General features: G+C 37.5%; 17 protein-coding genes and 1 long non-coding RNA gene across 26 annotated transcripts; 7 read left to right on the top strand and 11 right to left on the bottom strand.

Moving 5' to 3' along the window:
* Positions 1–2,520: 2,520 nt before the first annotated feature.
* On the bottom strand, positions 2,521–4,447 carry LOC112183616. The gene is made up of 2 exons (XM_024321985.1): positions 3,599–4,447; positions 2,521–3,489 (listed from the first exon to the last, which is right to left on the bottom strand). The coding sequence occupies exons 1-2, from the start codon at positions 4,445–4,447 to the stop codon at positions 2,521–2,523; spliced, it is 1,818 nt and encodes a 605-aa protein (XP_024177753.1).
* Positions 4,448–7,917: 3,470 nt separating this feature from the next.
* LOC112183615 (beta-galactosidase 15-like) lies at positions 7,918–11,917 on the bottom strand. Its single transcript, XM_024321984.2, is given in 17 exon segments — positions 7,918–8,134; positions 8,207–8,480; positions 8,565–8,779; positions 8,905–9,132; positions 9,235–9,344; positions 9,427–9,530; positions 9,616–9,812; positions 9,924–10,085; positions 10,169–10,372; positions 10,461–10,566; positions 10,653–10,741; positions 10,832–10,975; positions 11,084–11,127; positions 11,130–11,175; positions 11,268–11,334; positions 11,425–11,633; positions 11,730–11,917. Coding segments are annotated over 17 exon segments (2,481 nt in total). The 5' UTR covers positions 11,904–11,917; the 3' UTR covers positions 7,918–8,026.
* Positions 11,918–18,827: 6,910 nt separating this feature from the next.
* LOC112190311 (FCS-Like Zinc finger 13) lies at positions 18,828–20,168 on the top strand. Its single transcript, XM_024329746.2, has 2 exons — positions 18,828–19,510; positions 19,632–20,168. Exons 1-2 carry the CDS (start codon positions 18,939–18,941, stop codon positions 19,795–19,797), a joined length of 738 nt encoding a protein of 245 aa, XP_024185514.1. The 5' UTR covers positions 18,828–18,938; the 3' UTR covers positions 19,798–20,168.
* A 1,888-nt stretch (positions 20,169–22,056) lies between these two features.
* Positions 22,057–26,577, bottom strand: LOC112183614 (oligouridylate-binding protein 1; the record flags this gene model as incomplete). Its single annotated transcript, XM_024321983.2, has 12 exons — positions 22,057–22,584; positions 22,747–22,920; positions 23,592–23,677; positions 24,044–24,163; positions 24,285–24,315; positions 24,422–24,497; positions 24,644–24,731; positions 24,824–24,885; positions 24,963–25,039; positions 25,266–25,368; positions 25,705–25,766; positions 26,218–26,577. Coding segments are annotated over 12 exons (1,518 nt in total), but the record flags the coding sequence as incomplete, so codon positions are not given.
* Positions 26,578–32,565: 5,988 nt separating this feature from the next.
* On the bottom strand, positions 32,566–34,116 carry LOC112189737 (protein TIFY 10a). Its single transcript, XM_024329086.2, has 5 exons — positions 33,960–34,116; positions 33,668–33,833; positions 33,211–33,554; positions 33,059–33,116; positions 32,566–32,934 (listed from the first exon to the last, which is right to left on the bottom strand). The coding sequence occupies exons 1-5, from the start codon at positions 34,114–34,116 to the stop codon at positions 32,823–32,825; spliced, it is 837 nt and encodes a 278-aa protein (XP_024184854.1). The 3' UTR covers positions 32,566–32,822.
* Positions 34,117–48,827: 14,711 nt separating this feature from the next.
* LOC112187752 (probable polygalacturonase) lies at positions 48,828–53,864 on the bottom strand. The gene is made up of 5 exons (XM_024326666.2): positions 53,124–53,864; positions 51,594–51,714; positions 50,984–51,232; positions 50,333–50,486; positions 48,828–49,648 (listed from the first exon to the last, which is right to left on the bottom strand). The coding sequence occupies exons 1-5, from the start codon at positions 53,547–53,549 to the stop codon at positions 49,123–49,125; spliced, it is 1,476 nt and encodes a 491-aa protein (XP_024182434.1). The 5' UTR covers positions 53,550–53,864; the 3' UTR covers positions 48,828–49,122.
* A 1,000-nt stretch (positions 53,865–54,864) lies between these two features.
* Positions 54,865–56,867, top strand: LOC112188269 (photosystem I chlorophyll a/b-binding protein 6, chloroplastic). Its single transcript, XM_024327357.1, has 5 exons — positions 54,865–55,023; positions 55,157–55,327; positions 55,440–55,477; positions 56,019–56,533; positions 56,620–56,867. The coding sequence occupies exons 1-5, from the start codon at positions 54,977–54,979 to the stop codon at positions 56,638–56,640; spliced, it is 792 nt and encodes a 263-aa protein (XP_024183125.1). The 5' UTR covers positions 54,865–54,976; the 3' UTR covers positions 56,641–56,867.
* Positions 56,868–57,419: 552 nt separating this feature from the next.
* On the top strand, positions 57,420–60,257 carry LOC112183613 (pollen receptor-like kinase 3). The gene is made up of 2 exons (XM_024321982.2): positions 57,420–59,072; positions 59,268–60,257. The coding sequence occupies exons 1-2, from the start codon at positions 57,596–57,598 to the stop codon at positions 59,834–59,836; spliced, it is 2,046 nt and encodes a 681-aa protein (XP_024177750.1). The 5' UTR covers positions 57,420–57,595; the 3' UTR covers positions 59,837–60,257.
* A 9,082-nt stretch (positions 60,258–69,339) lies between these two features.
* LOC112188034 lies at positions 69,340–71,318 on the top strand. Its single transcript, XM_024327052.2, has 3 exons — positions 69,340–69,563; positions 69,924–70,045; positions 70,788–71,318. Exons 1-3 carry the CDS (start codon positions 69,440–69,442, stop codon positions 71,115–71,117), a joined length of 576 nt encoding a protein of 191 aa, XP_024182820.1. The 5' UTR covers positions 69,340–69,439; the 3' UTR covers positions 71,118–71,318.
* Positions 71,319–72,126: 808 nt separating this feature from the next.
* Positions 72,127–74,574, bottom strand: LOC112187762 (sm-like protein LSM1B). The gene is made up of 5 exons (XM_024326675.2): positions 74,245–74,574; positions 73,448–73,516; positions 73,225–73,340; positions 73,072–73,134; positions 72,127–72,485 (listed from the first exon to the last, which is right to left on the bottom strand). Exons 1-5 carry the CDS (start codon positions 74,303–74,305, stop codon positions 72,408–72,410), a joined length of 387 nt encoding a protein of 128 aa, XP_024182443.1. The 5' UTR covers positions 74,306–74,574; the 3' UTR covers positions 72,127–72,407.
* Positions 74,575–75,183: 609 nt separating this feature from the next.
* LOC112183612 (protein DEEPER ROOTING 1) lies at positions 75,184–76,809 on the bottom strand. Its single transcript, XM_024321981.1, has 4 exons — positions 76,749–76,809; positions 75,998–76,545; positions 75,293–75,487; positions 75,184–75,195 (listed from the first exon to the last, which is right to left on the bottom strand). The coding sequence occupies exons 1-4, from the start codon at positions 76,807–76,809 to the stop codon at positions 75,184–75,186; spliced, it is 816 nt and encodes a 271-aa protein (XP_024177749.1).
* Positions 76,810–85,279: 8,470 nt separating this feature from the next.
* Positions 85,280–88,510, bottom strand: LOC112190982 (protein LAZ1 homolog 2). Of its 3 annotated transcripts, XM_040515650.1 has the most exons (10): positions 88,248–88,510; positions 87,939–88,065; positions 87,774–87,838; positions 87,391–87,447; positions 86,979–87,087; positions 86,704–86,888; positions 86,544–86,632; positions 86,220–86,469; positions 85,838–86,080; positions 85,280–85,743 (listed from the first exon to the last, which is right to left on the bottom strand). In XM_040515650.1, exons 4-10 carry the CDS (start codon positions 87,415–87,417, stop codon positions 85,564–85,566), a joined length of 1,083 nt encoding a protein of 360 aa, XP_040371584.1. In that variant the 5' UTR covers positions 87,418–87,447; positions 87,774–87,838; positions 87,939–88,065; positions 88,248–88,510; the 3' UTR covers positions 85,280–85,563. The 3 variants fall into 3 exon arrangements, with proteins under 3 accessions (XP_040371584.1, XP_040371583.1, XP_024186273.1); XM_040515649.1 differs by having other exon boundaries at positions 87,774–88,065; XM_024330505.2 differs by having other exon boundaries at positions 87,774–88,032.
* A 1,835-nt stretch (positions 88,511–90,345) lies between these two features.
* On the bottom strand, positions 90,346–95,785 carry LOC112188976. 2 transcript variants are annotated; one of them, XM_040515440.1, is made up of 13 exons: positions 95,235–95,785; positions 94,971–95,126; positions 94,663–94,875; positions 94,481–94,570; positions 94,179–94,295; positions 93,805–94,074; positions 93,377–93,533; positions 93,094–93,171; positions 92,624–92,724; positions 91,756–91,926; positions 91,387–91,473; positions 91,026–91,112; positions 90,346–90,911 (listed from the first exon to the last, which is right to left on the bottom strand). In XM_040515440.1, the coding sequence occupies exons 1-13, from the start codon at positions 95,634–95,636 to the stop codon at positions 90,570–90,572; spliced, it is 2,271 nt and encodes a 756-aa protein (XP_040371374.1). In that variant the 5' UTR covers positions 95,637–95,785; the 3' UTR covers positions 90,346–90,569. The 2 variants fall into 2 exon arrangements, with proteins under 2 accessions (XP_040371374.1, XP_024183985.1); XM_024328217.2 differs by having other exon boundaries at positions 91,399–91,473.
* An 893-nt stretch (positions 95,786–96,678) lies between these two features.
* LOC112187860 (protein trichome birefringence-like 16) lies at positions 96,679–100,929 on the bottom strand. Of its 2 annotated transcripts, none has more exons than XM_024326813.2 (6): positions 100,705–100,929; positions 100,277–100,438; positions 99,976–100,182; positions 99,445–99,654; positions 98,825–99,020; positions 96,679–98,040 (listed from the first exon to the last, which is right to left on the bottom strand). In XM_024326813.2, exons 2-6 carry the CDS (start codon positions 100,431–100,433, stop codon positions 97,212–97,214), a joined length of 1,599 nt encoding a protein of 532 aa, XP_024182581.1. In that variant the 5' UTR covers positions 100,434–100,438; positions 100,705–100,929; the 3' UTR covers positions 96,679–97,211. The 2 variants fall into 2 exon arrangements, with proteins under 2 accessions (XP_024182581.1, XP_024182583.1); XM_024326815.2 differs by having other exon boundaries at positions 100,656–100,911.
* Positions 100,930–111,622: 10,693 nt separating this feature from the next.
* Positions 111,623–113,561, top strand: LOC121051430. Its single transcript, XR_005805694.1, has 3 exons — positions 111,623–111,674; positions 112,520–112,586; positions 113,284–113,561. It is a non-coding gene; the product is annotated as an uncharacterized LOC121051430 (long non-coding RNA).
* A 4,118-nt stretch (positions 113,562–117,679) lies between these two features.
* Positions 117,680–120,418, top strand: LOC112190691 (methylthioribose-1-phosphate isomerase). Of its 2 annotated transcripts, XM_024330159.2 has the most exons (10): positions 117,680–117,698; positions 117,795–117,904; positions 118,004–118,059; positions 118,169–118,327; positions 118,431–118,530; positions 118,655–118,797; positions 119,017–119,122; positions 119,392–119,530; positions 119,619–119,887; positions 119,979–120,418. In XM_024330159.2, the coding sequence occupies exons 2-10, from the start codon at positions 117,809–117,811 to the stop codon at positions 120,039–120,041; spliced, it is 1,131 nt and encodes a 376-aa protein (XP_024185927.1). In that variant the 5' UTR covers positions 117,680–117,698; positions 117,795–117,808; the 3' UTR covers positions 120,042–120,418. The 2 variants fall into 2 exon arrangements, with proteins under 2 accessions (XP_024185927.1, XP_024185926.1); XM_024330158.2 differs by lacking the exon at positions 117,680–117,698 and having other exon boundaries at positions 117,735–117,904.
* A 1,033-nt stretch (positions 120,419–121,451) lies between these two features.
* Positions 121,452–126,919, top strand: LOC112187369 (ATP-dependent DNA helicase Q-like 3). Of its 3 annotated transcripts, XM_024326128.2 has the most exons (20): positions 121,452–121,934; positions 122,011–122,121; positions 122,305–122,312; positions 122,401–122,484; positions 122,655–122,795; positions 122,915–122,949; positions 123,103–123,186; positions 123,373–123,461; positions 123,683–123,835; positions 124,024–124,120; positions 124,300–124,303; positions 124,424–124,573; positions 124,663–124,755; positions 124,834–124,899; positions 124,991–125,111; positions 125,143–125,152; positions 125,432–125,526; positions 125,629–125,747; positions 125,906–126,012; positions 126,297–126,919. In XM_024326128.2, the coding sequence occupies exons 1-20, from the start codon at positions 121,781–121,783 to the stop codon at positions 126,787–126,789; spliced, it is 2,214 nt and encodes a 737-aa protein (XP_024181896.1). In that variant the 5' UTR covers positions 121,452–121,780; the 3' UTR covers positions 126,790–126,919. The 3 variants fall into 3 exon arrangements, with proteins under 3 accessions (XP_024181896.1, XP_024181895.1, XP_024181897.1); XM_024326127.2 differs by lacking the exon at positions 125,143–125,152 and having other exon boundaries at positions 121,453–121,934; positions 124,991–125,124; XM_024326129.2 differs by lacking the exons at positions 122,305–122,312; positions 125,143–125,152 and having other exon boundaries at positions 121,918–121,934; positions 124,991–125,124.
* On the bottom strand, positions 126,852–130,458 carry LOC112187370 (protein STRICTOSIDINE SYNTHASE-LIKE 4). 2 transcript variants are annotated; one of them, XM_024326132.2, is made up of 6 exons: positions 130,240–130,458; positions 129,937–130,149; positions 128,620–128,687; positions 127,520–127,756; positions 127,309–127,441; positions 126,852–127,217 (listed from the first exon to the last, which is right to left on the bottom strand). In XM_024326132.2, the coding sequence occupies exons 1-6, from the start codon at positions 130,396–130,398 to the stop codon at positions 126,945–126,947; spliced, it is 1,083 nt and encodes a 360-aa protein (XP_024181900.1). In that variant the 5' UTR covers positions 130,399–130,458; the 3' UTR covers positions 126,852–126,944. The 2 variants fall into 2 exon arrangements, with proteins under 2 accessions (XP_024181900.1, XP_024181901.1); XM_024326133.2 differs by having other exon boundaries at positions 127,309–127,435.
* Positions 130,459–138,132: the final 7,674 nt, after the last annotated feature.

Genomic DNA, 138,132 nt, shown 5'->3' with positions numbered 1-138,132 from the left:
TTGCACAAGTTTCTTTCTTTATGATTTGTGGGTAATATGTTTGCTGATAAATTGAGAAATTTGGAGTCCTTATTGCTTTTCGAAATCCTTTTGAAATTTGGAGATTGAAAAAATTGGGTTGCTTTATTCCTTTTCGGTTAGTAAGAAATTTTTTGTTTACTTTCTTTCTTTCTTTTGATTGATGCATTCTGTTTTTTTGTTATGCATGTGTTAGTGGTAGTCATATTTTGTTATGCACATTGTTATACATACTATTCTTGTAAGATTTAGGAGATGGATGACTTCTTGGTATGAATGGATTCTTTGAACTTGATGAATTCTTTTTATGGGGTTAGGCAAACTGAATTCTGTGAATTACTTTCTGGTATGTTACTAATGGGATTATTGTGAGTTTGGCTCTAAATTGAAAACGAAATAAGGTAACCAATAAGGAATGAATGTAGTGTGAGAGAAATTAAGAATAGTGAATGATGGAAAGAAATTGTCCATGTGTATTTGAAAGTAGTGCCAATATCAGTTTACCCTTTTCATGTAATTTCTTATCTTGCTGGAAAACCATTCTACTTCCTGTATAGCTCAACATGTCATAGTAATACAGTTTGATAAATTTTGTGATTATTGACTTCAGTCATGAAATCTTTTGGAGAAATAAGGTCATCTCTTCATCAAGTGCAGTGTAATCGGCAAGAAATAATTACAGAAAAACGAAATTTTCTAACATTATCAAGTTATTTGAGTAGTGTAAATAGTGGGTTTCATGGTTGTATCAGTCATGGAATTGTCTTTCTTGAATTTATATGCAGGCAGCATGTAGGGAGTTGTCTTTGTTTTATTCAAAATGCCTATGTGCCTTATGAGACCAGGAAGGAGAGAAAACAAAAAAGTTTAGAAAGATAGTCTGATGTTTGGATCACAAGCTTCTTGACTGTGCGTAGTGGAGTTTGACAGAATAAGATCATTTTCATTCAACTATGTTTTAATTTTTTCAGTGAGATCAGTGGCCACTCCTGCAGAAGCTGTTGCCGGGTTTGGAGAGATGGTTGCTGGGACTCAGCGAAAGTATTACATGCTATGTGGTAAAGGTGGAGTTGGAAAAATGAGCTGTGCAGCTTCACTTGCTGTAAAGTTTGCTAACAATGGGCATCCCACTCGTGGTTTCCACTGATCCAGCACATTCCTCGAGTGATTCCTTGTGCAGCTTCACTTGCTGTAAAGTTTGCTAATACTGAGCTGCTGGTTTCCACTAATATACAAAACTGCACACCAAAAAGTTTGCTTCTTAATTGTTGGTTTGGATTGCAGCTGGACATATCATTCTTGTTGGCCTTCGTGACTATCAGGATGACAAAGCCGATTTGATTAGTACATGCCTGATGAGCCTAGGCTGCTGAAGATTAGGATGTAGGTGGTGCTGATGCATGGAGTTTGAAGATGAAGATATTGATATGCTTTAGTGTTTGCAGATCAACTTTTTTTTTCAGTGTTATATGTTAGCTTTACTGATTTGGGGGTTATTGACACCACCCTAAGTGAAACTTGGATTGGCCAACTAGTACTTTATGGTTTTGTGTTTTTCGTTTCCAGATGGGCAATTTGTCATGTTCCATGTAAATTGGTCATGTTCCCCTCTAAATCATGAGGGAATAGAGACAAGGTTTTGTTTCCTAACCATACTTCCTCCTTCTTTACATGAAGTGATCTGGTGGAATACCATTTTGTGTACCTATGCTCTAAGTAAAGGAATTAAATAAATACATGAAACTGATGGCTGAAATTGAAACTCGTATTATCTGGATTCTGACATTCCACAGTTTCTCCAAGAGTTCAACAAACACTGAAACACTAGTTACAAGAATTTAAGATTAGGGATCTTTCTGTATGCACGACACTACAGAATGTATATACACAAACTATGCCATCTCCTTTCCTACGTCATCTACAAAACTCTCCTATGCTGTGAGAGATACAAAAAGAACGTAGTCCAAGCCATGCTGCACAAAAAGCTACCATAAATTTCTTGTTCTCTACACAAAGAAGCAAAATGCAGACAAAGAGTCAGCTTACATTATTCATTGAACAAAGGGTATGGTATGTATTGGATGCCAAATCATTAGAAAAAAAACAACCTATTTTCCAAGCCCCATCTCCATTATTACTAATTTCCAACTCTTACTGATAAAAAATCCTTATTGCTGCATTATTTCTCTTAGTGATCAGAAACTCAGGGAGCAAGGGACGTAACCAGATGGTTGCACTCCATGATATGAATTCACACTTACACAGTTATATATAACAAAAAGACTACTAGAAACTAAAAGAATGAGGGGCCAATCCAACAAACAAAGTGACTCACAGAATTCATTTTGCCTAACCTCATAATGCATAACAAAAAACAGCAAGTTAGCAACCAATTCATAATTCCTCAAAATGCATCACAAATAAATCAGATTGCGTCAACCAAAAGAAAGAAAGAAAATAAACAAAAAATTATTACTAACCCAAAAGAAGCTAGGAGCCTCACTATGTTCCTAGTGCGGTAGACTTATTAATTGATGGACACTTGTTACGATAATGGCCAATATTACCGCAGCCACTACATTTTCGAGGTGCCTTCTCCACTCTCTCAAAATATGAAGGTTCCTGCCTTGTAGAGCTAGTTTCCTTTCTTTTATTTGATCCTACCGGACGACCTTTGTGAGGTTGAAGAGTAGGTTCAAAAATTAAAGGACAAGATGCACCAAGAATATGAGAAAGCTGCCTTAATGTATTTTCTTTTTGCATAAGTGGCTGTTTTTCATACTTCTCTTTAACCTCAGATAAAAGACTACTAAATGGATCTTCATGATCCAATCTTGCACAATGATCATTAGTGAATGATCTTGTGTCAATCCTCCATTGCTCATGAATCTGATTTAACGGCAGCACTTCAATCCTCATATCCTTGATCATGTGCACACATGGAAGACCCATGGTTTTGGAAAACTGGCCCTTGCATTGGGATGAATAGTCTCTGGTATTTGCCAACAAATATTGCTTTTGTAACTCAAACAAAGCATAGAAATATACCTTATTAATCACCTCTTTAAAGAAAGGGATGCAAAGCTTTTGAGGAACACGAATCTTTTCACTTGCAAGTTGAGTTTTAATTTCTTGAAACTGATTTTGAATAGCAAGACAAATATTTTCCTTCACTTCACGGAGACCACCAGTAGAAACTTGAAGATATTTCTTTAAGGTTCCATGTGCACCTTCTGCTCTAGAAGTAACATTATTACCAAAGTGTGAAGTCGGTCTGGTCCATGCAAATACAAACCTCTCTTTCCATGGAAGCCAAGTATTGCCAATGTAAGTCAGAACGGAAGCATAGTCTTTGTACTCAATTTGAAAACTGTTCCAAGCTTCATTAAACATCGACACGTCCCAAGACTTTACAAGGGTACTCCAAGAAGACATAAAACCAACCCAATCTGCATCTTCCTTAAACTGACCCTTACAATGTGCAAGAATATTTTTTTCAATATGCCATGCATAAAAGATTCGGAGTCATTGGAAACACAACTTGTACTGCTTTCATTAATGCCAACTCCCTATCACTTACAATCGCCAATGGATGATTACCATCTCCCAACAACTTACTGAACATTTCAAGAGCCCATTGATAATCTTGTTGTTCCTCTTTTTGCATGAAAACAAAACACGAATAGAATGATGTGTTGAAGCTCGACACTCCTATAATCTCAAGTAATGGCATCTTGTACTTATTTGTCTTATAAGTACAATCCATCACAAAGACATTAGAGTAACTTCTAGTCAACTCAATAGAAGTGGGATGAGCAAAGAATAGATGAGTCAAATGACCAGAGTCCTCATATTTGACATTATGAGAAAAACCAGCACCACCAAGCTCATCTAATAATGCTTGAATAATTGAACAGCCACCTAGACTCTCCCTCCTAAACTGAGCCGTCTTGCTATATATATTTTTGGAAAGAGCTAGAAGATCAGGATTACTTTGTCGAAGCGAAGAGAGAATTTGCCGTGGTTTTATGCCAGCCAGACTCATTTGTTCAACTTGTAAGGCTTCCTCTTTAGTAAACAGACGACAATATGGATGTCCAGCCATGTCGGTGGAAGGCTCATGGTTATGTAACAAGTTGCTTATCTTGACCTTCCACAACCCTTCGGCTGTCCTTCTTCCCAGAATTTTGAATGGGCAATCTATCAAACGAGAAGCTGAATTCTTTTTCTTCTCCTCAAGTGCAGAGTAGGTTCGATAACAACCACCTCTATCACAACCAATAGCCACATATCTATTGATTTTAGATATTTTGATTACCATAACATACCCTTGCAGCAACCCAATCTTACGAATATCACTAAGAAGGTCTTCTCGATTTTCAAAAAATTTCGTTGATAATGAGAGGAATGCATCCAAAACATCAATCATAGAGGGGCCTTCAAGTAAATCAAAGAAAAATAAAATAATTAGCTCTAAACATAATAAAAGTGATAGCACATAATACTTACCATTGACAATGGGGACTTCAATGATACTAGACAGTCTAGACGGGTGATTTGATTGTAAGTCTTCTTCCATTCATCTGAAGACATAGAAATTTGTAGCCCAGCATCCACGAGCTCTTCTTCCATTGTACTGGTGACCTCCTCAGCAGCTGATTTTGGGCATAAAAGCAACCCAATTTTTTCAATCTCCAAATTTCGAAAAGCAATAAGGACTCCAAATTTCTCAATTTATCAGCAAACATATTACCCACAAATCATAAAGAAAGAAACTTGTGCAATTTGATATGAGCCATAAGAGAAGGAACAGTAAGAACAATTGAATTGCAGAAGAGAAGAGCAAAGATAAACATGAAATTAGAGTAGATATAGTGAGATAGCAAAGAGAAAAGTTGGGATTTGACCTGGTTTGGAAAGACAAAGATTGAGGTTGGTCAATTTTCAATGGAGAAGAGAATCTGTCATTGTCTGGAGAAGAAAGAAAGAAGAGGAAGTGTTGTCGTGATTTGGGAGAAGAGAACGTGAGAGAGAGAGAGAGAGGACTCAAAAACCAAATCTGACTTTTGAGGGTATTTTAGGAAGTGCGAAAAATTTTGGGATGAAATATTATTAAAAAAATCAAAGGGGGTGTGGTTTACAAATTTGGGTGTGCAAATTTCACCCCCCCTAAAGTTATTGTACCACACAAGTGTTCAAAATTATTATTGTTTATACCTTTTCCCTTCTACGGTTTTTCTGCACAATCCAGAGTAAGTGGGGGGCCAATTCCATGATTCTTGTCTAAATCTTGTTAAATTACATACCAATTACATGTGCCCAAGTGTGCAGTTCAAAAGTATTTTTTTTTTTGGGGGGGGGGGGGGGGGGGGGGGGGGGGGTCACCTCGGGCCCCTTAATAGCCTTAATAGTTCCGCCACTGGCCCTAGGTGACGGAGCATAGGGCATATATTAGAGTAATCGAATAGGGTTTTCTCTCCCTTTCTTTACATAGTCTGACTTTTGCTGTTTGCAATTCAGATTTGTCCGGTGGTAGCAGACAATAGTGTTGACCTTTGGTCGCGCTGCTGTCTTATGGCTGTTGCCGGAAGGGTGATGATGCTTCCTAAGGCTAGGTTCCCAAGATGGCTATGCTCGGAGGCCTGACAGTGGTGTTCCGGCTTGAATCTGTTTTCACTGCTCTGTGGCAAGTAAAGTTCGGTGTGTTGGTTTTTGATTTGTTGTCAAACGCGCGTGGGCGAGGCCTTTCCAGGCGTTAGCAGCGGAGCTCCTCTCTTGGTGGCATCAAGGTGGAGGACGGTGGGGTGCCTTGTTCTGATAGCGGTGACTGCGGATGTAGTCTGGTGTTCCTGATAGAGTTGCACGAAGGGTTGAGGCAGGGATAGTTGGGCTTCATTGGGTTTGGGCTGTCCGTTGGACCATTTGGGCTGCTAGATAGATTTTTTTCTTTCTAACAATTCTCTACTTTTTTAGAGAGATATGCACAGTTTTTTGTTTTTTCGTGCCTATTTTGCTATGTGTGTCATAGCAAATAGACTCACTTTGTCTAAGTGAGCACTGGTTGTATAATGAGTGGTCTATCCTTATGTATCATCGTGGTACCACCACAACTTCTTGTCTGTCTAACAAATAGCAGCGGAAGGATATGTAATGGTCATTCTAGCTTGAGATCAATATATTGACTATGCCTTCATTCAAAAAAAAAAACCCCTACTCTTTTAAAGGCTACATTCTTCAACCATATGCACCAAAAGATATACGAGTCGATAAGTCATAATAGGAAACTATTAATGTTCTGATGATCTCACACTAACTTCATAATTGTGAAAAATAACTTATTTGGGAATGCATATTATCTTGACGAACAGCTAGGATGATATGGAGCCAAAATGCAAAAGTATTAATTAAGTGGTGGATATCTAATATCAAAGATGGTGATGGTGGTTATCTATTTTGAAAGTTTATTTCCTTTCTTTGTGGGTGTTCATTGTTAAAAATGGTCAGAGTGTAGATTTGAGAGAACTAACTCAATTTGAGAACCTTCAACGGCAAAGGAATAAATTCATTCAGAAAACGGGTTAATTGGTGTTGAGGCACTTTTTTCTGTAATTGTACGGCAGCACAATTTGATGGGCGGAGATATGATTAAAGCTCAAATAGCTCTAGCGCCATGTCTGCGTAGGCAAGAGTGCGAGACTAGGCCCAGAGTGCTCCGAAGGAAAATTCCCAGAAAGTTTCGTGTTGTGTCTCCGATCGGCAGCTCCTCGCTTTGTGCATGGCATGGATTGGTATATACATAGCATCTGAATAGAGGCTTGGCAAGTTGTTTGCGGCGTGGGAGTTAATAATACACGAGTTGTAGTAAAGGAGAAGACTATTGCGGCCAGCAGTGATGGTTGAGGGTTTCGGCATGTAGATATAGTGGAAATGATGGGTGTGTAATGAAATTTTCCAAAAAAAAAAAAAAAAAAAAAAGATGGGTGTGTAATGAAGAATAGAGAATTATACATAAGTAGGGCACGAGACAAACATGGCAGAGGAGGCTAGGCGAGGAAGCCTGGAGTTTCTTCCCCGACAACAATGATACCATTGTATCTAATGAGGGGTTTGAGTCTGTTGAAGGCTCTATACATTTGAATGAATCTTTTGTTTCTAATAAGGGTTTGAGTCTTTTTCGTGACTCGTGAGTAGCATCCTTGGCCTAACCAAAAGAGAAACTTGTAAAGCTAACATTTACGCAATAAGCTAGAGTTTGATACTGTGCCAAATATATATATATCTTTTTTTTTTTTTGCTCTTTTTTCCTTAAAAAACTATATCCCCGGCAGTCTGCCATCCGTAAAAGCATAAGCTCTTGTGCACCAGAAGACCTAAAATCTGTGGATCTCCCATAATTTCCATTGAAGCTCTAATTTCACAGCATCAGTTCAATTCCATGTCCGTTTCCTTGTACTCGTACAAGGTATTCTTTGCTATCGTTATTCCTCTGTGGAGCTGTCCTTTAGTAAGTTCAGGGTTTAGGGATTGTTTTCCACAAAGGTGGAGGCGGAGAATTAGAAAAGAGATATTCAATCAACCAAGCAAAGAACCTAGACCACCCTTGTTTAAAGGTAGAAAAGAACATGAAAGAGGCGATCAGAATGGTACTGATTATAATCCCAAGTTTCCAGACACATCACGAGCAAGGGGTGGAGGTTTAGGGAAAACATCATAAATGAAAGAGTGTTGCTTGGGGAGCTTGACGATAAGTCGGTTCTGTGCATGAATGTTTGAATCCAAATGCATAACCATGAAACAAAACAAAAAAATAATAAAAGATATAAAATAAAACAAGCACTAACAAAATGGTCATCAACATTAATCAACTCCGAGATATACTGTTTGATAAAATAAAAAAAATCGTAGATATACTGTAACTTAAGTAACCTTACTAGTACCAAAAAAATCTCATGTTAAAAGCACTAACAAAAGAACCTAATTTCGCTACTCTTGAAAAAGAAAGAAAACTCTAACAAACTGCTTCCACGGCCAGCCTCTTCACAATATCGCCACAATTTGTGGAACCGAACTTCTTTTCTGATACATCAATTGAGCACGACTCTTTTCCAACACATTCCTACAAGGTAAAGATATATTAGCTACATGATAGCAAAAGAAAATAATAAAGAAAATGAGGAAAAATACTAACCTTTTGAAGGATGGACAAAGCAGTTGTGCCATCACAGGTGCCATTCTTAAATGATCCACAAGTCCCTTCAGGTTTTCCAAAGCTAGCAAATTTGATTGCTGAAATGGGGCGACCTTGGCATGCCAATTCCAATGTATGATTCTCATATGCATTTGCACAAATAGTTCCAACTCTGATTGTCTGGAAATTCACATAAGATGGGTTGCCACCAAATTCCTCAAACAAGACCAATGTGTTCTCATCATCTTGCAAAAAGGATCGCGGAACATGATACCTTCAATGTAATTAAGAGTCAGTAAAACTGATGATAAAGTATTTCAACTGAATAAATTAACCAGCTTGAGAAAAATGTTGTTACCATCTTTGAGTAGGTTTGCCACAGTTGAAGACACACTTGTTATTGTCGTATGCACCACGGTAGTCACAAGCTTCAACACTACAACCATCCTCTGGAGCCAAGTAGCTTGGCCAATATCGCCCAATGCTATGCCCGTTCACCCAAGCATGTCCCTTACCCAACCCGTGTAAGTCCACGACGACTGGTTCAGTTCCTAGGGGAGCTTTGAAAGTTGTCTGAAAGACGCAAACAAAAATAGTTTATGTTTATCACTTGGTTGCTTTTAGGTTTAGGCCAGGGTTTACAAAATAAGTGCTATGCATATGAAAAATTATACACATTGGAATTTAGGGTTCTGTACCTTATACCATGTCATCGTTCTGTTTACTGGTAAACCTTCAACTGACCATTTATTTGCAAAACGAGAAGCAGAGCTAAAGAGCTCGTCTTTCAAGCCATGGAGTCCAACCTTGTATGACCATTTGTGTTGTGACAAATCCTTGATCACAGTTTCATCTCCACTTTGTCCAACCAATTGAACAGGACCAGCTACTCCAGTTTTGATGTCCTCAAATCCACCTCCATAATTCTAATCATAATTAAACAAATTGCATTAGTAAATATTAGGTAAATATTATTGTCAATCAATTACAATGTTTTTCTGAAAATATAAATATTAATTGGTACTAACGGGAAATCCAACAGTAGCACTGAGCAATGAAATTGTGTTCACTCCGGGAACCAACTTGATAGGTTTCTCGAAAACGTAGTTGAAGACGTTATAAGCAGCCCATTGAGAACCTATATAAGTTCATTAGAAAAGATTAGTAACAGGACTGAGTAAATTTCAAATACATTAATAGACAAAATTCTAGTGCCTTACCAACATGTTCTCCATTAACATAAGCATGAAGAATGTAACCAGTTTCATTTATCCTCAATGTCATGTTCCCACTCAAAATTGGATCATCCTTACTGAGTTGAACACTGAAAAAGAAAATCTCAGATAAGTAAATTAAGTAGACTGGAACTCTGGAAGAATATCTTGATCATACTTTAGTCATTAGATTACCTTGTCATGTACCAAAGATAATCACTAGCATCATTTGCAGCCTCTTTTTGTTCCATAAGACGACTTGCCACAACTTCACCTTTTCCAAGAAGCTGGGTGTCATCCGTCTTCTCGGGCCTCCATGACCAATGAAGGGATTCAGGTTCATCCTCAGCCTTGTTGACACTTTTTACTTTCACTGTAGTTTGGGTGTTTACCTGCAAACAGTTAAACAAGAGCGTTAAAAAATGCAATACACACAAAAAAAAAAAAAAAAGAGAGAGAAGAAAAAGTAATAATTTGAAAAAAGAAAAAGAAATTAGTTATACCTTAGCAGTGTTGTATGCTTCTTTTTTGCAATCAGGAAGAATACTAACAGACCAAGCAGGAATGGTGTATGTGTTTCCTTGGAAAGTGATTGTAGCATCTGAACTGCTATTTGCATTGCCAAAAATGCAGCTACTTGACTCATTTGTCGCAAACACAGTGGTCTGAAGAAAACATACACAACATTAGTTAAATTGTATCGATTTAGAATTTTAATAAGTTGTGTGAAAATGATTTATCTACTTACTGAGACAGAGTTACCCAATTCTGTGGTGGTAATATTGCCATAGGTGAGAGTATATTCCATGGATTTCAAAACCTCATGAAGTTCTTTCAAATGCCCCCATTTTGGTTGACTCAGATGGCCATACTCATCAAGAGGGGCATCATAATCATACGAGGTGGTAATGTATGAAGCTGCTGTTCTACCAAAGTTTGTTCCACCATGATACTGAAAAAACATATGCATATATGTTTATCAATAAATATTACAGAAAAAGAACAAATCGTGTAAAAATTTAAACTAATGTACTAATTACCATGTAATAGTTTTGAAATGTGCCTCCATATTGGAAAAACCTTGCTACTGCAAATGCAACGTCCTCAGCAGTCCTGAGTGGGTCTAAACCACCCCAGCTCTTGAACCTAATATGCATACCAATTATTAAGGAAATTAACCATCAAACACCACATACTTAAATTCGGCAAAAATATATCACGTGTAAACTTACCAGCCAGTCCAATTTTCAGTCCACATCTTAGGAGTGTTGGGGTTACTTGGCTTGAATGTGTCACAATACCAGCCATTACATGTGTTTATCTGATTACAAATAATGCAATTAATTAAACAATAGTAAAAGACTAGTATACTAAATAGTATGCATAATTAAAAAGAAAAAAGTGCGCATACCATTGATGCGGGAGCATCATTTTGTTGACACATAATCCATGGAACTCCGATGTTTAGTGATTCAGCAAAGTTTGCAGACCAGTTAATGTATGCTTTTCCAGCATCTCCATAGTATGATTCCACATTGCCATATTCATTTTCAATCTAAGAAAATGTTCAATACATCACAATCTATTTGTGTAGAACAGAAGATAGATCGATAAAAGTCATAAAACCATGAGCTAGTACAATGATATATGTAAGCATATGTACCTGAGCAATAATGATAGGGCCTCCTTGAGATGCAAATAGTTTCTCTTTTTCATCATATCCACGATCAATGTAGTGAAATTCTTCATCTCATTCTGCCAAAAAAAAAAAAAAAAATTAATAATGTTAAGTATGAAGGTTTAAGACTTTAAATTAAATTGAGTAAAGTGAAAGTGATTTCAATTACCATGAAAACATCGTTTGCTGTTCGAATATGACAGTTTGGCAGGTTATGGAGCCAAACAGGAAGTCCTCTGTTCCATCATTAGATATGAAGTCAGTCACATAGTGTTCATAATATATAAAAGTTAATTTGTAAAATATCACAAGGAAAATATACTAACCCATAATTCCATTCAGCACAAACATATGGACCAATCCGAAGAACAGCATAAAGTCCTTCATCTTGAATCGTTTTGATAAACCTAACCAGGTCAAGATTACCAGTAAAATCGTATTCACGACGAACTGGTTCATGCGCATTCCAGAAGACATAAGTCTCAATTGCATCGAGTCCACCTTCCTTTGACTTCCTAATCAAGTCTGGCCACATCTGCATTCGCACAACATCGCAATGAATAACTTGATGATCATGAAAAGACATCAAATAATGCACAGTATGTTAAACCAAACGCTAGGGTTTACTTACTTGTGGTGTACTTCGAGGATAATGTATGGAACCAGAATTCAAAATCCTTCGTTTGCCATCAATGGTGATGGCTCTGCCATCATAAGAAACGTCAGTAGCATTAGCAACGAGGCTGCAGAGGATCACAGAAAGACAGAAACAAAGAGAAAACGCAAAACTCTTGGGGAGTGCCATGGTTTAGAAGGTAGAAGAGGGAGCACGAGTGAAGGGAATGATCAGGGTGTTCATCTATATATACGAGGACTAGCACCTGAGAAGTGTACTTGGGATCAAATAGAATACCGAGTTGATAGGATAAAGAGTCGAACTAGGATAGTGTTCTAGGAGTAATCAAATTACGTGAAGAAATCTAATAGAAGCTTATCTAATTTTTTATTATCTAATATTGGATAATAGGAAAATTCTAAGGTGCTGGGCTGTTTGCTATACAACCATTTTTTTGAATATTTTAGACCGCTGGATTAATAATATATTCAATGGCCTTGAATATTTAAAAAGTTGATAACTTGTTTACCCCTTAACCAAATCATTAGTAATTAATTATAGAATCTTTTTCTCTAAAAAATAAAAAAGTAATGAGTCTTTTATTACTAATTAAGTGCATCATTAGTACTTTCCTTAATCGATTATAATTGAGGTCTACTTTGAGTAATTTATCATTAAATCAAATAATTACTGATATGATGACAATATATTACCTTATAGAAGTGGAAATTTAATTCTATTATGGTACTTATTCCACATACGATCATATTTATAAAAAGAAAAAAGAAAAAAAAAAGGGAGAAATGACAAAAAAAATGTTGTAAAAAATGTCCTCTTTTTGGTAATTACAAGGTGTAGGACCACATTTACAAGTTTATGAATCATTTTATCAAATTAAAAACGAATGTGTTGTTTTGGGTGGTAAATCTTTATATTTTAGACTAAGGGGGATGTATTCAATTCAGATTTTAAAAGATTTTGTTTGAGTTTTTATAATCTAAATCCACGGATTGTTTAAATTCTATATGGACTCTGATTGATTCTAATTGATTGATTTAGTAATTGATTGATTTATTGGTATTTATTTTGATTTTACAAGTTCTTATGATATTTTTGGTAGGTTAATTTTTTTTTCTTCTTTAAAAGCAATGGATGTATAGATCCAACTATAATGCTATATCAATGACAAGTGTGTGTGTGTGTGGCAATCTACCATTCTTTATGTTGTGCGTAATGATATATGAATAATAAGAGAAAATTAATCAGCCAAAATGTTACTCAAAAAATAAAGTATTAAACTAATGACATAATTTATACCATTCTTTATGTTGTGCGTAATGATATATGAATAATAAGAGAAAATTAATCAACCAAAATGTTACTCAAAAAATAAAGTATTAAACTAATGACATAATTTATTTCATATCTAATTTACAAAAGAAACATGTGTGTATGTATCATCTTAACAATTCCATTGAAAGTGAGCTTAATTTGCTAGAAGGATTAAGGCTTCCAGAGCTATAGTGATAAAAATATAAAAAATTATTAGATGAAAGCAGAGCTAGAGGCATAGGAGGATAGTGGGAAGATAGGTCTAAGACAAAATGGATGAGTGTCACCTATTGAGAGCTTTTTTTTTTTTTTTTTTGTGAAGAGCTTCTTCATTTTTTTAGTGAGAAATAATCCATCAAAATCTCTTAGGAAGTGGTTGGATTGTTTTAGGGGTTTAGTATAAATCAGGAATTCAACCTTAAAACTTTGGTAGAGTTTGGATTATTGACTCTATGCGTAAACGTGTTTATTTCCAAATTTATCACCATTTAGCATAACTTTTAAGTTAATTTAGGGAGCCAGAAAAAGATTTTGGTGAGAAATCTAATAGAAGCTTATCTAATTTTTATCCAATTTTGGATAATTAGAGTTTTGGTATAATTAAGTCAAGTCAGGAATTTGTCATTAAAAATTTTGGGGCACATTGAAGCACGACACTACGTACTTAGTTACGACTTTACTTTCTTATTAAACTTCTATTCTCCGGCCTATAATGCATGTCTTAGCTCATCTGGACTGATGCAATTTCTACTGCTTGTTGTCCTTGTTGAATTAGGATTTGTTTTACTTGCCCCTGAGGCCACAGATGTAACCTTGTTCTCGTTGAATTAGGTTTTTCAATCGCTTCCTCTTTGAAAATTCTCAGAAAATTTGTTTCTTTTTAGAGAAATCAAGAACTTTATTCAATGCTCTCTCGTCTCGTACCTCCAAGTGTCTCCTCGAATTATTGGAACCCCAAATCAGAAACACATCGAGGCCTTTTCTTTTGCAACCAATGGCAGAGCTTGATCAATATATATATAGAGAGAAAGAGAGAGAGAGAGAGAGAGACACACACACACAAGATCAGGATTTCTCGATCTGGCAGCGGGTCTCTCTATCAAATCAATTATTTCATAGAAAGGTAAAAACAGGAACATCTTCGTGCAATTTTATTTTACTTGTTGCAGAAGGAATAGTATACGTATTTAAAGGCTCGCCTTGGCAGTGCTATTCTAAAGAGGCTTTTGGCTATTGGTCGATCTTGGTCCCGGTTTTTACAGCCGTAATGGTTCTCACGGCTCTTTGTTACTGGTGAATTCTTATTTTAACTTGTTGATCTTGAACCTAGGGAGGAGTACTACTGCCCAGCCATGTCTCGAACTTATGGTGAAGAAAATCGAAACAGATTCAATGACCTACCGCCAGAAGTTACTTCTGAAATACTTGGTTACCTTGATATTCAAGACCTCGCTTGAGCTAGTGCCTCGTGGAAAGAATTTAGTAAGTTGTTTTATCCACCATATATATAATTAAAGACTTTGCGTATAGGGCTTAACAAAGAAGATACGATCAAATTGTGACCATTTTTCAGACATTTTCTCAAGAATGCAGCAGCATTGGAGGAGTAACCATTTACCACTCCTCATGAGATTCGTCAGCCATCAGATGTTGCCGGAAAGTTATTCATAGATGATGAAAGAGAGCGCTGCTCAGAAAGGCTTATCCTGATAAAACCTACTCCGTATAAAATCTATCTCGGTTAGGAACTGTGTGAGCAGCTTTTCATAATCAAGAGTTGCACTAGATATAATCGAGAACCGTCACTAACCCAAAAAAAAAAACTGAAAACCATGATTTCTATTGAAATGTATTTGTCCCAAAGTAATTATGAAAGAAAATTATTTCATTGATTATTCTCTTAAAAAATAAGTGAATCGTGACTGTGCCGCTCCCTTTTTGACAAGAAACATAGTCGCAGAGGAGTTTATTTTGCTTATTTCATGTATTAGTATTTGTATAATGACAATTCTCTTTAATGTATAAAATAAAATAAAAATATCGTCATAACATATGCAAGCTAATAATTTTTAAATACCTGTGTTCTTCACATTTTGAAGAAAAAATGATCCGTAAAATAGCTAGATAAGCGCCCCTTGTTTTAAAGAGAGGAGGACAGGTATTCACATTTCATTTGATGGTGATAGGTGGATTAATTGAAAGCTAGCCAATGGTAAATCTTAGATTCCTTGGGGGGAAATAGAGATGCCTCATATGTTACTTATAATATGTGGAAGTATTGTGGTGACGACAAATATACTAAAACTTGTTATGTGGGTGACGATACGTATAAATGTAGACGATGTAAATTCAAACCAATCATAACTTTTGTAAAAGCCAAGAAATTTAGTAAACAAGAGAGTAATAGCCACAAGCCAAGTCTCCCTACAAAGACAAAAACTAAGATCATTTTCAAAACCCCCATTAAAGTAAAAGAGTAAAATGGAGGGTCAAAATCAGACACCTAGAAAACCCTAATTGAAAAAGCCCTAAATAATTGAAGTTGATACTAGCTTGATGGCTACGTCTACTCGTTTTCTAATTTCTATCTTAATTTTTTTTTAATATTTTTGTAATTTTGTTGCTTGTAAATTGAATAACATTTTCCCAATTGTCACTATCTTGACGCTGTCTCGTCCGCACTATATGATTCCCTTGGAGGAGGTCACTGTCTTTGGAGGGGACTCCTCCGCCTACAGCTACTTCACCTTCACGTGGGCTCTCATGGAACTGACTAGTCCCGGATCGCCACGTGTGAGCTTATGGCCCCGTGTGGTTTATGGTTATTTGGACCTTTCTTCGTAGATGAAATGATTGTTTGGGCCGACGGGTAACAAATGCAATAGCCGAATGACCAAAATGCCACTATTGGTAATGTACAAATATTCCTCTTAAAAAGGAAAAAGTAAAAGTGATGTTCTAGACTTCTAGTATTACTATTACTCATCTAGTACAAGTGAACTGCTGCTGCTTTGAGAGATTAGTACAGATGGAATTGCTCTTTGTCGATGGATTAGTACTGAATTAGGTATGGGAAGTATTGAGAACAATGTTTACTATTTTTTTTTTTTTTTGAGAAGAGAAAATAACCATTAATCAACAAAGCTTACATTGGGGGGGACATGAACCAAAACCCCAAGAAACCGCGGTTATAGAGACCATTAGGCCAAAGGGCCCAAACTCTAACCACCAAACGCCTATTTCCAAGGCTACGTTGAGCAGATAAACTCGAAAATTCCAGTAAAACCTTGTAATCAACTGCGAAGAAGACAGCGTCCTCTTCAACACCGTGTCCGAAGGTGCTAGACCACGTGTAAAGGATCGCTTATCAGCAAATCGACAGCAAAAGTAAACCAGAGTTGAACAAAATCGTCCTCGTCCTCGGGAATGACACCATTTACATGGCTTAACACCTACACCAATTCCTAGCTCAAGAGAGTAGGAAACCAACCCTAGCTCAAAAGAGTAGGGACTTATTAAACCTAAACAAACCAAACTAAAAACCCTAACCAAAACCAAACTACAAACCCTAATTAAAACCACACAACACCAAAGCCCAAAGACAGGGGCCCGGCCCAGAGCCCTCTTCCCCCAACAACACCCAATCACCGCAGACAACCATTCCCCCCGCCGGCAACCACCATCATCATCACCCCACTGCCTCGCCGTTGCCTGCCATCGCCACTCCACCATGCCAAGTTGCAAACAGAATCTACATCCTGTTGACAATCCCACCCAGATCCAAACGCACGATAGAAACAGCTCCCTACAGGGAACCCTTCTGCCGCGATTTGACCGCCGCCACCATGATGCAGCCCGCCTAGGCGATGACTCCGAGTCCCTCCGCCGGAAAGAACCAAACCGCCGCAATAACTCGGCCGTCGTCGCCCCTGAACCCAGAAGGCCAGATCGAGACCGATCCGCCCAACCCGAACTCAAGAGCCCACCCTCCTCCTCCTCTGGACCACATCTCTGCACTAAGGGCCTTCCACCAATCATCACCGTCATCCTCTCCCGGGCCGGAACGCAGCAGCAGGATCGCCGGTAGCGCTCGGCCGGGAGAGAAACAAAACTCCGCCGGGATTCCTCCTTTTTTCCTACGCGCGTGGGGCGCGTTCTAGAGCCTTATTTTTAAATTAATTGACTCACGAGCGATGGCATTGGGGTTTATTGCCTATATTGTGGTCTGAGTATTTAGAACAATGTTTACTATAATCCACTAAAATTATCAAAATATGTCATCTCTTGATCCGTTTTTAGTGGAATAACTTTTTCATGTTGAATACATAAAAATATATAATGAATAACAAGTTTGAATAGTGTATCCAAGCAACAAATTTAAAAGAACTACAATAACTTTGTTAACGTATTAAGCCTGTCATTGGCAATGTACAAATATTCCTCTCAAAAAGGAAAAAAGTAAAAGTGATGTACTAGTATTACTCATGTAGTACAAGTGAACTTCCTCTGTTTTTATGGAACTTCTCTTCGGTGATGGATTAGTACTGAATTAGGTATGAGAAGTATAGAGAACAAGGTTTACAAAAAATCCATTAAGATTGTCAAAATCTGTGAACAACTTATCCCTTTTTAATGGAATCGTCTTTCCAATTAATCATGTTCAATGCATATAATGACAAGATAGAATAGAATCATTTACGTGTATCCGAGCAAAAATTTCAAAACAACCACAATGGCACAATAACCTTCTTAATGTATAAAATAGGGTGTATTAATGCCACTTAATAATTTTTTTTTTATCAGATAAACAACTCAAATGCTACAACCAGTCTTTCGGTCTTTCGTGATTCGAACTCACAACCTCCCACTTTCAAAGGGGAGACTATGCCATGTATCCCACTTAGTATTAATTGAAAAAAAAAAAAACAATAATTAGTGGTTCAATGACTTCAATCAATTATAAATATATAGTTACGTGAATTTTTAGAAGTACACCCATTTTCTTAAAAATATTAATTATATTTTCCTCCTTTACGTCTTGAACAACTTTTTAAATCACTTTATATTAATTTAATACATACAACTTCGTACAACTTTTATCTTATTCGGCATTTTACTTACTTTCTTCCTTATCTCAACCATAAAAATGATATATCTGTTTAATGGAGAGCATCGTTTGAACACCATCATGGATTACAGGAATCCGTGTAAAAACCATAATCAACCCAACTTAGAAAAATGGAAATTACAAAAAAGGGAAGGATCATCATGCAAACATCTTAAAGTGGGAATAAAGAAAAAAATTTGTACCACTTTGTCGCCTGTAATGGGAATATCATCATGTAAGGGCATTATGGTCATTCAGAGTTGGTAACAACAACCCAAAGGCCTGCATCGTTTTCAGTGCCCCATAGGGGGCCCCACACCCCTTACATTTCAGTGGGCTCTCATACCAGCTCTCTTTCTTTAGTGGTTTATTAATAATTTATGTGCACCCGATCTCGCACACGTGCCCTCAATCCAATGGTGCTCCTGCCACAAAAGGAATCTCAGGGCGGGCCCCAGTAATCAGAAAAGGACATTTTTGCTGTTAAATAAGGCCTCTTGACAAGTGACCTTTATTTGGAATCAATTTCTATTAATTTAAAAATCCAAGAGTAAATCAATGAATGAATCATTGAAGATTTTATTTTTTATTTTTCACAAAAAAAAACTGATTGATGCTTGAAAACAATCATCACCCATATAATTCCAAACCAAACCATGGGCTAAGTCCACCCACTCCATCATATATTGGTGAGCCTAACATAGATTTTGTGCAAACCTTAATGAACACCACCCAGCATTCCCCAACTCTTGCTTCTTCTTCTTCATAAACACTGAAGCTTTTTTATGTTGACGTTGGGCAAGAAACCTCTCCCAATGATAGGAAAGCTGTCAGAAATGTTGGTTTCCGGCAACCGTGCCGGGTTTCTCGACGTGGGGTCGAGCCCTAGAGGGCCACTAGACCTCAAGATGCAATCTCCTTCTCCGAGTCCTAGAGGGTTGAAGTGCTATGATGTTGGTGGTGTTGGCTTGGGCATAGTAGCTGCCTTGGAAAAGTCGAGTCACAATGGACGTGAGATTCTTGCAAAGTATTGTGTTTGTAGTCACAGTTCGAACCGCTCCGACCCGATTCCGGTTAACTCCGGTCAAAAATCCGATACAACGGGTCTTCATGCACTTGAGGAAGAAGACAGTGAGGAGAATTATACCTTTGTGACTTGCCATGGAAGAAACAAGTCCATCACCAAGGTCTACTATGATGGAGTTGTTTGTACTGAGCACCGTGTTAGTGTTGAACCCTGTCATGTTAACCATAACCATAAACAAAAACAAGCTCCTGTGTATCCCACGTCGGATTTTCTCAGCTCATGCCATTTGTGCAGCCAAAAGCTTCATGGCAAAGATATTTACATGTACAGGTACAACCACTTTTTTTTTGTTCATGTTTAATAGAGTATTAGATTGTTTTCTATAATATTGGTGCCAATGTTTTTGTTTCTTGCTGATCATGTGGTTACTTTGTGGGTTTTGGTTTTATAGGGGAGAGAAGGCATTTTGTAGCACAGAGTGTAGAGCAAAACAGATTATGAGCGATGAGCGCAAAGAACAGTGCAGATCAGAAGCTTCAAGAAGATCTGCAGATGTTTCGAGCTCGCCTTATTCGAGAGATCAGATCTTCTTCTCTACTGGTATTCTTGCGATTTAGGAGCAAACAAATGCAACAAAGGCAGCAGCAGAGTACATAGACGGCTAATACTATCTATACAAAATATGAGATTTTATCAACTTGATCAGCTTTTATTTGACCCAACCGACACCCTGAGAACAAAAAAAAAAACAGAAAATTTTGATGTATCAGATCGACCTTACAAGAAGTGATGACAAACTTAACATTTTTGAATAAACTGGCAAAGTTTCGGTTTCAGTTGGATTATTGAAGAAAAGAAAGTTGAATGCTACTGTTTACTGTTTCAGGTAGCACCTATAAGAATTGAATTAGCTACATGTAGTAATCGAGAATTGTGATACTAATTTAGCAAATGCATGATCTGGTATTAAGCTATTAGGCTATTAGCAGCTGCTTGTGTAACATCATTCCTGTCATAGTGTGTGTCCAGAAGTATTTCTTTTCCTTTTTAGGAGATGATGCATATGAGGTGAAGGTAATTAAGCAAGTTACTTGTGAGGAAGGGAATGAAGCTTGTATTACAATTGAGTTTATACTTTGATTTCGGTTTCGGTTGGATGTATGAAGAAAGAAAAGAGGGTACCTACTGTTTAGTGTTTCATGTAGCACCTGAGATGATTGAATTAGATAGTTATCAAGAGCAGACTTACCCTTTCCAATTGCTGTTGTCTCCTAATAATGGAAAAGAAATATAGTTCATCCATCTGTCTATCTAAACCAAAGTTCTTAACTGAAACTGACATCCATACTAAACACACAGCTCAATAGGCACAAGCAGCTGCGAAAATCTCCACAGATCAACCACCCGGTAAGTGGGTGGATTAGTGCTAAACGTACAATATATATATATATATATATATATATATATATATATATATATATATATATATATATATATACAGATTTTATCTAGAGCGGAGCTCCGCTTTGAAATTTACTTGTGAAGTTCGAGTTTTCGGTCGCATATCCACCTTTCGACCGTTCAGTTTTTAGGTACTAGTGTATAGATCATCTCCGTAAATTTTCAGCCAAAATGATGATCGTGTATATATATATATATATAAGGAGCGGATCGAGAGAGGACGTCCGCACTTTCTGCAGCCCAACTCAGGCCACGACGACGTGGCGCGGCTTGCCGGAGGGAGGCCAGGGGTCGTGCGGAGGGGTTTGCAGTCGGGTGGAGTCGCCGGCGACGGGTTTTGCTGTGCTGCACAGAACCTGCAGTTGCAGGTGAGGTGGCTGCCCAGAAACCGGCAAGCCCGACCTCCTCCGACCTCGAACGGTGCCCAGAAGCCGTCTGGGATGCTTCCGGCCCGATTCGCCTCGCCGTCAACACTTGAGCGGGCTGCAGCGCCGTCGTCCGCACTTTAGTGAAAGTGCGGACGTCCTCTCTTGATCCGGCCTCTATATATATATATATATATATATATATATATATATATATATACAGATCCTATCCAGAGCGGAGCTCCGCTTTGAAATTAACTTGCGAAGTTCGAGTTTTGAATCACTTTTCATTCGCATATCTACATCTCAACCGTTCAGTTTTTAGGTACTATTGTATAAATCATCTCTATAAATTTTCAGCCAAATTGATGATCGTTAAGGTATCTAACTCGCTTAAACCAATGGACGGACTGAATCTGTCAACCTGAACCATACTAGCTTTAAAGCAGTTATCAATGCCTTAACGATCATCAATTTGGCTGAAAATTTGCAGAGATGATCTATACACTAGTACCTAAAAACTGAACGGTCGAGATGTAGATATGTGACCGAAAAGTGACCAAAAACTCAAACTTCACACGTTAATTTCAAAGCAGAGCTCCGCTATATATATATATATATATATATATAAGGGGCCTTTTAGTAAGGGATCCCTTTTTTTTGTCTTTTCTAGGAATAGGTTATTAGACCAACTTTTCTATTATATTTTTGTATCTCAACCGTTCAGTTTTTAGGTCCTAATGATCTACAAATTTTCAGCCAAATTGATTATTGTTAAAAGACATTCAAAATGGCGATTTAAGATTATAAGTATGAAATGTTCAAGTTTGACAGATTTGCTTCGTCCGTTGATTTAATCTAATTTAATACCTTAACAATCACCAATTTGGCTGAAAATTTACAGAAATAATCTACATATTATAATCTAAAAGCTGAATGGTTGAGATGTCGAAATGTTATTGAAAAGTTGATCTAATGCCCTATCCTTAGAAAAACCAAAAAAAAAAATCCCTTAGTGGAAGAGTGCGCTATATATATATATATAGAAGATTCGAAATTATTATAACTCATTAAATAAGATAGTTGTAGATAAACCAGTCATGTCAAAACCCCCAAAAGTAAACAGAAAAACAAAACTATCCATACAAACAGCAGGTGTAAGTGGGCGATAGAGATACAGCAATCTAAACAAACACAGACTAAAAGAGAAGGAAAGTTAAAAATGTTTACAAATCCTAAAGGTTCTCGAACACTTATTCTTCACTGCTGAGCTATAATGGGGGTCTCCAACTCGGATTATTACTGGTAGTACATGAGCTGCTGGGATGTTGCTACATTCTGGTAGCCACCGTCATATATCGCCTGACTAGTTCCAGCACCCATTCCCATGGGTGCCTTCATACCATGCTGACCCTGGGGAAGCATGAGGGCTTGTGGACCACCCATTTTACTATATGCCATTTGTCGTTCATATGCCACAAGGTCAGTGGCTGAAAAACCTGGCATATAAGCTGCAGCTGGTGGAGCGAGAGGGCTGGAGGTGGTTCCTGGTGGAGTAGGCTTGCTACCCCATGAACACTGTCATGGAAAAGAAAAAAATATTGGATGGTGAAGCCAATGACGAAATCATGATAATCATAATGCACCTAGGCATCTATGTGTGCATGTATTATAACTAAAAGTCATCCTCCAAAAGAACCAAGATATTACTGGTATCAAGATCTCCCAACAAGAATGTACCTTTATTGGTTTTCCACAGAGAAACCTAGCATTCCCCATCTGGATAGCTGCGGCTGCTTCAGAATGTGTACTGTATCTCACAAACCCAAAACCTTTATCTCGTTGCACCCTAACATCTTCTATAGTTCCAGCACCAAGGGCATGGAAATGACGATGGAGTTCAGCTTGAGTAACCTGCAGATTAATTTCAAATTAGATTTAGAATACATTCCATCAACCACATATGACCAAATGGAAGTGGTTTACATGCAGTTTTATCAGTGGAATAGGCTGAATAACCAAATAAAACGATTGCAGTGCAAAAACATTATTACAACAGATGACAGGACATACAGCAACCCCAAATCCACACGACAAAAAAATGAATTGACAGTACGAGAATCTGACCCCAACTCAACTCAGCTGATTATCTCTATACTCAAAAGACAGCAGCAGACAACCATACGATAGCCTTTCTTCCTAAACTAAATCCACAGCACCTTACTTCTTTGCCTCCCAAAACAACTTAGGGCATTGCATCAAACAATGGGACAATACATAAAGGTTGACTGATCGATACCTCTTAGACACGATAAACTACTAGTGTGAGGAGCTGACATTAGTTTTTCAAAGTTGTTTTTATGAACTTTCTTTGCGCATGTTAACAGCAATTTTAATCCAACAATTTTGACCTTATGTGGATGAAATTTTTTATCTGTTCTAATATCAAACCAGCTCAACTATCCTAATCTTATATACCCACATACAAGGATAAAATAGTTGGTGAAACTTGATAACCACCTAACAGTTTAGGTTGACAAAGCACCAAAAATGTAATACTAAGAGTTAAAATAACAGAGCCTTGCCTCAGGAGCCAGATTGCCAACATAAACTGTGGTATACTGAGGATTGTTCTCTGGAGCATCTTCATTAGGCTTCTCCTGACCATCTTCTGCAAGGGGCAAAAACCATGATTAATACAAAGCAGGATAAAGAAAGAAAAGTAGTAATGATCATATCTCAAGAATCAACAGTTAATTTCCAATTGCAATACAAGATGATTTCTGATTCAACAATTTGGGCATTTACAGGAGACACAAGGCTCAAAATGAAAATTCAAATTCAAGAATCAACAGATAATTCAACACCTAAAAACGTGACCTTGTAAAGGAAAGATTTGGTACACAACCCAACACCAGTCACATAAAAAGAAAACCCCCTAATGAAAGAAGAAATAAACTACGCAGACAAAAACAAATTCAAATTCACAACTGCAAAGGAAACAACAAAGATCTGTAACATTAACAGAAAGACAAACCTGATGTTCCATTTGTCAGCTCGACCACACTTTTAGAATCAGAACTCTGTTTATCATCATTTGAAGCAGCACCTTTTGTAGCCCAGTTGCACCGAATTTGTCTACTTGCAAGCCACTTTCCTGAAATATCAACTTAATAGTTAGAGAGGCTAGAAACCAACTGCAACAGCTATGAAGAATCAAAACCACTCCTTAATTAAAAAGCAAACAAATTTCATCAAAGGAATGTTCTTTGTCTTACCATTTAAGTCATTTATGGCACTTTGGGCATCCTGAAGCCAAAAATAGAAAACAGCAACATATTCAGCGTATAAAAGAGAAAGGAAAACATAACTACATAAGATAAAAAGGAAATGTTAACTAAAACAATTCCAGTACCTGCTGATTCCGGAATGAAACAAACCCAAAGCCCCTTGAGCGCCCACTTTTTGGATCCCACATAACCCTTGCATCTCTGTAACCAGAATACCAGATATCAGTCCGGTCAAGTTATTCTCAAGTCTGAATGTGCTTTCAAACAGTATACTTCTAGAATCCAATACAAATATCCCAGAAAATCAAAAGTCACAGAGTTATAGAAAATAAGGAAATGGAGCTTACGAACAACTGGGGTAAACAGAAAAGCATGCAAACAATGTAGCATCGGTAACCTCAGCGCTAAGATCACCAACAAAAATATTAAAATGACCTGCATCACAACATGAGATGGCATGAGCAATTAAGATTATGAAGAGTTGAAAAACCAAAACATCATTTAAACACTCTGAAGCATATATAAACCTGAAGTATCCTCCCTCTGACTACTTTGATAGGCCCAATTAACTTTAATTGGCTGTCCAAACCTGAACAAACAACAAACTGAGACAAAGAATAATACTAAACAATAGTTGATCGTGATTCTGTTGAGATTTCTACTTACAGATGCCTGCCATTGAGAGAAACAATAGCAAGGGCAGCTGATCGGCGATCATAGTAATCAACAAATCCATAGGATGACTGCATATAGAAGACATTGGAGATGAGAAGTTAGCAGGTTTCCAAAAGAGAAACTAAAAAGCTCTGTCAAATCTAAAAGTTTCTGAACTCATATATTATACATATGAAGCCACAATATAATCCTGAAATAAAACCAAACAAATGGAATTTCTCAAATCCTATAGTATTGTATTAACATCCCCAACCCTTAAAAACATATGAAATAGGGTACAACAAAACATCCCACCTTATCTTTCCTTATGAGCTTGCATCCCTCAAGTGGACCAGTACTGGCAAAAACTTCTTGAAGAAGGGTATCAGTAACCTGGGGATGAATATTTCCAACATACCTGCATTTCCCAAGAAATTAAAAAAATTATATCATATAATTTTATAGCAACACTTAATGCAGCCTACCTAAGAGATAAATGCAACCGATATGCAAGGACTCATTACATTCACAGACATGTACATATATGTAACGTTTATACATAGTACATACATGTAGCAGAAAAGCTAAGTGTGCAGCTAGCGTGTATGCATATGACTATTATCAGCAGAACAGCATTATTGTTACAACATAAATGTTTCAGGCAAGAAAACAAACTAAATAACCCTATATGTAATTATAAACCCAAAAAAAGAAAAAGAAAAAAAAACAAAAACAAAATCTATATAACACTCACACACTGCGGCATGTACTTGAATCAAACCCAGGAGGCAGATTTCCACTCAAGATAGGCTCTATCTGCAAAATAAAAATGTAAAAAAAAAAAAAAAAGGAAAGAAAAAACCTAAGGTAATAAATTTACACTCCTCACACCACTTTTGAGAGATGCATAATCAAACAATAAATTAGAAAACCAACAGGACTCTCCCAACAAACTTAGAATATACCCATCCATCTCACAAAGAGCCCAACAATCTATGTTTTTTTTTCTTTTTTCTCAAACACATCTGTATTCTCTTATGCACGAAAACTTAAATTAATAAGTATCGAATTAAGCTTCAAAGTGTATGATTGTTAATCGTCCCTTCTGTTAATTACGCAGATTAACACTTTCCATGCCTGCCTAAAATGGCCCTTTTGTCAAATCACATACTAAGCAGTAGAATTTCCCATACTCTGCACACAATTCGGGATAAAACAAAAAATTTCCGATAGACATATAAAATTACAAATCTGCAGAATTATTTACCTGAGGCGGGGCTAAGAGAGCAGGGTGCTGGTAAAGCGACTGCTGCATCATGGCTTGTTGCTGCTGCTGCTGCTGCTGTTGTTTAAGCCTCTGCTGCTGCTGTTGCATCCTCTTCCGGCACACAACGCCGAGAACGCACAAGAACAAGTCGGAATTGATCGGCGATTTCGGGTTAGGGTTTCGGGGAATAGGAAGGAGAAGAAGAAGAGGAGGAGGAGGAGAGAAAATAAAAAGAAAACAAAAAAAAAAGAAGAAAAAAAAAAACCCTCGCGAAGAGGAGGGAAAGAAGGGAAGGGAAAAGCAAAAGAGGGCAATTGAAATTGGAGAGAGATGAGAGTGCGAGAAGGAAGTCTCTGTCTTTTATTTATAATAGTATAAAATCTTCACAATTAATTTCTTTTTTGTAACAAAAAAAATAAATTGTTTTGGGGTCTCCTATGAAATGGGCCAAAGCCCAAAACTTTCCGGATCCAGATCACCTAACAATTTACTTATCTATCTATCTAGAATGAAAATTTGGACAATTGTAGAGAAACTCGAAACTCGAAACTCGAAAGGGCTCATTATCAATTTGAATTCGACGTAAATGAGACATGTGAAGCCGGAATACATTCTGATTTCTTTTGTGTAATACACGGGGAAGTAACGAATGGCAGTCCCTAAACCCTAAACTCAATTACATTAGGCCTTTTTAGATGTTAACGGGCCAGAGTGTCTTCCTATACCCTTTGTCTAGTTCAATTAAGCAATTTACTTAGCTGTCCGTCCTCTCAAGAAGCAAATTGGTTCGGTTCATTCAACTTTGCTTCATGAGCAAAGCCCCTAACAAAAGCCATGCAAACCCATAACACCCAACTAATCCTTGGGCTAAGGTTATATACGTATGAGCTAGAAAACTCACACATCTCTAATTTGTGAAGAACTTATGCATCTTACATTTTTACGATCTAAACTCTGTATCTTTTAAATTACTCTTCAACCATCATCAACTACAGGAAAACGATTGTTAGAAATGTTTATTAAACAATTTTAGTAATAATAAAGAACAGATTTACCTTACAATTTTACGATCTAAACCTTGTATCTTTTGAACTTACTATTCAACTAACCACATCAACTACAAATATACTACTTTTGGTAATAATAAACTATTTATCTTCATCATAGTAATAATCATAATCAGGGGACGTAACCAAGACTAAGGCTACTTAGCTTGTAGCTCAAGAAAAAATTTGAGCTAAAATCTGTCAAGTAGGGATATAGCCCAAATAAAATGAAAAATATATATGTATATACTAATGCTTTGCTGCTACAGGTTGACACTCCCGACTCTCAGACTCTCCCCGTCTCCTGCTGTCCCGATTTTACTTGCGCCTTCTAGCTACGAGTCCCAGCAGTTCGCCGAGCCACCTCCATCGCTCCACGCGGCCACGCCTGAGCACCTCATTCGCCACTGAGCCACGTCTACTGCGAGTCTACGACTCCTTAAATCCCAGAATCCCAGGTAAACTGATTACCCATGTTTTGGACTTTTGGTTTATCTGAGAATCTGAGATTTGTAGTGGGAATGAGTTGTTAAATGTTGATGGATTTGGTTTATCTGAGAATCTAAGATTTGTAGTGGCCAGTGGGAATGGTTTATGGGTTGTTGATGATATTTGATAATTGATTGTCATTGCTGACGATATTTGATAATTGGGAATCCAGCTACAATGATATTTGGTGTTTGTCCGTGAGATCGGTTGTTGATGATGTTTGATAATTGTTTGTCCGTAAGCTTAGTGGCCATTAAATTTGCATTACTGATTTCATTTTGCTTAAGCATTTAATGAGAGAATATCTAAGCTTAGGCCATTTAATTTTGCATAATTACATATTTGCATTACTGATTTCCATCTTGCTTGTCAATTGTTAATTATTATATTGAAATGTATGTATATATATATATATATATATATATTATAGTTATTGAATAAAATGATGGATCGCCAAAAACCTCAAAAAAAAAATTCTTCGCAAAATTTTTATATGGCTAAAATTAGTCTAACCCTCTGAAAATTTCTAGCTACGTCCCAGGTAATAATAATGATTTTGATACAACAATTTAGTTATGCTCACTTAAACTGTTCCATCGGTTATCATATCAAAAATATATAATTTAGTTGTTTATTACTTTATTTATGTTTTGTCGATGATCCTTAAATGACAATTCACAGACTGAGTTGAACGACTAGTTTCACCCACCAATATATGTAAAAATTACGCTTACATGCATTGCACACAATAAAATCACCATCAAAAAGAATAAATATGGGGTCCAAAAGAAGAAAATTCTTACATACAGCAGCCGCACCACGTGGCCGTGCAGCTGCCCAATCAAAACTCACCAAATTTTATACGTATTTCGAAACTACCCCTGCTTTTTAAAGTGAAATACTCAAAACACCCCCCGCTAAGAATTTAATTGGGCAGCCCTGCCACATGTACTTTACGCACGCCCTACACAAGACTTTCTCCAAAAAGAAAACCGACCCTACTTGCCTACCACCATCAACATAGCATGTGATGGCCAATCGATTAAAACATATCCAATGGCAAAAACTTATCTCCATTCCTGCTCACTCATATTAGGTGCATGTCTCCTTTATTTCCTTGCTGAAGAATTTCCAAATAATAATGCAAAGCCATCACAGACGTGAACAACGTGACAATTTGAAAACCATATCAAACTTTATTATATAAGATTCTGAGTGCTTGCCAATATCCACCAAAACGTTTCCATGCTTATAATATCAAACTCATAAAAGTATATGTCTGCCATTACATAAATTCGATTAGTTAATTTCAGATGCTGCATACTTTTCTTCTAACAAAAGCAAAGAAAATTATTCAGGGCAATTTTCCTTGTTCACGTTTGAATCCGCGTGCATTTAGCTTAAACAAGTCCAAGTCCAAGTCCTCCAGAGATATTATAAACAATGCAAACTGATCTGCAGAAACTCATTATTCAAAGGAACAGTATGAGAAGGCTTCGAGTCAAATTGGAATATTGTAGCTCAGTTTCAGCTGCAGAAATTATTGTTCCTGTTGGGGTTTTGGAGGAATTGTCATTGTTTTTTCGAGATTTCGACGTTTTGAATAAACAATATTTTCAGCAAATGGAATGTGGATGAGGATTTGAATTGCTGGAAATTTAGAGTGGGCATATTTTAATCTGTGATTCAAAACGTCAGCATCTTGGGGCATTTGAAGAAGTTTCGTGTCGATTCTACTAATTGAATTAGTCAATCTTGCAAACCACTAAAGCAACAAAGATCTAGTTGCGATAACATTAGTTGAGGGAAAAAGTAGGCTTTGCTGCCCTAGCCGTTCGGAGACAAGCTATGATATTGTGATGTTTATCATACACTGATTTTACATCTATTTGAACAAAAATTACAATTTATATGAATCAAAATTACAATATTGAAAACAAAGTTACGACGTTCGTTTACACTATTTACATGTAGTTAAACCAAAATTACAATATTGACAACAAATTTGTTCAAAAATTTGTAACAAGGTCGTAGATGGTGTAATTACCATTAATAGCACTAAAATTACACAAAATATGACTCAAGTTACCACAATAACAACAAAGTTATTGTCACATTTGTAAATGTGAGTATGACATACTGGTATGTACTATAGAACTTTCCAGCCGTTCAACTGATTCAAGATCTGCGACGTGATGGCAGAGGAGAGAGCGATGGCTCCTCCTACACTATTATAGGAGGCCATTGTGAGCCTTCATGGAGGACATGATGCTATCCACGACTCGTTTTTTTTTTTTTTTTTATCTCTGTGGCCAGCTTCTGTTAAAGAAGGTGGTGGTGATCCAGTCGTTCTCAGCAGCAATCTCCAATGTCTGGGGTTTGAAGGAGAGAGTGTTGATCCGGTAGGAGGAAGATGATGTCTTCGTCTTCCAATTCAAGGAGAGGGAGGTGAAGGATTCGATCCTTGCTGGGAGGCCATGGTTCTAGAACAATTCAATGCTGCTCTTAGCAGACAATGATGGCATCTCTGCCCTTAAGGCAGCACCGCTACACCTCCTTGAAGTTTGGGTGGCGGTGAAGGGTTTGCGCATTGCTATGCTCAATGAGAAGGCTCTAACTTTAATTGACAAAGCGCTGGGAGGTTTTGTTCGGGTTGACTAGGGGGCGGTGCAGTGGAAGGATCTGATTTAGCGGATTCGTGTGGTGCAAGATGTTCGGCTAAGGATCTAAGCGTAGTGGATCTTCAAATTTTCGCCGGTGATCTCGGTGTTGGTGGAGTTGTAGTATGAAAAGTGTCACGGCCTCTGTTCGGTGTGCGTTTTTTTGGGTCATGGAAGTGGTCTTTGTGATCATAGAATGGAGGTGGAGATGCTGCCATTGGCGGTGTCAGGCCCAGTAGGGGTGCAGACGAGCCGGATGGTGCTAGGTTCGGAGTCACCGTTGCCGGTCTCTATGCCAGAGATCGTGGGGCCAGTGATGTCCTATGGGTTGTTGGAAGGGATGCCAAAAGCTCCTGGGTCGAGGGGGGTCGTGGCTGGAGTTGCGTCGAGGGCTGTTGCAGAAGGTGCAGCAGTGACTTTGAAAAAATCAACGGGAAACCCTTTTGAATTAGGGTTGACAGTTGATTTGACTAGTCATATGGTTGGGCCTGGTTGCAATGTGGGCCGTGCGACTGGGACTGCTAGGCTAGCTGCTGCTGGGCTTGTTTCTTATGGGTTGGCTTCTGCTGGGTCTGGTTCTGCTGGGCTGGTTGTTGTTGGGTCTTTAGGTGTACGAAAAAAGCAATTCAAGCCTAGTTTGGCTATTATACCTCGGGAATTTCAGCTTGGTGAGTTTGTGGAGGTTCCGATTTCTATGGGACCAGCTCTAAAGAAAAAGGGTCGTTTTCCCAGACGGGTTAAGCAGAGTTCGGCAAAGGAGAAAGAAGACAGTAATAGTTGAGGTTTTGGTCAAGGGAGCTTCTATTCATATCTCCAAAATTGGCATTTGGACCTCTCAACTTAATAGACCTTCAACTTACTTTTATAGATAACCAATTTGCTATCTAAACCTCCCTAATTTTCCCACAACGCTCATTGTCCAATAAAATCAATAAAAACTTCTCCTTTTAAGTTCTATTCATACCTCCAAAATCAGTAGTCGAATCTCATTCAATTTTTGAAGATTTTACAATCCTATTTTACCCTTCATACAATTAAGTTGCACCAAAAAAAAAAAAAAAAAAACTTCAGTTGGTAGTCAATACAGTATTTTTCATTAAATCAATTGAATATAGAAGCATATTGGTATACTGCTATCTGAGATATTTAGATATTACTCCCAATTCTCAAATTTTTTAATTAAACTGAGTTTTTTGATACAAAGTTTTCATCACTTAATTATGATTTACGTACAGTCAGTACAGATGCCTGTACTAAAAGTGGTCATGGTGTTCCAAAGCCGGTCCAACATAATGCTCCTTAGCTTGGAGAGAGACACATATTTACTAATTGCGCAAGCAGCAATATAATAGGCAATGCACAGCTTAGAATTTTGCAAATTGCCTCATCGAAACATACTATTTTGTAAATGTAAGAAGAGACCTTTTTATTTTTGTCTATGAGATGTGACCTATTGGTTATTTAGGATAACCGATATCGTGGATGTCACAATTTCAGACTTCACTGACATCATGGGAGGGGAGGGGTTAAAAAAAATTATAAAAAAAAAAAAAAAAAAAAGTTTTTTTTGTTTTTTTCTTTCCCTCTTTAGTGTCCTTATTGGTAATTTGACATGAATTGATAAATTCAACTATAATTTGGAAAAAGAGAAATGTACAAATACTAATTTTAGAGATGTGAATAGAAGCTCCATTTGGTCAATGCATGAATAATTTCTAATGCGACTTGTATTTTGATAGATTATTCATATAGTACATTATATGGTATCCATATATTAAGACAAAAAAAACATCCGTAATCTCTGGAGTAGTAATTTTGAATACCAGAAATGGAAAATATCTATTGTTTACCAAAAATAGAAAGTGAGGGCATCTTAGCAACAAACTTTTGTGCACATGGATTTCACAAACATATGGACACAGACCCCGACCCCCTTGATGTTGGTCACACAACACAAGGCGTGTGTGTTGCACCATTGTTTTCTTTACTTTATAAAATGGACACCACAAGAACAAAATGGGCCACATGAAATGAAATGAATGGAAAGATAGAGGATTTTGAACACCACACAACCAGATGAACGTTTAACATGCCTGAGAACTATGCTTTTTCTTCTCTGAAGATAAGACATTATGATACACCCACTAAGAAACTGAATAATAAATTTTTATCATTGATCGAATCCCTTCATTTCATATGGAGTTTAATTACAGAAACTGAAATTTAATCAACAGTTAGATGATCTCTGGCTAGCTCGAGCAGTTGAGGCAAGCCTTGATAAAGGAAATTAAGAACAACAGGACTAATAACCAAATTTCGGGCTTTTTAAAGCCACCAAAATTGAAAAGATAATAGCAGGAATCGAAACTATAGGAAGCCTAAGTATGCATCATATAATCGGGAGCTCAGATTACTGAGTTGGCTGAGCTGCCAAGCCTAACCATGACTTGCTTTCAGCTTCCGGCTTTGCAGGGCCTGAAGGACTGGGGCTGCTCATTTGGTATGGAGCCGTGCTGTTAATCCTGTTAATTTGCCAATAAAATTCACCAATTAGACACCATAATAAAACCGCGGCAATTAATGTCAAAATCGAAACCAAAACCAGCACAACCCACAATAATCAAAGCCAGAATGGTTTTAGCTTACCTATCCTTCCTCTTCGCCAGGAAGCGTTGAAGTGAAGCCTTCCTTTGCATTGGTATATCTGCAATGAGATAGAAACCAATACGATTCATCAAAACATGTTACACATAGCATTGCTTCATATCGAGACAGAGTGACTAGTTCCGAAAAAGTACCAGAAATGATGGGACGAGTCGGGGTTGGCTTGATGGTCTCCTGTTGCTGAATCACTTGATTGCCGAACTTGGGGAAAGGGTTTGAGCTCGGAGCAACCGGGGCGGTGCCGGTGCCGGAATTGATCGGAACCTTCCCCAAATGAGAGGCAAAAGCAGAGTTGGTGTTGGCCTTGACCGGAGCAGAAACATGAGCAGCGTGGTGGCTCTTGGAGCTCTCCTTGCTTGCTAAGAGCATCACCTCCTTTGCCTTCTCAGCCGGAAAATCATCGAACACTATCACTTGCCCACCATAGAAGATGGTCATCTGGGCCTTTTGGGGCTCCCCTGGGACCGTCTTCTTCACACTGATACATAATCAACAAGCTAGAATGAGCCTATGTACAATAATAATTAAGATCAAAATCATTCACTGCTACTATCATTGGCTTGAATTTGAAGATAGTGGATTTGGGCATACCTAGAATCAGTCATCTTGGGCAGAGGAGGTCCAAATCCAGCTTGCTGAGGGAACAAATCCATGGATTTGAAGTCCCTCGGACTCGGAGCCGGCACGTTCCTCGGTTTCTCCATGACCGGAAAAAAATTCATCTGCTGGGTCTTCTGGTGAAACATCTCACCACTCCCTGCATCCATCAAAAAAGGCAGAATTTTTTTTAACACAGTTCCAACACAAGAAGAAACCCAAAAAACAGAAATTTCAGGAGCTAAAAAAAAAAAAAAAGGATATGTTTCTGTCTGAAATCACAGACCATTATTATTAGGGAGCTGCATGTCAAGGTTCAGATCTCCCAAGTTGGCACCTTTCTCCTTGAGGAACTGGTAGAGCATGCTACAAGTCTGACTGAAACTGGGTGGCTTCTCCGCCATTCTCATCATCATCTCGGTGGCTTCCGACGAGCTCGACATTTCTCAGCGGCCAAATTTCAAAAACCCAAATCAAACAGACAAAGACAAAACAAAGCAGAGTTGATCTTCGTGCGCTATGTCTCTCTCTATATACCCTTTCTTCTTCTTCCTTCTTTGGCTTTGCTTTATGGCTTTATCTACAACTTACAGAGAGAGGCTTATCTATATTTACCTGATTTTTTTTTTAAAATTATTTTAATGTTTTTGAATATTATAATTGGGTGGTTAATGAGTTAAAGCACGAGGAATATATGGGCCTTAGCTGGGGTTAGTTGGCTTCCTTCGCAACTTCCCAGGTCGACTACGTTATTTTTCTGTCATCAGTCGCCGTCAGTTTGCCATTTCAAACACGTGTTCTTTGCGTCACCTAATAAACGCCCCCCATGCTTCTATTTCCGCTTTCCCCAATAACATATTGCCCCTGACGTGCTACTTATTTACAGTATTGCCCATTTTCATGTTCATCAAACTTCCCATATTTGGTTAAATCATAATGATTTAGAAATTACCGCAAAAATTGATTATTCTTCTGTTCCTTATCAGAGACTTTGGGGTGGAAGACTGTTGTTACTTGTTTATGTTAATTTTAGTTGGTCCTCTGTCATTATTGAATAAAATAATTAAAACGTTACATATTTTAAGTGTGGAAAAAATTTGATTCGTAGCGAGCGAGTCTTTTGTGGAGAAACTGAAAAATTGAGATATATGTTGATTTTGTTCAATTTTAGTTGGTCTTCTGCCATTCTTGAATAAGATGTTCAAAACGTTACACATCAAGTGTAGAAGAAAGTTTGGTTCGTTGCGAGCCCTTCATAATGTAGAAGAAAGTTTAGTTCAATGCAAGCTCCTCGTGGGGAAACTGAAAAGCTGAGATTTATGTTGATGTTATTCAACTTTAGCTGTTCTTCTGTCAGTCTTGAATAAGATATCCAAAAGAGTTAGGCACCAAGTGTAGAAGAAAGTTTGATTTGTTGCAGGTCACTCGTGGAGAAAATTATAAGTGAAAGCGTACATTCACCAATTTAATGCAATGAATTGTAGACGAGTATGTGAAATGTCGTTACTTGCACGCCAACGTAATACATCACTTATTGTTCTGACATTTAACATGTGTAGTTCAAAATATCTTGTGTCTTTATGTGAATTGATTATTTAAAATTTTTATTTTAATTTTTTTTTATAAGAAAAGAAAATTATTTAAAGAAGGAAGCCTCTTGAGCAACCAAAGTTTACAACGTCAAAAAATAAGGCTCTAGAAGCCTCATTTGGGACCCTATCACTCCAAGACATAGGAGAAGCAGCATCATGTCCTAAATTTGCAATAGCATCAGCTACAAAGTTTGCTTCCCTATAGATATGCTTAAAGGTAGGAAGCTGCAATGGTTCTAATGTCTTCAATTAATTTGATAAGCCTCCACGGTGGAATCACCATTCCAGTAACTGCATCAATAACCAGCTTTGAGTCTCCTTCAACTTCAACTCTTGTAAAACCTTTGTCTTTGGCTGCAATTAGACTATCCCTGAGTGCAGTAGCTTCTGCAACAGGGGTAGAAGAATTGCCAACACACTTTGTTGCAACAATAACTGATCTTCCATTATGGTCTCTGATAACGAAACCACTAGCAACTGAATCTCTGATAACCAAATTTTTTTTTTTTTATGTTCATGACGAATGTCACTCTTTTCTTCTCTTGAAAAGAGATTTCAGTTATTTCTTTATTCTATTATTTAAAGTTTTATTTTTTTATATTTTACATTTTTCATCCAGACGTTTAGGATATAAATAAATAAAAACAGTCAAATTATGGAAAATATTATTACTATGGTAAAAATGAAAGGTGTGAGGGATGTGTTGTATTCCCCATAAGGGAGAATTCCACAAATGGTCACTCAATTATGACTCATTCGACACTTTGGTCACTAAAATTTTAAATATATCACTTTGGTCACTCAACTATTACACTGTCAATCACTTAAGTCACCCAAAGAGTATTTTTTATAATTTTTTTTAATGAAAAAAATTAACAAAGTGACTTAAGTGATTGACAGTGTAATAGTTGAGTGACTAAAGTGATATATTTGAAACTTTAGTGACCAAAGTGTCGAATAAGTCATAGTTAAGTGACCATTTGTGAAATTTTCTCTAACCCATAAATTATTCATGAACTCATGTGATACCCAGCTTGGCCAGCGTCTCAAGAGTCCAATAGTCAACATACCAATGGTCCCCTCACCAACCATCATTTCCATTAAATGCCCCACTTGCCAAAACACACATGGATAAATCACGTGTGGACATTTCGGTAAATTCACCGTCCCCAAGCTTGTTGTAAACGGTGTTTGCCCCGTTAGGTACAACGTGAGAGTGGAGTGGGCCCCAACCGAGTACCTCTGCTTTTTTTTCCTTAATTTTTCTTCGGGAAAATAAAAAAGTAGGCGGCAACCTCACGTTCCCCCTGGCCCAAATACGGTACGCCGTACGTAGACAAACCCTGCTTTATGTAAAATGCAGCTGCCCATTTCGACTGGGATATTCTTTTGCTCAGTTTTTTATATTTATGTTTGTTTTCTCCTATGTTCAATTTTTATGTCGTAAATTTATCACTTCATCGTGGGTTTATTATTTCGAGTGATAATAAAAGTTTCATTGGTGGAACGAGTTCTCTCTTGAGTAATTGTGTCGTGTAAACTTTATAATTAAATGTATAATATATATTAATACGCTGTAATATTTTCTATTGTGATGAAGTTGTTAATAAAAAATAAAATTTGTTTTAACTACAACCGTATATCTCATATCTAACATGAGTCTAATCTTAAATACTTAAACTCATTTTGTTTTACTGGAAGATATTTTAATGAGAACTACTAAAATAATGAGTAGTTGAGAATTTTCTAATAAACGATTTGGGAAACCCACTTTTTTATTACATTACGACAAATCAACCGTCAGATGTTTATGCATGCATGAGTATATCATTTCTAAAAATTTTCTTCCAAGTTGCTAATAGTTAAGGTACCAAATTAGATATTATGATTATAAATGTTTTAAGAATTTTCAATTTGGTTGAAAAATTGCATAAACGATCTACAGATAAATATCTAAATATCTAATGGTTGATTTGTGGAAATGTATTTGAAAAGTGGGTTTAACACAAAAGTTTTCAACTAGTCCTCATTTTAGTGATCCTCGTTAGAAAGACATCTTGTTTTACCTACTTTTCAATAATTATTCAGACAAAAAAAGCAGTAAAATAAATAGCTCACTGTGTCATGGATTTGATGATAGGAATTGGACAACCAAAGTTTGTTGGATAGTACTTAAAATGATGATATTAATAATAATCAAACAACTAAACTTTTGTTTTTCCCATATATCTGACCTTTTGCAAGGATGAAATATAAAGATGGATTTAAGCTACTATAAATTAAATTGACAGGTATGACAATATAATTTTAAGCATGTGTTGGATTTACCTGTGAAATTTCTTTTTCTAACGAGATTGAAGAACCCCTAAAATAGTCTAAGTAAACTCAACGTTCCACTTTTTTTTTTTTGTCAAACATTCTACTATGATTCACCACTAATTTCATCAAGGGTGGTTTTTCCAATTGTTAGTAGACTCTATTAACCTCATATGAAAATACATATAAAGACAACGAGAGAGAGAAAAAAAAAACATATACTCTTATTACCTTCACGACAAACGTCGTCAATTTTTCTTTTTACTTTCAAAGTCCCTTCACTATTTCTTGCTTGGATACGAGATGATACATTTGTAGAAATTTCACTTGTTACATTTCTAGAATTTGTATTTCTGCAGAGGTTGAGTTATTGGTAACCACAAACTAGCAACTTAATAAAGTTGTACTCGTGTTGATGGAAGATATTAGAATCAACGAAATGCCCCACTCAATTGGCCTACCCCCAGATAAACACATTTTTGTCACACTCGTTCACAGTATTGGTCGTGCCCACTTGGTGAAGCAAATGGTAAGAGCAAGTTCACTCGTTGGGTCACTGAGTCAATTACTATTCACTACTTTTTGGTGTTTATTTCCATCCTTTTGGTCACGAGCACAGTTTTCAAACTGACCTGGGTCATCAGGTCAGTTTGCAGGTCACGAAAGTGACCCAGAGGTCACCATGTTAGTTTGGAAACTGTGCCCATGACCTATATGGTGGAAATAAACATAAAAAACAGTGAATAGTAAGTGACTTGGTGACCCAATGAGTGGACTTGCTCTAAATGGCCCGAATACTGTGGTTTATAACACATTGTTGCATGCACTTTGCAAGAACAGGAAAGTTGGGAGAACAAGAAGCTTGATGAATGAGATGGAAAACCCCAATGATGTGACTTTTAATATTTTGATCTCTGGTTATTGAATTATAATTAGTAGCATTATATCATTTGACACTCTGATTACTGATTTTTTAAAATATCACTTTAGTCACTTAAATTTAACTTTGCAATTTACTGTGATCATTGCTGTCAGGTCTATAATTAAACACCGTTAAACTTGATATTTTAATCAAATATAATTTATATTACATTATTCAAGATATGTTATACAGTAATGTTAGTGTAAAAAGTCAAGCAACAAACAAAAGCGCGTCCAATTCACAAGAATTTTATCAAAGCATATTATATCTCCGCATCAAAAGTCAAAACCTAAATCATTTGTGCCATAAACAGGTATATAAATCTAAGTGTCAAGACCTAATCATTGATCGATTAACTATGCTTAAGGTCACAAATATCTAATAATGTTCACACATGTTGGGGTCCAATTTGACCCTAAGCTACGTAACCAAATATTCTGCGCAGCAAGCATAGATTCATACCTAGATACTATATGTAGGGTTTTCCTCTGTAGTTACTGGTGACAGAAACCACGATTAGAAATTGGATTAGACTCATAAAATTTATACGAATAACCAAATTAGTGGAACACAATACTTGTTCTTCCCCACTGAGTTCATACCTCAAATAGTGACCGACGTACATTTTGAGATTCCCTATGTGATTTTTTACGTTTATGTTTTTATATTTTTTTGATCAAATAGCTCCACGGCGGGACCAGCAGTCAGTTTCAGATGAAACCCTGTGTGGAAATCGCGGGGATAAGGAGAGGTTGACGACGACGACGACGACGGGGTGGTGTGGACCCCCCCCCCCTCCCCACGCACCGCCCTTCTTTCCTATGTGGAGTGCAATTTCACACAGGGCGCGGATCAGAACATTTTCCTCGTGACGGTGATGATGATGGCGACGGCGACGGCGACGTCAACGTCACGACACTCACCACCAGTAGTTTTAATTTTGTGTGGGGTTGCAGAGATTGCATGTGCCGTTTAAACTGTGCTTAGCTACTGCAGTTTCACGGGTTTATACGCTGACTGTTACGTGGTTTTATCTTCCTCCTCCGCTGTGGTTGTGACGGTGGCAGTGGACACCGTAATTTGTTTCAACCCACGTGAACTGCGTGGTTGTTCTCTCGCTCTCTGTCCAATGGCGTAGCCAACAATCTCACTTAGGAGGGTCAAACTTTATTATACTCATTTTCAGTCGTCTTCTAAAAATAACATAATATTTTGCCCAAAAATATATATATATTAGTATAGACCCTTAAGAAAATTTAGATGTAATATTTCTTGTACTAATGCTGAAATTGAAACATCCTTAAATCATGTTGAATAAATTTTGGGATTCAAGATGAACGATAAATATAGAAAAAATTATGTGTTACTTCAATTTAGCATGTTAACAAAGAATCGTAAATATGCACATATGGGCATATATCGATCAATAGGGTAAGAAAACCTTGACAAGATTCGTGTTAATTAGATATATGCAGTGTATTAATAGTGTTAAATATTATTTCATTCCATTAAAGTTCAAGGATAATTAAAACTAATTAAGATAAATTTGTATTGAATTTTGAAAATTGAGACTAATTAAGGATTTTTCAAAAATTGAGAAGGGTCAATTTCATTTCATTCCATTAAGGTTCATAAATCATTAACACTAATTAAGGATTTTCTAAAAATTGAGAAGGGTCAATTGACCCTTCTCACCCTAGGCTAGCTACGCCCTTGTCTCTGTCCCGCCAAAACCAGAGCCAGATATTTCTTCGAGGTGGGCTGTGGACCTGTGGTCCGTTTTACCTGCGAATCAATCACCTGGTGCCATAAGATATTAGTCGAGATTCATATCTAGCGCGCTCATTAGCGGATCCAGGATTCTAAATTTGTCTAGGCTAATTTAATTAGAAGTGCACAATTTTTTTTATAATTTATATATATATATGTTTTTTTTTTATAAAAAAATAGAATTTAGTGAAAAACTCATCCTCACGACTTTATTATTTTCAATCAAAACATACAAGTGATAAACAAGTGGGAAATAAAACTCAACCCCATAAATTAAAAACTGCATATATTTGTTGTACAACAATAATAAACTAACTGAAGAGTACTACATACACGTTGTACAATATAATTAGGAATGGTATAAATGCAACAAGTTGAGCACTTGAGCTAACCTTGAAACTACAATCATGTTAGTCCAAATTACAAATGTACTTTTGTGCTCTGCTGTTCTTTACATGGATGATGACCTTTGAAGCCAAAAACCATGAATTTAAAGATATGTAAAAGAAATCTCAAACCTAGAAGTTGTATGAACAAAAAGAAAACAAGTAGACAAACTTATTAGACATAAGTAAATGACAACAACTAATAAGGCCTGAAAAGAACTTAAAAATATAAAACCTAGATGGAAAACAACATCAGTCTATCAAGCAATAGTCAAGCACTTGTACTAAAATGATCATTGTTATGTATCTATCTACTTATAAACAAACATGCCAACAATTAAAGATTTTCCTTGTACCTTGGACATTGCTACATATCCTAGCAGTGGCCAGCACTGGTGTACTACATAGAGAAGCCGTTAAAGCAACCAACTTCAATGTCAAGGTTTTCCAAGTTGAAATTGGTAAGATCTTTTAGCCAACCAACTTTTATCTAAAAACAAATACCAACAACAATAATGCCACGTTTGGTTCATGGAAAGTAAATATCAGGAAATAAAACTTGTTCTTTTCTTGCGTTTGAGATGCAAAAAGAAAGGAAATCATTTCCTGAAGGGAAAATGAGGGGGAAAGTGGTTCATTCCAAACTTCAAAAGAATCACTTTCTCCCATTTTTTTCTTACATTTATTACTCGCATCATATTATTTTAGGGTGGTTCTAGTTGAACATCCTAATTTGCTCTTTGGACCTCCCATCCCAATTTTTTTCAACAAATTTCATATTTTGTCCTTGTTTGTATTTTACCTTTTTTTATTATTATTTTTTTTTATACCTCCTACTATGATACATGCAGTTCCTTTGAACATCAATTTTTTTTTTTTTATCTTTGTCCGGTAAGGAACTATATACATAGAGAGGAGAGGAAGGATTAATATATAACCAAACTACCAACTTTAAAGTCTAAACTCTATACATGGCATGAAGGGTCATCGACAGTCAGGGGCGGAACTAGGATTTAAACACTGGGGGGGTCCAAAACTCGAGATAGAAATTTTAAAAAAAAAATTACTCCAAAAATAAATAAATAATTATATACAGTATAATTCATAAGGAATTTATAGTTTAGAAACAAAATCATATACAACTCTTGCTTCAAAATTAAAAAAACCAACGCTAAGAATGAAAAAAGGTAATTAGAATTTTAATTAATATGTCATTGATTTGTATTATTATGATTATTTTATTACACTTTTATACAGGAATTGATCATCAGTGGTTTTGGGAGGGGTCCATTACAAGAAGAGAAGGTTTTTCTCTCACATTGATTAACAACATGCATATATATATTTGTATATTTGACACAAAGCTTGGGGGGGGGGGGTCCGGACCCCGCCGGACCGTAACACAGCTCCGCCCCTGTCGACAGTTTCATCAAAAGGGATAAATACAGGCATACAGTAGAGTATTTAATTGAGAACTGTAAGTGCAATTGTGTTGGAGTACAGAAGAAGGGCAAAGCTGGAGGCTACGTTCTCAACCCAAAAACCCACAAAAATTTATGGGTTCTTGCATAATTTAAAACCACCTGCATATCTCAAGTGATGTAATATGCTCATTACTCGTTCATCTTTTCCTCTTTAATTTCTCATGGCTATGGAATTATGAAGTGCATCACAAATTTTGAATAAAAAAATAAAAACTCTATGATTCATATTTGTCAATTGGCTAAAAACAATTGCGAAGAGAGTGTTTTTAGAATAATGACTCTTGCGTATCAATGATATTCATTCTGTATATTCAGTTTTTAAAAAAAAAATTATAATAGAGGGTTAAAATAGGGATTAAATTTTGACAAAAATTTAGATAGGTCAAAAGAGCAAATTGGGAGGTCTGAATAGAACCACCAATTATTTTATTACATTATTTACAAACTTTTTAGCAATTTTCCTGATAACTTTCCTTACATTACCAAACAACCGAATGAAAAGTTCTAGGGAAATTTTCATTTCCCTTCCTATGGGAAAGGCCAATGAATTACTTTCCTTTCCATGAACCAAATGAGGCCTAACGGTTAGTTACTTTGATGGAATTTAGCAGCAGCAGCTTTGGGATCAAAGTTGTCAAAGAAGGATTGTAGCTGTAGTTCCATTACCTGCAAAGTTGACGCATAAGACGAAGACCCAGAAAGGCAGAACACAAAATGTCAAGTCCTGGAATAGAAAAGGTCAAGACCCAAAATCAAACAAACTAACTAACAAAAACAATTCTAATTCTCCAAATCAAACAAACAAAAGCAAAGAACGGCTTGTACCTGTGAATATGTGATCCCTAAATCGGACTTTAAATCCCCAAATTACCAGTGCGGATCGGGATTGTTGCCGGACGTCATGGACTCACGGCGAATTCCGGCGGGGGTTTGTGGGTTCAAGCGTTCAACTAATTAAGCAGCAACTAATGTGCCGCACTGCCGTCAAGGAGACGAGGACGCGAGGACTCGAGTTAGTTGAGTAGTTGCATATAATTTTTTTCTTCTTCTTTGGGCTAGTATGGGCGGAAGGGAAATATACATATACTTAAAGGTTTTTGGGGCCAAAATTCTGTCTAGGCTACAGCTCAGACAGCCTACCATGTGGCTACGCCCTTGCTCGCTCACCGGTTTGTGACCAGAAAGTTTAAAAGGGTCTTTAGGTTCGTGCGTTTACAGCGGAGGGTTAGTTTAATTTTGTTTGAATACTCTCGTAGACCTTAGTCTGAATACAGATTAAATGAGTGTGTCACTAACCCGCTAACGTTAAAATAATTTGTCACCTCACGTCATCTCACGTCCAATAAAATAAAATAAATTGATCTCAAATCATGAGAGGTGACCGCGGTCTCTCTCGATATAATTTTTCCAACTTTGCGGCTCGATTACAAAGATATTAAATGTGACATATGCAGAGCATTTTCACTTTAGAGTGGTCTAGTGGTGAGATGCGGGTAATTTCAATCAACGAATATTTGCGTTTGAGTGGCGATAGCTGATATTTGGATGACTACTTTTAGGGTCTGTTTAGTAAATTTCCTTTAGATGCAAAAGCATATATAAACGTTTATTGTAATCCCTAAAGTTACAAAGTCGGATCCTTAAAACTCAAAAGGTAACTAACATTCTTAGCTCTTTTGTGCAAGTTAAGGTTGTGATAACGTACTCCTACTAAACTTTATTCGTTGCTGAAATCTAAGACTAAACTAACTGTTCTTGTTAAGGTTTGTATCGGAGATCCATCATACTTTTTCAATAATCAAGACACAAAGATAAAAATCCGTCATCCAATATTGAGATTAGCTTCCGTTGATGATTTGATATAGCAAACTTTATACGATGAACGTACGACTGACAATCGTCTCTGTGTATAGGTAGCTACCCCTGATCAGTTCGATCGATCAAGAACATATATAGATTCTCTAGCTTGTTGAGGACCACGTACTACATGTGGTTTGTGATTCGACCAAGGCTGTCAATCGACGAACATAATCATGTTGAGGACCACCGTGGTCGATCTGTGAGGCCACTCGATCAGAAATTTAAGATTGTTAGCTAGCATGGTTGATTAGAGGTCCAGATCGACTTATTGGTGACCAGTCATCGCCATGGGATAGAGGAGGAGTCAAGAAGAAAACGACCGAAGTAATCAGTTAACTAGATATATAGCTAGCAATAATGGAGTACGTTGCATGTACTAGCTAGCTAGCTGACTAGGTCCAGGATCAAAATTATTAATCGAGGTAGCGTAATTAGTAATTATAGAGGTGGAGCTAGCTCGTTAGGAAGACCATTGATAATTTCACATGGTGTTGGATAATGATCATGTAAAACGTACTATTAGTGATTCAGCTTTTTCTAGATGTTCTTGCTATAGTATATATGCTGTAAATTACTCAATAATACTTTTCCATCTGATACTAACGACTACTGCAACTTTTCTGGGTCAACTTATAATTAGCCCTACACATTCATGATCAGTTTTACGCAGTAAAAACTTCTCTGGCTCTGAAACTTCCACCAAATAGATGGATTCAGCTAGCTAGCTAGAGATCGATGTTTAGTAACCAATAAAGGGCAGGGCTACATTATAATATCATTACGTTCAAGGAGGTTAGTTGATTTATTGCTCTGGCCTCTGGGAATTATATAAAAATATGACTACATGCAGAGTATAGACCAAGACTTTCGATCAGTTCAGATTTTTGTAGGTTTAATTCGATCTACAGGTTGTGTTAGGAGTATGTTAGGGTAAGTACTTTGGTAATTTTGGCAGTAATTAAAAGTTGAGATATATATTTTTTTTGAAAGAAAAGTCCATGTAATTTTGTAATTAGAATTTAAGTCAGTAACAATGTAGTCCTTCATGATCTTTCTCGTTTCTTTTCCTTTCGTTTTTCTTTCCTCTTCCTTCCTTCTTCGTCTACCTCTAGAGTACTACACCTAAAATTCCAGCAGGTTGAAGCAGCTTTTTCATTCAATATCTTTGCAGCAGGGTTCAAATAGCTAGCTACCAGATATTTATTTTTTCGTGGCTATCAAACTTCAATGCAATGCAGAGAGAAATCAATAATTGGAATCGATCGATGAGTAGTACCCTCTACCGGCTACCGCACTACTTGCCTCTCTCTCTCTCTGAATGGCTTTGTTGGGTATGCATCTAGCTATCAGCATTTCTTGTTTTTGGTTCATGCAATCAAGGGGAAATTGAACCAGTGTATCGGACAAAATAAAATGGTTAAACAATACATGGCAAAAATGTATTATTCTTTCATATATAGTCATATTGAGACTAACCGCGACTGGTTTTAATCATTAAGAAGGTGAAGGTTCGATGGAGGTCCAGAAAAAAGCTCAATTTTTACAGACATTCGTAGTAGATCGAAGGGCTAATCGATCGAGGAGGATATAGTTAGGGTTCTAACTCTGCTGGTACTGCGAGACTGCGAGATAGCTAGTATTTACATCATGTGCTTGCTATGTTAGGAAATGGACCAGAACCGAATATCATTGTTTTCCCAATAAAGAAAAAAATCTTTATTCTTTAATCTTAGGGTTCTTGACCCAAAACATCAAAATTAGTCAAAACTATCCTACTTACTCAAGTAAAAAAAATTTATTCCCACTAACCCAACTTAGAGAGAAATGACAAATTTACCCTCATCCTAATTAAATAATTACACACGTGCCACTCAACTCCAGGGATGGCAATGGGGCGGGTTGGGGATGGGAACCACAATACCGTCCCCATCCCCGAGGTCATTCTCTACCCCCATCCCCGCCTCAATTCCCAATAAAAATATATTGGGGATTCCCCGTCCCCATCCCTACTGGGGCCTAAGCCTCTAGACCCGCCCCAAATCCCCAATAAGAATTTAATAAATAGAATAATTTTTTCTCATATTTCATTTTTTAAAACCAAAATCTACAACAAATAAATTTAAAACATGTTAAATTCATAAATAATAATTCAATGAGTGCAAAAGTCAAAATACTATTAAAGTAAAAGTGTAGTTATTAAAGTAAAGTAGTAAATGTATATATTTGTGATTTATATTATAAAAATAAATTAATATATATATATAGGTTAAATATATGTATATATTATTGGGGCGGGTTTGGGGATGGGGATCACAATACCATCCCCGCCTCATCCCCAAGAGGGGATTGGAGATCTCCATCCCTATTCCTCATTTGTCCCCGAATTCTCCCCCATTAGGAGCGGGATCCAATGGAGCTCCGCCCCGCTAGGGATTTTTGTCATCCCTACTCAACTGCTCTCTCCAGTCACATGATGCATTCTCTCTCTCTTCACTCCGGCAGCGCTCTCTCTCTCTCTCTCTTCACTCCAGCAACGCTCTCTCTCTCTCTCTTCACTGGCAATGCTCTCTCTCTCTCTCTCTCTCTTCACTCCGGCACCACTCTCTCTCTTCCCTCTCTCTGTCGGTGCCTTCTTCTTCTCTCTCTCTACCGGCACTGACGCCGACTTCTTCTTCTTCTTCTCTCTCTTTCCTCCCTTTCTCTGCCGGCTTGCTTGAAGACGACGAAGAAGCTCCAGTAGGAGCTACCTCGCCGGTGGAGAACTCGAATCTCGATGCAAGGCCGAAAGTCATGGGCCCTACTCTTCGTTGTCCGATCCCAGTCATCTCTGATCCATGCTCCACGACCTCGAAGAAATCTCGGTCTTCAATGCCTTGCTAGTATGAGTTCTGAGTTCGACTCAGACTACCAGGTTCGAGTTTGATTGCAACTAGAAAGGAGAAGAGGACATGGGTGCCCAGATCAATTTCTGGGTGCCCAAAATAGATTTTTTTTGTTTTTTTTTTAAAGTAATGGGACAGAAGGAAAGAAAAAAAAAAGTTTTGAATGTTTATTGGGGGCAATAGACATTTTTAAATTGATATAATCTCTTCGTTTTTTTCTTTAATCAAAATTTTATTTGTCTAATTTGAGGAAGATTAGTTCTCATTCTGGTTCCCGAAAGTTTTATTGAGGGGCAATAGACGTCTATTGTGAGGCAATAGATTATTGGGGGCAGTAGACATCTATTGGGGGCAATAAACATTTCTGGCGACCTATGAAATATCCGACGACCTTTCTGGGGACCTCCGACGAGGTTTCAGAAAAGTCCGGTGGGCGGCAGCAAGTGATCAGAAACCTGTGAAAGTTGGCCGGAATCCGGCAACCGGTGACGGGGCTTCGGTGAAGTCTCATATGGTTTCTCTCTCTCTCTCTCTCTAAGTAATAAATTGGTGAGGGTAAAATGATATTAAAAAAAAAAAACAACTTAATGGGGTATTAAGGAAGACTTCCTTAGAGTGTTTTGGGTAAGGAGGAATTAAAAAAACTTAATGGGGTAAGTGGGAAAACAATCTCTAATAATTGGATAAATTGACACTTAAATATATATTGGGTATAGTTTTTTTTTTTCTGTCTGACTTTATGGGGTATAGTTGAACCCAGTCCTTTCATTTCTATGGGGGTGGTTATGATATAGGTTGGACCGTACAAAATGGAATGAATGGGTTGGCTAGCAAGATCTTGTAATATTGAATGATGGATCTTGACTGAAAAAAACAAGTGAACAAAGAAAAATATTATTATTTCTGTAGTCCTAGTTCATTGTACGCGTAAGAACTCTGGATCCTGCCGTGTTACTACCCTACAAAAATGGGATGCGTGAAAAATTGTTTTAGCTAAAATTTTACTTATGTATGTTTTCGGTTTGTAGAACTTTATGTACTGTATATGGGTTAATTGACCATCGACGATTATGGTATAGGTTATTTGAGTTTTTCACATGTGACATGATTTGATAAATCATTTCAAATTTTAAAAATGTCATGTAATGCACAAGGAATTAGCAAGTTCCTTAACTAGAAATGATTAGATACCTAGCTATCGTCTGACCTTGCAATTTTTTCAAATGTGGTTGGTGGGATGTCACATTGATTTTCATTTTCCATCCAAATTTATTTTTCTGTGGGTTCTTTTTTAACTCTTTGTTTCATTGTCGTCTGTCTACTATCTTGTACTGTCACCAGTCACCACCGACCTGATATGAGGTTTTATGGCATGTATATATTCACTGTTTTTTTCCCCTTCATTTTGGGGCAAATGTTTGCTATGATTAGATCATTTCAGAGCAAAAAAAAAAAAAAAAAAAATGAGGCTAAATGAATCAGTTATTGAGGAAAAAACAGGCCTATAAGTATAACTCATAGGATTTGCTGAGCGGCCTGAACCTTTTCCTCAGAAGTGAATAGTTGATGGTTTAAATTACTAATCAAGAAGACTTGCTCAACTAGACCAATTTTCTTATCACCAAAAAACCAATCTGTACCAACTTCTTCATGAAACAAGTAAATGATAATCTGGTCCCTGTCATAAACATTATAACAATGATAGGGAACTTCCCAGCAACTTCTTAATAATAAAAAATAAAATAAAAATTAATAAAAAACTTCTCAGCAACTTCATGAACACGTTTTTAAGTTTATCATACATTTTTGACTAAATTCACAGTTGGGACCATTTTTAATATTATTAATCTCAACATCTTGTCCTAAGAGACTTGAAATTTGTTGCTTAGCCTGCATGTTTACATTGACCTAGTGATCCCTCATTCCCGTCCTTGGTGGAAACTATTATACGTAAGACAGAAGCTTTGTTACTTGAGAAGTTGTGAGCACAGTTGAGTGGTATACAATACAACATGACAACATCAAACTGTGCCTTTCTTAGTGAACTGAAAATTTTCGGTATATACAACTCCATGTCATAAAAAAAAAAAAAACTATAAGATGGGAGTGAGAAATGGAAAATGGAAAAATAACACAAACAGCTCCATCTTCATCGCCCCAAGTTGCGCCTCCCACACAGGTCTTGAAGTTGTTGAGGACCCTCCAGAAGTATAAACCATTGATATGGAGAGCTCACCTCAAAAATCATAATCTATATCTGTCATGTTCTGGGAGACAGAGTGCTTCACCAGCTTTTCTTGCTCATCATACCGGTCAAGATTTTCACAAGGAGAAGGGAAGATGGTCCCTATTACACGACCTTGAACAAAGGCACACTGGAAAATATGCTTCTTTTTGTATGTAATCCCCACTGACATATCTCGAAAAGTCACATTTCTTATCGGAATCTCTTCACTCCCATGGATACGGACAGGCACGCGAACTCCCTGTCCGTGGATGCTTGTGAAGCTTATGTCCCTAAGCACCGGAAAAGCCTTTCGATCGTAGCCATCATCAGGGTGCTCATTGTAGTCTGTCTTGATAACTATTCCAACTCGAACATTGTCAAACGTCAGATTCCTGTAGGTTATGTGACGCACATATCCACCTCTTCCAGGGGCGGTCTTGATCCGAACAGCACGCCTTGAGCTCCACACAAGCAGGTTTTCCACCGTGACATTTGAAACTCCACCAGACATCTCACTGCCTATTGATATGCCAGCGCTGTTGCATTTCAACCAAGGGTAACTTTGAGTTACTCTTTAATAGACAGAAATACTAGCAAGCAACAAAGGAGAAAAGGAATAGCACTGTTCTGACAATTTTTGGATACTAATGAGTTCAAGATGCCATAAATGTCTGGCTGCGTGTTAGCATTCAAGTAAAGATAAAGGCTCTTACTAGTTCAGCTACTGCTGTATGGCATCCAACACTAGTGCAAAAGCCATACAAGTAGAATTCTAACAATATCCTAGTCAAGATCAAGGAGCTGGTCTCCTCACTTTCCAGTCAGAGACTTGATAGGCTCGAAATTCTCCTTATGTTCTTCATCTCTTCGTTTTTCTCCTTTATTCTTACTTTTTATCTTATGCTTTTGGGTTGGCATGGAATACATGCCTAGGTCGGTTAGGAATTATGTTAGAAAACAAAACTAGTGGAGCTAGAAGTCAAGCATGCCCAGACAGAGATAACAAGGAGTTTCAAGGAGGCTGGTTTCTATTCACCATGCCCCTTACCCTCCTGCACTAATATACACCCGCACTCCGGAGCAAGACTCTCTAGGGGTGCTATTCACACCTTCCAAGTTTAATTGCAAAAGATACATAAAATAATGCCAGGATGCAACAAGCATGTAATGAAAGCCTGCAAAAGTGCTGAGTACGATAGCAAGAAAGGCGTAATATTCACCTGACCATAGAGCGGACCACAAGGTTACGAATGAGTATATTTTTTGATGGCCGTCCGTAAGCAATTCCGTACTGATCCCAGCCACTCTTTATTGCAATTCCGTCGTCCCCCACACTTATGTAACAGTCCTCAATCAACATATCCTCACATGAATCTGTTTACCAAAAATCAAAGCTATTCAATATTCTTAGAGATCTGACATAAAAGAGCAAAGCACACAAACACGAACAGAAATACACAAATAGCCACTTCAATTGAAGGTAGATGAAATACAGGATTATGTTTCACTGAAAGAATAGTTTCCTCCCTCAAGCAACCCTTGTGAGATCCAGGCAAATTAAAACCAAATAACATGGCCAGCCTTTTCAATCATCATTACCATCCCTCAAATACACAGGTGAGTTCCCCCTAATAACGGGAGCATTTCTCCACCCATTGTCCTAATATTAGCTGCATTGTCACTTTTCATCCTGTCTTTTGTTTCGCCTAATATCTTCTTTAGTGCAATGATGCCTCTAAATATTTATAAGTTCATCAGATGGGATAAATAGAGTGACAACCCAAAATCTATCCGTACCAGATACCATTACTGATCCAAGCAAACTAAAAAGTAGGGTTGAACAAAGATCCTCCATAGCAGGACACACTTACCAGGATCTATTCCATCAGTATTTGGAGCTTCAAATATGGGAGCCAGGATTGTAACATTTCTAATTGTAATATTCTTGCAGTCATATGGATGAAGTGTCCAAAAAGGAGAATCTCGTAAAGTTATATTAGTGATTACAATGTCGCTTGACCACATAATCTGAACAAGTGGACCTCGCGTGTGATTGAGAAGCTTCTGGCGATACTTCTTCCACCATGTTTGACCCTGACCATTAATGGTACCATTATGTCCTGTTGATCAGTGAATACATAAACATAATTAGCACAAGTAAGAAACTAAGCCCTTGGAAGAAAGACAGGTTCACAACTTGGCCTCTGAGCAGGATAGTGTCTACAAAATTTCCTGTACCTACTTCTTGATTTACTCACAACAAAGGTAGATTTCAAAACCAACGACAACATGCACTTGGGCAGCAAGATGCTATTATGAAGTATCCATGATAGACATGATTGCTAACAAGAAAGGTTTACAGCCTCAAAGTGTATGCCAAATAATGAACTTCTGAATTTAAACTTCTGAATAATGAACTTCTGAATTTAAACTTAAACACCATTACTATGAACTGAAGGTCAATACAGATAAATGTATTACCTGTTATAACAATATCTTTAAGATTTTGACCATGAATCAAGCTTCCATACCGAGGCCCAGGGTGCTCTCTTCCATACCCATATGAAGGCAGTGGAGGCATCAAAGGCCAATACTTCTCATCCTGCAAAGCAAAAAGGAGAGAAAATGCATCATCAGAGACTGGGCAAAAAATTATATTGTGTTTGTCCAAGATCTCATCCAGGTTGCTTAATCATTCTTGAAGGGGCAAAGAATATTAGCAAAGTCATGTAAACTGCAAATTTTATTGACACCTGAATCTTTTTGAATCCATGAATGACGCCATTATGTGTGTGTTTACGACTGTAAAAATGCATAGATATTCACCGTAGTATGCTACATCTCATGAAAGGTTTAAAACAATAACGGCAATTTGGGTGACAAAATAGAGTGTGATTAACTTATGTTATTCAAATCATGAGCTGATCTACTGCTTAAGATTGGTTTCCAGAGATCGGGGCAGTAGGACAAAGTAGGAATATTCATATGTGAGTGCATAATGATAAGTTAACATTTGCAGCAAAGCCCAAAGCCTCTAAGTTCTGTACTGCTTACTGCTAAAAAGCACACATGCTGGGCTCATTGTACCTAGGGGATTTTTACAGACAAGAACAAAATATGAAACTAGAGGTTCCATAAGATCCAGCAAGCATTAATGCTTTCTCCAACCAATGCCAACTAACTCAGCAGAAGAAACTTTTAGCTAAATTAGCCAAGAATAGGGATTACTAATTGAGTTTATATTACTATAAAGCTTGTAGGATAACTAATATACAGTTTAGTCTAGGATAAACGTTAATGTCATATGATCATTCCTATCACAACCCTATTCTCACCACAAGAACCTAGACTAGGAAATCAGAATGCTTAACAAAATCGTAAGCTACTTTTGAATTAAACTACAGCAGCTTCTGGATGTTTTATTTCCAAGTAAAAAAAAGGTTGAAGATTTAACTCCTCTTTTTTTTTTGGTCGATTGAAGATTTAACTTAAGTTTCTTTATCATTTACTACCAGCACCTATCCTTCTTTTTGTATGGCTTAAATCCTTTAGAAAAATCACATTCATTACATAACAGGTAACACTTCAACCAGTGTTGGGAGCTCAGCTCATTAAACCGAGTACCATAATTCTTATCAAATTCCAAGTCCTAAACAAGTGTAACCTTACTCTAGCGAATAATTGTTTGAAAGGGATGCATATACACATTACAGAGCGGAATAAACACAACCGTGATCTAACCCCATTTCTTCTAGACTAAGCATCTACATCACCAAATAAAAAGGAGAACTCCTACAAATTCAAATACGAAAAATGTCATATAAGCTACCAAAACCTGACCTGGTCCAAGGCCCAATTCATAACTATTATCAAACTCCAAGTTCTAAAGAAATAGTCATTCTTCATCTAGCATACTAGGATTATAACTACCTTGCAGTAACTTGTAAACCAATCAAGTATTCACATTTCGAATAGCATCACAGACATGATCAGGAGCAAACGAAAGCCTACCTGCATTCCAAGTATCTCAGCATCTTCAGCAAGAAACAGAGTCATATGACTAGTGAGATTAAACGGCGCCGTGAGCCACCGCCCAGGAGGCACATTGAGCTGACCACCACCCTTCTTCCCCAGCTTTGAAATAGCCAACACAGCCTTCTCAAACGCCTCGGTGTTCAAAGTAACACCATCACCCACCGCCCCAAAATCCGTCAAGTTAAACGCCGCCGGTCTCAGCCTCGGCATGGCTCTCGCCGGAACTCGCCGGAAAAACGAGAAGCCATCTACAATGTTCCTCTGCCACACGAAAACCGATGCGAAGGCGGCGATCCAGAGAAGGGTGAAGAGGGTTTTGTGCGAGGACAAGAAGGAAGGGAGCCACCGCTTCAGGTCGAGTCTATGGTGGTGGAACCGCCCCAAGGGTAAGGTCTCCACCATGGTCAATTTAGAGTGAAACCCAATGTAAAGCTTTGATCTTTGAGAGAATTGGACTACTGGGTTGAGTCAATTCGATCCGGGAAATCGAATAAGTGGGTGTGTGTGAAATTTGAGGACATGGGTTTTGTGGGAAAACAGAGGAGGATCTATATGGGGTTTGATTCAGAGAGAAATGGGGTGCCCAGAATTGGGTGAGATGTTAGTGTTGGTGAGCAGAGTCTGGTGGATTTGGTTTATGAAATGGGCGAGTTTGAGTGCATTTCAAGGGAAGGCTGCTAAGCTCAGCCAAGCACGAAATCAAAGTTTCCAACTTTGGGCATTTTTGATTTACCTCAGTGATGCAAGTGACTGTTCAACAGGAGGTTTCATGGAAATTACATGCTACTTGTGTGGGATCGTGCCACGTGTCCAGAAGCCCAAAGCTAATAATGATTTACTTACTAGTTCATTCTTGGTTGATGAGAAATTCTAATCAATGTCTCAATACAGCGAGTGGACTAATCCGATTCCAAAGTAAATGAATTTCATCAATTTTTTTTTTGATAGACTAGTTTGAAACTACTCTATGTCTGTGTCTAATCCGTCTATACACACACATATATGTAATTAAGTATATATTGTTTAATTACCGTGTAAATCAATCATTAGTTGAACTCAAATGAAGAACCATCTTGATTACATTACTTGCTATGTAAGTTGGGCTTAGCAATTTGATGGGTGAGAGTTGATGTTTCTCTTCCCCTATCTTCTCCTTCACTATTCTAAGCATAAGCAAGAAAAACAAATAGGAAGTCTCTTTTGCTGCATAGTGAAGTTAACTTGCAGGGTTACAACAATATTAATAGGATGATGACCACTATGTCACTTTGAGAAAGCAATGGATGAGCTACACCACCTAACATAATGTCAAGCTTGGTTAAGCAGATTACTTAATTCTCATGTAGAATTAAAGATTCAACCCCTCAAATTGGATCCAGTTGGTTAACATTAATAATGGGTTTATGTTTTAAGATTAAGAACTAGATTGGTTAAGCATCAGAGTTTCAAACTAGCAATTGTGTTGGGACAAAAGCCACCTATTTCCTAGATAACTTTTTCTTTGCCTATTGGATTGACCTAGGAATCTATACTAAAAGAAATGACCAAGGGCAATGATTATGCTACGACATTTTTCTGGTTAAAAAATCTTTTTCTAGGTGCTGTGAAAATGTTAGTTTGGCCACGCATATATACCTCAGACCGCTCACAGTTACAAGGCTAGGAGCACATATCCAGAACACGTGGCGAGTTGCCACTGGTTCTTATTCTTCCTTCTGTGCCACTTAAGTTGTTATGGAGGATTATCCATCTTCATAGGACTAGGAGTAGAAACAGTGTCACACAGTCTGGAAGTTGAAGCCTTTTCCAAAGGCTCAAAGCTATCAATTATGGCCTTGGCCATTGCCTCTTCTGCTCTCTCAAGCTTCCCAACCAGGTAACTCTCAAGTCTCAACATTCAGATTTCTTAACACTAGTTTCCAAGGGTCTGGCGTTATAATAGACACTGTTCCAGATTCATAGTCTTCTGTAATTTTCTTGTTCATGCTCAAAGTTTCTGGTTGAATCAGGGAAGTGCCTTGGAAATATTCCCCAGGATTAAGAGTCACAACATGTATGCTAGGGAGAAATAGTACACGTGTTGGAGCAAGCAAAGGGGTATCAAGTGTTTGTGAACCACTCCCTCCAGATAGACCATTGTGGTTTCCTGGTAGTTCACCTCCTGAGTGGCTTGATGGCAGGTATATATTGATTTATACCTCTCTCTTAATGTCAGAATACTGTCTTCTATTTTAGCGCATATATATACATATACATATATATTTATTTGATTTATTTCTTTGTTGATTGTAGCCTTCCCGGTGATTTTGGCTTCGACCCCCTTGGATTAGGTATGTTTAATTAGGCAATTCATAAAGCTAGACATTGCAATTTGATATGAAAAACAAGTGTGCACTTATATTTTGAAGTTAGTTAATTAGAGCAAGACAGTTTGGGGATTATATTCTATACTTTAAAGTACTCTGAGTCATATACGTTAATAAATTATATTGGGTGACTTATAAAATGTGAAGCCCTCAATATATGTTCGAATCTTGCATCTCAAGACAACCAAGACGTGTGATGGATTATAAGGTTTATGTGGCACGTTCATGATTGTTCAAGGATAGCTTAGACAAGAGGTATACTTCTCTGCCATCTACAAAACGATAGTTTGAAAGTGTTAAATCACTCCCCAGTTATCCAAAACTATTGGCTCGGTAAATGTGTGTGTCTGCTTTGATACCATGCAAGTTTGAGCACCTAGAGCAAAACTTATGATAAAAATGTGGAGAGACCGAAATCTTATATATTAATATGCAAAGCTCAGAAGTTCCAAATTGAGATTTTATCTTTCCAAGAATATACACCCCACTGTGACAATGTCTACAGGGTCTGATCCAGAATTACTAAAATGGTTTGCACAAGCTGAACTGATGCATGGCAGATGGGCAATGCTTGCAGTAGCAGGAATTCTGATTCCAGAGTGGCTTGAAAGACTAGGCTTCCTAGAGAACTTCTCATGGTTTGAGGCAGGTGAAAGAGAATACTTTGCAGACCCAACAACCTTGTTTTTGGTGCAATTAGCACTAATGGGTTGGGTTGAAGGTAGAAGATGGGCAGATATGCTTAATCCTGGGAGTGTTTCCATTGAGCCTAAAATGCCTCATAAAAAGATCCCCAAGGCAGATGTCGGGTACCCGGGTGGGCTCTTTTTTGACCCGATCATGTGGGGAAGAGGATCTCCTGAGCCTGTGATGGTGTTGAGAACAAAGGAGATCAAGAATGGGCGTCTTGCAATGTTGGCCTTTGTAGGGTTCTTGTTCCAAGCCATTTACACTGGGAAAGACCCCATTGAGAACTTGATGGATCATCTTGCAGATCCTGGTCACGTTAACGTATTTTCGGTAATAATGCAAGTAGTCTGTGTACTTCATTTTCTTGTTTTCAATCACTCAAAACAGCAGAGTTTACTAAAGTTTCATCTGTGCAGGCTTTCACTTCACAATACTAGTACTTTTGGACTTGAGGAGTACTACTGATCATGGAGGCTTGTTGCAACACCAATTAGCTATTTACTTCTATGTTATAACTTACAAGATCAAAGCAATTGTACATACCAAGAAGCCACCTCTGTAATTTGCATTTGATTTTTCTCAATGATGATTCGAGTATAGCTCATCCTCAAAACCTAATTTGATGGAATAAAAGGAAAGAAAAAAGGGATTGAACTTGTGCTAATGTACGTTAATGCTGTGTCTATTAAATTACTGAGAAGTGATGAAGAAGTGATGAAAGACGTATTCTCTTCATTAGATTTTGCAAAGTCTAATAAATTTGATATAATCGACTATGTTATACCTTCCACTGTTAAATTTGAGCAAGTCTCCAAAATTAGAAAACAATAATCTAAACCCAACCTGAGACTTTGTTCAAAATTTTGAATTTAGGCAAAGGTTGTTGTCTTGTTAAAGTTGACATCTAAACTAGACTTTGTAACAAACTGAACACTTGGTTTTTTTTTTTTTTTTTTTGAGAATAACAATTGGGTTTTTTGCAAACTAAAAATCAGATGCAACAGATATAGCCAGGCAAAGAATTGTTGTGTTGGGACTCCTAAAATGTAGGAAAATCCAGAGGTTGTTGACCTTGTCAACCTCGATCAAGTCCCAAACCTCCCTCTCTTCCTCTCAATGCCACAGCTCTAACACAGCCTCTTCACCTCTGTCCCCTCCCCTATTCTTAGTTTCTCATGTAAAATCTGGTTAGTTCCATCTCACCATTCCCCCATTTCTCAAAGCCACACAACTTCACCCCACACCCCCCAAAATGACAAACTATCTTCTTCCTCCTACTCCCCCCACGAAATTTCATGATCAACAAAATCAAATCACCACCACCACCCATACACCTTCTCTCTTCCTCGTCCGATCAGCAACAGCGGCTCTCATTGTAGTCCCATCTCGGCAATGGTCGCTGTTGGCTGCCGCCTCCCCTTCCTCTTCCTCCTCCTCCTCTTCTTTACCTTCTCCCCTTACCTCTCGCTTTCCTTGTCCCAGGAGGAAGCCTTGCTTAAGCTCAAGGCATCCTTCACCAACTCTACGGCCTTGGCCAACTGGGTTCCCATCCCGGGTTCCTCCCCATGCAAATGGGCCGGCGTCTACTGCACTAAGGGCGGCATCGTCCAGGGTCTTCATCTCCAGAAAATGGGCCTTTCTGGAACAATCAACATCGAAGCCTTGACCCAACTCAAGGGCCTCCGAGCCCTTAGCTTTGACGACAACAACTTCGCTGGAAGTATCCCCGACTTCCACACACTTGGAGCTCTCAAGTCTCTGGCAATAACCAACAACAATTTCTCCGGCGAAATCCCAAAGGATTTCTTTGCCGAAATGAACTCGTTAAAGAAAGTTTACCTCTCGAAAAACAAGTTCTCCGGCAAAATCCCGGAATCGCTAACGAAGTTGAAATATCTGATGGAGCTTCATCTCGAGAACAACCAATTCTCCGGGGCCATCCCGGAATCGCTGACCGAGTTGAAAAATCTAACGCAGCTTCATCTCGAGAACAACCAAATCTCCGGAGCCATCCCTGACTTTAAAGAGGAATCTTTAAAAGATCTAGATTTGTCTAATAACAAGCTCAAGGGTGCAATCCCGGATGACATGTCCAGATATGGTCCTAAGATATTTGCCGGAAATGAAGGACTTTGTGGCGGACCACTCAAGAAGCCATGTGATAATGCACCTACACCGTCACCGTCACCGTCACCATCACCACCAGAACAGCCAAAACCTCATGCAGGAAAAACAGACCAATCATCGTCCAACACAATCAAGATGGTAGTCGGGGTGATTGTTGCTGGCGTAGTGGTTATGCTGTTGCTGGTGATAATAATTAGATATAAGAGGCGACGGAGGGAGGAGAATTTTAGTGTTCTTGGCAAGGAAAACATGGAGGAGCATGTACCTCAACACCATGGGGAGGTGGTTGAAGTTCATGTGCCAAGCTCCAATAGCAGAAGTGTAGGTAGCACTTCTGCGCAGGCCGCGACGTTGAGGTCGGCCAGTAGCAAGAAATCTGGGGATTCCAAGAAGGGTTCTCATAGCGGGAAGAATGCAGGGAATAATGAGTTGTTGATGGTGAATGACCAGAGAGGCACGTTTGGGTTGCCAGATTTGATGAAAGCCGCGGCGGAGGTTTTGGGGAATGGAGGATTGGGGTCAGCTTACAAGGCTGTGATGGGTAATGGGTTGTCTGTGGTAGTGAAGAGGATGAGGGACATGAATAGACTAGGGAGAGATGGGTTTGATGCTGAGATGAGAAGGTTTGGAAGATTGAGGCATAGGAATATCTTGACTCCCTTGGCTTACCATTATAGGAGAGAAGAGAAGCTGTTGATTTCAGACTACATTCCTAAAGGCAGCTTGTTATATGTTTTGCATGGTAAAGGGACTTTCCAAACTTAATTCTGTTTAATCATTGGTAGGAGTTGGGAATTCCTACTCCTAGCCAAATTAGGAAAATACTTCTATCTGACATTTCATCTCACACATTGCCCAAAAATTAAGGGCAAGGTAATAATTGTGGGAAACAGATTTTTGACTAACTAGACTGATGATCGTGTGATTTTTTTTCCAGGTGATCGAGGAACTTCTCATTCGGAGCTGATCTGGCCCACCCGTTTGAGAATTATCCAAGGAGTTGCGAAAGGGATGAAGTTTCTGCATACAGAGTTTGCAGCCTATGATTTGCCCCATGGAAATCTCAAGTCTAGCAATATTCTTTTAGACAAAGATTATGAGCCAATTCTTAATGACTATGCTTTTCATCCACTAATCAATCCCAGCAATGCTGCACAAACAATGTTTGCTTTTAAGACCCCAGAGTACATAGAATCCCAGCAAATATCTCCAAAATCTGATGTTTATTGTCTTGGAATAGTCATTCTTGAAATCCTTACTGGAAAGTTCCCGTCTCAATATTTAAGCAATGGCAAAGGTGGGATTGATGTGGTTCAATGGGTGCAGTCAGCAATGGCCGAGCAGAGAGAGCAAGAGCTGCTAGACCCAGAGATTGAAACCAATACAGAATCAGCCAACCAGATGCTGCAGCTTCTCCAAATCGGAGCTGATTGCACTGAGAGTAAACCTGATCGAAGACCTGATATAAGGGAGGCCATTAGGAGGATACTCGAGGTACAAGCCTGATGAGACGCATTTGTGATAAAAGATGCTTATATACACAAAAAAAGGGTAGAGGAGCACAGGAGCAAAATGGAATAAAGTGAAAAATACTAAATAAAGTGAGAGGCTTGCTTGCAAAGTATAGGTGAGAAAAAGAAAAGGTTAGGAGAATGTTGGGTGGAACAAGGGAAAGCAAATGGAATTTAGTGAAACTACTGAATAAATTGACTTTTCTACTCAGGAAGAGATTTTGGTTCTTAGTTCTTGATCTAATTCCTGATGAGAGTGACACCCTTTTGTTTATATAGTTGAACATAGGGAGCTTAAGTCCATAATAATTTTCTTTTCTAGGGTTTACTAACAGACATTCATGTACATACATGTACCCTGACATACCTACATGTATAACATGACTTCTTTAATTGATGGCTTTTGATTTTCTTTACAAGATATTCCAACTTATTTCCAACAAAGCGGTTGCTAGCATCTCCATACACCATTGTCGAAAAATCTTCAGAAAGTGACCTAACTCAGATGATCAGATTGAGTAATGAAAATGGTGAAAAATCTTGTGTTTGGACTTTAAAACCCATGTAGAATGTTCTGACCTTGAGAAATAAGCGTGGGATTACATAGTTTAAATTGAAAAGGTTTTAACCAGAAAAGTCGTTAGGGAAGTACTAGGTGTCCTGACTCCTGACAGGCATTCTAATGCTGTATGAAAACGAAGGAATTACCAGAAGTTTTTCACCAAATCAAATAGCTGTTGCGCGAATCATAGAAAAAGATGATTGGTACTTGTGTGAGATCACTCATGATGGAGTGTCAACCTGATAGGCATTCTAATTAATGCTACTAGGAAAACAATAGGAAAAACAGAAAACCGAAGAAAACACAACCTCTTCAGTATCAAAACCATACTGAATCGATCTTCGATCATATACATATTGTTTAAACCTCTAAGAAAGGTGGTAAACTTGATCCGATTCTGACCAAAAGAAGTACTTTACTTCTTGTGTCTTCAAATTTGTAAGTTGTGACCAACTATTTGGCATTACATCCATCCACTTAACGACCGATCAATGGCAGAGCTAGGATTTTAAAATGGGGTGGGCTAAAATTTTTTTTTTTAATAAAAGTCTACTAATGTTTTAATTTTAATTTTTTAACTTTTAAAAATAACATGTTTTATTCATGGGAGGTTCTATTCATACCTCCAAAATTGGCTTTTGGATTTTTTTTTTTCAAGTGATAGTTGACTTTGTCAACTCATGTCAAATTACCAATAAAGACATAAAAGAAAAAATAAAAAAAAGATTTTTTTCCCTTTTAGAGGTATGAAATAAAAAAAAGGTCATTCTCATGCCATTTTTTCCCTTTTGTTTTTGTTATGGTCTTCATCCTTATCAAGTAGCGGAGAAATCAACAGACTAGTTCCTCGAGTCAATTTCGGATATGCAATATTCTCTAACCAATTGAAGGTGGGGGGGGGGGGTGTGTGGTTTCAGCTTAGTTGTATCAAGAGTAAAATAATATTGTGAAATGTTCAAAAATTGATGGAGGTCCAACTACCGATTTTATTAGGGAAATGTAGATAGCATATTGGTTATTTGTAAAATTAAGTTGGAGGTTTATTAAGTGGGGAGGTCTAAATACCAATTTTGGAGGTATGAATAGAAGCTCAGAAATTCTATATTAAATACATATCAAATAATCATATAGCTAACTAATAAAAAAAATCAACAGTAAAACATTGATAGGATAAAAATCAACGGTAAACCATTGATAGGATTTCGATAACAAAAGTCTAAGACAAAAAAAACATACTTATTCATATTTTATCATGCTCTCTTGAATAGAACCGAAAATCTTTAATTATTGAATCTGTATCATAATGCTCAACCAACTCTTTTTCTGACCTAATTTATCCAAAAAAGCAAGTTTTTGATGCGAGTATGCCTCTTAAAGCAGAATAGAAAAAAAAAATACAATAAAATACTTCAAGCAAAGAGATAACATACACATGATAAAAAAAAAAAAAAATTAATTAATATATGGGCTAAGTTTAGAAATTTTAGGGTGGGCTACTTTTTAATATTTAATTTTTTAAACTAAAATTAAGCTACAAATTAACATTTTTTTTAAAGTTGAGGTGGGCTATAGCCCACTAGAGCCCGTGTGTAGCTACGCCTTTGCAACTGATTCTCTAATCTCTAGCAACCATGCATAAATTAACGCCTTAAATTACTCCCATAAAATTGAATGTCTATCTAGCTAGATAACTGCAGAGAGTATTAAGCATCATTTCCACAAAAACACACAAGCCAGAAAGCCAGTCAAGCATTCAACATTTGTTGATGCCAATTTCGGCATCAACGAGTCAACGGAAGTTCCATTCAAATCTAAGTGTAAAGTGGTGGGGTTGTTTTCTTCAAGTGGGCCTATCTTTTCCTTCGATTAGTTTAACTACGTGAGTAGCCTTGGTCGTCTACTTGTGACTGAAGGTATGCCCTGGTGGTCCTGTGCCTAGTCTTGGTCGTCCACCTCTTGTAAGTTGTAACTAAACTACTGAAGTAAGACCTCGATGGTCCTCTTCCTTTGACCTCCTTGAGTAAGATTGGAAACTTGGCCTTGGACACTGCAATTTTCTTCTTGAATGAGGCGGGAAGGCCTTTATCATTCCTTCTTAAGAATAGATGGAAGTATGACCGTTTGTTGTCTACTCCCTTGTAGGATGAGACTGATAAACTTGCCTTGGGCTTCCTCCACTTGATGTTGGGCGTCCAGCTCCCTTGTTGGGTGAAACTGATAGCCTCGCCTCGAACTTCCTTTACCTGATGTTGGGCCTCCATGCTCCTTGGTTGGGTGAAACTGGTAGCCTCACCTCAAACTTCCTTCATCTGGTGTGGGCCTCCATGCTCCTTGGTTGGGTGAAACTGGTAGCCTCGCCTCGGGCTTCCTTCCCCTGATGTTGGGCCTCCATGCTCCTTAGTTGGGTGAAACTGGTAGCCTCGCCTCGGGCTTCCTTCACTTGATGTTGGGCCTCCATGCTCCTTGGTTGGGTGAAACTGGTAGCCTCGCCTCAGACTTCCTTCACCTGGTGTTGGGCCTCGATGCTCCTTTGTTGGGTGAAACTGATAGTTTAGCTCGGGCTTATATCATCTTCTTCATGACGTCGGACGTCCACCACTTGAAGTTGGAGGAGGTTCATCATAACAGCTCTTTTGTTGGGTGAACCTGATAGTTTGGTCTCGGGCTCCCTTCACCTGACGTCACGGGATTCCTCCACTTGACATTGGGCGTCCAATCTGTGACTTGGGAGTATATCAACCTCCTCTTAAGCATCTAGTCTGGCTTGGACGTACAATATCCTCCACCTGGTACTGGGCATCCACTGCCTCGAGTTGGCAGACCTCCATGGAAAGGACATTTTGGCATAGCTCTGGGAGAGAAGAGAGAGTTGAAGTCCCTTCTTTCTGCTTGTAAAGGATTGGTATTTATAGGAGAAGAGTGGTTGAGGTGGAAAGGGAAAAGTATGGGTTCTTCCCTAAAATCGGGGTGTCAGCCCGTAATTCCTCAAGGGATGGGTTGGACAGATTCAGTGACACGTGTCACCTCGATGTGGTTTGGTTTAGTTGGTGAAGGGTCAAGAGATAAGTGTCGCATATCCAAGCTTCCCTTTTCCTTGAATTACTCCTAGGCCATGCCTAAGAGCCATGCTTCATGTTAGAACTCGACACTTGGCATGGTTGGTGAGATTTGGCCTTAGTTGGTGCTACATGTCTCTTCATGATGACTACATGTTATGAGCCTGGAGGTCGATGCTTTAGCCTTGGAGCTCGTGGTTATGATCCTTAGAGGTCGAGGGTTTTAAGCTTGGAGGTCGAACTCTTGTTCTTGAGGGTTGAGACTCTTGATTCCTTTGGATTATGTTTCCCTGATAGTGAGGTCATGATATTCTTTTGTCTTGCCATCCAAGATGGTGAATCAATCATATGGTGACCGTCCAAGACTTAACAGGTGGAGATCCATGGTTGAAGACTTGGAGTACCAAAGTGAGGCATCTCACTAGCCATGGTTATTTCAGTCTTAGGATTATCTTTTCTTTCTCGACGAAAGGTTTAAGTGCGTTGAAAGGTCAGTATCTTGTGTGGACTCTTTGACATTTCAATACGTCCTACGTGAAATGGGTTGAAAAGTCAAAAGTATTTGTCGAACCAAATTATGACATCAACAACATTCATGACATAAGAAAGGGTACAAGGAATTCAACTGGTTTATAATCATGTCCAAGTATCAAAGGCATTGGAAAATTGAGTAATCAAAAACATGTTTAGTGAATTACAACAAAAAAAACAAACACACAAACTAAATGCTTGAAAGCTGTGTTAAAGTGAGGAGTAGCTAACTAACGAGCACTTCCATATAATGATCAAAACCTTCCACTTCATTTTAGTTTTGACTTTTGAGTCTCTTCACCTATCCAAAGCAGACTCTCTTCATATCCAACCATGTCAAACCAGTCTCCCACGAGGTGTATATGCTATTCTTCTCCTCCTTTATGATCAATCCTTATCAACCCACGTACGTTCCATGTACGGTCCCATGTTTGGCACTTGGACTGAAGCAACTGTACTATTCTCCATAAACAAGAATTGTCTGACATGCGAAAGGCTCGTCATCTGCTCGGAATACTCCAATTTCAAGTTAAAGAGCTGAATCCACGAATCCGGCACCCCATATTCTCTCATAACCCAGAAATCAATACAAACAAAATTACCCGCCTTCCATGAGAACCTCGATAAACACATACATCCTCCACCAGAAACTCCAATGTGGTCATCATCAGTCCAGTAATTTATGATCGTGGAAATGAGGCAGACTCATTTTCCTTAACTCTTCCTTCTCCAAATCAAAAGACACTATCGCATCCCTTTCGTCTAGCCAATGAAGAGTCTCGTTCAAAACAATCACCGAATTCCCCATAGCATAAACACAAATGCCGCCACAGCCATCGCTGTTTCTGGGGGATTCAATCCTTTTCTAAACTCCAACTCGCAATAAGAACATGACCACTTTGATCGCTACCCCCTTTTCAGGTAACCCCACCACCACTTTGTAGTCGTCGGCGGCCGGCAAGTAGCCAACCCCGTAATGGGCTTGCTGGCTGGTCATCGGAAAACTTGGGCCAGACAATTCCTTCTACAATCCGGTGGATGGGTTCAATGTAAACACAAAAATTTTGACAATCGACGACGACGACAAAAACTAAGCCATTGCATGAACCTAGAAGCCAAATTTGGTCGTATGAGTTCAAGAAGGGAATGTTGAATTTTCGAACCGAGGATTTGTCTCAGAAACAATGGGGCGTGCAAGTCTAGGGATTCGAGGAGGGTACACCATGGTGGTGGAGACGAGGAGTCTGTGACGGTCGGCTTTCTGTTGGGGAGAAACCCTAATTTGGGTTTCGGCGAATTTTAGGTCGGACAATATGACGAGACGCCAGCGTTTCGAAATGAAGGCGAATCGGATTAGGGATTTTATGGGAGCCTGGATAGGATGTTGAAGATAACATCTTCGAGTAGATTTGTGTCCGCAATTGCAGTGAAAACGAAGATCGAGTTGGGGATTAAGTGGGAGAGACAATCTGAAAGAGTTTTATTTATCTTTTCTTTCATTCAAATAATTGTACAAGGAGCGTTTCAAAAAAAAAAAAAAAATTAATTGCACAAGGAGTTGGTTTGTATCGACCAATTCTTTAGGAGAATCCGTAGGAGTTGTTATCCATGGGATCAGTAGTTGCTTATTTTCGTTCAGAATCATCTTCTTTTCTAGTTTTCTTGTTAGTCAAGTTTGAATTTTAACACAGTTGGTGTTTTTGTTAGAAAGAATATCACACATGGTCATTTATCTGCTCGACACTTGGATCACTCACTTTTTAAATATATTACTTTGGTCACTCAACTTTAACTCTGTTATTCGCTTTAATCACTTTGTTAATTTTATTTTTGCCACAATATCAATGATATTTTCATCAAACCAATCGTGGGAAATTGAGAAATTTGAATTGGAATGATTTGAAGAAGTGACTAAAGTAAAATTTTGACGAAATTATCCTCTAAAAAATTCATATTTACAAAAATATCGTCTATTTACCTCAGATTTTGACGGAGGATTTAGCAAAGTGACTAAAGTGATTGACAGAGTAATAGTTGAGTGACTAAAGTGATATATTTGAAAATTGAGTGATCAAAGTGTCGAATGAGTCATAGTTGAGTGACAATTTGTGATATTCTTCATTTAAAAAAAAAAATTTAGGAAAAATCTTTCAAACAGTACCTGAACTTTAGTCTAGAAATTTTCATACCTAAGTTTTGGAAAATATCAAAATGGTACATAAAAGCCCGACCCAAAATTCATACTTAGGAACAGTAAAAACGTTAACCCCATTAACGTTTGAGGGGTAAAACCGGTAATTCATGTATTACAGTACAGTAAATCAAAGAGTGGAGTAGAGGGCGATTGGATTTCATGGTAAGCTTTCTGCACTTTTCATTGATCCATGGAATCACAAACAAGAGGTTGAGTCAAATAAGGAGCTGAAACACCTGCAAAGTCATCCTTTCCATTGATCCATGCTTTAAATCAATTTGGTACTCTAGAGTTTTTGCTCTACCAATTGGGAAATTAAGGATGACAAATACAAAATCCAACTTGGAACCATAAGCAAAAGCATACCAACTCAGCATACGTACTACGATGCCGTTCTAAATTTCTGCAATTTAGGGTTTCATAGACCACATTAGAAGAAGAAGAAGACGATGATGGAGATAGTGACGTACAATGTCAACGGTCACGTCGACCACGACAAGACCAACCTCCAGCAAGTCCATCCTGGCCTCCACGACATCCGGCAACATCTGGAGGTGAGCTCACGTGTCAGCATAGCAGTTGCCAGAAATTGATTTGGACACTCAAATGTCTAAGTGTCTGACTTTTCTATCTCTGCATATCTAGATCTCATCTGCACATCCTCTCTTTCCTGACAATCACACCTGCAAATCTCCGACATCCTATCAGTACTCAGAAATTGATTTGGTTTTCCCTCAGGGTAGTCTGACTCTCTCTCTCTCTCTCTCTCTCTCTCTCTCTCTCTCTCTCTCTCTCTTCATACATCGAAGCTCCAGTCACATTATAAGGTGTCGGCAAGTCAGTCCTAGTGACCAAGTTTCCCTACAACCATTCAAGTGATTGCAGATCTCCTTTGAACCTCGACGAGAAGTGTGTTTCTAGAGGCATCCCTTTGAATTGGAGAAATTACTAAGTACACCTGTGCGGCATGCTTGAGGCACCTCGATGGCCATTGCAATCCAGCTTCTCGACGCCAAGCATCACCACAATGTGGCCTAGTTGCAGAAGCAGGTTTATCAGAGAGAGAGAGAGAGAATCAGAGTGAGAGAAACAATAGGGCATGTGTGTGCTGCTGTGGTGCGGCGATGGTTGAGGGAAATTTGGTTCAGAGCTGGGGGAGAGAAGTCAGAGAAAGATAGAGACAAGACCTTCTTTCCATTGATCCATGCTTCAGCCGTGCTATGTCAATGGAGGTCGAACACGAACCAGCAAAGTCTGATGGAAGCAATTCCTGAAGATGAATACTGAAAGGATGAAAATACCCTTGAAAAGATAACGGACTTAGCGTCGTTATTCCAGGTATGAATATTGGGTCGGGCTTAAATCCTCAGATATCATTTTGATATTTCCCAAAACTGAGGTACGAAAGTTAATAGTCTGGAAAAGTTCAGGTACTGTTTGGATGATTTTTTTTTTTTTTTTATTAGATAAATTTCTTTAAAATCTTCCTAATTAAATTCTTAGGTTTTCTAATATTTACTATTCATGTTTCCAAGCTAAACTTTGTTGACAATTTTTCCCTTTGATACACTTTCAGTTATAAAATTGTGTTACTTAATATTAAAAATGAACCTAGCAAACCCGTTCTGCTAGGGTTGAGAGTCTACCACCTTTGGCTTGCCTACTCCATTATACTCTCGCATTCTTGATGGGGTTCTTTTTCGATACCGTCACTAGGGTCGAACTCTTTGTCCTACATTGTCAAGCGATCTGGGTGAGACTCAATTTGGTCTATGGATGCAGATCCATTCTGGCCAAGGTTTGTAGGCTTCACCAGAGCTCGATCATATCTGAACCGTTAAGCAATTATGGCCCAAACGTGAATGTTTGAAGGGTATGACGATCGACAGTGAAGCATTGCAGTTCTGTACGACATAACATATTATAAGTTTTGTGGGCTTATATCAATCATTTCAGGGTCGTTCTAATTGCAATGGGGTTGCTGTCGAGTTGTTATGGGCTAAGATGACCTTCTCCGGTGAGGGACAATGGAACAGTGGTTGGGGTCGAGGTTAGGGCTTGTTTGGGCGCTTATAGAGGTTTTGGGTGCTCGAAGGAATATCCTTTGGGTTTGGGCCTATGTTCTTTTGGTTTGCTCAAATTAGGCTTTGGTTTTTGGAGCTCTGCTAGTGGCGTGCGAACCTGCTACTGTTTGGGTTCGCATTTGGGATTCAAGAGACTTAATATGGGCTCTAACTTTCGTTGCACTTTGAAATTGGTTTTTCGGCTATTTAGATAGAAGATTGCTCTCTATGCGACGTATTATATTGTGTGGAATAGGCAAGGTCAGTCATATTAGCAGTTACATTAATGGAAGATTACCCTTTATTCAAAGTATATTTTTGTGTGAAAGCATAGTTAGTCATACCATTGATAACTTTTTGCACTCCACCTTTTGCATTTTGCACGTCCCTTTTAATTTTTGTTTACTTTATCTCTAAAAAGTTATGACATTTTGATAATAAATATTTCATTGTCGATGAAAAATTGTTTTAAAACTCCAAATGAGAGCGTGGATTATAAATAGGGGAATGTTATGTAAAAAAACTGTAGAAACAAGCATCCATAGGTTTTATTATCAGGGACTCTCAAGGAAATCCATTTATAGTAGCTTGTATAAATCTAGGATCAGCTAAAGCTTTGGTTGCAGAGGCTACAGCTCTTCGTGAAGGTCTACATACAGCGCATTTACAACAATTATATAAGGTTATTGTTGAAGGAGATTCAAAGTTGTTAATGGATTGTATTTCTGGAAAAGCAGCTGTTCCTTGGAGGATTCAAGTGCTAGTATGAGAGATCAAGATGTTGGCTTCTACTTTTCAGTCTATTATCTTTAGACATATTTACCGAGAAGCAAACTTTATAACAGATCATTTGGCCTCTTTGGCCTATAACCATACTAGTCATAGAGTTTGGTTTTCTTATATTCCTCTTTTTGTGTCCCAAGCGTTTCATATGGATCAGCTGAGAGGGGGTGTGTCTCGTGATTTTGTTCTGTAAACGTTGTTTCTGTCATTAAAAAACAAAAAAAACAAAAAAAAATTTAGAAACAAAGAAATGCCGAGCATACGACATGCCGTGTACTGAAACACAGTCAAAAGGTCGACAGTGGACACGCGGGGTTCTAGCGAGGCCAGAGGAGGAAAGCTTAACGTTTTCACCAACCAAATAGACAGAGAGATCGTCCGAACAAGACAAGCAGCAGATCACAGAGACATGGCCACTGCCACCCAGATTGTTGAGAAACTGAAACTGAATCCACACCCGGAAGGTGGTTTCTTCTCTGAAACTTTCAGAGACACTTCCATTCTCCTCCCCTTGTGTCAGCTCCCACCAGACTGTAAGCGTGATCCTTCTCACTCATTTGACTTCATTTTTCTGATCTGACTTTGTAACTTTCTTGTTTCCTATCTCCTGGGTTTACATTTGTATCTTGAATTTTGGATTTTGAGGCCCAGGTTCAGAATTCATATGTGGGGGTGTGTAAAGAATCCAACTTTTTTATTTTTTTTCGATGGCTGCAAGTCAATGTTATTGGATCTGAAATATGTAGGGTTATGCCAATATAGATAGATGGACATGAATCCTGATAGAGCTTGTTGATGCTTTACTTTTGTTAAACTGTTTCCTTTTCTTGTGTTTGGCTTGTTGCATTAAGTTTGGTGTTCATTTTAGTAATAGAAATGTGGTTTATTTGCAGACAAGGTTGATCGCCCTGTGAGTACAGCTATTTACTTCTTGCTGCCAACTGGGGATGTTTCGCGCCTTCATCGGATACCGTGTGCAGAAACATGGCATTTCTACCTGGGAGAACCTCTTACGGTACGCTCCAATCATGGTTTACAACTGAAAGATTGAAATTTGAAGTAGTCTGCATTCACCGCCTACAACCATCTTTACCACGTACACTTACATAGCTAAGAGTTAATTGTATTGCCTATGCCTGGAATGTGTTTGCTACATTTGTTATTACTTGAGGGCTTTCATGTCGGTAGCTGCATGATTGAGATTTGTAAGTATGGACAATTGGGGAAATGTATGCATAAACAAATGTACAATGGAGCTTTGCCAATATTGTTAGAAAGCCTGGAAATCAAGGATAATAGCTTTGCTTGCAGAGCCCAAATACAGTTGAGTATTTTCAGCTGGAATACTTAAAATGGATTTGGCATTGGGAATTTGAATTAGACACAGATAGCTTTTACATACCTTCTATTGTTAACTTGATAACTTTTATGTACCTTCTCTTGTTAACTTTTTTCATAGAAATTAGTCAAATTACATTTGCACTCAACGTGGTTCTGATTTCCATACAATCAAGTTCTTTGAGATGCTCCTGTTTTGTCTCATCTTTTAGCCAACATTTGCATTTCAGAACAACTCTAAAGGATCATGAATTTGAACTCTAGATAAAGAATTCTCACTCATTCTCATTTTCTGTGCTTTATTTTGAGAAACAAAACTGTGTTCAGAGAAAGAGAAAATGTAAAATTGCTCATCTCCTGGAATGGTTCACCTTTTCCTTGCCTGCTCTCTCCTTTTTAACATTGATATTTGGTACTAGGTGATGGAGTTGAATGAGGAAGATGGGAAAGTCAAACTAACAAACATTGGAGCAAATTTCATTGGAGAGGATCAGGTACCCCAGTACACAGTGCCTCCAAATGTTTGGTTTGGTGCATTTCCTACAAAGGACTTCAACATTTCACCAGATGGGGGGGTGACCAAAGCTGCTCCAAGGGATTCTGAGACCCACTACTCTCTCGTGGGATGCACTTGTGCACCAGCCTTTCAGTTCCAGGATTTTGAGTTGGCAAAACGCTCAGAGCTCATTAAGCACTTCCCTGATAGGGAGCCTCTTATAATATTGCTAACAGATCCTGAAAAAGCATAAGCTTCGGCGGCCGGTGTCTTATACCTCTTACGTGTTTATGGATTTGAAGTAAACTGGGGGTGATTCAAATTTGAAATCCCAAACTTAAAATGCATAGCTTGTTATGAGTTTGGATCTACCGTGTGAAATATTATTTGGTACTCGATATATATGTAATAATGGAAGGAGAAGATCAAAATCATATATGGAGGTGATTTGATATATTGGTACACAAATATCTTATTTTCATTTAGGGATGGCAATGGGCAGGGTAGGGTAAGGGGATTAAATTACCATCCCCATACCCGACTTCATTCTTCATCTCCATACCCTCCCCAATCCCTGTAATAAGATACTGGGGATTCTCCGTCCCCGTCCCCATTGGGGATTAGGTCCCCATACCCGCTCCAATCCCCATTAACAATATTACCAATTTATTATATAAAAATTTATACAAACAATTATGGATTGTAAAATATAAAGTTAAAATTGAACATCAAAATAAAATAAATTTCTTATTTCAATCAAGGAAAATTAACATATTGATAAAGATCTTTTATTAAAAGAATCTTCTATTTTTTGAACATATTTATTAACAGAATTTAAATATTGACAAAAAGATGAAGTTTACATAAATATTTATTTATAAATAATATCAAATATATATAATAAATAAACAAATATATATATGTATTTCGTATAATTCTTATTGGGTGGGTATGGGGATGGGGATCAAAATACCATCCCCGCCCCGTACCCGATTTCAAAATTCGAATACTGGAGAACCTCATCCCGTTATCCGATTTTTCCCGAATTTCTCCCCATTAGGGTCGAATACCCTATGGGGTCGAATACCCTATGGGTACCCTACCCGATGGAGATTTTTGCCATCCCTATAATTTCATTGCATTCAGATTACTACATAATTCAATCTACTTTTGTTAAAGGAAACGGAGACATATATTGGGTTATATGTTTTTTTTTATTATGATTTATAAGAAATATGGAGGGTTGGAAAGACTTTCTCATGTAAAGGAAAAAGTGAATTTATAAGGAATTACCATCATACAAATAAAATGACCAACTGTGCCAAGTAACAATGGAAAATCAAAATAATGTTCAACAGAGAAGCAATTGCCAATTCTATAGAACCCAAAACACAACTTTCCTTCCCAGGTTCAGTGAGTCCTCAGAACTGATAACTATTTATCTTCTTTGCTTCTTCCTTTTGCTCTCCTACTGAAACTTGGGTCACTGTCGCACTAAAATTTTGCGGACATGGCATGAACCCATGATAAATGGGAGGACAAGTTAATCGAAATCAAGGAACTCCATTCTTTTTCTCATGGAGCCTTTTAAGTCTGAAGCATCCCTCTCTGCTTTCTGAGCCTGAAGAGAAGAAAAGATGTATTGAAATGATTGAGTTGCAAAAGACAACAATAGTAAAAAGAATCTGACCAAACTAACCGATTAAAAACATAGGAATGATTGCAACTTTAGGGTACTAATGAACCAATCGTAAAAGGAAGAATTGATTCTACAAATATGGAAACGTGCACAAGGATTCATAGGGACAGGGTTTGATTAAAAGTTCAAAACGTATGTGGCCAGCTGATACAAGAGGCTATCTACTATAGAAGATCCAAACAAAAGTTACATTCCCACTCAAAAATAGCATAGAGCATAATGAGGTTTGCTAGATTAGAATAGGTGCTTTATGCAGTAGAAGCTGCTTCGTTAACCTTGGCTGCAACACAGGCATCCCTAATTCAGAGCTATCTCATTTCTTAGTCAGTATGACCAAGGGGTTTGCTGCCATACTGGCCCACATATGTGCGATACATTGAGCGTTCCCACTGCAATCAAGCGGTGCACAATCACCCAGGGACAAGGGGCAAGTGTGCTAGCATTTTTGTACAACCACACTATAGAACCATTCCATTTAAGCACAACCAAAATGCGTAAAAAGACTTACCCTTTTTATCTCTGCTTCGGGTACCAGAGTCATATGCGGGGGGAGCTCCTCTTTATTCAATTCCTAGGAAGAGGTGATAGAGCTTTAATAGAAAAACATAGTATTTAAAAACTATAAAACAAGTCTGATAGATTGAAAGATAATGCAATATACCAGTTCTCCAATTAAGACTACATTCTCCCCACGGATTACATACAGACCTAATGGGATGTCACAATAAAGATCACCGACAATAACTCGTTCACATGCACCTTCAAGCACAACATTAGCTGGGCAGAGGGGGAAAATTGCCATAATTAGTCAAGGTTCCAAGAGAAATAAAATGGTAACAGAAACAAGAACTTATAATGCTAAATGAGTGACATATTAGCATTACCAAACTGGTCAAAAGACCGTAGTAACCCCAAGAGCTTTCGCCCATCTCGCAATAAGACAAGAAGCTTTTCTGAAACGTAAATCAAAATCCTAATAAGTCAAGTGCTTAATGAATAATGTCAATCAATTCTCACAAACTATCATTTTAGGCAATCCAATAATCAATTGCAGGAATCTTAAAGCAAGCAAGGAACACAAAAACCATAGTGCAGTGAAATTCAAGAAAACCATGAAGCTTGAATAGTAAGAGGAGCGCATGTACCTCAAGCATTTGGTTCTACCTTATTACATATTGCGAGCACTTCTAATGGCCTAGAACTATCCTCAAATTCTATTGCACAACTCTCTCTCTATGCTCTAATCATCTTCTTTAAAGTAATATCTCGCCACTTTCTTCTTTTTGTTAATATATCAAAGATAGTTTTCCAAGCTATGAAATTGGGCTAGAAAAATCGACAATTCGCAATAGAAGTTTTAACATTACTATGATTACAAGGTGCAAAGACCCCAATTTGAAGTACTATTCGTTCATGTTAACAACAAAGTCAAGGTATTGTTTTTGCTCAATTACATCCAAGTTGAACAAAAAAAAAAAAAAAAAAAAAAGAAGCCAAAAAACAGAGCATGCAACAAGGACTATGCAAATCAAACACTAAACCAGTCTTCAAACCTCTCCCTAAACCACAAAGAACAAATCTTTACAAAGCAATTCACAGCTAAAACATACAAAACTGCCCAAAACCCAATTTCAATGGGTTCAAACCAGATCTCAAAAGTGAAATAGAGAGAGTAATATACTGTCAAGATAGCTCGCCAGAGAAGTGGAGAGGAGAGAGTCTTCTGGGCCTGCCCACGACATCAAGTGGTAAACTAATATTTTCTACTGCGAATTGGGTACTTGAAAAACGACCAAACTCTAACTCAGAGCCTTCTTCAATGGCACTAAGCTTAAGCAGAGAAGCTCCTCTAAAAGTCTCAAAGCTTCAGACTTTCACTGACACAGTGCTCCGGTAGATCAAACCCACCAACCCTAATTCCAAATTTCCAATAATATCCTGAGAACAAAACTAATCTATGCAAAGTTGGGTTTGGGTTGGAACCAAAAAAGTCACCGGCTTTGGGCGAAAAGATGACATCTTTCTCTTATTTATATTTCTTTAATATTTTTATTTTGGGCAAAGAAATATTGCTTGGTTATCTTATGGACCGTTCGATTAGATTAATTACTAATTGTATACTCGAAGTAGCGCTGAGATTGGATCAGCTTACTCATCAAACGTGACACGTGTGAATGATAAATGTTTTTGCAAAAATTTGAACTTTATTATGTTATTCAAGTAAAAATAACCTTAAACTATATGTGTATTTTGGGATATGTAGAAAGTCAAAAAAGTAGATAGTGCTGTTACTTATATCGTGTTAAGAACTTGATTAAAATGTCCATCAAGATCTGCAATAAGTAAATTACTTGGTTTATTTTCTTTTAATATTTTGAGTTCTTTCTTTTGCTGGTTATATTGTAATTGGAGCATGCAAGCAAGTGGGTGTGTAATTTATCCTCGTTTGTTAGCCTGATTCTTGTCACTGTTCTTGCATTCCACAAGCTCTAAAAGTCTAAATCGATCATATGAGTTATGCTTGAAACGATCGATAACATTTGCCCTCGCATTATTGTTGAAAAGATGTGATACATGTTGGATGCACATAAATGATCCACAGATCATGTAGTCTATATCTCTAAAACGATGTCTGCAATCAGAGAAATGGGGTGAACATGAATCAAATTATCAAAATGCGATGTCTTGCATAAATACCAACTTAATCAAGAGCATATTTAAGTGCTTACATTCAGAATCAGTCTTGTCCCATTTACTTCCATCGTCATCCGAGTCTCTGAATCGTCTCGTTTAGGATCTAGTTGCTCCTCAGTGGCAGTGACAGACTTGGTGATGTGCCTGTTCTCCAAGTACTTTTTCTTGGAAACTGTTGAATTTGAACTTGGCTGGGGATAGATTTTCTTCTGAAGTATAGCCCTCAATAACTGTTGGGAAAATTAAAAATGGACACTCAAACGAAACTGGTATGGTAATAGAACTATGGATTTGATGTGCATGTACAAACACAGAACCGGCTTCTAAGGGGTGCCAGTGTAGACAATTAATTGCCTTCACTCGAATATCTGCCCTGTTAAAGTATACCACTAGCCTCATGTGTTGTTCTTATGTTCTTTAAGAGTATCTAGCTAGGCATGTGTCAACATGTATAAAACAAGCTTAGACCTGATCAAGAGGTCCTTGAAGAGTGAGAAAAGTACAAAGACGTTAAGATATAGATATGTCCGACAAATTGCCTCAAATAGACAAAGAGAATGACAAGCAAGCAAAAGAAGCAGATGTGTATGAGCTTCTTCATCTTGATCCCAAGAAACAATTCATGGATCTGAAACTAAGTGCACATGCATTATATTGATTTTAATCATAATGGAGTCTGCATATTACTGTTTGAAAATGCATGTGCTAGATCATCAATATGTATGTAATTATGGATGTACCTTCTCCATTCTTGATTCAGGGATTAGATCTCTTAGAGCAGGAGCAGCAACTGGTGCTGCAAACCCACTACTGCAAACAAACATTTTTTTCAGAAGAAAAGTCAATGACTTCTTTCCGATGGCAGTGTTTGTGTTCTCCAAGCAATTGACATCTTTCCCTCGACTAAGAACCACACTTGCGCTGCGCTGGAATCGACTATTAAAATGCTCCTTAGGCTCATCAGAATCAGCAGCATTGCTATTATTAGTTCTTTCAGTTAACTTCAAGCTTGATTGCCTGTTAAGAAACTTGCCCAGTTCTGCAGCTGAAGAACTTGATTGATCAAAATGTTCATTGACGAATGAGTTCAACTCATTCTGAATGTGTGTTGCTTCCGCTGGTGTAAAATCATGTAGAGGTTCTCTAGGGGAGGGTGGTGGATTAGCCCATGCATGTAGATCTTCTTTTGATTCATGATTACTTCCTAATGTTCCAATTGTCAACAGTCCATGAGGCCATTCACTAATTGGTTGATCTTCTTTGGGAGGTTTTTGCACTTTGTGATCATCTATATAAGAACATGGATTTAATTTCAGTTTAGTACCCTGTGGTTTGGGGGTAACATCATGTCAGTCCCTACTCTTTCAATTTGATCAGCAACACCCCTGTGCTTTCAATTTCAATTAGCCGTGCCCAAATTTTACTTTGTCAATCCAGTCAAAGTTAACATTCAAACAACATAAGAATATTGAAAAAAAAAAAATCCATTACCATCAAACAGTTTCAAGTTTGGTTTCTTAATATGGGGTTTCCCAGTAAGCTTGCTTTGCATCCAGCTGAATATCTACAGTCAAACAAGGTCAATAAACTTTCTAAACTATTTCATGTTGTTCATGTTGTGAGTCATAGATATTTTAGGATTACTATTAGGAATATAATTATACTAATTGTATAGAATCAGGATTGTAATTGTGATTTGATTACTTTCCTTGTTAGTCTAGAATTAGGGTTGTATAAATATTCCTCTGCATATTAAAATAAAAGTGTGAGAGATTTCATCCTCTAAAGCTTCTTGTTCTCTAGAGTTTCTTAGTTTTAAATTGGTATCAGAGCCAAGAATCTGATCTTGGATTTTTGGTCTTGGTTTATTGTTCGTTGCTTCCGCAGTGTAAAGTGAGAAGATTGTTGCAGTTCAAGTATCATGGGTGGAGAAGAGAGTTCCAAGCAGATTGTGACTTCTGATGTGCAGAAGGTAGAGGTATCTGTGAATCAAGAATCCTTAGGAGGGGGATTTGGGGGTGCCAAGCTGAATGGCACGAATTATCGTACTTGGAGAAAGATGATGACTGCTCATCTTTGCAGTCTGGACAAGATGGGATATGTGAATAGATTGATTCAGACACCGGATGAAAAAGATGTGGGTTATGCAAAGTGGGAAACTCATAATGGTGTCGTGATGTCTGTGCTCTACAAAGCCATGACGGATGAGGTAGTACAATTAACTATTGGGTGTGAAACTGCAGCAGAAATTTGGAGTACTTTGAAGCAATTGTATATGAATGACTCGGATTTTGCTCAAATACATGAGCTTCATACCAAGGCGTTCATGATGAGGCAGGATGGGCGGCCTGTGGCGGTATACTATGCTGCCCTTAAAGGTCTATGGCCGGAAATTGATCAAAGGCGTCCCAACAAGATGAAGAATGCTGATGACATCAAGCTACACAATGAAGAGAATGATCTAATGAGGCTGCATATCTTCCTTCATGGTCTAGACGACAAGCATGCTAGTGCAAAGGGTGAGTTGCTCAGACGTGGAACTCCACCCACCCTTGAGGATGCCTTTGCATATATACGCAAAGATGAGACTCAACTTGATAGCATCAAAGCAATCCATTCGGAGTTATCAAGTCTCACTGTCCAAACCAAGCCTTCACCGTCAAAATATGTACCACCACCTCAACAACTTCGACCCCAACCAAGTTCTCAAGGAGGAACACAACCGTACTGTACTTTTTGCAAGAATTATGGGCATTGGAGGACTAAGTGTCATCGATTGAATGGGTATCCAAATCAACAAAATACTTGGAATAAATCGGGACCTAACCAATAGGGCCGTACCACTGCTGCAAATTTAATTCAGAACCCGGACTACCAGGGTATGGAGGAAACGGATCAGAACCCTGGTAATGGTTCAGTCTCTTTTGTTTGAAGAGGTAAGTTTGGTAAGGCTTTATTTGTCTCTGACTTTGTTGGGGAAGATACTTGGATTATTGATTCTGGTGCATCTGATCATATGACTTACAATAAATCATTCTTTACCTCTCTCTCAATCCCACCAGTGTCCAAAGTAACTAATGCTAATGGTGAAGCCTTTCCTGTATTAGGAATAGGAACTGTTAGAGTCACACCAAACTTAGAGCTTAGGAATGTGTTATATGTTCCTGATTTGTCACATCATTTAATCTCTGTTCCTCAATTAAATACTGAATCTCAGTGGTCTGTGACTTTTTTCCCATGTATGTGGTTTTTCAGGATCTTCAGACAAGGGAGATAATTGGCCGAGGAGATTTGAGGGGGAGGTTATTTATCTGGATCGGATGTATGCGGGGATAACACCAGGGAAGAAGGCCCCAGTAGCTTTGATTTCAAGTTCTGAGCAGCGATTGAATGAAGTGTGGTTGTGGCATCGTCGTCTTGGTCATCCTTCCTTTAGTAATATGAGAAAGTCTATGCCCTCTTTGTTTCTGGGAATTTTGGAGTCATCTTTTAAGTGTGAAACTTGTGTTCTGGCCAAAAGTCATCGAGTTAGCTACCCTTTGAGTATTTCAAATAAAAGTCTTGTACCTTTTGAATTGATTCATTCTGATTTATGGGGACCCTCACAGGATCCTACTCCTTCTAGTATGCGCTATTTTGTGTCTTTTATTGATGATTGTACTCATGTTTCTTAGATTGCTTTGCTGAAGTCCAAGGATGCTGTGTTTCCAGCTTTTAAAAATTTTCAAAATATGATTCATACACAGTACAATGGTCAGATCAAACTCTTTCAGTCTGACAATGGGGGGGGGGGGGGGGAATATATGAGCAATGAGTTCCAGGAGTATCTTTGTACACAGGGTATCATACATCAAACCACATGTCCTCAAACCCCATAACAGAATGGTGTTTCTAAGCATAAGAATCGTCACCTTCTTGAAGTTGCTCGTTCGATTCTCTTTAGTGCAAATATGCCCAAGTACTTATGGGGAGAAGCAGTTCTCACTGCCTCTCATCTTATCAATAGGATGTCGTCTAGTGTTCTCCAAAATCATATTCCACTTAAGGTCCTCTCATCCCATGTATCTCTTCCTTCTTTTCCTAATCTTCCTGCTCGAGTCTTTGGGTGCGTTGCTTTTGTTCATATTCCTAAAAATCAACGCCCGAAGTTAGAACCTCGTGCCTTGAAGTGTGTTTTTGTTGGGTTTGGGACCCATCAGAAGGGGTATAAGTGTTTTCATCCTCCTACCAAAAAAATTTTATGTGACAATGGATGTCACATTTTTCAAGGACGCCTGCTATATTTCTGTCACACACCCTTCTCTTCAGGGGGAGGAATATAGTTATTTTGAAGAGACGGTAAGTGGCAGTGGCAGCAGTACAAGGGACAAAGAGATCGATGGAAAAGAGGCTGAAGAAAAAGAAGCAAAAGAAAGAAAAAACCAAGAAGGTGACACAACGGACAAAAAAGAAGAAAAAGTAAGAGAAGAAGGAGAAAGGAACGTAATTGAAGAAACAAAAAGAGACGGAAAAGTACAAAAGGACAAAGAAGAAAGAGAAGAAAGAGAAAGGAACGTAATTGAAGAAAAAGAAAGAGAAGGAAAAGTAGAAAAAGGACAAAGAAGAAAGAGAAGAAAGAGAAAGGAAGGTGACTAAGGGTAAAGAAAGAGAAGAAAAAGACAATGAAGAAATAGAAGGAAAAGAAGAAAGAGAAAGGCACGTGACTGGAAAAGAAAGAGAAGAAAAAGTACGGCCAGAAAAAGAAGGAAAAGAAACAGACGAAAAAGAAAGAAAAGAAATAGAAACGGAGGGTGGCGCAAGATTGCCAGACACTTCTCCCTCTTTCTCATCTCTTCCCTCGAGCCAAACTCTCCAAAGTCCTGAAGATCACTGTGAGGTAATACCCGAACCCAATTTGTCTATTTTACCTTCTCGTTCTACTCGTGGTAAGCCACCAAAGAAATATGAACCTAGTCTCAAAGCTAAGTCTAGGTACCCGGTTTCCAATTATGTATCTACACATAGGTTGTGCGAGTCATATGAGTCGTTTGTGCATTAGATTTCCTCTGTATCTATTCCTAACAAAGTGCATGATGCTCTAAGAGATCCGAAGTGGTCAAAAGCGATGGAAGAAGAGATGGAAGCTCTACAAAGGAATAATACTTGGGAATTGACGGTGTTACCTAAAGGGAAAAGGCCAGTTGGATGTAAATGGGTCTACACAATTAAACATGATTCAGATGGCTCAGTTAGTAGGTATAAGGCGAGATTGGTAGCAAAAGGGTTTACACAGACGTATGGTGTAGACTATGATGAGACATTTGCACCTGTAGCCAAGATTAATACTATCAGAGTGCTTCTCTCTTTGGCGGCTAATCTAGATTGGCCTTTCAAGCAACTTGATGTGAAAAATGCTTTTCTACATGGAGATTTGGCTGAAGAAGTGTATATGAGTCTACCTCCCAGGTATGAGACCGCTGATAAGACGAATGTTGTGTGTAGGTTGAAGAAGTCACTCTATGGTTTGAAACAATCCCCCCGTGCATGGTTTGGGCGTTTTACTCAGGCAATGAAGCGATTTGGCTACAAACAAAGCAATTCGGATCATACTCTCTTCCTTAAGCATCAGAAGGGTAAAGTAACAGCATTAATCATTTATGTTGATGATATGGTGATCACGGGTAATGATCGAGAGGAAATTAGGAGGTTGCAGCAGCAGTTAGCTTCGGAGTTTGAGATGAAAGACCTTGGTGACTTGAGATATTTCCTTGGGATAGAGGTAGCCAAGGGGAGTAGCAGCATCTTCTTGTGCCAAAGAAAATATGTTCTAGACTTGTTGTCAGAAACGGGCATGTTAGATTGCAGGCCAGCTGATACACCAATTGAACAGAATCACCGGTTAGCAGAGTACCCTAATCAAGTCCCGACTGATAGGGCGAGATATCAAAGGTTAGTTGGCAGATTAATCTATTTGGGTCACACTAGACCTGATTTGGCATATGCAGTGAGTGTGGTGAGGCAGTTCATGGATAATCCTAGTGAAGATCATATGGATGCAGTCGTGCGGTATCTAAAGAAAGCTCCTGGGAAGGGTCTTATGTTCTCAAAACATCATTGCCTAGAGGTGAGTGGATATACTGATGCTGATTGGGCTGGTTGTATTACTGATAGGAGATCGACCTCGGGTTACTTTACATTTGTTGGAGGGAACCTTGTCACTTGAAAGAGTAAAAAACAAAAGGTGGTGGCAAGGTCAAGTGCAGAAGCCGAGTATAGAGGTATGGCACATGGAGTATGTGAGTTGTTATGGTTACGTAATTTATTGCGTGATTTGGGGTTCAAGCCAAAAAAGGCTATGGAGTTGTTTTGTGATAACAAAGCGGCTATTGAAATTTCACATAACCCAGTACAGCATGATCGTACAAAGCATGTGGAAGTTGACAGGCACTTTATCAAAGAGAAGTTGGATGCAAACCTGATTGCCTTCCCATTTGTACCAACTGAGGAGCAGTTAGCAGATGTTCTGACTAAAGGTGTATCAGTCAAAGCATTTCATGACTCACTTGGTAAGTTGGGCATTCGAGATGTGTATGCTCCAACTTGAGGGGGAGTGTTGTGAGTCATAGATATTTTAGGATTACTATTAGGAATAGATTATACTAATTGTATAGAATCAGGATTGTAATTGTGATTTGATTACTTTCCTTGTTAGTCTAGAATTAGGGTTATTTATGGTTGTATAAATATTCCTCTGCATATTAAAATAAAAGTGTGAGAGATTTCATCCTCTAAAGCTTCTTGTTCTCAAGAGTTTCCCAGTTTTAACTTTTCACACAAAATGTCACCCTAACTAAACAAGTCATACGAAGCTATTATGCTGAATTGGTTTAAGCCACACAGCCTTTGTAGCAAAAGGATTTTTAGCTAAAGTGGGCTTATAGAAATCAGATGTAGTACACAGATCCCATAAGCCACTGAGGGCTGAACTTCAAAAAGGCTTTTATAGAGTTGTGATCTGAGAATTTCCATAGCCAAGCTGTAGTTTCTAGCTATTGGTTCAAGTTCCCAAACACAAATGACTTTACCGCCTTATTTCCAAGTAAAAGATTTCTTACCTCTTCCCAAATCCCAACTCATTGCTAAGATTAATGTGGTACAAAAATTGTTACTGTTCTACACCACTGTCAAAAGTTAAAACCTTTGGCTAGTTCAGTTCATCTCCACCTGGTTAACCATGAAGATCCTGATTTTTTTCCTGATGAGGATCATCATTGTAATGCAAGCAAAATCCACCCCAAATATCCCTAAATCCTTATAGTGATTTCTGCACAAAAAGCAAGTATATTTCTTCCATAAACGAATAACAACTGATCTGATTTGTTATATAACAAGATCAAGCAGATACGTAAATCAAGTTCTATATTCTTGTTGGCATAAATCCAATAAAATCCTCAGTAACCTCACGCTCACATGATAGAGGTATGGCTGGGCCAACATGCTGTTCATGAGGATTTCAAGATCACCAAGCCACACGTGAAGGTGTCCATGCTAAACCCAAAACCTTAATTTGCTATGCCTTGCTCAACTTGTTAGGCCCTTGCTTTGCTCTGGTCCAACTTGATCAACTTTTGACCAGATCATGCAGCACCAAGTTGGGTTTAGGATTTGATTAATTTGACAAGTGTCAACCTTTGACACAGTGATAAGTGCTCATCGGACCGTATTCGACCAACACCTGTCTCAAAGAGGTCGGACTAATTAACCTTTCCATGCTCCTTAACCTGTGTTAACTGTTAATAAGTACGGCTCCATCTACAACTAATCTATCCTTTCACCTTACCACCTTAATCTAAGCATGTTCTAATCCGTGTTTGAACTACGTTTCGCAACGCTCAAGCTTCTAAAAGAATCTAGTTGCAGTTGTTTAATAGTCTTGGATTCGAATAAATGAATAATTGGTTCCACAACTCTATTGAGTTTACGTTTGTGTTTCTCTTTGTATAAAATATACATGTTAGCTTGATACACATTATAATTAGTTCATATTTTGACAGCATTTGATTTTGTATGAGTCGAATACTCAAATGGATAACCTTTGTGATGATGAAATGGCATCGAACCAAGTGCAAATTAAGCACACTTGCAATCCTCACTCTTTGACCTTGATTCAATCTTGCATGGAATGCGCGCAAAGCACTGATTGATTAGAAGTTTACATATCCATGCATTCCAAGAAGCTCTTTCTATAGAAAGGGAATTTCCACACAGACAAACCATGTGAGTACTCCTTTTACTGCTTCTAGCCTTCTAGCTTCCAGGTAGCTTAATTTAGTCAATCTAAACCCCTTCCCCTGCTCCAAGATAATATTAAAGGGTTACATATTTTTTGAATCGAGGACCTAAAGCTAAAGGAGTATACCACTGATAGTAAGAGAACATTTGTCACTTCCTTCAGATATTATATCACAGGTAGAATTCCAAGATAGTAGGAAGTTCTTGATGTCTCTAAATCATACTTTCTAAATATGATACATAATCTCGTCCTAAATCTCAATGTCTGGTAAGCTAGGTATGGTATGAGCATTTTTGGCTCATCTACCCGTTGATCAACTGCCTATAATTTTTAGTATTGGAGCTTTTGTACAAAATTACATACAAGACTGTAAGAATATCAATTAAGAACTTGTTTTCTGTCAAGTGATTGATAGGAACTAACTGTACATATTAAAAAGCTATGCACATATTACATACAAGAATCAACTCAGTATAAGCATTTCATTCTCATGAGCAGCTATCTAATTAAACTTGAAGAGTGGCTTTCTTAGAGTTTAATCTTCTTTGTCATCTGCGCTGTGCCTGATATTGCTGCAATTGTAGCCGCCTCAGCCATTACGTGCGCTGCACAACCATATGGTGACCTTCCTGGGACTTGCCCAATCTTTAACCCTTTCCCTTTTTTGATGAGAAAGTTGTGACCTTGGTTTGGACTTAAGGTCCCTATAATCTGCAAGCAGTCCCACAAGTTCTTCTCGAGTCGGGACAGCCCTAACATTAACATCACCAAACCAAATTTCTCCTCATCAAGAAGCATTCCTAGAAGAAGTGTAGCCTCTTTCTTGTAAGCCTCAGGCAACTTGTGCATGTTGAGAATGTGTATATAACTCCCACATTGGAAACATATAACTTTGGTTATGGGTTTATAAGGGTTTGGGTCACTCAATTCATTGCTAATTGATTTTGAAAGTGAGTCTCAAATTACTTTATCATAGTATCGGAGTGTGTTACTCACCCAATATAACTTGTCCACATGTATGACTTGAGAAATCGCCACAAGTGTTTCTTCGAAATTTCCGTTTTTTCACAAGCACCGATATTAAATTTCACATTTTTTTGATATTTTATTTTTAGTCTATTTTTAGTTGATTATACAATTATGTAAAATTTTGGCAAAATTTTCATCGATATGCGATATGTTCTCGATATTTCCATCGAAATATTTTTTTTTCAAAGTATTGATATTCTATACTTTCGATATTTTAGTCATTGGTACAACATAAAATGTATGAGAATGTATTTATATTGTCTTGGGGCATAAATTTCCAACACAATAAGGTTAACAGCATAAATTGCACCTAGTTATTTGATTAATAAATTCCATTGAGTTGGTTGTATATTTACTCATCTGAAAATGACACTCGAAATTGTTATTAACCTCAGTTCGCGGCGGTTTCTGGAGAACAGCGACAGAGGAGGGAGGGGAAGCCGGGAAGCGAGAGAGAGAGAGAGAGAGAGAGAGAGTTAGAGTTTTTTACCACTGTATGAAAGAGATAAGCTGCATTTGGGGGTGAGTAGAGGTACTGACATGATCTTGCGGTTTAGTACCAGTGCCTGATTTTGGTGGATCAACCTGGAGAAAAATGGATGTTTAAACTATCTATGCAAAGCTTAAGCTTTTACAACACTAACCGTAGTTTTATAATTTCTAACGTAAATATTACAGGAAGTCTTGCAACCTGAATAGTGAATAGTGAATTTCACGATTTAGTGAGTTTATACTTGTAACTTGTTCGCCTCTCTACCTAAAACAACTAGTTTGATAAGACATTAGTTCCTGGCTTCCTGCGTTTGCAGAGTTTCGAATCAGTATGCTTCTAAAACTCTGAATGCATGCACACTCTTGGAAGAAGTCATCACTTTCTGCCCCGACTAAAAATTATAGCCTGCAATTCGTTTCAATTTACTTGAATCATTTCCATCAAAGTTTTGATTGCAATAACTACATTTTTCTTCCAGAATCCAGATACAGCAGAAGGACTACTACTTTTTCTTAACGGTCCAAATGTGTTTCTTCATCGGAAAGAGTCACTTCAATACTCTCCTCAACTGAAACCTTCGACTTATCGTCATGCTCATCTGATCTTTGGTGGAAGGTTTCTTGTATCTTTGTCACACCCTTCTCCACAGGCCCTATTGCTTGATTTATGGTCAACACAACATCCTTGACAACCTGCAGCTTGCCATACAATGTGCAAGATGAATATACAGAGATCTATTAAATGTATGCATTCTTATTATTGATGATTGATGAAATAAGAACTTACATGATGACCACCTTCAAACACTATGTCCTGAACACTCTCAGTCACACTTGTTCCGGGAGCCTCGACCTGAGTTTCTTTTGTTTCAACCACAGCTTGTGTGCTACTGTCACCTTCCTCCAACTTCACTGCTTCCTCACTGGTTGTTTCAGTGGTGGTGATCTTCTCATACCCAGAAGAAGATGGAATGTAATGGTAAGGTTCTGCCGAAAAGACAAACACATGTGCAACAGCTGCAATTGCCATCTGCCAAGACCACACACATAGTTAATCTGCATGTTAATAAAGTTTTTTGCACATCATGGCCTCAACTTTTATCCTAGCAAGTTCAGGCAATGTTTCCACTTTACATTAATAGAGAGAACTCGTTCAGAAAGCAACATACTTCTATACAAATCAAGAAATCCTGCAACCCTGTTTGTAGTTTTTCCTGGTTTGGAAGAACACCAAAATAACACAACAGCGCAATACCTACACCTTGCCACCAAGTCGCAAACACAATAGCCTTAAAGCTGATGAACTTTGCAAGCGGCCTTATTGGTTGAAGTCTTTCATGAGTCACATTATAGAATTGCACAAGGCAATACAATGCCCACATCTGGCTGAAATTCAGTACTATCGTGATGTATGGATACCTGTAATCTCATTCGATGAATAACACATAGCAATGTGTTGTAGATAGTAAGACGTATTTGCATTGGACACATACCCGTACTGAAACTTGAATTCCCCATCACCATAGACGCCAAAGATTTCCAACACGAGTGCTAGGAATGCACAAACTGTCTTCAGAATCATCTGGACTATCCACCCATAGATATTAGACCCAAACAAGATGAAATTTATACCAAGGAAAACAAAAAACTTACATATTGTACAAGACCGAATTTCACTATAATGAGCAAATTTTTCCCAATAATAGTTGGTCGCCTGAAGAAGTTGCGAAGAGACCAGTGTGGTTTCCTGCAATTCTCATCTTCCCCTTCTACCAATGCTTTGTTTAGGATCTTTCCAGATTGATTTTCAAGTAATTCTACTACTCTTCTCTCACCTCCTGTGTAATAGCCATTCATGAATAATGCAAGCTCTAATATCTGAAACATAGAACAGATATACATCAACAGTGCAGAAACAAGTAACTTACCCAGACAAGCAACCAAGTAGCTTCCAAAAGAATACAAGGCAAACGCTTCATAACAGCTTCTTAGAATGTCACATGCTAGAGACAACTTCGGATTCAACAAGGATATCATCTGGCAAAGTGGAAAGCCAGTACTAATCAATCCCGACTAAATAAGAAATTAACTATAGAACATGAATCTGCTAATGAAGGTTACAAATCCGATCTAGAGGAAGAAACCTATAATGTCAGGCTAGGTCTGCTTCTACAATAAAACCATGCCCCAGCAATTTTGACATGCATGAGAATTATTAATTCAATTACTGACTCAGTAGCATAGACAGGTACCATAGAGAAAGCATGGTTAGCACTTAGCACTCAGGAAGTAAAAGTTGTTTTTTTTGCTATTCACAGAGTAAGAGATCGAGAACCATACCGAGTCAGTAGCATAGACAGGTACCATGAAAACAACAGCAACCACCCATATTTGTTCCTACAAGCAAATCGATCAGTTAAGGAATCTAGTCCAAAGCAGAAGTATGACGGCTTACAAAGTTGTTCATTGTCCACTACAGCTAGTATATAAGACAGAAAAAATAAACCAAAACTCGAAGTTGCAGATATTAAGTGTCGCATTCAATTAAGCAAAAGCCAACACAACAATATCAGCAAATCATTGAAATGTCACCTAGCTAAAGATACATGGCATCATATGTGTGTGTCTATATATGCGTGTGTGCACGTGTGTGTGTGTGTGTGTGTGTGTGTGTGTGTGTGTTATACATAAAAAACACAATTCTGAGTGGAAAAGGAACTGACTGAAGGCTTGTTGTATGATCTGAGATGCCGAAGGATGAGAAAAAGGGAGAGAATGAGTGCCACAACTGTAAAGGAAGCTGCAGTTATCACGGCTGGTTTGTAGAGATCTGCATATATGTTTTCATGGACTGAAGTATGTGAAGAAGACGATGCCATTAATCTTACTTGCACATCTTTTACTACCAACGTATCCCAGTACGAAGATGCACGTAATTATCACTGCAGCTCACTCACAGTGAAAATGCCAACTGAATTAACCCTGTACACAGTAGATAATCGATCCTCTACAAAACTAGTAAAAGAAAGTGAATTTCAATTAGACCAGAAAATATGATGCCATAAGTAATCATATCACCAACTTTGTCCAGAAAATAACGACGAAATTAAATCATAACTGAATCAAACAATTACAGAAGAAACATTCCTCCATTCATTTTTGTTCTCTTCGAACAAAAGGGTGTGAAATGAACCAACCTTATCGGACGTGAAATTGTTCTCCGGTGAACTGTGATGAGAGTTTGGCCTGAATTGCAGTGCAGAAAATCTTAAACGGATGAGTTCAAAGGAAGGAACAACGGCCATACTAGTAAGTAGGCGCTATATATTATGCCTTGAGTTGTGAGGCCGACAAGTGTACTGTTACAGCAACATATTTCGTGAAACCCATGACACGTACTGTTACAAGAAAAACCAACTGGTGAGGCAAATGGGGCATCTGGGCTTTTGCTAAACTCTCCTCTTCCCTCTCGAAGAAATTGTGCAACTCGTATCTAAATTGTACGCGACAACAATCAATGTTTTAATTTTCCCAAAAATACTCTGTTGAAGTTACAATAAAAAAGAGTGAATTATTGTTGAGCATCGAAGACATGATGTCTTATGGATTTGTGTTGAAATATAGTACTGTTGGCAAACAACACAAGTTGAGAAAACATCATCAATTAACATACTGAAATTTAAATAGTAATTCTTTTTTTTTTAGAGGAAATGATTATTTACCCAATTTTGGAGTTAATTAAACTCACTTGCCCAAACACCCTAAAAGATTGTCCACTTACTCAAACACTCTTGCCCAAACACCCTAAAAGATTGTCCACTTACTCAAACACTCTAAGAAATTATTTCCCTAATACCCAATTAATTCTTTTTTTATTTATTTTTAGGACTTTTTTGCCCTCTCCTTCTTTCTCACTTAGAGGGAGAAGTAATCAGAGACCTTTCCGGACTCCGGTGACCAGTGGCTGGCCGCCGACTCCGGTGACCGGAATCCGGCGACAGTTCATCAGAATCCCGAATTCGGCGACTTGACTAATGACCGGATTCCGGCGTCTAAATTTATTGCCCTCTAATAATACCCAGTAACCATATTATTGCCCCCCAATAACCATATTATTACCCCCTAATAATCATATTATTGCCTCTCAATAATCATATCATTGTCTCCTAATAATCATATTATTGCCTCCCAGTAATCATATCATTGTCTCCTAATAATCATATTATTGCCCCCAATAATCATATTATTACCCTCCAATAATCATATTATTGTCCTCAAGTGAATTGCATAAATACCCAAAACCAAAATGAACACACTACAGACACAATTGTTCAGTTTATATGTTCAATTGTACAAATTCATTTTTTTTTCTTCCTTTTTTTCCTTCCCTATTCTCGGAACTCAAAGTATACTAACAAAAAAGTGCTCTGGGCACCCACCGGAGTTAATTAACCCCAGAAGCGCCGACCTTCGCTTCTCGATCTCTAGAAGCGATTCCTCCAGCAGCAACAAAATCCCCATTTCCTCAACCCTAGCGTTGTTGCCCCCGCCGGCCCCGCCACTCGCCGCAGTGGCAACCCTAATGCCCCTCCCACTCCTCCGCCGGACGACAATGAGCGCGCCAAGAAGCACAAGCTCCTCCTCGGAATCAACCACCAACAGCACAATCGATGTTCAATTCCGGCCCCTACTGCTCCCATTCCAATGCCGACGACGACGATCCAGACAAGATCGGATCCAATCATACGGTGATCCTCGACCTCTGATTGAGTGATTTTTTTTTTGTTCTCCGTGCGAAAACCAACACACTAGAGAGAGAGAGAGAGAGAGAGAGAGAGAGAGAGAGAGAGAGAGAGAGAGAGAGAGAGAGAGAGAGAGAGAGTCTGAGAGTTAATTAATAAGGGCAAAATTGTCAATAGATTTTAGATTGGATAAATGGGGTTAAAAAACTCTTAGTGGAGCAAGTGGGCAATTTTTAAGCTGAAATTTGGTAAGTGGCCACGGCCCTTTTTTCTAATCAACCTTATGAAAATGAATCATATCGAATAATGAAAATGAATCATATCGAATAAAAGTTCATTCACCCATCAATAAAAAAAAGTGAATTATTGTTAAGCATTATTTTACTTGCGTTGAAACATACTGTTGGCAAACAACATAAGTCGAGAAGAGATTGTCAATCAGCATATACCCAAATCGACTTTTTCTTTTTTCTCTCGTCAACTTCATGAAAGTAATCATATCGAGTAGAAGTTGACTCACCCATCAATCATTTTAATTTCATGTTTTTGCAACTCTATAGTGTAAAGATATTCATATATTTCATTCCTGCTGAAAATTTACAGGGTTGACCTGGGCCGTCGAAGAGAGCCCAAAACATTACAACACGGCCCAAAACATTAGAACAATGTAGATCACTCGACTAAGCATAAGAGCAAAATATTGTACTAGCTGCCTAGCTGTGCATATTTGATGTGATTTCTTCGTTCCACAAGTTCCTATACTCTACTCTACAAGATTTATGATCCACGTCGACCGCAACAAACCTCTGCACAGCAACTGATGCAGCCAACACACGCTAAACCAGTAAAGATCTGGGTTAATAGATTTGCACACTGAGGGTTTATATGGGAACAACATCTGATGCAGTTCATGCAACAGCAGTGATTGCACATACGACCACAACAGCCTGAAGCGGCTTTGGCGAAAATTTCAACTGCTTCCGGAAGCTTTGGTTCTTCGGCTCCTGGAGGAATGTTGTCCGAAGTTGCGGCCACGTTTCCAAAGCCGACGCACAAACTATGTGGCAATATCATTTTCAAGGTTTCAGTATCCTCCTTGTTCAGGCTTTTCTTTGAGGCCTATATGATGTATATTAAAGAGAAGCCATTAGAAAATTCAAACACAGCAGTTGAGAAAGACTTTACATGACTTGATAAAGTTATGGCAAGTATTTTAGTTAAACATATGCATACCATCTGTTGCAAAGCTACTTCTTTTTCAAATATGACCATGCGTGTATACTCGCTCAAAGCACCGGTATGTACACTCAACTTAGCTACCTGCCAAGAGAAAGGAAATGGCACCAGAGACTCTCGTAAGTACTATGAACTGGAAAGGTGATGTTAGAAATGAAATCATTGATAAAATGCAACTTTTGAACTATAGTGTAAGGATTATGAGGCTGGAGTTTGAAAGATTGTGTAAGTACTATGAACTGGAAAGGTGATGTTGGAAATGAAATCATCGATAAAATGAAACTTTTGAACTAAAGTGTAAGGATTGTGAGGCTGGAGTTTGAAAGATTTAAATCATGGAGGGTGGATGTAAGAGCACCTGATGACTAACCTTATCCTCAAGCTGCTTGTTCTCTGACAGCCATGCCTGAGCAGTCAGTAACTCAATCTCTCCTTTTGCACATACCTGTTGCAGAAAAAGAAGAAATTGTCAAGAAACAAGACATAAGATATAGGGCATGCATAATCTATGAGTATATCTCTTTTGTGTGGCTAAGCACCCACAACTACATGTAAGCATGAAAAGAACTGTATAACCGAATAAGAATCTAACGAACACCATCATAAAGGTTTCAAGAGCTAGCATAGCCAACTCCACTCAGTTGACAAATATGGATATCTACTCAACCAAATGACTCTCAAGAGATTAATGAACAGCAATTTAACTGCTTAAAACTCAATGCCTTACCCTGTGAAGAGGTATGTCCTTTGCATCTTGTACTTTCAAATCGATCACAATATTCGACATATCAGCTGAGAATCCTTTAACTTTGAAGGTCTCAGGTAACTTGCCTCGGAATCTGCCAGATACACTTAATGGACTCTCAAATGAGAGGTCTGGAATATGGCAAGGAAGCACCTATTGGATAAATACAATATACGTCATGATATATAAAGCATATATTATAAGTTAGATGTAAATTCCAAATGAAGCAATCAGTCTATGTTTGAGTTTGTCTAGCATTGTAGGTAAAAAAATCCCAATGAATTGTGTCTATCAGAAATTATTCAAATTTACTTTTGAATAAATACAAAGACCAATTGCAGATAGAGGCACAGCAAAGTATCACAAAGAGATACAAACAGCAACATAGGACATCATTAAACAGGTGTTCAAACTATTGCAGGCACATGCTATACCTTCTCAACATGAGACAAGATACACTATATTATACATTATCCCTGAGTTGATATGGGGAAACCCACCAAAGCACGAAAGCTAGGATCTTTCAGAAAATGGATTCCTATTCGAAGAGTGCATAACCGCATGGATAAGCTCACACTAACCCGTCAATTTGAGATATAATTCAGGATTTTCCTTGGGAGGTATCGGGAAGGAATTGGAATGTAATAATATCGATTTATATAGATACATTTAAAAGTCATTAATATACATGGAGAGAGGGCCAAGAAGTAATTAAATAAGCAAAGACATAAAGTTGGGAGTCTAGGACGACTTAATTAATAGTATAACACAAGTGTTTAACATTTAAAGAATGCTTAAAGTATCATATTAGTTCAACATAAAGTCCAAACAACACATAGGATGAGCATACCTCAACATCATCAAGATTGTCCAATGTCTCAAGTGTTATATTTGTAAGAATCACAGATGAAGCTCTCACAAATAAGTTCTGTATTCGAGGCTGAACCAAATCTGAACATGAGAAAAGATTTAAGTACATAAATAAACAGCAACTAGATTTATTCCGTATACCTTCATATAGAAGGATAGAAGCAGCGACGGAATCAATTTACTAATGTTTATCGAGTAATATATGTTTTATTTTTTTTCAAATTAAATATTTTGTAAACGTGGCTCACACATGACAACATTCTGTGGAGGTAAGTGAGATCATATGATCTGAAGCTCAAGTTTCTAGGAGTCTAAGGTTATGATAGCTTTAGATTTGATAAAACAGGGTAAGCTCACACAAGATCTCAATTCAAAATTTCGTAGCACCTGAAGTACAAAATGTAGTCTTAAAGGTAAATATTTGTTTCCGAAAAAATATAGTTAACTGACCTATATCATAGGCAGCATCATATTGGCCCCTTCCAATTGTTGATAGCATCCGCAGGAAATAATGGTTGCAGAACGAACCTGGAAAATATATAGATAAATGTTAACCAGAAGATGGATCATAAACATTATGATCTTATCTGGAAGTGTACTTAAAGCAAATGTGAAATGTCTCTGGATAAGAGATGAGCAACAAAGATGCTATAATCCTGATCGATTGAAAGCATGCTTAAGGGATATATAATCTGCAACTAGCATGAGCTGTAATAGCACAAAATACCATTACCTATTCCAAAAGTGTATATACGAGGGGATATCGCATCCTCACTTGCAAGACGCTTTTTTATTTCATCACATATTTGTCTCTCATCTTCAACTGCCCCATCAGTAACCAGAAATATGATAGGAAGTGAACCCCTAGAGTTGGATAGCATCTCTATTGCCTGAAACGAAAAAGCAACAAAAGAAAATGATTCAATCCCAATTGTTGTTTAGATAGCTTACCACCAATGCAGAATATATAAAATGAGAAAAGTAGTTAGCCCCTCAAGAAGGGAAACTCGACGAATTAGCATGTTTATTTGATGTAATGTGACACAATACATGACATAATTAGTAAAATGAATAATTAAGATGAAACCATAATTAGTAAAATTTCAATTGCAGAATTGTAGGGTGCAAAGAAGCAGGGGACAATACATAGGATGAGCATACCATGTTAAGGGGACGCATAATATTTGTATCACCACCAGCAATAAAGTTGATGCCAATCCACTCAATGGCTGATTCAACTGCCTCCTTGGTAGCCGATTTCAATGATGTAGATGAAACATAAGTCTGTCCATTAAAAGCTATAATGCAGAATGAATCTTCTGAATCAAGTTTAGAGAGGGCTTCAGATAGTGCATTCTGAGTATCTTCAAGTGGCTTTCCCTGCATACTTCCACTTATATCAACAACAACGACTACATTCCTTCTGAAACCCTGCAAGACCAAATCAGAGTGATCACAGATACAACTTTGAACAACTATACTGAATAACAAATAATTTGAAAAACCTGAGAAGTTCCATTTAACATAACACCAACCTTTCCACTTCGCTGGTTTCCAGGAAGAAGATAGGCAGAGAAAATCTCTCTTTGATCAACATCATCCTTGGAAGGTGACTGCGTGATAACAGTGCCATGTATTTGGCTTGAAGAGACCTAGAAATGCACGAACATATTAGAAGAACTAACTAGTTGAATTGGCACTCCTGAAGCTAAAAGGTTTCTTATATGCCCTGCGTTAGTGGAGAACCACATGCTGTTTTGCCGTCAAAGGCCATACATATAACTTTATCCATGATAATCCATACACAGTCAGAAAGACGATTGCATATGAGCCTTACCGCATATGAGAAGTGGAAGTCGGTACTAGACCAGTTGACAACATTTCCCTCGTATTTAAACCCCAATTTTCCTTCTTGGCTCTGTACTTCCTGTAAAGTCAAATAAATCCAGAAAAAAGTTACCACCTCGGTTACTAAAATATATAGAAACAAGGAACTGTGAGCCAAGATCAAAATAGCACCTTCAAAAGATGACTAGTTCCCTTGAATAAAATTTCAGTTCCCAGACCAGAGTTCACATTCAATTCAATCTTTTCCTTTTTCAGGTACTTCTTTCCTGGAGGAATGACAAACTCCGGAAATGTGAACGGTATATCTAAAGAGAACTCTCCATTTCGATACAATAACTTCTGAGACCAACTCATTTTAATTGTGAGATTGACTCCCCCATCAACCTTGACAAACAAAAACAGTGCATTTTAGGAAAACCATGAATTAATTTACGAAGAAAAAAAAAAAACACTAGGTCTAATCTCTACAAAATCATTACCGGCGGAGTTGTCAATGTGAATATATGAGGTTTAACATTGAGAAAGCCTCCTTCTCCTTGGGGAACCTTGCTCATATCCGTGTCATCTTTCAATTGACTTAACTGAGTATAGAATGATTTACCAGAAATGTCGACCTCAACACCTAGAATTGAACCCTGTTAGCCAAAATGCATATTGCTTAACAAGACATTCAATGCCAAAAAAAAAAAAATTAGAAACCCTAAAAAAAAAAAAAAAAAAAAATTGTGAAATTATTGATGGACCTGTTCGCCCATAGGGATGGCAATCCGGCAGGCACAGCTCCTGGAGCTCTTGACGCAATGGACCCTCCACGACCCGGTGACCCGAATAAAGGCGGTGTCCATGAAGCAATCGACCTCCAGCTCAACCCTGTTCATCGGAAGCGGAATGAGCGCCGGCGGGTCGCACCTGCCGTGCACGTGCGGCTGGTAGCTCGGGATGTCCGGGTTGTCGACGATCCTCGGGTCCGATATCACGGCGTACACCATCGGAGACGTCGGGAGGTAGGCGCACCCCGACGACGACGCCGACTTGTCCATGACCGGCGGCGGCCTCGGCGGCGCTACGGCTCGATCCTTCCCGAAGTATAGTCTTTTCGAGAGCCGGAGACCGTCGTCGACGGCTTTGGAGAACTCCTCGGCCATTTCGGACGATCGTTCGCCGGGAGAGATCGGTGATCGAAGGCGAGAGAAGGTGACGTATATACAGAAGAACCAGAGAGAGAGAGAGAGAGTTGCGTTTGACCGTTGGGAGTTGGATTTTTTCTATTTTTTGAAATCTCCCTTTCGGTTTTTGGTTAATTTTATTCAGGTTCTTGGGTTCTGGAGCTTAGCTGGCTTTCGGAGCAATCACGTTCCGCCACGTGTCGAGCGGGGTGGGAAATTTGGATCCGGTGTTTCGCTGTTCGCGGAATACGCGTTGTGGGGCGGCCAGGGATAGGCTGGATCGGCGACGTAGCGGGCCGTTTCAGGATGGAGGTTAGCTGACGTGGATGGATGGGACGTGGAGGCGTGAGGAGACAGCACATGGCATGGGGCTTTGAGGGCTGGGGTGGCTGTTAGCTGGTGTCGTTTTCTTTTTAAGTGGACTTTTTTGGGTGGAAATTACGTCATTTGCCATTCGAACAATATCTTAACGGACAAGAAAAGGTGTTGAACAGAGTCTTAACTCTTAACGGGCAAAAGAATTATTGATTTAATTATTAGTGGTGGGTTGTTCTTTATTCAGTGGAGGATCTTATGTCGGCAAACCCTTTCGTGCAAATTATGATAAAATTCTTTCACTATCAAGACGAGATAAGAGTCGATGTCTTAACTCTTCACTATCTTGTAACTTGTGTTTGACGTATCTTTAACAGACAACAAATCGTCTCTTTTAACTGCTATGTAGTTTGTTGTCATTGTAAAATTAGATTCAGATAACTTGATTGATAGTTGATCCTAAAAGTCTACTAATGTGCATCAAGATAGAATTTTGTTGGTTAGCTAATAACATTAAGTTGTTAAAGAATGTCCGAGACCTCATTTTTCCAAACGAAAATCAAACAACACAATAAACTGGATTTTTCATATAAACCTATGAATTTTTGTTGATTGAATGTGTGGGCTCAAACATAGCAACATATAAAGTTCAGATGCCGAGGCCCAAGCAAAACTTAAACATGTGTCATCTGCTACGTTAGAAATCTAAACGAACCACGGGTCAATATGGCCCAATCTATTTGATAGAGAAAACAAATCATCAATTTAGTAACAGAAGCTGTATATTTGCCACTATGGGGGTACAGATTCAACCAAATTCACAACTAAACTAGTCCTCTTCCTCTAACCAATGTATAAAAGGAATCAATTTCAGCCCACTATCCTCTATTAACCCAACATTTACTTCACGTTCTCAGGAAGATACTGTTGCGCTTACTCCGAAAACCCCAATCTAAGGGTTAAATAGAACCCTTGAAAACTGAAGAGTCTAAAACTAGAAATGTCGAGATCCATAGGGATCATGCGGTCCACAGTATGTAACTTCTCAAGTGATCAAAGCCAGCATCTAACTTCTATCTGGAAATCTGTTCGTGGCGTCTCCCCTTCATTGATTTTGCATCATTTATAAGAGTTTACGGTGTTCAGACAGCGCCACAGAGGCTTTCGGCCATCTACATGACCCGCAGAACCCTTCTGAGGTATTTGATAAACACCCCATCAGCATCAATTGCACGGGGGCTAGATTTGGTTGAACAGAATTTCATTCCATGTATCAGGAACGCCAGGTAAGCACCAATGCAGACAATCTTGCATGCCTGATTTGGCTTGGATTCTGAACCGGGATATATGACCCTCATCCCTAAGCTGAGATAGAGCTGTTATGTCCAAGATCTTAACCCCTGTTCCCTTCACTGCGCCGGCAGCCGATTCATCACTAGACTCATCTTGCAATACTTCCTTTCCTACTGACATGGGTTTCGTGTTGTCACAGCTTCCTCCTGTATTCCAGTCCCCACCAACAAAATGCCTTGGCGAGATGGATCGGTAGAATACTTTGAGACCTGGATATTTTGGGAGCTGTGAATTGACCCAATTAACAACACTGTAGACAGTCACATTCTTGGCCTTCCAAATCATCGCTATTTTCTTGTCCTTGTTTGGCTTTCCTCCAACATACATTACCCAGCGGTTAGCTTTGAGCTTCCCACGATTCCAATGGTGCCCTGTATTGAGGACCACGACATCCAATTTGTGAAGATATTGGACCAAGAATGCTGGTGGTCGATCAAGGTGCATGGCATAATCAGTGGCTGGGTCTGTTGGATTAATAGGCTGCACATCGCAGAGGCTTGCTGACCAGTAATAGAGGATGGTAGTGTTAGTGCTTGGGAACCGATAAGCCCACCCACTAGGGCGGACATCGCCACGTGCTTGGGCTATCCCATACTCCATCCCCACATCTATCACATCTTTTCTCTCATTACCACCTGTAACCATGCACATTAAAGATTGGAACTGCTGTCGACCCAATGAATCTCCAACAAAAGCTAGAGTTTTGTCTTGCATCCTGAATGCAAAGATACAATAAACGCATGAACATAATCACCTAAGTCATACAAGAAAAAATAAAAAAGAAGGAAACAAGATCAATTGCTCAAATGAACTGTTAACCTTAGTATGCTACAAGAATAAGTAGAAGGGGATGCAAAGGCTAAATCGAAATTAGGTCCTTGGTATACCCATCCAAAGAGGTTAAAAACCTTAAAATTTCAAGTTAGAATTACTAAACAAAAACCATTGCAAGGTCCTGAATTGACCATCATTTGGGCAAGCCCTAGCAAACCCCAAGTCAGAGATATACTAGTGGCCTATGTAGCACCAATAGTTCCGTGGAAGTTATGAGTTTGTGTCTGTGTCAGACACAAACACAACATTGACACTCTGCTGACATGTACGAGTTTTATTTTTCACCTGACACTCTTCACCTATATGGCTGGACCAGAGTTGGAGGTTCTGATCATTTGTGAACACAATAACAACGACGATGAACATGATCAGGATAGGAAAGAATTTAGCTCATTTGTTGAATTCTTCTTTCTTTTCTTTTCTTGGCAGGAAAGAGGGGGTGTATTTTGGTTGTTAATTTGGAATCAAGTTTGTAATGTAATTGTTAAATAGACACGCAAATATAATAGGCATGGACCAATATTTTAGTGAATGTTTATCCTATTTCTCCAATTTAACAAGTGTTGGCTTTGTTTAAGAAATTTGTTAACTTGCTGTAAGAATGAATTGCATCTATAGGGAAAACAATAATTTTAGATTAGATTTATGCTAAAACATTGTCATACCTTTTCAAAAACTTGGAGCCTTCAAATTCTTCCATTTGACAATCCCTTGGCTGCCATCGAAGCATCTCATAGGCAAAATCTGTGCGCTGTGTCAACCGGCAAGCCCACGGCCCTGACAACCATTGTTTACAACTAAACCCAGAATACAATGGCTGCTTATCACCTACAACCCATTTTCCTTTTGCATAATTGCAGCCTGGAGTAATGTCAAATAATACAACAATCATTAATCAGTATGTAGTTTCAATAGAGCAAAAGAACCTACGCCACCAATATAGTAATAATATAATTAATTACAAAACTTGATAAAGTACCAGTATCTTATACGTATTTCAAATCCACTAAACCATTTTGTTACATTGAACTTCGAATGCAACAGTTCCATCAAAACAACAAGTACTGGCTTCAAATTTTGAAAAGGTGACCTTTTCATATAAAAGGAATTGTGTACTTAGGTACTCTTAATCAATGTTTTTCTTAATCTTTCAAAGCATAGAACCTACTCACCCAGAAGACATTTAGGAAAAGATTAATTTTGGATAATTTTAGTGTTTAAAGTGAGGAAATCCAGCACAATAGATGGCATTTCTAATGAACCAGGAAAGCCAAGAATTTACTACCTGGACTTTCCATATGAGTAGTTAATTTGTCCTCGAGATTTCCCCCAACAGAGATATTTGTATAAGCAGGATCTATTGGTTTTTGTAGGACTGAATTCTTTTCTTCTGCTTTTTCTCCGTGTCTTCTATCAACTGACGTCCTCTCTTCTGGGTTTGAAGCTTCTTCTCCAACTACATTACCAGCTTCTTTTGATTCACTTGAGGAAATCCCTGCACCATATGATACACAAAAATTAAGTCCAAATTATACCATGATGTTCAAAGCAGATAGATCTGCTTGGATATTTGATTAACCATGCATATTAAAACATGCTACAATTGCTGCATAACCTGAACAGTGGCATCATGATAAAATAAATTCAAGAATCATCTGATTTGGCGACATTCTCGTGCTGCTCTGATGAAACAGCTTGATAAAGCACAACAACAATACTCACCAAAGCACCAGTCTAGTCAAAATACAGGCCAATATGAACTCTTCATCAATAAACTAGTCCCAAGAAGGCAAAAGAAAAAAATGCATCGTCTTACCATTACTCTCAACATGGTCTGTCACTTGATCACTATCAATCCCATCGCTTTTACGAGACTCTTCTTGTCCGGAATCTAGCGTAGTTCCTAACCCAGCACGAAATTCTTCTTTCCGGGCATCCTTCTCTGCTAATGCCGTCACACCCTTGCCTACGTCTAGCTCTTGTTGCGATGGTACAGCCCTGTCTACAACAACATCCCTCAGTTCTGCACCACACACAATTCAAACACACACCGTCAACAAACATACAATGCAACACTTGATCTAAATGGGAAGAGAAATAAACTAGTGGAGACCAACCTGGAGACACCTGCAACCGGGTTTCGGTTTCGGCCGGAACCAAGGTAGTAAGAAGTGGGGTTTTCTCCCATGCCCACATAAGAATAGTTGTTGACATGAGAACTATAGAAATGAGGGAGATTTGCTTACCCTTCAATCCATTAAACCCTCCTTTCATTCTACCTACACAATAACAAGATCAAATAAATAAATATATATATATATATATCTCTGAACTTAAACTTTAAGCTTCTCAAAATCAACAACATAGATTCTGGGTCTTTCTTCCATTGTAGTAATATGAATCAAAATCACAATGCGTTTCACAAATCCAAGATCAGACAAACATGTTCTTTCATTTCAGTGGCATCCAAAATCTCTGAGAAAAAAAAAAAAAAAACTGAAAATAGCAAAGACGGATCTAGTGAATCTCTGAGGAAATGAATTACCTGAAATAGCAAAACGTCCGATTCCAGCAAAATTTGAAAACTTTTTTCCCTTTCTTTTTATAAAGAAAAGAGAGTTTTTATAAACAATGGAACCATCGATTTGGGGAAAGCGAGAGATGGAACTGTATAATAAAAATGGAAATGAAAAAAATATTGGGTTGGTCCGTACGACGGAGACGGAGATTGAAACGATGACGAGAAAAATGAGAGAGGAAGAGGGGCAAACGTTTTATTTAACGGTGGAAACCGCGTTTGGCAGAAGAAGAAGGAGAGGTCGGTTCCACCTCGTACGTCGTTTTCATGCGACGATTTTCATGTTTTTGTATTAAATCTGCGTCAATCACTTAATAATGAGTTGACATTTTTTATGGAAAAAATTTTGCATTAGTCAAATTAATTCAAATCTGCGGTTATATGCAAAATTCTGTATTTTTTTTTCTTTCTTTTTTCAATCAAGTATTGGTAAATTTTCTCTTAATTTATTTGAGTAGACAGATTTCAAGTTCGATTATTTGGTAATAAATTATTGGTATGATTGAAATCAAGGTTTCAAATTTCTACAAACTTCCGAAATTTCTGTAATTTTAAAGTACCGAAACGAAATTCATATGCTATATCATTTCCATCAGGAGTTTCCCAAAATTTTCTAAAATTTTCTGTACATTTCCACGAAATTCTTAATTTCTGAAATATCTACACACACAATATATATTTAAAAATTCTCACCAAAATTTTGTCTGAAATTAGAAATTTTTATGTCACCTACACTGAAATTTTCATAGAGAAAAAATGATTTTTTTTTTGCAATCAAGTTGAATACAACAAAAAACCTTTTTGTTTTTATCTGCTACAAGGTTGAATGCTCTAACCACAACATGATTCCCTTTTTGCTTCGTCTCAAATATTGTATGCTTCATACGCTGAAACATCATTTTAGATAATTCCACAATATCCGATATATGGATTGCATGTGGAAAGGGAACAACACGTACACATACAATACCCATGTGATGAAGTACGAAAATTATTTCCAAAATTGATGTACTTGGGAGCAGTATTATATGATACTAAATGAAAGCAGTTCAACTAGCTAGATCGAACCACATTGTAGTAGCTTTTATATTCCTTTTGTTATACTTGTTCATTTTCATTCAAGAGGTTTTGGTTTTACGTGCCGCCGCCCGGTCCCGTTGTAATTTTCTAATTATTATAAATAAAAAAATTATATTCACATTATCAATACATAACACATTATCAATACACATAAATAAAAACACTAGTTTAGCAACATACTATAGTACTAGTTAATTACTCGTCCATATAAAATATCATAATTATATTATAAAGGGGAAATTCCCACTTACACATTTTTTAGGGGGGTAATTCCCAGTCACCCAAAACATTTTCAAAATACCGAAAAGGGGTACAAGACCAGCATAATAGCATTTCTCTTTTGCTGCACCACCGTTTGTCCTTATAATCACATGGTGTTTGTCCACTTTGTATCAGATTGCATGAGTTTTTGTATGATAGCTCCTTGTAAAAAGAGTTTGCAGAGAGTTTGTTTCCTTTTGCATGAACTTTTGTATATTAGTGCATGTTATTTTGGACTTGTAGTACATGTAGCTTTGGCCTTGTCAGGAGCTCTAGATTGGCAAGCTAGCTGAAGACTAGTATAAGATGTAGAATAGATAGCAGATGGAGTACGTTGGAGAAGAAAAAATCTCAGTACCCATTGCTTTCCTTTGTAAACACTTTCAGTATCAATAAAGCCCTTTGTTCATAATATCATCTGTTCATATACTTTCTACTTATTAACACCACATTCATCCATACATAACCCACAACAATAATCTGTAGCTGTAATATGGAGCAGTAGCTGTTCATGATTAGTAGTAGCTGTGGTGACACTTTATTCATGTTCGTGTGAAGCAAACTAGCATTCAACCAGTGTTTTCTATTGCAACTCCATAGAAGACTGTACAGTTTGTACTAGCACGTTCAAGTAGGTTCATCTTACTTTTTATTTTCCGGTTTTCTTAGTAGACTTCTAGTCCAAAATAGGGAAACACTGAGATAATTATGCTATTATATTGCTAAACGGACGATCATATTATCTTTAAGGATTCCTGTTTTAATTAACATGCATGCCAAGATAACTAATAAAATTAGTCAGGGAACCTCTGAGTCTAAGAACCTCTGTTTCTGCTCTTGTTTGACCCAATAGGTTGGCTTTGTATGCAGTTTTAAGCTCTTGTCCATGTTCAAGACTCAATCTTTAATAGATGTTTTGGCATATGTGTAGTTAGGACAGACCCCCTTAAATTTGGTATCAGAGCCTAGTTTAGCATTATAATAGTATAGTTATATCAGTAAAGTACCTTGAGGACAGAAGTCATAAACACACCTAGTAAGAAAACAAGAAAAATTTGAACCTGTAATTAAGAGTCAGTACAATCCGACCCTGTATTGGGGGGCAATAGACGACTATTGGAGGCCAATAGACGATTCAGTTATCTTGAAATCTAAACTGTTTGTTACATATATTTAAATCTGTTGTTGTTTTATGATAGATTATCTTAATTTAGAGATTACAGAGCATCAAAAACGTAAGATCACTCTAGATCAGAATACTTTAGTTTGTTATTTTCCACAGAAGAATAATAAGCATATTTTACATAGTGAAGAGCATCCACTAATTAATAGTGTCATAGACCTTATAATTAGCCAAGCAGAAAGTATAAAATTAGAACATAGTCAGTATAATCAGAAATTACAGCAAGTATTAGATTATTTTCAGAAAAATTCCCTACAAATAATTAGACAAAATTTAAGTTTTATACAATCACAACTAGAAGATAATAATAGAAATATACAAAGGTTTCCTAGTAGAAAAGAAATAAAAGAGCTTGTAGACATCATTGACAGTAAGCCGAAGCAAGTAGAATTGCAGTCCTTAGAAATTGTAGAACAGCTGAAAATAGAAGTACAGAAAATTAAATTAGTACAAAAAGAATTAACAGAGCAAGTAGACAAATTGCATAGTAAAATAGATAGATTATTAGTTTAATGAATGATTCTAGAAATAATAATAATTACATCAAAGCATTAAAAGAAGTTAGTGAGTTAGAAGAAGAACCAATAGGATTTTCAGACTTTACAACAAGTGTTCCTAGTAATAATATTCCCATAAGGCAAAATAATATTATTATCCAATTGATAATAAATTTAGCAGAAAAAATAGATCACATAGAAGAACAAATAGCAGAAATTAATCAACTTTTAAATAGCACATCAGCATCATTACTACCATCATTAGTTAATAAATTAGAAAATTTAACATTAGGCACAAGCAATATAAGAAAAAGAAAAATAAACCCTTTTGATAATAGCAAATGGAACTCTTTAGAAGAAAAGGAAAAGAAATAGTAAGAACCGAAGATATATATCCTAGTGAAGAGGAAGCACAAGACTTTCTTAGAAATGGATTTTTAAGATCACAAAGAAATAGACATAATTTATATCAATTAGGAAGATTTGAAAATAGAAATAGCATAGTAAGTAGCATAAGTCAATATGAAATAAGTTGCATAGATAAAGAAGTTATACTAAATTTACTTAGTAATTCGGCAATAGAACAACTTAGAAAATCAAACTATTCACAAATTCATATAGGAACTATATTAATCGGAATAGCAGGATTAACTAGAGCACAAGTAGGAACTAAAGCATTAGTATACATATATGATGATAGATGGGATAATCACCAACAAGCAGCCATAGCAACAGCTGAAGTAGACCTTAGCACAAACTTAGCAATTATAGGTTGCATTCCAAATTATGTAATGAATATTAAAGAATTTAGTAAATATATTAAGGTAAGCATTAGAACAAAAAATTATAATATGAAAGGAGATTTTAAAAACTTAAGTGTTAGTTTAATGTATGTAGGAAAAGTGTCAGACAAATTTAATTATAAGTTTAATGTTGAATTCCAAAACTTAGTACAAACTTTTGGAAGTAAACATGTTAATATGATAGAAGCAAAACCAGTAGATAATAGTTTTTTAGAAGGAACTCAATGGTTATTACCTAATTTACATGGATCAAAAAATAAACAACCTGATAAAGCACAAATTTTTGAAAATCACTTAGGAGAAGCATCAGTAAGGTTTAGCAATTATAGACAAATAGAAAATGTAGACGACTTAGAAAGTGAAGCAGAAATTAATATGGCTTTTGATAATTTAGAAATCAATATGATTGAACATAATTTTGATAACATAGTAGATAAATTAATAGAAGACATAGATAATTTGAGTGAAGAACAATACTTAGAAAAATATAAAACTTATGAATTAGGATTACATAGACTAAATGATGAGGAACTGAAGCAATTAATATTAAAATAGGATTAGAACATATTTTAGGAGAAAAAGAATATAACAATATGTTAATAGAAGTAGAATGTATGCCTGTAGAAGAAACTAGTTCAACAGGAACTTCAGGAATCCATACTGAACCAAGAGTAGGTAGAACCGATCAACAAAATATAAGACCAACTAGAGAACATTATGCAGAAAATAGTAGAACTTATGATTATGAAGAAACTAGACCTAGAAGAAATAGAATACCTTATTCAGGAATAGAACATGTAAACTTAGCAGGAAATATATTAAACATAGATCATGTAGACCCACAAGATTGGGAAAAAACAATAGAAAGATGGGAGAAAGGATGTGTACATGCAGCAATCATGTTAGATTTTAGTAATACAACTGATATGTTAGATTATTTTGAACATACTTTAGATGGAATGGTATTTGATTTCTTTCAAGCATGGAAAGTAAAAAATCCACAACAACATCAAGCAGCAAAAGAAACTTTTAATATAGATACTTTTGTTAAACTTATTAAGTATGAGTTTTTAGATCATAATAGGTTAGATGGTAGAAACGAACAAGAACAAATTAGAGCAATAAGAAATTTAGAGCAATTACAAATTTGTGATTTGCAATACATAGGAGAATATACTACAGATTTCTTTAAATATTTAGGAAGAACAGGTAGGATTAATGACATAAATTTATTAAATACATATATGACTAAAATTAAAGGACCAATAGGAGAAAAAATATGGAGAGAATGGCAAAAACACCCTAGAAAAGATGATGTAGCAATAGGACCCAGAACACAACATGTGTATGATATATTAAGAGAAGAATGTAGACAACTAAAAGCAAAGAGACAAATTAGAAAACAATTTTACATGAGCTGTAAGAATATAGATTTACCTAAGCAATATGGTTGTCATAGGAAAGATAAGTATAATAAGAAAATTAAACCATATAGAAAGAGCTATAGGAAGAAGTATAGATCATATAAGCAACATAAGACCTTTGACATACAACCTTCAAGAACCTTTAGGAAGAGAAAATACATTCCTAAGCACTTTAGGCAAAGAACCAATAAACCTTGGATTAGAAAATACAAAGCACCAAAAGATAAGAGTACTTGTAAATGTTATTTTTGTGGTGAAGTAGGACACATTAGACCTAAATGTCCTAAGTTAGGAAAACAACCTAGAGAAAAAGTACAATTAATTGAGCAATTTAAATTAGAAGAAGATGAAGACTTAGAGTCAATATATAGCTTAGACAACTTAAGTGATAGTGAAAGCATTTATAGCATAAATAGCATAGATATGTTATCCGAATCAGAATTAGAGTCAGATTACTCTAATAATTCAGATAGTGAACTAGATGCAAATATATGTATGTTTGAGGAAGAACAAGAAGAATTTCAATATGTTAATTTAGGTTGGCCTCAAGAATGTAGTAAATGTAAGAAAGTAGTAGCTGAAAAATATTATACAAGCAAGATAATATTTTGTAAACCTTGTTATACTAATGAAACATTAGAGCTAAATTCAATAGAGGACGAAGAAATTAATATGCAAAACATTGGAGAAAATCAGAAAACTAGTTCTTTAATAACTATTAATTGTGAGTTAGAACTATCTAAAGAACATAAGATTCAAATAGTAGGTATGATAGATACAGGTAGCACTAAGAGTGTCATAAAGGAAGAGTTAGTACCAACACAATTTAGGCAAAAACTAGTTAAACCAGTTAGAGTATCACAATTCGATACTAGAACTGTATACTTAACACATTGTATGACTAATATACCTATAAAGATAGAAAGACAATTATTTACCTTACCTTTAACATTTATATCACCTGTAGGATCTTATCAATTTATCTTAGGATTAAACTTTCTTAAAAGCTTACAAGGATTTTTGTATATACCTCCGGATATAACTTTCTTTAAGAAAGGTATAACTACAACTGATCAAAGTAATTTGATAGAAGCTTATAATAGCATTAGCATAGAAGAGTCAAGAGAAAATAGCTTTAGAGAAGAAGAAAATCTAGATAACAATGTCGATGAGCAGAATAGTATAGAATATGATGAATCAATCTTTGAACTTGAGTATCCAAACATAGGAGAAGTAGCTCTAGTAGAACTGAAACAAATAGGTAGACCTAAAACATTAGAAGAATTATTACAATTAGCAGAACATACTCGAATCATAGGAGAAGATCCCCAACTACATTGGAATAAAAATAAGATTTTAGCAAAATTAGATATAATTAACCCAGATTTAACTATTAAAACAGCAGATATGCCTTGTAATTTATTGGATAAACAAGAATTTGAGCAGCAAATAAAAGAGTTATTAAACCTTAAAGTAATTAGACCTTCTAAATCTAGACATAGGTCAGCAGCCTTTGTAGTTCGAAAGCATTCCGAACTAAAAAGAGGTAAAGCTAGAATAGTTTATAATTATAGGAGACTCAATGACAATACTTATGAAGATAGTTATAAATTACCTAATAAAGATGAGTTAATAAATAAGATTCAAGAGAGTAAATACTTTAGTAAATTTGATTGTAAATCAGGTTTTTGGCAAATTAGATTAGCTGAAGAATCAATAGAATGGACAGCCTTCACTTGTCCAGAAGGACACTTTGAATGGTTAGTCATGCCATTTGGATTGAAAAATGCACCTTCTATTTTTCAAAGAAAAATGGATCAACTTTTGAAGAAGTATGATAGTTTTTGTAGTGTATATGTAGATGATATACTTATACATAGCAAAAATAGAAATGAACATAGAAAACACTTAGAAATAATTTTGCAAGAGTTTATAGATAATGGTATCATTATTAGTAAAAATAAAATAGACTTAGAAAAACAAGATATAGAGTTTTTAGGAATATATATTAAGTCAGGAACTATTCAATTGCAGGAACATATAGCTAAGAAGGTTACAGAATTTCCAGATCGATTAGAGGATAAAAAGCAGTTACAAGCATTTTTAGGATTATTAAATTATGCTAGAAGTTTCATCCCAGATTTAGGAAGAAAAATAGCAGTTTTACATAGTAAGACTAGCAAAACGGGTCAGAAATACTTTAATACAGAAGATATTAAGTTAGTTCAACAAATTAAACAAGAAATTACACAACTTAAACCTTTAGCACTACCATTAGATAGTAGTTACAAAATAGTAGAAACAGATGCATCAGCATTAGGTTGGGCAGGAATTTTATATCAGAAAAAGTTTAAAGAATTACCAAAGTCTGATGAGCAAATTTGTAGATATGCATCAGGTAAATTTAGTGACATACAATCTCGATTACCAGCCACAGATTTAGAAATATTAGGCATAATTAATTCTTTAGAAGCATTTTCTTTATTCTTACATAATGAAATATTTACAATTAGAACTGATTGTCAAAATATTGTTTCTCATTATAATAAAATCACTACTAATAAACAAGCAGCTAGAAGATGGGTCAATTTTATAGATTGTATTACAGGAAATGGATTTAGGCCACAATTTGAGCATATAAAAGGAGCTGATAATACACTTGCGGATATCTTATCTCGGCTTCTTCTTTGACAGGTATGGACTTTTTCAGGCCTTCATCTTCTAGTACTCAAAGAGCAGAAAGTGGTGTGCCACCTCAAAGTGGTAATACACTAAGCATGACAGCAAGATCAGCAAATATTAGTTACAACTTTAATGGCTACACTGTGCAAGAAATTAGAAATCCACTCTTTAGATATAAAAGTACAGCATCATTATCGACTAGACAACAAGTTCTATTAGATAATTTTTGGAATATTAGAATAAATGCTATGGACATGAGAAGAGGTCAAGAAAAATTAATTAGAGCACTTGAGCAGGAATTTTCAGCCAATAATTGTGATCTTGCTAGATATCAAGAAGAGTATCCTAAGTCAAGAGCACAATATGCTAGACTTCAGACACAATATAATCACCTTAAAGCACAGCATGATAATTTGAATGCATTGTATTATAATTTGCAAAATGAGCATGATACAGTAGTTGATCATTTTCGTACACTGAATATAAATTATCAGAAAACAGTTGAGTTTATTAAGCAAGAAGAAGAAAGTAGTTGGCCTGCATCTCTGTTAGAAAGAGAAACAAAAAATCCCTACTTTTTACAAGCCCTAGCAAAAGAAAGGTTTTCGTATTTACCTCATGATTGTAAAGATAAAATCTTCAAGTTACAGCATGATAAGCATCTTTCCCTTCAAGTAGCTATCCAGAATTGTCTCTTTAATCTTATATCTCATCCTCAACCTGGTATAGGAGTCATTTGTCATGATACATTTTCTCACCCTGAAGAAAAAGCACGATTTTATATTCTATTAGCTACTATTAATATGAGAGACTTTGGTGAAATGTACATTGAGCATGATAATCGTAGAGTTAGAGTTACTCCAGGTTTTCTAATGGAACATGGAGTGTTAAAAAGTCTTTATGTCCAAAATGAACATCATATAGAGTCATTCTCCTATCACCCTAAGTATGCCATATCTCATTATCTTAAGCAATGGGGAAGTATAGGATTAGGTTATAGTACTATCCGATTAGAAATAATTAGCATTCCTTCATATCCCCGTAGAACCAGTCTATATCATGATAAAGCCAGACACCTAGTCATCATATCACTTCGTAATTATATAGAGCCACCTCCTTTACCAACAATTGATGTGGCACCAACAGTGGAGGATATTCACAAATTTCGTGCAGCCCAGCTTGTAGTAGATGATTTCTTTGATGATACAAATCTGCAATTAATCTACCAAGCCAATGCTTTAAATATCTACACCAGAGAACACCTGGATGGAGTACCACGACCAGGAGAGCTGTACACTGTTGATATGAGCACAACCACTAAAGAAGTGTATGATTTATTGTATAAAGAAGAGCAGGAGAGCCAACAAGTGAGAGAAAGTGATGCTGATTATTGGGATAATCTCGATGATGAAGAACTCCACAACATTGAAAACATGATGGAAGCTTGACGATCATCTCACTACATCAATAGAAGATAAGATTCAAGCATGAAGATATAGCTTTACACTTTTCAAGAAGTTCATTTCTCAAGCAAGAAGATCAAGATGAACAGCTCAACATAGTTTTCTCAGCAACTGGCAAGAAGAAACGAAGCAGCCATCCAAGAGGCAAGAGGCAAGAAAAAGCCAAAATAACATTCAGCTTGAGACAAGCAAGGAATTCCTCAAAAAGATAAGGACATCGATGTCTTTTCACAGCAAAGAATTGTGTAACCGGGCAACTTTCGCTCGTACTGGGGCAAATGGGAAATATCCCTATTATAAATGTATAATTTTAGAGAGGTTACATTGTAAATAGGCTTATTATAGGTTAGTTTAGTCTATGTAAAAGTTTCATTCAGAAATATCATTTTATAAATGTAATTAATTTGATTTCTTTATTTTTAACCTAAATTTCCACCAAAATCGAAATTTTTCTGAAATTTCCTTAAATTTGAAGTACCGAAACCGAAAAAGGATTGAAATTAAAGTAAAATTATATTCCCTTCCCTTAGAGCATTTTAAGTGGCTCTCCATTATAACTTATAGCTATCTCGCTCCTAATTATAGAGAGCGAGATGTAGACCCCCGTATTCTTTTTATTTTATTTATTGTTTGTTTTAATTTGTCGAAAAACGTATGAAGTTACGTATTCATGAGGTACAAAAGTATTTGAGCTTAGGTTAAGACTTTGAGGCCATTTAAAGGATTAAGAAATTTAGAGAAAAATCCAATTTGGGACTAGGAGATTATTTTTAAAGTATCGAGGCTTAGGACAAGCCCGGAAAATTTTCCCGAAAGGATTTGGTGAAGTGTCGGAGAAATAAGGATGTTTGAAGATGTAATTTTCGGATTGGGCTTGAGGGAATTAAGAGAAAAAGAAAGTTGGAGCAGTCCAAGCCCATTGGCCCAAAAAGAAGGGAAAATTCGACTTTTCACAATTAAATTAGGGAGAGGTATAAAAGCTAAACCTTCCCCCTCAAACCCTAGCCTCTTCCTCATTTTCTCCTTTTCCTCTCTCTCTCTAGCCCTTCGCCGGAAATCGTCGCCGCCATAACGCCGCCGCACCGCCAGTCGCCGCTGTTGCCGGAATCCGGATTTCAACCAAAATTTCCAGATTTTCTTCTCTTCATCCCCTCTTTCCATTTCTCCAACCAAAATCATGAAATTTAGCCATTTAATCTCCCAAAAACCCTAGAACCCGAAGCTAAAATTGGGGCTTTTGTGATTTCTTCTTTCCAAGCTCAAATCAAGGTATTTTCCATCCTAATCTAGCCTCTATTCCTTCGATCTATACATCTTTCTTACCAAATTCGAGTTTTTGATTTCCATTTTTGAATTTTTGGTGCATGAACCCGATTTCTCCTTAAACCATGAAGCTAGGCTATGGGTTTGGCAAGGATTTTTGGTAAGGATCTATCCATGCAACCTTGTTTTCGAGTTTTTGGTTGAGATGTTGATGTTGGACGGATTTGTAGGTGAAGAAGGCCAAGGAGAAGGAATAGGACGTGATTTTTGAAGAAGAAAGGGTAAGGAATGGGTTTTGGACAAACCCTAGAATTTTTGGAATTTATTTGGTTGATTTGGTTTATGTTGAGCTATTGTTGTTGTTGGAAAAATTGTGAAATTAGAGATTTGAGGATGGTTTAATTAGTAGGATTTTATTAGCATAATTTTCATACTGTTGGAATTTTGTTGTGGAAGATTTGGTGATTATTGTGGTGTAGTTTTGGCCAAAAGAAAAAGAAAAGGAAGAAGAAAAGAAATGGGTTTGTTTTTGGAAGAAAAGGAAAATAAAGAAAATGGTAAAAATTGGATTAAAGGAGGTTTTATGGTGGTAAAGTGGTAAAAAAGTGAAGAAGGTGAAAGTAAAGGTAAATTCGGTAAAAAAGGAGGTAAAAAGTAAAAGTGAAAGTGTGGAGGTAAAAATAATGGTAAAAGTGAAAAGGTGAAAAAAGAGAAGTAAATGAGTAAAAGTAAAAGTAAAACTTTATTTATAATTATTTATTTATTTGTTTTTAATAAATAAGAATTATTTACTTATTTATTTTTAATAAATAATAAATAATGGTAAATAAAGGATTACTTGGTCAAAAGTCAGAAGTCAAAGTCAACTCCGAGAGTTGACCATGGTTGACCGACCTCGTAAAACGTGAGGATCTACTCAACTTTGGTCGCTCGGAATGGCGAAAGTTTAGCGGAGCGATAAGGACGTTTTCCTTTTTAAGAAAGAAGTTAGTTTCCCAAATTGGTAAAGGTTGAAAGAAATAATTAATGGCCTCATTGAAATAAAAAAGGTTTAGTGTACACGGTTACTTAAGGTTGATCATGATGTTTACCTGGATAATTACTTACAAATTAAGTAATGGTTCAGGAAACACGATCGTTAAGGAAGCTTAAGCGGAAAGCATCAGAGTGTAGAGTACGCCAGCATTTTTCAGGTAGGGTGAGCTGTCCCTTCCTTGTTAGAGGCTTTTCGATATATGTGGAATGCTCTAGTATAATACTATGTTGCCTGCAAGTATGTTTTTGGTTGTTCATTAGTCGATGCCTCGTGATACATGTGTTTTCAGAACCGAAAATTGTTGATTGCGAAAACCAAGGCTAGACTTGCATGTTGAGATACTGTACCCTTTTGTATGTTTGAGTTTGTGACCTGAAAGTGAATGGGACCTAGACACGTAGATTCCTAGGGATCCCACGGTGTCGATAAGCGTGAACCTCCGGAGGGGGTTGTGCTCCTATGTTTGTCAAGGAAAGGTAAATACAGACAGTGAACCAGTCATAGGAGACTCAGAGCTAGGAAATGGACATTTTCGCTACTTGTAGTCACAAGGACTACATAGTAGTTGGTTGGTTCTCGAATTCAGGACGAACCAGGTCGGTCACCGATTTATTTTGGTTTAGTCGGCATGTAAGTATCTCAGAGCTCCAAATTGTGTGAAGCATGCTGCATATGATTTCCTAAAACGAAACAACTGTGATTGTTTTTGTTTGCATTTGTTTTACTTGATTTTACAAATGCGCGCAACCTATATTCTAGTAGCTATGTTTTACCTATTCGATTTCAAACCTAACTAAGGTTGGGTCGGCTCCTATTGGGCTAGCGAGGACGAAATGCTCACCCCTACATTTCAGGTTATAACGAGGTCATTCCGGACGATTTGGATTAGAGGTGGGTCGTTGGCTGAGTCCGTGTGTTGCTGTTCCTGTTGCTTGAAGTTCTTCCCTTGTGGTATTCCATCGTTTTACTCGTTTTTTTCATTCCATGTTGAACTCTGTGAGGTCCGCCTACCTGGGAGCGCGCCTCACCCCTTTGTTTTATTGTTGTTGTTGAACTTTCCTTTCATTTCGGTTATGATGTAAGCCCTAAGGCGCCACAATGCACTTGCCCACTTTATTTTTAAGCTTTTCCAGACTTGCTATTTTGAATGTTGGGTTGTTGATTTAAAATCCTTTCTAAATTTAGTATTTCTTGGTCTCCTATTTTCTAAAGTTAGTATTTTCAAAAGGCCTTGTAGTATTAAGTTGGTAGGTCTACGATATGTCTACGACGTATCGAGCTCCTATTGGCTTAATATTACGGCGCTGTGGTATACTCATTCGGGTCGCCACACGAGATGAGGCTCTCTATAATTTAATATAAGCATTTTGAGTTATTTTATGTAATTTATAAATATATTTAATCTTCATTTAAAAAATAATATAAATTCAAAATTAACTAAAATAGAGAGCACTGATATAAATGTAATTCTAAAGTGGCTAGCCAAAATGACTTTTTAGCTACTTTGGCTAAAATTTGACTAAAAAATGGCTAACATTGCTAAAGATGTTAATGTTAAGCTTTCAAAATCGTTTTGTCACTCAATTGTATGAGATGAAATATGTTGGGTAATGATATGACAAGTAGTGATCTTGGAAAATGAAAAACTTAATGCATTTCACATCATATTTGTTGAGAATCGACCAAACAAGTCAAGAAATTTTGAAAAATAACCTCTTTTTAGGTACGAAATTGACAACTAGCATTCCTATAAAAGTTTTTGAAATCTAATATTTTCAAAGAATAAAAAAACATGACTACCCAAAACATAAAGTTTCACCCTTTTTTTTACCTATATATATATATATATATATATTTTGAATAGAGGTTGATTGTTATTCAATAATCAACAGCTAAATTGGCCATAGCTTACAAACTTACATAAAAATCCCGGCAAAAACTAATGCAAACTAATTAAAATCATTGGGAAACCTACATTTAAGCAAGCCTATGCAAGAGTAACAAAACTTCGCCTCCTATGGAAAAAATATTCAACTAGCCCTCACTTGCCAAGCACACACTTGTGGTACAAGCAAGAGACTATAAACGTCATGAAAGACTCATAGAATCTTAATCACCCTCATACAGGCTTAGAACCCATTCAGAACAATTAAACAATAGATAGCTCTTTCCCTTTCGAGATGGAGTTTAAATCCTCACCAATAATATTACCGTCTTCTTTCTCCTTTGCCAGATTCCGCTTAACCCGACATCCAGAAGGATACCCCTTCTGCTTTGGAGCTGGTTCCACAAAAATCGGAACCTCCACCAACTCACCAAGCTAAAATTCCCAAAGTATAATTGCCAAACCAGGCTTGAATTGCTTCTTTAGTACACCCAAAGACCCAGCAGCATCCAGCCCAGCAGAAGCCCACCCATCAGAAACAAGCCCAACAACAGCTAGCCCTAAAGTTTCAAGAGAAAGTTTCACTTTTTTTTTTAAATGAGAAAAAATCTGTTTTATCTCCTAAAGTGCAGTTTACTAACCTCATCCTAATATTTTTGAAATCTTCTTAATTCTTGAATTAGATTATATCTCGTCTCCTCTTCATTCCTGGAGCCTAAATCCAATTATATATTCCAGGCTAAATTAATAAATTTATGAGTTCTTCATTGATTCAAAAAAGATTAATCAACAAAAAAAGCCAATACTCACTGAGGCACCAACAAAAAAACTAAAGGTGCTAGAATTCACAAACAAGTTCTCTGCAAGGTCTTTGGGAATGATTGAAGCATCTGGCAGTATTTTGATACCAAAGGAACCTATGCAATTCCACCTGAACCCAAAAAGAAAAGCAGTAGCCCGCTTGGGTCCAGGAACCAGAACCCTTTGAAATTAAAGAAGATAGCCGAAGCACATGAACTTTGTCTTGCTTATCTCTAAACCTCCTAGCCCTACTGTGAAGAGCAAGGAGAAAATTAAAGTTTTTGTATTTATGTTTCGAACTTAGCCTGTTTACTATGTTTCTTTTCACAGCGTATAGGCTCGCTTTTGAATAAGCGAGCACTAGTTGTCTAATAGGTGGTGCAAGCATGTCACGTCATAGACTTACCCATAAAGATGGCAAAAGAAAGTATGTATTCGTGCCACTCTAGCTTGAGTTGAATAAAAATTGAAGAAAAAAAAAATCAATAATATATAAATTTAAAAGAGAAATGAAAATTGGCATATTTCTAATAGTGATCTAATTGGATTAGTACTTGATAACCCTTTGAGCAAACAACGGAAAACAATTCGAGTAGAACTTCAGACATCTAGTAGCATGACAAAGTTTTCACTAATAATTATCAATCTAGGCTACAAAAACCCATTTTTGCTACAACATACCATGTTTTAATAAATTTCGGGGAGTTACAGATCTCTTATACTACCATCCATCGACAGAGCGGTCGTGCAAGAACTAGGTTTGAGTTAGTGCACTAACTAGATTCTTTTTTCTCCCCTAATGGCTCTATCTCTGAGTTCTCATTTCGCTCACTAGGGCAAAGGAGGGCTGGCCTTGGTAGATGATTTCTCGTGAGTATCTTTCTTGCACGATAAGTCAAAAGCTTTCAAAAGCAAATGTAAGGGGATCATGGTGTCATATGAATCTCCTTATCTTGATACCATTGCAAGTGTAAAGACCAATCCCATCATGGCATGATAGGTCCATAAACTAGAGACAATTAGATAGCACCAGATGATGCAATTTTTTGTAGGAACAATTGAGGCACTTTAAAAGAGTCCCAATTGAATTTCTAAACTATTAGTATTCCAAAATAAAGAAATCATGAATAGGTAATCAAATTTCTTGGCCTGAAAATTATTGCATATATCTCATAGATGAGTATAATAAGAGCGACAATCGATTGAGATCTCAGAAACTCTAGGAAGCATTCGGGCTTGGGTTTAGTGTTATCACCAATTCACCATGGTGGGAGGTAGGTAAGTTTGCTGGTGATTAGAACATCTTTAGCAGACTCTCTATTTTTGCTCTTTAGCTATTTTGGAGAGCATGTTTAGTTTTTTTATATATTTTAGCTACTGCACCAGACTCCTAAGTTGTTCTCTATTATAACTTTTAGCTATCTCACTCCTATATATAGAGAGCGAGATGAGGCTCTCTATAATTTAAAACATTCCTATTGAGTTATTTTATATAACATACAAATATATTAAACTATTTAATCTTCATTTAAAAAATAATAAAAATTCAGAACTAGCTAGAATAGAGAGCACTGATGTAGATGAATTTCTAAAATGGCTAGCCAAACTGACTTTTTAGCTACTTTAGCTAAAATTTAACTCAAAAATAGCTAGCATTGCTAAAGATGCTCTTAAGACGTGAGAGAGAAAAGGAGAAAACAGTCTAGTGATCTGATCATGAGAAATCTTAATTGGGTTCGTACAATAAAGTAAATAACTTAAGTCAACAAGGACGTTTAAGTACTTCTGACATTCATTTGGGTTATTTTTGAACATATTTATAAAATAAGGTTAAAGATCAATTTAATGTCTTAAAAACTATTAATTTTCTAAATTTCTAAAAAAAAAGTTGAGGTACATCAAGACGAGTCTCATAGGCCATGAAAACCCTCACAAGCTAAAGAATGAAATAGTAAGTAGAATTTACCACACTATAGATGGTATAATTATTAAATTTTGAAGAGATGTTGGTTTGAGGTATTGTTGGTGCAATGACTCTTATTACTTAAGTGGTATTGTCGGGGAGATATCGATTTATAATTAACATTCACAATTGATAAACATATTACTAACTAGAACAGAAATAATTTTCTGTTAACGGATACTAAATAGCCTCTCTATAAATATGTTGAGAGTTAAATTCAACATGTCTATTACAAACCACAAATGTCATTGTTAAAGAAGTTGATATGTCATTTTGCGCAATGACGTTTATAACGTAATTTGACACAACTGACATACATCTTACCCACTACCACGGAAGCAATTTCCATAACCATAGAAGAGAGCATATATTCCATAAACGACATTGTCAAAAGTGGAACAATGGGGAATGACAGTTTAAAGAAAAAAAAAAGAGAGCATATATTCCATTAACTTGGAAGAAAAAATAGAACACATAGCACAAAAGGAAGGAAAAAAGGAAGGAGAAAAGGTCCAAATTCCAAAAAGGACAATGGTTTAGGTCTTTAGAACATGCCGACTTTCCAAAAACAACACCAAATTGGGCTTTCCAGGCTGGGCCTCTCCTTCCACTGTAGCAGAGTAAGTTTACATCACCTCCAGGTAACCTTAACCTTCTTCCTCACTTATTTTAGAATCCCTAAAGCTCAAGCACCGTTCAAAACGTCGTCGTACTAGGTCGAGCTGTTACCATGGCGCCGGAATCCAACTTCTCCGACGGAATTGAATCCGGCAACTCTCTCCAGGCTATCTGCTACAAGCGTGGCTCGCTTCAATTACTCGATCAGGTCTGATTCTTCGCTTAATTTGGGAAGGGGATTCAGCTCTATTAGTCGTCTCTGTAAGTAGCTAAATCATTAGGTCTGGGTTTTTTTTTTTTTGAACAGACAAAGCTCCCTCTGCAAAGTACATACTTGAATATCCGGGACTCCACAGATGGATGGTAACGAAAGCTATACTACTTTGCTTGCTTGCTTGCGCTCTCGATCATTATTATTTATTTAATACTAGTAATGTTGTTGATCTGTAATTTGGGATTTTTGAAATTTCAGGCATGCAATCAAAGACATGGTGGTGAGGGGAGCACCGGCCATTGCTATAGCCGCGGCGCTGTCTTTGGCTGTGGAAGTGTTTAATTTGGAGGATTTTAATGGAACTCCGGACGAAGCTTGTTCTTTCCTTATAATGAAACTTGAGTATTTAGTATCCAGGTAATGTTTAATCGTGTCGTAGTAGGATAATGATCTTGGAGCTCTAGTGTTGGCATGTGAGTGTGGTTTATCTGATGTTTGTTCAATGGTTTTTTTTCTTCAGCCGGCCGACCGCTGTTAACCTTTCGGATGCTGCAACTAAATTGAAACAGATTGCAGCCAAGGTTGCCGCGACTTGTTCAGATTCCAAGAGTGTGTTTGAGGTGTGGTTCACCCTCTGAGGCATTACTGTGCCTTGTTAATGAATTTGAATGTGGCCCAAGAGTCGCACATTTGTTACTAAATCGTAATCTTTACATCCACTTTCTTTTGTTTGGTCATCTTTAGGCATATATTGAAGCTTCTGAAAGCATGCTCAAGGATGATGTTGATTCAAACAAAGCTATTGGGTCTCATGGAGCGGCTTTTATCCAGCACCACCTTGAAAATTCTACGAGGATTTCTATGTTGACCCACTGCAACACTGGCAGGTATTTCACAAGAGCATATCCTCCCAGCTGATTTGTTTACTGACGTATGTGGTTACGCGTATGGATTTGTACATGTGTCTCCACCGATAAATTAATGAGTAGAGTTATGAAACCCCACAGATAAAATGCACTGTGGAAGATCAAAATATGTAGACTGAACTCTTATTGAAGTTATAGCTCTTTTTTTTACCTTTATGTGTTTTTTTTTTTTAATTCCAGCCTTGCAACTGCTGGTTATGGTACTGCTCTTGGTGTAATACGTTCACTTCATACGGAAGGAGTTTTAGAAAGGGCCTATTGCACAGAGACACGCCCATTCAACCAAGTGAGTATGCACTCTATAGTTCTTAGTTTTCTTGTTTAGCATCCTCTATAGAAATTTCCATGGTGTTCACATATATGAATTGATAAATATTAGTTAAGAGGAGTTGTATCTTGTTGATCGAAGAAAGTATGCTTAAGAGTTTCCATGCATTTGAATTCTGAACATGATGGGGAACTTGTCGTGATGCTAATTCTTTTATTATGTGGTATGAAAGTCAATTAAAGGCACTTTTTCAATGTTATTGATATATAGTTTTAAACAAATTGCAGGGATCAAGACTCACAGCATTTGAGTTAGTGCATGATAACATACCTGCCACTCTTATAGCAGATTCGGCTGCAGCAGCATTAATGAAGGATGGAAAGGTGAATGCCGTTGTTGTTGGAGCAGACCGTGTGGCTGCGAATGGTAATTGAAATGAAATCAACTCCTCAACTTCTTTACCATTCTAATTTTACAGTGTTTGTATATCTGATTTCTTTTCATCCTGATTCAGGTGACACCGCTAACAAGATAGGTACCTACAGTCTTGCCGTCAGTGCAAAGTACCACAACATACCATTCTTTGTGGCTGCACCGCTGACTTCCGTTGACTTATCTCTTTCTTCTGGAGAAGCGATAGTAATAGAGGAAAGATCCCCAAAGGAATTGTTGAACACGCATGGAGGACTCGGGGAACAAGTTGCCGCATCTGGAATCTCTGTCTGGAACCCAGCCTTTGATGTCACTCCTGCTAGCTTAATATCTGGCATCATAACAGAAAAGGTAGGATGACATGCATTTACATCTGTGTAGATCAATCACATCATGTTTTGTGATTCAAATATCTGATCCGACCTCTTGTTCTTCCAAGCAGGGTGTCATCACGAAAAAGGGTACAGATGCTTTTGACATAAAGGATTTTGTTCAAAAGGCCTGATCGGATTGAGTACATAGCTAGTTATTGCTGCGTAGCTAAATATGGATGAAAAGAGATCTATGTGCTCTTTGTCAAATAATTGTGAGGATCATCAGTCTCTCTCCCGAGTGAAGCCAACTTTTCAATCTTACTGGTGGATATAATAACGAGGCAAGAAAATGGCGGCAAAGTGATGGTTTGCTTAGGTCTGTCCATGAGTGTGATTAGTGTTGTTTCTTTCTCAGGTTTTTGTTATGATATCATCGAGTATGGTTTAATGTGTAGCTGAGCTAGATCTATGTACCCTGAACCTGGGCAAATAATAAGTTTATTTGGGTTCAAGTTCACAGAAATGGGTATTCTTATAGCTCCAATAATCAAACGATCAAAGGAATAGACACTTTAGGGGTTCTGCTTAAATGAAGCATAAACAATGTAGTTTCTTTAATTCTTTGCTAATTTCATCTAATTAATTCTATTTTCATAGTAATGTTCACCTATTCGGTAATTGAGTAAAGAAATCATGATCAATTATCCTTGAATTTAAATCTAACAATAGAAAATAAAACAATTCAAACTTAAAAATAATTCTTTCCAGCGTCTGAATCTAGACTTCAAAACCGAGAAACTAAGATGACATTGGATTAAGTCTAATTATGCTGTTTTGGTGAATCTTCTAAAGCAAGATGACATTGATTATCACCCTTTTGGGAACCATTTTGATTAATTGAAAACAGCCTCTGCAATATTTCAATTACTCTCAAGTCCAACATGTTCATAGCGAAAGAAACATGGTGGCTGATATTCTCGCCAAGGCCAGTGTCTCCAATTCTTCTGGAATATGTTTTATCCGAAGACCTCCTACTATGGGCCTATGGTTACCAGTACCTTACTTGATGACATTGTTGTAGTAGCTCACCCCAGAATGATTTCTAGCGGTCTAAGAGCAACTTTCTCTATTTTAGGAAAAAATGAGCCTCTTTTGCTCCAACAAATTCCCTATAACTATCTTTATTTTAGGGAAAGTGAGGAGAGAGAAAATCAAATTCCCTATATTTACAGCAAACTCCAAAATTTTAAAGAAGAATATGGAGATTTTATAGATTACTGTAAACCAGGGAATCTGTTGGAGTTGGAGAAGAAAAATAGGCTAAAGGTTTGACTTTTGCTTCTCTATAATACAAAAATTATAGGGAAGCTGTTGAAGTTGCTCTAAGCTAGACTCTTTTTTGCTTTTCTTTCTGGGCCTCTGGCTCCCAGTATACCAGGAAAAAAAAAATCAAGAAAATATTTTGGCTGAACTTTAATTCATTGAATGAATAAAGTTATAAAAAAAAATTTATGATACACTAATGTACTAACATATCAAGTAGACTTGATTTGATATTTTCATATTTTCATGCATAAGTAGAACAATCTCAAAGTAGTGTATTTTGCTTCGAAGTAGTCGACTTGATGTGTCGATTGATTAATACACCATTACCATATACGAATCCAAAGTTACGTCGGGACAGAGATGTCCTCGGGTAACCTGTTCATCAATTTCTAAAATTGGACCGGCCCAATTCAAACCGAGAGGCCTCTCTGGTTCTTCTTCTTCTTCTTCTTCTTCCCCGATCAAACTCTCTCCGCCTCTCACAGAAATTCCGGTCTACGAATCACGACCAAGCTCCGTCGTCTCTAAAAGTCTAAACCACACAAAACCAGTGACTCTTCTCAAACTCGAGGTTGAGGTCGACGCTTACTCGGCTCGCTTGAGAATGAAGAAATCACCGTTGCCATTACAGAACGCAAGCGGCGCGAGTAAGAATCAGAAGCTCGGAAAGGAAGCGCTGGTGAAGCTACTGAGATGGCATTTCGGTCATCCGGAATTCAGAGGGAAGCAATTGGAGGCCATTGAAGCTGTTCTATCAGGTATTAATTTCACACCGCCTTTGCCTACATTTGCTTCGTGCCATAGCCAAAACGGTGACGTTTTTGTGCGTTTCAGGAAGAGATTGTTTCTGCTTGATGCCAACCGGAGGCGGGAAGTCGATGTGTTATCAGATACCGGCGCTGGCCAAGAAGACCGGAATCGTGCTTGTTGTGTGTCCTTTGATAGGTGAATTTGATTTATATATATATATATATATATATATATATATATGAGAATTTGATCATGTTTGAGTTTTGAATTTCTTTTTTTTTCAATGCAAATTCAAGTGTTCATTAGATGATGAAGGTGTTTGTGTAAATGGTGGCAATTGTTGTTTTCTGAGTTTTGTTATGCATTTTGTGTGTGCAGCTTTGATGGTAAGTAGGTTTGTGTTTGGTTGCTCCTTTGTGGTAGTTTTCGTAATTGGAGGAGGATAAAGGTGTGAGATTTTGGCATATTGTTTAGGAAAACCAAGTGATGGCTTTGAAGGAGAAAGGAATTGCTGCTGAATATCTATCCTCCACACAAACTACACAAGTCAAAAAAAAGGTAGAATTTTCGGGTTCTAAGTAGCTTCGTAAACAAGCATGAAGTTTTTGCGGGGACCTTTACTTACTATTTTCAGTTTGTTTATATACCAATTACAATGGAAAGTGTTTTAATGTTGTTATGTGTGAGATTATGGGAATATTGATTGATGGCTCTCTATTGCAATTTAGATACATGAAGACCTTGATTCTGGAAAACCATCTTTGAGGCTGCTATATGTGACGCCGGAATTGATTGCAACACCTGGATTTATGACAAAGCTGACAAAGATTCACTCAAGAGGGTTGTTAAATCTTATTGCCATAGACGAGGTGCTTAGCTACTCCATCTATTTACCCATTACCAGTATATACACATGTGTGCACATTTGAGTTTTCTCAAAAAATTTCAACGTCTCCGTTTAAATGTACCTCTCTTTTGAAATTTTCAGGCACATTGCATCTCTTCATGGGGCCATGATTTTAGGTTTGTAACACCGATACATCTTATTTTTTACCCAAATTATTGGAAAGACAAAAACTTATTAAGAACCTTATTATATAATAGTGAAGGCCAGATGGCAGCAGAATTCTAATCCCTATCTTTGGGTTCTCTACCTTCATTGTCATTTTGAAACAGGCCTAGCTATCGAAAGCTGTCGTCTTTGAGGAGCCACCTCCCAGGTGTACCAACATTAGCTTTGACAGCTACAGCCGTTCCTAAGTGAGTTTCTAGATGGAGTCTCAGAGAAACTTAGCATGTGTTTATATTTTAGAAATATGTCTCTCTTTGTCTAAAATTTTGCAAAATCTGCATTTTTCTGAAGGTTCATGAGTATGGAGCAGTACTTCTGGTTTTAGAATGAGAAGAACTAACTATTTAATCATCATTTGTTCCTTTATTCTGCAGAGTTCAGAAGGATGTGATAGAGTCCTTACGCCTCCAAAACCCTTTGGTCCTAAAATCTTCTTTCAATCGTTCTAATATATATTATGAAGGTGCGTCCTGTTTCACTGGCTTGTTGCAAGTCCTGTTTAGAATCTGTTTGTTGGCTAATTTTAGGCAAGCTTAGGGAAACTGGGGAAAGTCATGCTTTTGATTATTACTGCATGCAGTGTGGCCTTTGTATTCTGCATGAGTTTATGTGAAGAGTAGGACTCAACCTTACATTACATCATATACACTAGACCTATCTGACTTAGATTTCTTTATAATGCAGTTCGATACAAAGATCTTTTACACAATGTGTATGCTGATTTATCTGACGTACTAAAATCTAGTGGAGATATCTGTGCAATTGTCTACTGCCTTGAACGAACAATGTGTGATTACTTGTCTGTTCATCTATCACAAAACGGGATATCATGTGCTGGTTAGTCACTGTTTTTCACTCAACCTTCCTCTCTTCCTCAGCTCTCTCATTTCTCCTCATTTTTCTCCCTCTTCTATTTCTCTCCTTCGTTAATAAAAGAAAAGAAAATGGTTTTCAAATATGCTCTTAATTATTGTTTGGTATCAATAGACTTTTATTTATTTTTAATGTGATTCTCCTCCTTTCAGCTTATCATGCAGGGTTGAATGATAAATTACGCAGTTCAGTTTTAGATGATTGGATTTCTTCTAAAATACAAGTTGTCGTGGCAACGGTGGCTTTTGGGTATGATTATATATATATATATATATATATATATATATATAATATATATAACTTTTCATTTTTATGTCCCCACCTCATGATTGGGATTGTGATGTCCTTGTTTTTTCTGCCTCCAATATTTGTGCTTGGAGCTTGCTGTGGTGCATGCAGCAGTAATTGAGCTTTTGGTGTCTCTTCAGGATGGTATGAACTGAATTGCTACAAAGAACTCTTGATAATTTTGTTGTTATTCAATTCACCCTGAAGCGGGATATGTTTAGCAGCTGTTACGTGTCTCTGATGGCTTTTGTGGTGATTTTTAAGGGTATAGATAGAAAAGATGTCAGAATTGTTTGCCATTTTAATATTCCAAAGTCAATGGAAGGCTTCTACCAAGAGTCTGGTAGAGCTGGTCGTGATCAATTACCCTCCAGAAGCCTATTGTATTATGGAATTGAAGATTGCAAGAGAATGGTTAGTTCAGCGAAACTCTTTACTTCTATGCCTTTATAGCCTTAGTTCCTTGTTTAGCTGAGGTTCTTCAATTGATCATTTTATTGCAGAAATTTATTCTAAGCAATGCTGAGAACAAGAAATCAAAGGCCTCAAACTCACAAGAAGAGTTGTCAAAAAAATCCCTGACCGACTTTCAACAGGTAACTGTAATAAATGCCATAATGTCTGAATGAACTATACATGGTTACTTATTGGAATTTCAATTCAAAAACATGCAGATGGTTGAGTATTGTGAGGGCTCTGGATGCCGGAGGAAAAAGATCCTTGAGAATTTTGGTGAAAAGGTAGTTAATAGTGACACATTTGGTTTATTGTGTACTTTGAGTGCAGTATCAGGGCTTAAGTTGAGCTAATTACTGATAACATTCGAAACAGGTACCTGTAACACTGTGTAGCAAAACATGTGATGCCTGCAAACATCCAAACCTCGTAGCCAAATACTTGGAGGAGCTCGCAACTGCTTGTATCGTCCGGCAGAAAGCTGGTTCATCTCGAATTTTTGTGGGCAGGTGACTTTTTTTTTTTTTTTTTTTTTTTGTATGTTGCTGATACTTGCAGATTTAGTTATTTAAATTCTCTTATAAAGGACCTTGGGTTTTGAATATAATACTAATATTGCTTCAAAAAAGAAGTTTGCAGTTACCATTAAATGTTACATAGAGTAGTGGTTTTAGTGGCCTTGGGCCATAGTTAGGCTCAATTGTTGCAAAGGACGTGATCAAAATTCCATAGTTAATCAGCCTTAATTAGTCATTAGCCTTCTAAAGGTATACCAAATTAGGAGCTTGGTTATTCATTCATGTCTTTCATTTTCAGCTCCTCAAATAAGGTTAATGAAGATCAGTCCTCTGAATTCTGGAACCGTGATGATGAAGCAAGTTGTTCTGAGGAAGACATATCTGATTCTGATGGTATTGTTTTTTCATAAGATATCATTGTTTCTTTTGGGTGACAGAAGGAATGAGAATCTTGACAACTGTATGTTCTCACTCATTATCTCTGTCACAACTCAGATGATGTTGCGGACCTTGTAGCTGTCAAGAGCCTTACCAGATCAAAGTTGATCGATGAAAAATTGGAAGCCTTGCAGCGTGCAGAAGAAAAATATTACCAGAATAAATCTGATAAGCAGGTTCAATCTGGCATATTGAATGTTTCTCTAGTTAGAAGTATGATAGGGCCCTAATGCAGTTAGAAATATGCTATACATCACTTTCATAAATATTATTTAATAATATGTGCAGAGATCTTTTCCCTGAACAGCTGCTTTTTTGCCTAATTTGATGACAGACGGATAAACTTAACAAGAATGCTATATCTGATACGCTGAGAGAAGCAAGCAAGCAGAGATTAGAAAATGCTGTAAAGCAGGCTCAGCAACGACTTGGAAACTTAAAGTAAGTTAATTGTTTCACCCGGATTTGATATTTTCAGAGAAGTTCTTTATTTAAAATTGGCGGTCCATATATGACATCATGAAGGCCAGATGTGTTGCATTCAATTAGGCAACTGTTTATTATCATATAGGTATTTGGAACTTATATAGAGGTTTAAAGGTCCTTTTAACTGGTATGTCATTGTTATTTGCAACAGGGCAATTAATTACTTGATTTCAAGTTTTCTCACTACTACTCTTTGCAAGTAATGTAGAGGTTCTCATTGTCTGAAATTTTTGATGCAGGATTGAGGTGGAAAAATCGGCATCTTTCCTTGAAAATGAATGTTACAAAAAATATGGGAAAACTGGGAAATCATTCTATTATTCTCAAGTCGCAAGCACAGTGAGGTGGTTATCAACCGTAAATTCTACTGACTTAACTGATCGTCTCTGCCCCATAACCAGTTCCCCGTCAGAGAATACTCCGCTCAAAACAGCACCTTCTGCATCACAATCGCCATTGGTGGAGACAGGACCTTTTGCAACGCTATCACCCTTGGTGGACAGAGCAACAGAAATCACCGGAAATGACTTACATGAGAGTGTTAGACTGGAAGCTTCTGTAGCTCTGTCACCAACGCAAAGTGATTCCCCAAGTACAATTTTGCCAGCAATTCCATCCTTCTCAGAGTTTATCAACAGCAAAAAGGTGACAGACAACAGATCAAGTGCATCGGAAAAGCAATCCCCTAATGGGGTTGAGAAGAATCCAGAGAAGAAAATGAGGTTACGATAGGTCAAAAATCTTAGTTTCTTCAATTGCTCATAGTTTTGTCCTTGAAAGTAGATACACGAGGATTCATGTAAACATTTTGCACGGAAGTACTTTTATTTCACCATGAGAAGTAAAGCAATATCTTTATTCATGCTACTGATGCTAGGAAATGAGCATTATGCAACATTCAGTGGCAACTTGCCAATGAAGTTGTTCTGCAAGCTCCCCAAGTAAAGATGATTGTCAAATTCCACAGCCGATGTCACAAACGACATCACACTTCCATTAGGATCCTCGAGCTTCTTGATTATCTTGCCATCAGCTCCCACATTCACCACTGTAGCTTTCTTATGTAATCCACTGACTAGTTCTACTAATTTCCCAGATGTTGCTATCAAGTGTTTTGCTGCTCTGGAGCTGTGCACAAACTCCAGCCCGTCTGAAGTCAACTGCAGCATGCATATACAGGTCATTGATACTAGTTAGTACTTGGTCTGCTGCAATAATTCACAAACCAAAAGATGAACTTAAAATTGTGACCTTAAGTAGAGCAATCCAGAAAGACCCATCCGGAGCAAGATTGATGTTGTCCGGTGCACCGGGAAGGTTCTCAATGAAGATCTCCGTCTGCCCTCTCTTATCTCCCTTGAGCCAATACCTTAGGCACCTGAATCTACCCCATACAAGACCTACTATTAGTTACATGCTCATTTTATCACAAAGATGTTAATGTTACATCAGTCAAGCTTACTTCCATGTTTCGCAGACCACCAGATAATCCTGGTCTTCTGAAACTGCAACCCCATTAGCAAAACCCAAACCCTCAAGTAAAATTGAAGTCTCATTTGATGAAGGGTCATACTTGAGCAGCTGCCCATGTGGTTTTGCCTCAAGCACATCCAGATACCAATTATGGAGTCCAAATTTGGTGCTTGCAACACTAAAGTATAGACTCCCATCTGACGCTTCAATCACATCATCTGCAAATCTGATATGAACATGTATATGAAGTTGACATCAACATGTTACTGGGCCTATGTTCTTTTGCCCCCTCATACAATTTATTGGTCTATTTCGGGATTATAAGAACCACATGCATCATACCCTTTGATACTGTGCCATAGCTGTGGACCCTAAAATCTCTACTAATGAATCAGAAAAATCCCAGATTGAGAACCCAAACAAAGAACCAGAAGCAAAAGTTCTTAGGCTATGATAGTAACATTCATGGACTAATCTTATATACCAACAAACGTGATGTGTTTGAACATGTTATAGAGCGGTCCCAATAGAATAAAAGAGATTCCTACCAATATATTTAAGCTGTGCTACAAGTCCTCATTCTTCCATATGGGAGGAAACTGCCACACCTCACAATACAAGATGATCTTCTTGTTTTGTTTGTGTCGCATCAGAAGGATTGGTATGGCTTTGCACATGGCTCGTTTTTGAGAAAACACACTGCTTTTTCAGGTAGTTTTCGAGAATAGGGAGGAACCACAAAATTACAAGCTAGTGGCAACTGGCCAACTGGGGCATGGACAATCCAAAACCTTTTGTTTCTTTGGTCAGATGAAGAAATTTGCACGTCAACTTGTTTTATTTGTCAAAATTACAATTATTTTAGTTTCTTCAAAGCAATTCATCGAACACCATAAACTTGACCTCGCTGCGGACTTAACCGATTGCAATAAAAGGTAAATCCTTGCATGGTAAATTTGCAGGCAATTAAATCATACATTTCTTTGATTTTAAGAAATGGACAAATTTGGCCGAGTATAGGACACACATGCATTCTGGTGGGGTTTACAGAGGCATTATTATAAACGACCGTATGAAGCAGACACTCACCTTATTTTGGACCCATTAACGTGTGAAGCAAGAACCGTGACACCATTTTCAGTAACCTTGAGCAGACCCTGCAAATCACATAATTTACCTTTTAGTTAAGGTTAAAAGGGAACCACCAGCCTTATGAAGTACTTACGAATGCTAACAAGTACCAACTTTCTTCATTCTCTAGCTTTTTAATGCTTTCTACGGACAAAATAAACTAAATCGAAAAAATGCTTAGTCATTTAACATTAATAGTAGTAAATGATGTATTTAGTACGAAATGAAAACAAAGAATGGGAACCATTTAATTTCTACGTTGTCATTCTAAATAACTTTCATAAAAAATGAAGTGAATTGAAAATCATTTAGTTATCATATTATATCGAATATGAGTACTGTTTATCTAATTAGTAACTGACTAAATAAACTATGTTCAATCATCCTTAGATTTACATCCAAGGGTTAAAAACAAAACAACTCAATTTAAAAATAAGGGTTATTATCACAAATGGTACCTGAACTATACCTCAATCTTATCGATGGAACCTGAACTTCAATTTTGATCACAACTAGTACCCGAACTTTTCGATTTCATTTTAAATGGTACATAGAGCCACCTCCGGTCACTATTCTAACTAAAAACGACATGGAAGGCGATCATAGTGATGATTTTTGATGATTTTGAGGGTTGCGATCATATATAGTGATGATTTTTTGGTAATAGACTTGTCTTGAACTTGTTTTTTTTGTTTTTTGTTTTCTTTTTTGGCCGGAATAGTGACCGAAGGTGGCCTTAGGTACCATTTAAAATGAAATCGAAAAGTTCAGGTACTGGTTGTGATCAAAATTGAAGTTCAGGTATCATCGATAAAATAGAGGATAAGTTCAGGTACCATTTGTGATAATAACCCTAAAAATAATTCTTTTCACTATTGAATTTACATCTAAGGGTGGTTGAGACTTGAGCATAGTTTCTTTGGTCAGTTACTGACCATGTAAACATGCTCAATAATGTTCACCTGGTCAGTTACTGACCAAAAATATCTTGCTCAACCACCCTAGGATGTAAATCCAATGATGGAAATAATTATATTTAAGTTGAGTTGTTTTATTTTTCACCATTAGATTTACATCCAACAGGAATTGAGCATAGTTTTCATAATCAATTATTGACTAGATAAACACTCCACACTCGGACCAAACCAAAAAAGAGCGGTAGTACTACTGGATACGGAAGGGGAACCCCTGAAAAACCATTACTTTTTTGCCATTTTCTGGTTAGAAGGTCATCATGTTCGTGAATTAGGTTAAGGGAAAAGTACTTTACATTACCTGATCAACATCACATGCAACAAGATCACCTTCGTTTGTGATAGTAATTCCAAGAAGTGTATGACTATTCAACATCTTCCAATCCTCCCAGGACCCATTTCTGTGAAGCCTTTTGATCCAACCATCTCTAGTGGCCGTGTAGAGTGTGCCTTCTTTATCCAAAGCAATATCTTCTGGTTTCAGAAGTACTCCATCTCCAATCTTAATCACTCTCTGCCTCAAAACACAACAGGAAGTAAACATACAAAATTAAGCACAAAGGAATAGAGCTTAATATAAACGATAACTTGGAGAATTCTTCACCTGTAATATGTTGTTTTGAGGAAGTGGAGAAGAAGATGGTGGAGGCAGTTCAAGTGAGACTGGGGATATGGGTGAGAACAAGTAGAGTTGAACTGTGAATGCAAGCAAACAAGCTAAAACAAAGCCTGAACATGAGGTTAGCAAATGTTTCAGAGCCATGAGGAAGAAATGAAATATTCAGAAGGATGAGGTTTTATTTTTTTTGGATAGAATGAAATGATTGAATGTGTTTAAATAAATAAGCTAGACAGTAGTGTTCACCTGGTCAGTTGCTGACCAAAGAATTTATGCTCAATAACCCTTAGATTTACATCCAATGGTGGAAAACAAAACACCTCAACTTAATAATAATTCTCTCTGCCATTGGATTTACATCCAAGGGTGGTTGAGCATTATTTTCTTGGTTAATAACTGACCAGGTGATCATTTTCGATAAGCTAGAACATGCAATTTGGTCAGTCATTTTTTAATGAGTTAATTCGATTCAAGTCCTTTTTGTTATATAAAAATTAGATCTAGTCCGTGCATATTTTCTTGTTAATTGCGGTCTATTTGCTTTTTTTAATAGTCAAATTTGCCCTTAGAACCAAATAAGGTAAATAATTTCAAATTCACTAATTAGATCACAATTTTAGCTCAATTTTAAATTTTAAATTTTAAATTCAAATTCCAAAATTTACAATTCATCAATAAATAATTTTCAGACAAAGAAGACTAAATGCATTCATATAAACTCAATATACCTAAGATGTAGGTCTAATACTTATATACCTACATTATAGGATGAAAAACATTAGAACAAAAATTCAAACATTATTGCTTCATCTGTATCTAAACATTATTGCGAATAGGTTGAAGTTGATTCTGCCTCAAATTATTTCGCCTTTTCAAAGTGCTTTCATTCCAAGCAGGTTGATAACTGACAATACGTTGGCAGCGAATGAGCTAGCTCATTTTATTCATAATAAAAGATCTAGTCCGGAATTTATGGCATTGAAATTGGACTTGAGTAAAGCCTATGATAGATTGGAGTGGGGGTTTTTACAGAAAGTCATGGAGCGTATGGGGTTTGCTCATAGTTGGGTGCAGATGATTATGCAATGTGTCTCTTCTATCAAATATTCTTTTCTAGTACAGGGGAAGCCAAGGAGTTATGTGGTACCTTCTAGAGGATTGCGACAAGGGGACCCATTGTCCCCATATTTGTTTCTTCTTGGAGCAGAAGGGCTCTCTGCTTTGTTAAAAACAAAGGCTGATCTCGGGGTGTTGCGAGGTATTTCTATTTGTGAAGGAGCTCCCATGGTTAATCATCTTCTTTTCACAGATGATAGTATGCTGTATGCGACTGCTAGTCTACAGGCTTGTCAGGAAATTAGTAATGTATTGAAGGTGTATGGAAAAGTATCTGGACAGCAAGTTAATTTCCATAAGAGTTCTGTTATGTTTAGTAAAAATGTGGATCATGCTAATCAGAATTTGCTTGCTACTTTTTTGGGAGTTAAGGTAGTGAAATCCCACGAAAAGTATCTTGGGTTGCCTACATATGTTGGAAGGAATAAAACTAGTACTTTTCAATAAATTCAGGAGAGACTGGATCAGAAACTTCAGACTTGGCAGGGTCGGCTTCTTAGTGGTGCTAGCAAAGATATTCTGATTAGGGTGGTAGCTCAATCTTTACCTACATATGCTTTGAGCTGCTTTCAATTAACAAAAAATTTCTGTGATGATCTTCAACAGAGATGTGCTCGATTTTGATGGGGAGGCTCTAATGAACAAAGGAAAATTCATTGGAAGTCTTGACAATACCTTTGTCGTCCAAGGAAGGAAGGAGGTTTGGGCTTCCGAGATTTACATGCTTTTAATAGGGCTATGTTAGCTAAACAGGGTTGGAGAATTGTTCAACATCCGCATTCATTGATTGCCAGAATGTATAAGGCTAGATACTTTCCAGATTCATCTTTTTGGGAAGCTGAACCTCATCCATCACCTTTGTTTTCTTGGCGGAGTATTTCTGAGGCTAGAAGTGTTCTAGTCAAAGGCGCACGTTGGCAAGTGGGAGATGGGAACGATATCTTGCTTTCGGACCCATGGCTACCTAGAGCGGCACCATTTCAATTATTACCAGTTCAGGGAGGCAGAGATGCTCTTTGGAAGGTCAGTAGCCCGTCGAATGATGCGGGTTGCTGGAATGCAGAATTGATACAACAGGTTTGTCATGTTGATGATATCCCTTTTATTTTGTCTATTCCTTTGAGTAATAGAAGGGTTCAGGATCGTTTAGGTGTGGCACTTTGATTCCAAAGGGTTGTTTTCAGTTAAGAGTGCTTACAGGCTCTTAATGGAGGAGGAGATAGTACAAGCGGTGCCTTTGCAGACCCAAGATTTATGGAAAAAGCTATGGTCTACCAATGTACCAGATACGGCTAAAATTTTTCTGTGGAAGGTGTTGAACAATTGTTTACCTACTATAGATAGATTGATTGAGAAACAGGTTCCTTTGGAGATACGGCCTTGTGTTCTATGTGGAGTGGGGGAAGAGATAATTGAACGCCTATGTAGGCTTTGTCCTTATGTGAGGGGAGTGTTGGATGCCGTGCCTGGGGTAGCACGGACGGCTTACTCTTCTGCTGCTAGGCTGGTGCAGTTTTTGGAGTGGATTTGGGGTTGTGCTTCTCACTTGCCTTCCAATTTATGGGCATCTTTTGTTTATAATTTGTGGGGTATTTGGAGGGAGAGAAATAATAGAGTTTGGGATGATAAAAGTATGGAGGTGAACCAAGTTTTGCTAATACTGTCGGCTCGTCTCCAGGAGTACCAGAGGTATCAGGGTAAGGGTAAGGATGGAGGGAGTCAGCGAGTAGTCCCCTGGAAACCTCCATGTACAGGGTGGGTGAAGATTAATGTTGACGGTGCATTTCATAAAGATACTGGTACTGGGGGGATTGGAGTCATTATTTGTGATGATATGGGGAAATGTTTGGGAGCTTATTATGCTCCAGTCTCTCATATTTCTTCCCCAGAACAGGTTGAGGCATTAGCAGGGAGGGAGGCAGTCTCACTTGCTATTCAGCGAGGTCTTTCTCCGGTGATTTTTGAGACTGATTCTCTTACTCTTTTTCATGCAACAAAGCAGAGAGTCATTCCTTATACTTCCTTCATTGGTCGTGTGTATGATGACATTACCTTTCATCTTCAACAGATGCCGGGTTCTTACTTTACTCATGCTTATCGTCAAGCCAATGTTGTGGCTCATACTTTAGCTCGTTTTGCTTGTTCTTCTGCTAGTTCTTTCTTTTGGGGCCTAGAGCCTCCAACTTGTATTGTTGATGTACTTTCTAAGAAGTTTACCTCCTGATCTATTTGAGTTGACAGTTTTTCTCCAAAAAAAAAAAAAATATATATATATATATATATAATAGGAATTTAAAGTTGTATTGTAGAGATTTAATCTACCTAGACATATTCTAAATTTCTCCCATTATTTTCAATCAAATTTTAAGAAGTTGCAAGAGAACGTCCTTTGTGTTATTATTGTTAATATTCGCTTTAAAAAAGTCGTCCAGCCAATAAACCTTTTACTGACACTAATTATATTTTGCATCATCAAAGTATATGAGTATCTTTCACATTACGTACACATCGTTGTTCAAAAATTTTCAATTCCTTCATTCAATATAAAATAGTAATGTTTCAGTCTAATAACAAGATTTCATATGCGACTCAGATGATTTTTTACTTACATTCATATAAAGAGGTATTAAATCAAGGTCCAATTTGCTACATTAATTTTTATTGGGTCGAGTTCTAATATTATTCCTATTTAATAGATAGAGAAAAAGAAACCAACACTACTCTACCTTCATAATAGGTATGAAAAGTGCAAATTTTTATGCACAAGGTAATGAAAAAAGACTAAGCTAGTTTAAACAATGTTTCTAATAAAAAGGTAGAAAAAGAAGAAGAAGAAGAATCATTGCAGCTTGCCTTTCCTCTTAAGAAATTACCTTTGTACTAGGTATCAAAATTGCAAACATATCTATGCACAAGGTAATGAAAAAAGAGCAACTTAGTTTTTAACATTGCTCCGTCTTGCCTTAGTTTGAGGCGGCGTGGCCTGTGGGGTTTGGGTCGCAAGTGCTGTGATCGTGGGGCGGATCGAGGCTGTACGGTTCATGGTGGCGATGGTGTGGGGTGCGAGGGCAGGCCTAGATTGGCATGGCCTGTGCGGTGAGGTTCTTGGGTCGCTGGCGGTGTGATCGTGCGGGTGCAGGTTACAGCGGCGTGCGGCGGATGGGGAGAGGCTTGGCTTGGCTGGTTCGTACGACAGGAAGGCTGGAGAAGGTGGACTTGGACTGAACCGGTTGATGGGCCTTGAGTGGGCCTTTGTTTGGTGGTTGTCCCCTATTTGGGCGTTAAGTTTCTGGGCTGGGGCCTTACCCTAGTCCAGTAAATTTCAGTTTGGGGTTTAGGCTCTTGGCCCAACTCCATGTTTTTAGTTTTATCTAAATTCAATAATTTCCTTGTATTAGGAACCTAGATCTCTAGCGCCTTCGGCGTAGTACCAATGGAGGATCTCCGCTATCTCTACGATCTAAAATGTATAATGAGTAGATCTATTTCTATGTACCACTGTGGGTACTACCACTATCTTCTTGTCTGTCTATGTCCTTAAATGACAGCGGAAAGATATGTAAAGGCCTATTCTGCCTTGTATTGATCATACTATTTCGCCCCGAGGGCTTGATTAAAAAAAAGGTATGGAAAAAAAAAAAGAACCATAGCAACTTGCCTTTCCCTTAAGATATGAAAAATGTATCTCCTTTTCTAGAATCCCTTTCCTATGTACGATTTATCTTAAGGTGCAAAGGTAGAGATACAATGTAGAATATTACCTCTTTAGATGGATCAAAACCTTTTTATGAATACCCATCTAGAATATCTATTTGATTGTATAATGAAGTTGAACAACATGACAATTCTATAGTACAGGTATAGAAACAAGAAGAAAGTGATAGAATAAAGGAGAAGAAAAGAGACAAGATATAGGGTGTAGAAAAATGATGGTAAGGTATAATCATTTTATATAAGTTATAATTTTTTTTAATGACGATGCATCAATTAAGGGTTTTGTTGTGCTGATGACAGATTATAATTGGTACGGTTTTTATGAATACCAATTTGATTGAAAAACAACATTAACTCTCAATTTATTGACGCATAAATTATTTATTGTTTTGAGTAATATTGTTATGGGTAAATTTGGCATGTGAAAAAGTAGAAGTTGACTCATCATGCTAATATAGGAAAGTAAGCTGATGTAGATACTTAGTCAATGGACCGCAATTAACAAAACTTTTCGTTCGGATTACAGTCAAAACATGTCATGATTTTTGGACTTAAAAGTAATTAATTATGATATAAATCGCTAATATATAGTGAGATAAATAAGACACAGGGTCCATCACTTTGTAGGGTTTTTGTCCATTTACCCCAATTTTAGGGCTTTTTTTCCCACTTACCCCATTAAGTTTTTTTAATTCCTCCTAACCCAAAACACTCTAAGATGTCTTCCTTAATACCCCATTAAGTTTTTTTTTTTGAGACCATTTTACCCTCACCCATTTGTTACATAGAGAGAGAGAGAGAGAGAGAGAGAATGGTAGAGAGAGAAACTATAGAAGACTTGGCCGGAGTCTGATCACCAGCCGCGGGAATCCGGGCAACAATCACTGGATTCCTGCCAATGATCGTCGGATTCCGGCCATCGGCCGCCACTCAACGAACTTCTCTAAAAACCTCTCCAAATGTCCCCCAAGAGGTTGTCGAAGATCTCATAGGTCTCCGAAAAGGTTTATTGCCCCCTAAAAAACCTCTATTGCCCAATAGAGTGGCAATATTGCCCCCCAGTAGAATTTTCAGTCGCCGAAATGGGAACTAATCTTCCTAAATTTAGACAAATAAACTTTTATTAAAGAAAACAACGAGGAGATTACATCAATTCAAAACGTCTATTGCCCCCCAATAGAACTTTCAATGGCCGGAATGAGAACTAATCTCCCTAAATTTAGACAAATAAACTTTTATTAAAGAAAAAAAAAACGAGGAGATTACATTAATTCAAAACGTCTATTGCCCCCCCCCCCAATAGACGTGTATTGGCTGCCGGAATGAGAACTAATATCCCTAAATTTAGACAAATAAATTTTGATTAAAGAAAAAAACGAGGAGATTACATCAATTCAAAACGTCTATTGCCCCTCCCCCCCAATAACCCTGTATTACGAGATAATAAAAGTTTTATTTATTTATTTTTTTCTTTACTTCCGTCCACAGTTTACCAAAAAAAAAAAAGTTGATTTGGGCACCCACCTATTGACCTTTTTCTTCGCCGGTTGATGTTTTGGGGCAGAAATGGAGAGAGACCTGGGAACGGCTCCCAGATCCACGCTGGCTCTCTGACCGCCTTCAACCTCCCATTGGAGGACTCAAACACCTCGCGTCGCAGAGCGAGATCTCCGTGCAACCACATTCGCGAACTCCATCAGAAGGTTTAGCCCTGCCTCGCCGAGCTTTTCAACAACTAGGACTGTCGCCTTGGCGTCGAGCCTGGCCGAGGACATCACGATGACAAGTCTGGGAGCGGCGATGGCAATTGTGGCAGAGCAAGGTGGTGACGGGGAGAGAGACAATCGGCGTCGTAGGCGTCTGGCTGGAGAGAGAGAGAGAGAGAGAGAGAGAGAGAGAGAGAGAGAGAGAGAGAGAGAGAGAGAGAGAGAGAGAGAGAGAGAGAGAGAGAGAGAGAGAGAGAGAGAGGCAATGTTTTAGTTTATTAATTAGATTTAAGGCAAAATAGTCATTTGCTGTTAAATTATGTAGGTAGGAATAAAAATCTGTTGCTGCTGGAGTAAGTACGTAGAATAATTTTTATTGATTTTGGTGTTTTGAAATTTCGATAGTAGTTCCATGAACAATCCTTTGCGGGATTGGATTTTTTTTATAGTGGAAATGCCATAAAGCGCGAACCAAGATCCGTGATACGAAAACCAAAATCAGAATGAGGAAGAAAAAGATATCGTGATGTAAGTCCATTATTCCTTGCATCATAGGGGTTGAGTCAATGACCCTTTATTCATCTTAAGGATGAAAACTGAGATGCGTCGAATAATATATGTGGTGCCATGTGAAATACTCTCGAGTCTCCTACATTTCCCTATTTAAACTTTCCTAGTTTTCCAGTCAATTACGCTAAAGAGGATGCATGTTTTACTTTCATGGCCTTACAGCTTTGTCTCCATTTGGCTCGAATCACTACATTTCCAGGCATATTATAATTTTTAAGCCACTCATCTTTTCTTCTCTTGCCAATCAAAAGAATCGATAAGTTACTCCTAACTATTAATTGTTTCCTTAATTTCAACATACATTACTGTCGGTGAGATTGTAAAGTTGGGTCCAAGCTTAACTTTGTAAGCTGAGCGCGGGCTGTAGCCTGCCCTCTCATATTCGGTCATTCTTCCTATATTTAATTGAAATTGAGATGTTTTGAATAATTTGGTGCAATGGGAAAAACAAACTAGATTTCTCTTATTTCTTCAATTAAATTGATGTTAAAAAATGCCAAGTTCTTTGTGTTATGACGCCGGAGTGGCTGAATCCAATCATAGCTGTAGAGTTAGGTCATTGAGTCTTTAAATGGAGTGTGGTACTCTTTCCTATGGTTGTTATAGGGTTTAATGAGGCCACTATATACTCCTTGATGTAGTACTCTATTATTGATAAATGAATTCACTTTCAATCAAAAAAAAAAATGCCAAGTCCTTTGTGTTAATATTCACTTCGATGAAGTCGGTTAACCTTTTTGGCACTAATTATATTTTGCACCATCAAATTATA

The sequence above is a fragment of the Rosa chinensis genome, chromosome 2, assembly GCF_002994745.2.
Source record: "Rosa chinensis cultivar Old Blush chromosome 2, RchiOBHm-V2, whole genome shotgun sequence".
Lineage (NCBI taxonomy): Eukaryota > Viridiplantae > Streptophyta > Magnoliopsida > Rosales > Rosaceae > Rosa > Rosa chinensis.
Note: the sequence above shows the minus strand (reverse complement) of the source record. Positions and strands in the feature narration are given on the sequence as shown.

Bases quoted from the DNA above. Each gene is read 5' to 3' on its own strand.
- LOC112183616 (XM_024321985.1), bottom strand. From the start codon at position 4,447: ATGATTGATGTTTTGGATGCATTCCTCTCATTATCAACGAAATTTTTT. The intron at 3,490-3,598 runs GTAAGTGATAGG...GCACATTGTAAG, and splicing joins GTAATCATCCATTGGCGATT to GGTCAGTTTAAGGAAGATGC.
- LOC112190311 (XM_024329746.2), top strand. From the start codon at position 18,939: ATGTTGACGTTGGGCAAGAAACCTCTCCCAATGATAGGAAAGCTGTCA. The intron at 19,511-19,631 runs GTACAACCACTT...TTGGTTTTATAG, and splicing joins AAAGATATTTACATGTACAG to GGGAGAGAAGGCATTTTGTA.
- LOC112189737 (XM_024329086.2), bottom strand. From the start codon at position 34,116: ATGTCGAGCTCGTCGGAAGCCACCGAGATGATGATGAGAATGGCGGAG. The intron at 33,834-33,959 runs GTCTGTGATTTC...TGATGGATGCAG, and splicing joins GCAGCTCCCTAATAATAATG to GGAGTGGTGAGATGTTTCAC. The intron at 32,935-33,058 runs GTAAGCTAAAAC...GCAAATTAACAG, and splicing joins CTGGCGAAGAGGAAGGATAG to GATTAACAGCACGGCTCCAT.
- LOC112187752 (XM_024326666.2), bottom strand. From the start codon at position 53,549: ATGGTGGAGACCTTACCCTTGGGGCGGTTCCACCACCATAGACTCGAC. The intron at 51,715-53,123 runs GTAGGCTTTCGT...TTTGCTTTGCAG, and splicing joins CTGAGATACTTGGAATGCAG to GATGAGAAGTATTGGCCTTT. The intron at 49,649-50,332 runs GTGAATATTACG...GAAATGCAACAG, and splicing joins GTGGTCCGCTCTATGGTCAG to CGCTGGCATATCAATAGGCA.
- LOC112188269 (XM_024327357.1), top strand. From the start codon at position 54,977: ATGGCCTTGGCCATTGCCTCTTCTGCTCTCTCAAGCTTCCCAACCAG. The intron at 55,024-55,156 runs GTAACTCTCAAG...TGGTTGAATCAG, and splicing joins CTCTCAAGCTTCCCAACCAG to GGAAGTGCCTTGGAAATATT. The intron at 55,478-56,018 runs GTATGTTTAATT...CAATGTCTACAG, and splicing joins CTTCGACCCCCTTGGATTAG to GGTCTGATCCAGAATTACTA.
- LOC112183613 (XM_024321982.2), top strand. From the start codon at position 57,596: ATGGTCGCTGTTGGCTGCCGCCTCCCCTTCCTCTTCCTCCTCCTCCTC. The intron at 59,073-59,267 runs GTAAAGGGACTT...TTTTTTTTCCAG, and splicing joins CTTGTTATATGTTTTGCATG to GTGATCGAGGAACTTCTCAT.
- LOC112188034 (XM_024327052.2), top strand. From the start codon at position 69,440: ATGGCCACTGCCACCCAGATTGTTGAGAAACTGAAACTGAATCCACAC. The intron at 69,564-69,923 runs GTAAGCGTGATC...GTTTATTTGCAG, and splicing joins GTGTCAGCTCCCACCAGACT to ACAAGGTTGATCGCCCTGTG. The intron at 70,046-70,787 runs GTACGCTCCAAT...ATTTGGTACTAG, and splicing joins ACCTGGGAGAACCTCTTACG to GTGATGGAGTTGAATGAGGA.
- LOC112187762 (XM_024326675.2), bottom strand. From the start codon at position 74,305: ATGTCGTGGGCAGGCCCAGAAGACTCTCTCCTCTCCACTTCTCTGGCG. The intron at 73,517-74,244 runs GTATATTACTCT...TTTACGTTTCAG, and splicing joins TCTGGCGAGCTATCTTGACA to AAAAGCTTCTTGTCTTATTG. The intron at 72,486-73,071 runs GTAAGTCTTTTT...TCTTCTCTTCAG, and splicing joins CCGAAGCAGAGATAAAAAGG to GCTCAGAAAGCAGAGAGGGA.
- LOC112183612 (XM_024321981.1), bottom strand. From the start codon at position 76,809: ATGCAAAGCAAGCTTACTGGGAAACCCCATATTAAGAAACCAAACTTG. The intron at 76,546-76,748 runs GTAATGGATTTT...GTTCTTATATAG, and splicing joins AAACTTGAAACTGTTTGATG to ATGATCACAAAGTGCAAAAA. The intron at 75,488-75,997 runs GTACATCCATAA...TTTTCCCAACAG, and splicing joins CTGAATCAAGAATGGAGAAG to TTATTGAGGGCTATACTTCA.
- LOC112190982 (XM_040515649.1), bottom strand. From the start codon at position 87,929: ATGGCATCGTCTTCTTCACATACTTCAGTCCATGAAAACATATATGCA. The intron at 87,448-87,773 runs GTCAGTTCCTTT...ATTTGCTTGTAG, and splicing joins GATCATACAACAAGCCTTCA to GAACAAATATGGGTGGTTGC. The intron at 86,470-86,543 runs GTATGTGTCCAA...ATGAGATTACAG, and splicing joins GAATTCAAGTTTCAGTACGG to GTATCCATACATCACGATAG.
- LOC112188976 (XM_040515440.1), bottom strand. From the start codon at position 95,636: ATGGCCGAGGAGTTCTCCAAAGCCGTCGACGACGGTCTCCGGCTCTCG. The intron at 94,571-94,662 runs GTGCTATTTTGA...TTGACTTTACAG, and splicing joins GAACTAGTCATCTTTTGAAG to GAAGTACAGAGCCAAGAAGG. The intron at 91,474-91,755 runs GTAAGGCATTGA...TTTCTGCAACAG, and splicing joins AGGACATACCTCTTCACAGG to GTATGTGCAAAAGGAGAGAT.
- LOC112187860 (XM_024326813.2), bottom strand. From the start codon at position 100,433: ATGAAAGGAGGGTTTAATGGATTGAAGGGTAAGCAAATCTCCCTCATT. The intron at 99,655-99,975 runs GTAAGACGATGC...CATATGGTGCAG, and splicing joins AGACCATGTTGAGAGTAATG to GGATTTCCTCAAGTGAATCA. The intron at 99,021-99,444 runs GTAGTAAATTCT...ACATTACTCCAG, and splicing joins TACTCATATGGAAAGTCCAG to GCTGCAATTATGCAAAAGGA.
- LOC112190691 (XM_024330159.2), top strand. From the start codon at position 117,809: ATGGCGCCGGAATCCAACTTCTCCGACGGAATTGAATCCGGCAACTCT. The intron at 118,060-118,168 runs GTAACGAAAGCT...TTGAAATTTCAG, and splicing joins CGGGACTCCACAGATGGATG to GCATGCAATCAAAGACATGG. The intron at 118,798-119,016 runs GTATTTCACAAG...TTTTAATTCCAG, and splicing joins ACCCACTGCAACACTGGCAG to CCTTGCAACTGCTGGTTATG.
- LOC112187369 (XM_024326127.2), top strand. From the start codon at position 121,781: ATGAAGAAATCACCGTTGCCATTACAGAACGCAAGCGGCGCGAGTAAG. The intron at 122,950-123,102 runs GTTTGTAACACC...ATTTTGAAACAG, and splicing joins TCATGGGGCCATGATTTTAG to GCCTAGCTATCGAAAGCTGT. The intron at 123,836-124,023 runs GTTAGTCACTGT...TCCTCCTTTCAG, and splicing joins AAACGGGATATCATGTGCTG to CTTATCATGCAGGGTTGAAT.
- LOC112187370 (XM_024326132.2), bottom strand. From the start codon at position 130,398: ATGGCTCTGAAACATTTGCTAACCTCATGTTCAGGCTTTGTTTTAGCT. The intron at 128,688-129,936 runs GTAATGTAAAGT...TGTGATTTGCAG, and splicing joins TTGCATGTGATGTTGATCAG to GGTCTGCTCAAGGTTACTGA. The intron at 127,442-127,519 runs GTAAGCTTGACT...TGTATGGGGTAG, and splicing joins GTGGTCTGCGAAACATGGAA to ATTCAGGTGCCTAAGGTATT.